The 102,328-nt window shown below is 40.2% G+C and overlaps 5 protein-coding genes and 1 long non-coding RNA gene across 11 annotated transcripts; 5 read left to right on the top strand and 1 right to left on the bottom strand.

Annotated features, from left to right (window-relative positions):
• Positions 1-1,664: 1,664 nt before the first annotated feature.
• On the top strand, positions 1,665-23,695 carry LOC145455992 (uncharacterized). Of its 3 annotated transcripts, none has more exons than XM_080334019.1 (12): positions 1,665-2,188; positions 3,308-3,714; positions 10,785-10,958; positions 11,658-12,187; positions 14,405-14,684; positions 15,248-15,342; positions 16,704-16,806; positions 17,758-17,917; positions 18,448-18,558; positions 19,385-19,495; positions 20,367-20,570; positions 21,662-23,695. In XM_080334019.1, the coding sequence occupies exons 1-12, from the start codon at positions 2,057-2,059 to the stop codon at positions 22,013-22,015; spliced, it is 2,661 nt and encodes an 886-aa protein (XP_080190145.1). In that variant the 5' UTR covers positions 1,665-2,056; the 3' UTR covers positions 22,016-23,695. The 3 variants fall into 3 exon arrangements, with proteins under 3 accessions (XP_080190145.1, XP_080190147.1, XP_080190146.1); XM_080334020.1 differs by lacking the exons at positions 1,665-2,188; positions 3,308-3,714 and adding exons at positions 8,445-8,572; positions 10,065-10,092; XM_080334021.1 differs by lacking the exons at positions 1,665-2,188; positions 3,308-3,714 and adding an exon at positions 3,808-5,611.
• Positions 23,696-25,449: 1,754 nt separating this feature from the next.
• LOC145455974 (uncharacterized) lies at positions 25,450-27,278 on the bottom strand. The gene is made up of 3 exons (XM_080334002.1): positions 27,190-27,278; positions 26,248-26,425; positions 25,450-25,605 (listed from the first exon to the last, which is right to left on the bottom strand). The coding sequence occupies exons 1-3, from the start codon at positions 27,237-27,239 to the stop codon at positions 25,450-25,452; spliced, it is 384 nt and encodes a 127-aa protein (XP_080190128.1). The 5' UTR covers positions 27,240-27,278.
• Positions 27,279-32,111: 4,833 nt separating this feature from the next.
• Positions 32,112-65,624, top strand: LOC145456189 (kallikrein-6-like). 4 transcript variants are annotated; one of them, XM_080334274.1, is made up of 9 exons: positions 32,112-32,256; positions 32,353-32,527; positions 36,116-36,216; positions 37,030-37,188; positions 38,200-38,317; positions 38,383-38,585; positions 64,515-64,667; positions 64,752-64,859; positions 65,485-65,624. In XM_080334274.1, the coding sequence occupies exons 1-9, from the start codon at positions 32,169-32,171 to the stop codon at positions 65,493-65,495; spliced, it is 1,116 nt and encodes a 371-aa protein (XP_080190400.1). In that variant the 5' UTR covers positions 32,112-32,168; the 3' UTR covers positions 65,496-65,624. The 4 variants fall into 4 exon arrangements, with proteins under 4 accessions (XP_080190400.1, XP_080190399.1, XP_080190397.1 ...); XM_080334273.1 differs by lacking the exon at positions 64,515-64,667 and adding an exon at positions 39,367-39,519; XM_080334271.1 differs by lacking the exons at positions 64,515-64,667; positions 64,752-64,859 and adding exons at positions 39,367-39,519; positions 39,611-39,718.
• LOC145455941 (uncharacterized) lies at positions 51,708-97,893 on the top strand. Its single transcript, XM_080333972.1, has 9 exons — positions 51,708-51,768; positions 52,020-52,187; positions 52,396-52,514; positions 52,721-52,838; positions 52,906-53,016; positions 53,433-53,552; positions 55,935-56,087; positions 56,156-56,258; positions 97,764-97,893. Exons 1-8 carry the CDS (start codon positions 51,708-51,710, stop codon positions 56,254-56,256), a joined length of 951 nt encoding a protein of 316 aa, XP_080190098.1. The 3' UTR covers positions 56,257-56,258; positions 97,764-97,893.
• On the top strand, positions 78,173-79,279 carry LOC145455842 (uncharacterized). Its single transcript, XR_013920432.1, has 3 exons — positions 78,173-78,322; positions 78,407-78,514; positions 79,140-79,279. It is a non-coding gene; the product is annotated as an uncharacterized LOC145455842 (long non-coding RNA).
• LOC145455973 (uncharacterized) lies at positions 91,177-97,469 on the top strand. Its single transcript, XM_080334001.1, has 8 exons — positions 91,177-91,371; positions 91,638-91,805; positions 95,289-95,407; positions 95,612-95,729; positions 95,805-95,921; positions 96,355-96,477; positions 97,148-97,300; positions 97,369-97,469. The coding sequence occupies exons 1-8, from the start codon at positions 91,311-91,313 to the stop codon at positions 97,467-97,469; spliced, it is 960 nt and encodes a 319-aa protein (XP_080190127.1). The 5' UTR covers positions 91,177-91,310.
• Positions 97,894-102,328: the final 4,435 nt, after the last annotated feature.

Raw genomic sequence — 102,328 nt, 5'->3', positions numbered from 1 at the left:
TCCACAGTGTGGTCCACAGTGTCCACAGCTCAGTGGTCCACAGTCCACGCTTGGCTTGGCGGATATCACACTATACGGCACTCATAGCATTTTCAGGATAGCCATGTTCACTATCGCCAAAACCAGTAGTTCCCAGCCTGTGGTACGCGAAGGTCTTCCAGGTGGTACGCGAGTAGATTCTGTTTTATTTTCGAGCGAAGGGAGTTATTAGTTAAGGTGGGGTTGATTTTTAGTTTCTGTGAAGCCGTCGTCGGGGCAATCCCACCAATGCCGGCTTAGGGGACCCACCAATGCCGGCTTAGGGGAAGAGATTTAGTCGTCAAGCATTGGGATTCTTGCCTAACCAAATTCCGTTTTAATATATTTGACCATACGAATTCCGAATGGATCCACTACAGAAATCTTATACTGTACCTTAAAATGGGCACGGGCAGTTTATTTCCTGTTTCGCTGCCTTCGTAACTTACGTAGGTGGTACGCGAGCACTGCATAAAACCTCCAAATGGTACGTGGACGGAAAAAGGTTGGGAACCACTGACCAAAAGTCACCAACTAATGCTAGATGACTAGTCGTCAATGTTCGTTCAGCTAAGACTAGTTAACGCTCCGCATTCTCATGGTCATTTAGAACAGATTTAGGCTATTGATACGAGCATATTCATGAAGTCTCCTAAAGTGGATGTGTTGACAAGGCGCTAAAGCTGGAGTGACGATTGTTGGTAAATGGTAATAATTGTTAGGGCGAATTAATTATACGGCTGTTTTGCTTGCAACTGGTTTGCGCCTAAACATTGACTGACCTGTTGCGAGTTGGTTTATTATGTCGTCTGTGTGATTGTGTACCGCTAATGCAAGTGACTGCGAAGACATAATGTAGGCAATATCGTAGTGACAATGCGAAATAATATGCAGCTGTTAGTCAGATCACTAGAACAGGGAAGGCGTGGAGAGATTTTCGCTTGTCCTACTGAGCTTATTGAGCAATAAATATTCCTATGTACTGTAGTTAAACGGCGCTATCGTTTCATTGGCATCGGCTATTTGGTCAGTTACTGGAGGTTGGCTGCCAGTTACGGCGAAAGGCTGTGTGACGTTTTCTTTCCTACAGGTTTTGTAGCATGGACTCGCCTTTATTCGTGTGAATCAGCTCTCGACTTAGCCTATACATCTCGGTATGGATTTATGTACTGATTCATCGATTGTAGTTTGATAGAGTTAATTTTATCCCTGGAGGCGCCTTCGGAAATTCATACTGGTGTTTCCCTGTTGAATATTTCATGCATTCGCTTTCTGTTGATGCCAGCATGTTGTAGTTTTTATCAAGCTGCTGGTAGGCTACAAGTGTATGCAGGTCGCACAAGAGAAATTGTTCATACGCTTGGATACTGTGTCGCAGGTCATATGTCAGTAATGTCACCGAGAGGACGGTATTTGGAGCTTTTCTGCGACGTCAGGTTGATTCAGGCTGAGGTATCAACTACCCAATAGAGCGCACAGGCCAGAAGCGATTGCATCTCGAGGTGTTGGTAAACACGATGGTATCAAACTAAGCTTGGGTTTCATCTCTTATATTATGAACACATTGTCTTATGAGGTCAGGTTTAACCTCTTGTTTTAATACTGTAGCTCGGTTTACTAGTTTTGATGCGAGTCGCGTTACTGCACTGTGTAAAGTGAGGTACCTATCAACTTGCACCTTTTCTGAACACTGAGCAGTCACTGACGACATCATGTATTCATTTTCAAGTTCGTAGCTTGCCTGGCAATGCGTATAGGCATGGGAAGACGAAGACGTAGACAACAAATGAATTGAATCATAGATGAGCGAGTAATTTGTATGCGGTTAAATGGTAGTGATGATAATGAGACAATGACCTCGGGGTGTTGTTCTGAACGTAAGTTACGTGACGTGTTTTACGATGACTTACATTTCACAGCGCTATGCTCCACAAAGACATTGTAATGATTAGGTACCTAGTATAGACTTTTGCCTGGTTGACCTTGGTTAACTCGACTGCAGAAGAGTAAGAGCCAACACGGCTTGGCTCGCTCACAAATGAAGATGATGGAGCTGAGTCCTGATCAAGACCAGGTGCTGAGAGAGATATTCGACTCCTGCGACTCGACGGGATTAGGATTTATCGCTCAGGAGGACTTCAAGATTCTTTGCAAGAAAGTTTGCTTGGAGGTAATGTGGTGACCTTTCTCACGAGACCGTACATCTCGAAATAACTAGATAAAATAATGAGTGGTCACAATAGACCTACACATAGGCACCATATTTCTGAACTGAGTATTGGAACCTGAGTTGGGATAGAAATTTTTCAGCTTTTCCGAATTACATTACAATTAAAATTATGGCTAGACATTGTTGTCCAAATTAGGTTAGAATTAGAATTTGGAAATAAATCAAGTTTGTTCAATTCATATCGAATCGGAGTTCATTTTTATTACCAAGAGAATAGCAAATACCTGTACTGTAACCTTGGCACGTTTCGCACTATACAGTTCTGCTACAGCATTTCTAAAAAATCAGAAACTCGATTAGGATTTAAATTATAGCATTGAAACATTTCGCAAATTAGATTGGAATTAGAACCAGAGCAAAGAAACATACGAGCAGCATACGTCCCAAAACGACGCCGGTCCAATGTCCATAGACGCGGCCTATTAGATAAACCGTGAATATCAGATAGCAACCATAGACCGCATAATTCATGGCACTTTAATATAACGCAACGAAAGACATTCGCAATTACAAGTTATTCCTGCTCCCTACCGTTTGTCGTAAACTGCCAAATTAAAGCCTATAACACAATGAAGCAAGTCCATTGATATGATTGATCTAATCCAGCGCAATCTATCAAATATCAGGGATCAGGGCAGACTTGACAAATACATAATTCCAGTTTTCTAATTAGACTGATTGGAACGTAATGCCGGTAATTAAATTCTGATCTAATTCGTGGAATGTTTCTATGATCTAATTTTTATTCCAATCTAATCCCGATCTTCCCGAGAACTTGGTGTATAACTGTACATACATTTACCTTTCTCGTGTCTATGGGAATGACCTCTAATTTGATATGTCGTATTCTTTTGTAGTTCGGAAATTAAATTAATCTCCCAAGTTTTTGCGATTTCAGTAACTCCAATTCTAATCCAATTCAAAAGCAATGTATGAGTTATAATTCTAATCTAATTTGAAAAACCTGATTCTAGATTGTCAAACTATGGATAAGGAGTCTTTGATACGAACTGTTCGGTGTTCAATGGCGGCCCGTAACGCGCGACCCTTCTTTTACAGACACATTACATATCCCTCAACGCATTGCTATTCCCGGCGACAAACCTCGAAAAGCTGCTGCCTTACGACACATTTCGACGCACGCTAATCGCGTACATAGACGCGAACCCATTCCTATTCAGCCAAAGCGCATATGCGGACGCGGATATACCAGGCGAACAAGAAGAATCGTATACGGACTTGGCCGAAACGCGTAACCACGAATGCGATATTGTACATAGCGCGGACTCGCAAAATACCTCGAGTAATAATCGGGAAAAACGCCAAGATCCCGACGACTTTGAGAATGACAGCAGAGACGTAGCGTTGCACGACGTCAGCAACACGTCGGAAAGGAAATCTCCAGCGAAAAAGAAATATGGAAGGACATCAGTACCTGAGGACGAATTACTAGTTGATGTGTACCGGTGAGTTGAAATTTGTGTGGTTTACACTGTCCTATTATAACGCTCTGAAGAAAGTAGGCATGTCGGTATGGACAGTGGTAGGGGTCAAAGGAATTCGTTTAGACCAGGGGGTTAAACATACGGCCTGCGTTACGGCGCTGCCGTCCAAACGGACGATTTCATTCGGCCCGCAAAGCAATGCCGAATATATGAAAAAGTATAGTTTTATGCAGCAGATTTCTATCAAGACTTAAGATTCATATAGTGAATACATCCACGCAGGGTTGTAACCAAGTCACAAGGTTCCGAGTCACAAGACAATCTCACTTTTATAGTTTTCAGTCGAGTCAGTCATTTTCAATTCACCGCCGAGTCAAGTCCGAATCCAAGTCAGTGAATAGGTGGTCGAGTCCGAGTCCAAGTCATTGGGTTCACTGTTCAGTTTTGAGTTCAATCCGGTTCAGCCCACTTTTTCAACTCTGCTCGAGTGATATAGAATGGCCCTCATTCATAATATCGTAATTTTCCTCAGTCCTAACAGTTTCTGGCCCTATTATCCAAGTATCAGGACTGATAGACGAAATACCAATAATGTATTGACTTTACTATTCTTCGAAGCTACAATGAAATGTCTGTCTTGGCCGTCCTAGTCTCGAGTCACATGACTTGGTTCGATTCATGCAACATACTACAAGATATGTGCTTGTTTTCTCGTTTAGGGTATATTCCAGACTTTAACAAACTATCAAGCTATTCAGTTGGCGGTCAATTGGCAACGAACTACTGTTTTTGAATAGTTCTAGTTCTAGTTGCGTATTGTGAAAAGTCGGTAGCTCTAGTTCTATAGTTTATTTGCCGCAAAACTAAAAAACACGTGTCGTCGTTTGGCGTGAATCGTGATTTCGGTGTTCTATTGTGTGATGTTCTTGCGGCCATTGTTAGCTCAGAGTCGTCATCACGAACAGTGACGTAGCCAGAGGTGGGTTTGGGGTGGAAACCCCCTCCCATTTCAAACTGGAAACCCCGTTCTTTGGAATTGCCGATTAATCTCCTATATTTCTTGTCTCATTTGTAATACACCTGATGTAATTTGTCTTGTCAGTGCCGAGTTGCTGCGGAGTTGAGTCTATAGTTAATTGGTTGCGTCGCTTCTTTAGGTCTGGTCCTAGTTGCGAGTTTTCAAAAGTGAGTGGCTCTAGTTCTAGTTTTAGTTGTTTATTTCTAAATTCCAGTATACAGTAACTACACTTTGTACAAATCTGGTTTATTCGCGAGTTTCGTACTTTTATGTCATTTTGAGCCCAAATTTGCAATAAAGCCAGTTAGCATTATCGACACCCTACATGCCTTCCAGTCACCGACATAACAAAACACCGTCAACTGCCTCAAAATTTCCATAAGTTCAATTCCTAACACATAGGAGTAGAGAAAAACTATGGATTAGTACGAGCGGGTGATATCAAAAGGGTTTGCAACATGCCATATAGGCTGCTACATGAATTCTGAAGTAGTGATTGATCGCGAATGATATGGGCTTGCATCGGATCTAAGTGTAGCTGTCATTGAAGTTGCATATGAACTTGAGCTGAGCGTGCAGTACTCGATTTACATTTATAGCAAAGCTTCATCGTGGGAGAGCGAAAATTCGAAAACTTTGTAGTCAAATGTATGGGCTGTGTGACTTCAGGTTTGTAGTAAACGTTTTTATGGGAGTGTCACAGGTGTGGATTCTTATGTGAATACATTGTCCTTAGCGTGGTTGAATCATGTGAGCCTTTTATGAATCGGGCGTAAATGCACATAACGATCATTTCGTGAAGTGTGAACGTTAAATATTGACCGACAAGTCAGAATGGTTGCAGCGGTGATTAGCGACATAATCGTCGAGGCGAATGAGGTTTTCATCTACTCGTCAAAGGTATACCATAACCAATATGGCACCTTGTATTTGCGACTTGATGGGAGATAGACATGTGGCTTAACGGCCGTCAACTTACTCTGGAAGCAAGAATTTTCCACATACAAGTTTAAAAGACTCTATAAATAGTTTTAGCTGGTATTAGATCGGGTAAATTTTGTTAGTCATTGGAATTTGTGAGATGTTTAAGGCCGATTGTATAAGACGTATTCCAGTGTTTGAGGAGAAAGAGTGGAGTCACTAATACGTTCAAAACTGTATGTATTCGTAATCTTGCCTTGCAGACGGCCCTGGTATTCCACCCGTTTACTTCCACTGCGTAGATTCCTTCAAATTAGTATATTATATAATATTAAACCTAGTCAGGGCGTCAGGCTACAACGGACAGGCGGTAAGCCATAATCCAGATAGCCTTGTTTATGCAATTGACAGACTTTTACAAAGCACCAATTTAGTTAGTTGACGGTCAACCAACTAATGTTTTCTAGTGGGCCTAGTTCAAGTCCTGGTCGGGGATTTCATATAGTGAGCAGTTCTAGTTTTAGTCGCGGTTTTAAAAATCCGGTAGTTTGCTGCACAAGTCTGGTCACTGTCAAAACAACAACAGTCAATCTAATATCTGGCTAACCGGTATTTGGCACTTGACTGACTAATTTCGTCAAACGTATCAAAGGTACGGCTGGACCTCGTAATATATTGTTTGTATTGTCAGTTTTGCATATATGGCTTCCCACTTCATGTCGTACAGGTGAAGAATAACAAAAGCGTGTTACGTTACGATCATCGCAGTATTGATGCGTCCGAACTTGGTCTTAAGCCGCATGAGATAGGCTTACACTGGAGGGTCTATTTTGATAGTATAGTCCCGCTAGATGTCGTTATAGTCTCCGTTTGTTCCCTTGGCCCTAACTAGGGCTGTAGTACAAACTTTACTAGAAATAGCACATTTCCGAAGTCATGATCATCCCACAACATTGTCACAAAGTGCAATGAAATCTCTATGGTCGAAAAATACCAAAGTATCTTTAATGTGATAGATAACAGGCTTTATATTGTTCTTGGTCTCGTAAAAGGTACTTATTTGAACCTTGCCAAAATAAATTATGTTATAACGTCGTGATGAGAGATACTCGAATACTCGACTCGATTCGAAGCATGATACTGGATTCAGAATCGAATCACTCGGGGTACTTGAATTCCCCAGCCCTAGCCCTAACACAGTTGACAACTTCAAGATTTCCAGTTTTTTCAAATTAGATTCGACTTAGAATTATGGCTACTTTGTTTCGAATTAGACTAGATTCTAGTCACTAGAATGAGAAGTATAGCTACACAGTTTTGCAGTTTCGATTAGAATTAGAATTATAGCCACACAAATTTCTCCGAATTACATTATAATTATAATTATAGTTACAGTTATTTCAATTTGTATGTGTTGGCGGTCGTCGACATGAAAATTGAATTTACGAGTGTAGGCCTACTTCCAAATTTTTAGCAGATTTTAATCAACTTTGAAATTTTCTTCGCGCTGGGCACGATTCAACGTGACTTCGTTTTTTCGATATTAATGTAGTAGCGCCCTTTGCAACCTGAGCACCATAGTACAGATGTGAACAGCAACGCAAAATGATGCGCCCCAGATAAAAATACCAACTTGGAATCGTGTCCTTCTCAAAGAAATTAGTTTCTATGGTGCGTTTGGCCGATTTTATTATCTTTCCAATATACCGCCATTCCTTATGGGAGGTCATGAAATAGCAGTATTCAACAAAGTGACTTATTACATTTGGTCCACCCGAAGACACATAATCATTTATAACTAATGCCCTAAATTTTCGAAAACACACCGTCTATCAACTTTACCGGAGAATCTGATCACATTGGCTGAAAAAGAATAAATATTTGATTGTAATTTGTGAAACTACGAATACTAATGACAAAATTTATTCGTGAATCTGAAAAATTTTCGCGCCTGGCGCGACCATCCCGAAACCAAAATATCCATTCATAACAGGACCACCGCAATTTCGGTACGTACGCCGATATGAATAAACAGGTTAGTCTGGAGCTCACCGAAAATGGACATGGACAGTTTAAAATGGGTATTTGTCATCCAGTTTGTTCATTACGAACTATGTCCTGGAATGCGGCCGTAGGCTGTAGGCCGTAGGCCGTAGACTACTCGAAATGCGGCTGGTGATAGCAAAAAGGTTGGCCACCCCTGCATTAAACAAATGAACTTATGTTGTTTGTTTTTATTTCATTATGTTGTTGTTCTTCTTGTGACTGGTGGTGAAAAAACAATTCCATGCATCTCATCATCAACCCTTGCTGATAATGCCTAGTTTAATAGAATTTGTTATTACACCTCGCATAGGTCAAATACGTGATTATGACGTCATAAATGGTGGATGTAGGTTGTACGGGAACACTGCATAAAACCTCGAAATGGTACGTGGGTGGAAAAAGGTTGGGAACCACTGGGTTAGACAATTATAATTATCTATCTAGTTGTCCAAGTCTGTCTCTCTGCCAATGAGACAGTGAACGCGCAAAGATTGCTACATTTAGCAATGAAAGTATTGCAGACACCACATTACGCTTACGCACGGTCTGAGTTATTACAAATGTCGCTAATGACAATATGGGTAAATATTGCTCCGTGACTTGACAATAATCTTCCCCTTCCCCCAACCAGACGTGAGAAAACAGTATGCTCGCACAATGGGGTTAGGTTGCTATTGTTATGACGGCTCGATTGCTAATTCGCCAAGGCTCTAGAAACTCTAAACATTAGGATTGACGTACAGACTATTGTAATCGTTCTGAACTTGTGCTCCAGCAATATAAATGGGGCATACGCGTTTCTCCTAGTTAGTTACAGTGCGATGGCAGTCTGCTGTAGATGAGAATTATTCTAAGCAGTAAATTTTATCGAGATGAAGTTATACCGTATAGATCAGTGGTTCCCAAACGGTGGGGAATTCCCCACTGGTGGGGAATTCAATGGTTTCTGGTGGGGAATAGACGCTTTTGTTAAAAATTATATACAGGACAGTTAACATATTCACGGAGACAAATGCGCAATTACCGTTACCAGCTAACTGCTCTGGAATGTATGTATCAAAAATTATATTGCGTGTTGTTCATAAAACCTCATTTTAAACTGTGGATGGCCAATGATGGCGTCAAAAACGCATCCGGCACGACTAGTTTGGCGTGTAATAACGCTTTCGCGAAATTTTGAGCGTTACTGGTATTGGTTCACAATACGTTTTATGTTGCATTCATAGGCGATTGTCTTGCGTACTGGTGTGGTTGTATGTCTTATGTAGTCAAACCACAAAATAGCTGCTCTGTGATGACAAAAGTGTTGGGTAGGGGGGAACAGGACCGTAACTGCCGCACCCCAAACCCCCAATTGAGGGGGGCGGGGGCGAGCTCGAAGGGGCCCAAAATTATTTTGTGAATGAACATAAATTATAGAGTTTTTTTGAAATTTCTGCCACTTTTCCAAATATTTTTCGCGCCGGGTGCGCGATGCCGAATAACTTGATTATTGGGTACCCCTCCCCAACGAAAATACGTTGAATTTATAGAAATGTAGACTTCGGCGTCGGCCATTACTGCGCCACGACGCACCAAGACATATGAAGTTATAGGCCATGTAACATGCGACTCCGAGAAGTGTGCCAGAACGATCAGCAGCGAGAAGACCTTGGCCGAGAAGGAATGCCCTTGTGATGACCGAAAACTTCGATATATATACAATATACCTATATGTTTAATTGTCCATAGGGGGCTAAATGGCTGGTGCCGAATGTTCCTGTCCTGGCGATCTGAACCCCAGAGGACAAATGCCATCGCGCAGGAAAAAATTATTTGGCAGTAAAGCAATACCAATTTGAAATCGTGTGTGCCTTTTAGTTTTGGCGATTTCCATATCTTTTGACAGAGCAGACATAGGAGGTCACGAAATAGCATAGTGTAACGAAGTCAATATACCGACGGGTCCGCCGAAATATGTTTAATTCTCATTTAGGGGTCCTACCTTTTCCAATACACCTCACTTAGCTCTACCGGTAGATCTGATTACTTGAGCAGAGAGGGATAAAAACTCTATAGCAAAATATATGCAATTCCCGATCATATTGACCGATTCCAACAAGAATTACATAAATTTTTCGCGCTTCGCGCGTTTAGTAGCTATAAGGCGACGCACTAACAGTAGACCCGATGTAGCTGGTAAGTAGCGGGGAAAAGCTTGCAGGCTCAGGGGAGCTTGAGGGGCTTTTGGGGGGTTGGGTTTATCACCATGTGGGGGGCCCAAGACCAACGTTTTTTTTGGGCCGCCTGACGAAGTGCTGTTACGGTCTTGGTGGGGAATGAAGGCTCGGAATAAATTTGAAGTGGGGAATGGAGACAAAAAGGTTGGGAACCACTGGTATAGATCGTTACGGGTACTGTCGTAAAAATGAGCAGTAAGTATTGGTTGTATGAATCATTGCGCGTTAACGTGGCAAATGTCCTGCCGGTTCGCCAAATGTATTACAATTTCATATGGTAATTGCAAAATGCAACGAGTTCTTTTCATGCAATTATCGCTCAACGGCATTTTCTGGGCCAATTCTTGCAGTAATTGCTGGCCTTTATTTACAATACAAATGGGAAGAGCCGTATCCATTATTGCTCGTCCGGAAATGATTTGACCTGCGTGATCGTGATTGATTATTATCAAGTTCATTGTTGGACACAATGCTTCATCATTGATTACTGACCATGACCATGACCATGCACCATTGTTGCGGGTGAAGTTTATGTGAGCGCGATTCGAGAGTTCAATTGCAATTATCTTCTAGTATGACGAATACTCCTGACGAGTGTCAGCCGACAATGTCCTGGTTTATTTCAATATAAATATTCCATTCAATTGCATATTGAAGTTCTGTACCGCCAAGAGGCTTTTAAGTAATAGATAGACGTGTAAATCTATCGGTACCTACTGGAAATGTAGATGTTCTACGAGTTATTGATTATGCTATTATGACTTTCATTTGTGGATGAAATTTGAGGCCACTTTTCACTTCCAAGGCAATAAACATATATACACAGTGTTGTATCTGTCTTACTGTCGAAGACAAATCATTAACGCCCCTGTTCACTTTAATTTTAGCGACGACCCAGGCGTGCTTCACGAAATCGAGAACTCGCCCAACACAGACTCAGTCGGAAATAAATCCCCGAACAATTCCTATCGGAAGACGGACGAACCAGACTTCGGGAAAGAAAACGCTCCAGTCGCGATGCGAGAGGAAGAGTTTGTCGGGGATGGTAAAGATGAATATTGGTAAGGCTGATGCCGTTTCAGCTTTCAACGTTTTCAGTCTGTAGATCACAATTGACTGTACATTCCCAAATGAACATCCAAAAATCATAATTTAATCAAGATCTAATGACGGCAAATGTATGCAACTAAATTGCACTGCAGAAGTTAAACGATGTATGTTTAAAAAGTCTTATTATATTCCACATATTCGGCTATATACTTTAAACTGTTTGGTACAAGACTTGTGGAAATTTACAACGATGCATTTAGTTGTATTTCTACTTGAATACCAACAATAATTACTGTTAAAAAATAACTTTTTTTCGAATTTCAATGGTTGCTTTCAAGATAAAATTGTTAGTGCCTAAAAAAAGATGCACAACAAATTTTGGATTTTTGAAAATAGCTAGTATTTAATAGTGAGAGATTATTTATTATAGATCTTACCCACCATAAATACGGTGATTTGAAATCCTAAATTTTGTACATAATTTGGGGTTGAGCCAAATTGGGTGTGCATCAAGTGGCCATATTTGAAAATATAGTTGGTTTTGAACAGCCCAAGTGACCACCTCAAGTGTTACTGTGGAACACTATGCTGTGTTTAAGAAGCAAAATCATGTATTCGTAGCATACCACTATCGAAAACAGAAATCGCTAACTTCGACGCTGCTAATTCCACTTGTTGAGTATGGCCATTCATGTGCTGCCATTTCACAGGCGAAACCCAGATTCCGAGTGGATGAACGAGATGAACACAAACGTCGGCAGTCACGAATCGCCAGCCCAACACTCTCCCATGGAAGCCGTAAAACAGAACTTAGAGCGAGCCTGGTCCCTTGTGGTGGGCGACACCGTAAAGGCAGGCCTGACCGAATCAAAACTCGGCCCGCTGTGCTTAGAACTCAACCTCAACGTCGTGACCAGCGATGAAGACATAGCGGTTATTTTCGGCGCTCTTGACAGCGACGGCGATGGCCTTGTTACTTTCCAAGAGTTTTCGGAACTGATGGCTAGTTTTCCGGTGGGCTCTCACGACGATTATGACGTGGTGTCTATGAGCGACGTGCCCGATTGTGACGTTTCGGAGATAAAGGACTGTCTCGACGAGAACGGGAATGAGAGCGTGGAGAATTTTGCCCCGCGGTCGAAATTGTTTTGTGAGGATGGCGGTGATCGGAAAGATTTGGATATTACGGCGGATGAAGATGCACTCGCAACGCCGCTGTCAGCAAGCCTCAAATCCGAAGGTATAGTACCTGTATTTTTGCTTCATGTTCTATAGTAGTACCGTATCGTGGCGAGTTAATGTATGATATTTACCCATCCAACCGCATCCATATTACTAGTTAGTAGGTATACCATGTCCTCAGCGGAATTGGAAGAAACTGAACATGAAATTTACGCAGGAAATACCTAATATAAGGTCAGCTCCAACCGATAATACGTGGAAGCGGTTCTCACGGGAGTGGAGTCGGGAAAATGACCTTTGTTTCTTTGTTTCTTTACTCAATCCCACCAAAATTGGACGCGGAATCCGGCTTTAAGATGTTCATTCGTAAAACTATAGATAACCAACCAACGGATAGATGCGCAACACCCGTCGTCATGCTTGCTTGCCCACGAGAAATTACTGCTTAGCAATCTGAACGCTAACATAATTGCTAATCCCATAGCTGACGACCCGAGCGCTCAAATTAAGTAAACTTGATCTTATTTGAAAGCTACTGTCGCGCTGATTCTGAAGATATACATTAAAATCTCGTCAAGGCAATGAAACCACGCCGAAATAGGCTTCAAAGTCTGAAAATTGGCATTATTCTGAACAATAGCACAGACGCAGCACAATGACCATATCAATGACCTTTGCGTGGGCGCGATTGTTTAGAACAACGCCGATTTTCAGACTTTGAGGTGTATTTCGAGGAGGTTCTATTGCCCTGATGAGATTTTATTGCATATTTTCGGAATCAGTGCGACAGTAGCTTACAAATAAGATCAACTTTGTTTAACTTGAGCTCTCGGGTCGCCAATTATGGGATTAGCAATTGTGTTGCTTTCATATTGCTGAGATGCCAACACCTATGAGCAAGCAAGCGTGACGGCGGGTGTTGCGTATCTATCCGTAGGCTAGTTATCTATGGTAAAACTGACATTTTTTTAATGAACCCAATAGCATTAGCCGTAAAACCTCCGGTTACCCGTTCTCTCGTCCGCTATTATAATTTTTGTTATCTTCAGAAATGGGTGCTGTTTTTAGGATCTCAAAAATATGGTAACCCTACAAAAAGCATCTGTATAGTTGTTGAATGCACGGTTTTGTCAGACCAGTTGACCCTGCTCAGAGTTACATCGATCGCACCCCGTCCAACACCGTGTTTTTGTTATTATTTTCATACGCTAATGTCATTTCATTTCGGTCGAAGCATCTCGATGGTGCAGGCCAAAAAGAATATAATTTCTCTCTCTCGCTTTAAATGTCGCAAAAGTAGAAAGTCGTTTTTAGATATGTTTTGATCGCTTTTTTGTCTGGAATTTTTGTTACAACTGGACGAAATGAATAGAGCCTGTATCAAGGTAACTGGATTTACCTTTGAAAATCGCGGAAAACCTTGTTTTCTAGCTCCTCGCAGTTTAGACGGGCCTTAGAAATCGTGACTTCTTGTATATGAGCCTAAATTTGTGGTGATACTCATACTTGAGTACCGACGCTGACTATAGACTACCTCTGGTTATTATAATCATCGAAATTGCTGGACTCCGAATCATTTGATTGAATCGTACTCGGCTCGGCTTTGACTTCGTGATAACGACAACCGCTCATTGTTTTGCTGTCACGGTCGACCAGGACCCGCCGAAGCATGTTAATGTCCAATGACAAGTCATTTGTGACGGCGATAATCGCGTGTCTAATGCGACATGATATCCGTTTGCAATGCGTAGTAATCGACCGCCAATCTCGTTATTAAATCAGGCAAAAATGATCCTCCTTTCAATGTTACCGTGGACGCAGTCGACGCTGGTTGATTTTTTAGTTCGGTTTCGATGGTGGAGTGCGCGCCTTTAGTTCTGGTCGTGGTGGATATTCTGTACGGCATTCTATTTAGCATTCTGGGAAAAGATATCTTGAACCGAACGGGTAGGGTGTGGGTTTTCAGGTAGCTTGCATTAACGTGACCGGAGTACTGTCAGAAAGGTTATTTTCTTTATACATACATGAGCGTATATTTATATTATTGACAAAGCCTAGCGGGCTGCTTAAGAGACGGCATGTATTGGAATTTATTTTATATTTTAAATGAATCCGAAATTTTATATTCAAATAACTTGGCTTCTACTGGTTGGAATGCAGCCAAATATGACGCGCAGTATTTTTTAGGCAACCTACCCATTTTAAGTACATAGCCTAACAAACATTGTCTCTTGAAGGCTTTGTGTGGCCTCAAAATTCATTCATTCTGTTTCAGCCGGAACGCCATCGCAATCTCCAGTCGGCCGCCTGTCACTGGAAAGCGACACGTCCCCACTGTGTCCGCCAGTGGCTTCCGTGGAGCCACGACAGCTAGCCGCTATCAACAAAGGCCGGCGTAGGAGGCGTTCTTCGGCCGTGGCCGCCTCCAATCCGGGCGGCACGCGGCATCAAAGAAGGAAGTCAAACCGAGGCATACCGCTGCCACACCATCACCCCGCTAGGGTGAAGAAGACAGAGGAATCGCCGTTATCATACTTGGTGGAATCGCACGGGAGGTTAGTAAGTTTGTTGTGGCCTCATTGTATAGTTGAATTCGTATTTTAAGTATTGCAAATACTCTTGGAGGTACAGACATAGCTTCAATATACACTAGAATAGAATATTCATATCGAAATGAACACGAATATTTTCGGCTGACACTCGCCAGTGACTTATAGAGAATTTAAAAGAACTTAGCATATCGACCAGACCTGTACAGTGTACATTGTACAAACTACGAATTAAATAATAGATTCATTTTGACTTTTATCAAAATACGCCAACCAAGTCGGGGCCTACAGAAGTAGTTCGTGTCCATCTAAAAATAGTACTCTGAGCTTGAAATTTCATGCCGGTGAAGTCATATTTTGTGATACGATAGTTGACAGACAATGTTCTTTCCAATTCTCTACTAGTTGCTGACGATAACCCCTGAAGAGTGTCAGACGAAAATGTTCGGGTTCATTTCAATACGAATATACTTTTCTATTGTATAGGCCTATTGAAGTTCTGTACCCTCAAAAAGTTCTCAGCATACTAACCATTCGCGGTAGACATATGATCCCTTTCTCTGTTGTAGATACGTAAGCTTGGATACGTTATGTCACTGTTGGGAGATGGACGGCATTGAGGACTCCGCTGAGGTCTTGGACGCGTTACAGCTCTCCAGATCCGGTGAGTACTTGGGTACAGTGCAATATAATTGTAAAGTTTTAGAGAAATCCCGTTCCTGCAATAAGTAGGTGATAATATCGTTTATAGTCGTGGTAAAGATCATCGACGTAAGGTAATGGATTATGTTGTGGTGGCGATTTGGGTTAGGGTCAGTTCTGGGGGTGTAAATTCACATGCTGAAGTCTCGCAAGCTCAAATGTCGGGTAACCGTTCCTATATACCGACCTGAGCGGTGTTGAAGCATAAAATACTACTCGTATTGAGTGTAGACAATTTGCAAGAGTGTCATTAATTCCGAGATTTTCACCAAATCAAATTACGATATCAAATACCCCGAGAAAAATGCTCTGTAATGACATGGTATCTATCTCTTCAAAAAGAAACTCAAAAATATGGAATCTGGATATCAGACCTGGATTGCTAGATACTTCTAGCTGCATAATTAGAGTAATTGTAGAGCGAAATGCCGGTGATCTAATTCTAATTTAATTTGTTAAATATTTAATTGCTATTATTCTAATTGCCATCTACTATCTGGAATGTTTCTATGCTCTAATTTTATTCCTAATATAATTTCTGGTGTCCTGAAAATGCTACAGGCGAACTGTATATTGCGAAACGAGCCTAGCTTGACGTGCGTACATTTGCCATTCTCGTGTTTATGAGAATATGATCTGATTTGGACGGAACTGAACTTCATTAAATTTCCATGTTTTCGCGGATTCAGTAATTTCAATTCTAACCTAAGTTGGAAAATAGTTATCTATTGTAAATTCTAATTCTAATACTAGTCTAATTTGAAAAGAAAACTGTGTAGCTCTAATTCTAATTTTAACCAAATTTAGAAAACCGTGTTCTAGTTATCCGTGTCTACTGGATATGTACCCGCTGTATGTGATTCCCATAACCTATTTCTATGTTTTACATTTTGAAATCTTATAACAAGTTACAATCGATATAGAAAGACGTGCATTTTTCGTAGCTGAGGATTATCATGTATTGAAAATGTGAAAATACGTCCGGGATGGCCATCAAAGAGAAGCGCTTGGGGGGTCGTGCGTTCAATGCCGCGGCCTGTGTGATATGGTATTGAATTTGCGGAGGGTGTTTTCGCCTTATAGTTTGCGCAAATGCGCATATACAATGTATATCGTCTTGTACACGTGTGGCTTTGAACTCGCGAGCGTAATGTGAATGAAATGTCGGTAAAGTTTGCAAAGATAGTTAATACGGGTTTTTAGTATTGGGCGGCTTACAAACATACAATATAGTCTGTGTGCTTTGAGATATTGCCAATGTAATGTGTGGATTATCTTCGATCGGTCGCCGTGGATGTTGTGATCACAAATTCTCCATTTCAGAGCAGAGCGTGTCCGTCGAAGCTTTGTCCGAAGTGTTTGAGATGGAGTTCGACCAAAATCTCATTGAAAAAGCCGCCTTTTTACTTTACAAACGCGGAATCGAGTGAGTTATGTGGTGAAATAATAAACTGGGGTATGCTTTTACAGGCTAAGCTGTCTCGAACAATTCAATTAGATATGCATTTCGCATTGGCTCCTCCCTGGTTGTGATTTAGAACGTAAAATTGTTCCACGTGTCCGTATAGTTCGCAAACGTTCGATTTTTTAAACCGTATTAGTCTGATGTCATGCAAATCAAGAAAACTTTCGGTTCTTCGAATTATGTTCGTATGATCACGTGCAAATCCAATAAAGCCAAATCATGCTGATGGTGAACTGTCTTATATTGCGGCAGAGAATGGCATTGGCAAAATATAGAGAGGGTAATTGCTTTACAAATCATACTGATGTGGTGAACTGTCCAGTGTTCGACAATTGCCCCCACCCCCACAGATGGATAATGACCCATGATAGCGAAAAACTAATGACATTTTAGGAATCAGCGCCCCAAAATTTGCCAAAACGATAAAAACGGGTATACGGAAAAAAAGACCGCGTAATACAGTCCAAAGTGTGCAGAGTTTCGGCAGGAGTGGAGATGATAAAGTAGGGTTGTCACATTTTGCGATCCGGAGAATGGACGCTTTTCGCAAATCACAAAACTTATAATATCGGACGAAAAAACGATAATACTGTCGGAGAAACGACCTTTTTTAAGTCAACACAACATTATAGAATTAGAAATAACATTGTATTGATGCGATTGTTGATATACAATGTTTCTTTCAATTCTCCACTAGTTGCTGACGATTATCCCTGACGAGTGTCAGCCGAAAGCAATCGGGTTTACTTCAATATGGATACACTATTCAATTGTGTATATCTACATTGAAGTTGCTGATTAGACTGCTGCACCCTTATTACAACCAAATACTCCAATTATTCGTTCCAGTGTTCCAAACTTTCGCTCGCCAATATCTCAGTCGCATTTTTAATCTCCGCGACGCGATTTCAGCTATTACCGAACACTCAACAGCGAGGGTGAGGAAGAGCGACACAAGCTGGCCAGCAAAATGAGCCTTCTGACTTCGCAACTGCAGGAACAGGAAGAGAGATACGAGAAGACGGAATCTAGCTGCGCCACGAAGCTGCAGGACGAGGAGCTCCGTTACAAGGTACGCTCTTAGCGAAAGGGCGTGCATTCACACCAGTATACCACCTGTGATATACGGGTGTGGATACACACCCGTGGTGCACCGAACCTTACCGTACTTCAGATTTACACCACGGTCTAAATCGAACACTATATAGCAGTGGTCCCCAACCTTTCAGAAGCGGCCTTGGGCGGCTTCAGACAAAACTAACCTCCCTTATTTTAGCATTCATTTACAGAAATTCACTGTAAACTATTCATAAAACCAACGGCAATTGTCAATTATATTTTTGTGGTATATCCAGAGATCAATCAGAGCCGCAACGAGGCTAGCTTGGAGCCGCGGGGTTGGGAATCGCCGCTATATACCCTTAGCAACTGAATGCTTTTGAAAATCTTCGTTTCGGGTATTATCGGGTCAAGTGATTTCAATCCGTACACTCGTTTTGTGTGTGTGTGTTACGGGAGTGCGGTAATTCGCTTACTGTCCCCGTGTGCAATCCAGCGCCATATTCTTTCAATGTAATCTATTCGCGCGTCTCTTATTTTCAGAAAGAAATCCGCGACCTCTCACAGGAGCTGACTAGCACGCGGAATAAGTTGAAAGAATACGAACGTAAATACCAGGAAAGCAAGCGCGATGAAATCGAAGACTTGAGCAAGGTATTGTTTCGTGACGAGACTTTCGCCGTGTCGCGACTTATCGGGTGCCAATGCCCATGAGTTGAGTTACCGGTACCAACCTTGAACTAATGACTACATAAAATCATAGCCAAGTGTAAATGTAAGTCTCGCAAGGGGCGCTGTGTCAGCAGAGTTGCTCGTAGGGTTGTTCAAATATAAACGTTCAAAAACCATTGTTTAGTTGCCTAAAAAAACGCTGCACGTCAAATCTGGGCCGATTCTGGTTGATGTGAACGTACGGGAGTTGAAATTTTTCTTCAAATTTGACAGTCAAGCCCGCGAAACAACCCCATGAAACTGTTGAGCTGCCTGAAAGAACGATTCTTAATGATTTTTGCTCGCTTCCAACCGCTAGAAGGGAAGTTATTGCAGTTGAACATTTGAGATTCGCAAAAATAGCATTCGCGGTGGGTAATCCTGGAATTATGAGTGAAAAACTCGGATAACTTCTCTTCTACGGGTTGGAATTGCGTCAAATTTGTTGTGCATCGGTTCCGTGGACAGCTCAACGATTTCATGGGGTTTTAAATAATTTTGTAACAAATTCATCTTGCGATTTTAAAAGCAGTCATCTCCGATTATCTGCTAAAAGCATGCGACCAAATCTAATTTTTGAAACTTGTGTAGGTTTTAGAAGCGTCATTTTCGGTTTTCACTTGAAGTTATGTCGACATGTCTTTAACAGTGCTACTTTTGCCTGTAATATCGTAGAATTTGACGGTGTCATTCCTTAGTACCTCGACCGGCCTGTGTGTGTCTGTCGGAAGCGTTCGTCCCCTTTAACGTGCCGATGTCTTCTTTTAAGAAATACGAAGAAATGCGAAAATCGTACCGCGAACTGAAGGAAGACAACGAAAAGTTGTGCAAGCTGTTCGACGAGACGCAAGCGAAACTGGCGGAGGCCGAGGAGGCTAAAGTACGTGTGTCGATTAGGGATGTTCAAAAATGACTTTTTTTCTCAAATCGTACTGGCTACTTGATAAAATTGTTAGGTCACTTAATTTAAGCCTACGCACCAAATTTAGTTCCATTCCAACCAGTAGCCACATTGCTGCAGGAGAAGAAAGTTTCTATTTATTATATAAAAAAATTTCAAAATTTTCTGTTCACTCCATGAAAGTGTTAGGTTGTCTATAGAAACGATGTTCACCAAATATGGTTCAATTCCAACCAGCGGAAGCGGAGTTGTTACCATCGAAAAATTTGAATTTGAATAAAATAGTATTTACGGTGGGCACACTTATAATAAATAATGAAAGAGTTGGTCACCGTAAATACTATTTTATTGACAATCCAAAAATTTTCGACGGCAATAACTCCGCTTCCACTGGTTGGAATTGAACCATATTTGGTGAACATCGTTTCTGTACACAACCTAACACTTTCATGGAGTGAACAGGAAGTTTTAAAAATTTTTAAAATTCATTATTTTTAATAAATAGAAACTTTCTTCTCCTGTAGCAATGCGACTACTGGCTGGAATTGAACCAAATTTGGTGTGTAGGCTTAAATCAGGTACGGTATGCTAACAATTTTAATAGGTTGCCAGCAACATTTGAGAAAAATGGTCATTCTTGAACACCCCCACTGTACAGTTAAGTAGCATTTTCAGAAAAAAAATAAACTAGATAAGAATTATAATTAGACCGTAGAAGCATTTCACAAATTATATTAGAATTAGACGACCGGCATTTCGTTATAATTAGTGTAATTACACAACTACAATTACCTAGTTCTCCAAGTATGCGATGCACCGTCGTATTTCAAGTTTCACGATGTCGATTCAGAAAACGATGCTGGGGGAGGTGAAGTCCATCCGGGCCGGGCTCGCTTCCTACAATCAGCTCCTGTCCTCGCAAAGGAACAGGAATCTGCAGATGATCGAACTGTGGAGGCAGAACGAGGAGGACTTCCGCGTCATGCAGGACCGCGGCGACGAACTGGCGAACGACCTCGACCAGAACGCGAGACGGTGGACCGCCCATCCGCAGGTAGGGAGTTTGGCGTGTATATTCTGAGTGGTTGTTCTATGTGTATTAGGGCTCTTCAAAAATGACTTATTTTCTCAAATCGTACTGGCTACTTGATAAAATTGTTAGGTTACCTAATTTAAGCCTACACACAAAATTTGGATCAATTCCAACCAGTAGCCACATCGCTACAGGAGAAGAAAGTTTCTATTTATTATATAAAAATAAAAAATAAAAAATTTGAAAATTTCCTGTTCACCCCATGAAAGTGTTAGGCTCTCTATAGAAACGATGCTCACCAAATTTGGTTCTATTCCAACCAGTGGAAGCGGAGTTATTGCCGTCGAAAAATTTGGATTTGAATAAAATAGTATTTACGGTGACCGATTCTTTGTTTATTTGTTTTAATTGTGCTCACCGTAAATATTATTTTATTCAAATCCAAATTTTTCGACGACGAAAAAATAAACTGTGTAGCTATAATTCTAATTCTAACCTAATTTGAGAAAAGACCTGTTTGGCTATAATTCTAATTCTAATCTAATTCAAAATAAATCTTGTGTACCTATAATTCTAATTCTAATCTAATTTGAAAAAGACCTGTGTAGCTATAATTCTAATTCTAATTCTAATCTAATTTGAGAAAAGACCTGTGTGGCTATAATTCTAATTCTAATCTAATTCGAAATAAATCTTGTGTAGCTATAATTCTAATTCTAATCTAATTTGAAAAAAGACCTGTGTAGCTATAATTCTAATTCTAATCTAATTCGAAAAAAAAGTCTGTGTAGCTATAATTCTAATTCTAGTCTAATTTGAAAAAAAAGTGTATTGCCATAAGTCTAATTCTAATCTAATTTGGAAAAAAGCCTGTGTAGCTGTAATTCTAATTTTAGTCTAATCCGGAAACAACTGTACAGCTATAATTCTAATCCTAATCTAATTCAAAAAAGTTGAAAACTTTCATGCTCTCCGAGTCTGCTCGTGGGCGCATTAAGAGACACAAGTTCGAACATTTGTAATCTTATACATAGCTAATATTATTTCGTGCGTAGACTTTTCCGCCAGATACACACGAGATAAGCGGTTTCACAATGCCAACTCTTTTACAGCCAAAAGCTCAGCTTCAGCCCACCGCGACCACAGACGCGTTATCTCAAATATCCTCCATCAGCGGCACGACACCCTACTGCACCGCGTACGAAGACAGGCTGCAATCGACCCGCAGATCTCCGGACTCGCTCGCGACCAGCACTGGCGAATTCGGAACCCCATCGCCGATCAACAAGGACTCTAGCGGCAGCCAGGCGTCGCGCGCGACTCACACTCCGGCCAGAATATCCCTTTCTAACGAGTTCGCTTTTCTGTCCCCGTCCACCACGCGATCCGTGGCCCGAGTGCCTCGCGGCGACTCTTTACACGAAAGTTTTGATCCGAGGGAGAAGTCTGAAGGCGGGTTTTCGTGACCTCGTTTTCGAGCGTGTGTTGATATTTGCGTCTTTACTGCGTGTGTGAGATTACCGGACTCGTTGCTAGCGTGCTATACGTTGATTTGCCATTTTTCTACCTTCCTTGCATACAACTATTTGTGCGATAGTGAAAAACCGAATTTACAGATTCAATAAGAACATCGTTGTTGGCAATTGACTAATACGAGAGACTTATAGGTACAGAACCACAGTGTACAACTGAATGCTATTTTCATATTGAAATAAAGTCAACCAAACAGCCTAAAATATTCGGGTTCAAATCGATATGAATACCCTATTCAATGTATATTGAAGTTCTGTACCTTAACAGTCTCTTGCTGGTAATTTGATATTGCTAGAATCCAACTGCTGATGTCTATGGGTGGTCTTGACCATTTGCTGCGATTTTATTTCCGTAATCTGACTACATGGCTTACCCGAATTTGCTATTGGCTAATGTTGGAAGCGAGGTCGGTGCCTCTACTAGATATTAAGCGCCTGTTACTGGAGCGTGTGTCTTTATAACCTGGAATCTTATAACTTCAAAATTAACCCTTACCCTAACCACAACCGTAACACATTCATAAATTTAACCCTAACCCATAACTCCACATGCTCGAGCGTCGCATGCTAATACGTCCACTAGGGCTGTTCAAAACTAACTTTTTTTCAAGCTTTTCAGGCTACTCGATAGCATTGTTAGGTTGCTTAAAACAATTCTGCACACCAATTTCGACTCAATTCCAACCGAAGAAAAAAATTTGGGATTTATTAAAAAAAATATCAATTTTTTTGAAACATTACTGTCTACGACCATGGAATTGTTAGATTGCCCGAAAAAAGACCTGTGCAAAAGTCTGGCTCAATTCCTACCAGTAGAAGCGAAGTCATTGGAGTACGAAATTTTGGATTTGAAAAAACGGTAGTAAATACTTGAATGATACATTATAGATCCGCCCACTGTTATTCTATTTGTAATCCTAGAATTTGAACAGCAATAACGTCGCTTCTACGGGATGAGATTTACCCAAGTTTGATGTGGATCGTGTTTCAAGACAACCTATCAATGTAATGGGGTAGCCAGTGAAATTTAAAAAATAAATTTTTATTAGATAAATCTCAAACTTTTTTGATATATAGCAATCCACCTAGGCTGGATTTCAGCCAAAATTGGTGTGCAGTGTGTTTTTTGGCAAACGAACAATTTTATCAAGTGGCCATTACCGTTATTTCACTGTTTAAAGCAACTCGCGATTTTCATCTCTCACACTGTGGTCGCTATACTTTTGGCGCTACCAAACAGCGGCCGACAACATTCTTCATTTTATTTTTTGATCAGATTTCAGACGACATATAGTACATAGTTTTATATGAACCGATTTTGTCGCGCGCTGTGTAAGGGTTTTCGATAGGTCGCCATCTTGTTAACATACAGCTGATTGCGAGTTGTCGTTTGATTCAAACGTCGAAAGTGGCTGACATTTAATTGGTATATTCCTTAAATTTTTATTGATACCTTTTTGGGATTGATGTGTTCGGCAATTTTCCAGACTCGAATCGGTGAGTATCGAGGAATTGAAGTTACTTATGAGGTTAATATGCAATGTGTTGATCGACACTGGACTGGGTGTGTTGTTATTTTCTTGCAACAATGATACTGGAGTTGAAATGCCATGATGAATGCGTCTCGCTTGTGTTGGTTGCGAGCAGCTTCGATTTGGTGTATCAGGACAGTAAAGATTCAGTGCTATACACAGATTCAGTGCTATACACGAGTTGAATTCGCACCAGCACGTTTTGCGCAGGGTATGCTGAAAGCAGTTGTCACTAACTTGCGGGACACTTACGCTTACACGCAAACCTCAGCGAACACACATCCAACTTCATATATAATACGTATATCAACACAGTGTTTAGAAGAAGAAACCAGGAGTAATTTTCACAAAACGAAATCAATATTGCAATTCCGTTAGACTTCAGCTGTCCCCTTTCAGATAACAGTTCAGAAATGCGAGGCTTCACCTTCGAAAGTGTGATCGCACTGTTCGTTCGAAACGCGACAACGTGATACCAATTGCGTAATTACGAATGAGTTGTTATATCGGAGATATAATTGGCATCTCAGAGGTACGGGGTTGTGATTTTGATTCCAGACCTTCTCTACGTACGCCACTGCAGACTAGACACGACGTATCGCCACAACAGTCCCTATTATTCGTCTATGATGGTCGGGCCATAGTTAGTAGTTACCTATATTACCTCAAAGCATATGTATTAGGGCTGGGCAAAATCGAGTACTTGAGTGATTCGATTCTGCATCACGTAATATGCTTCGGGTCGAGTCGAGTAACGAGTATGACTGACTGTGACGTCATAACATAATGTAATACGTCAAAGTTCATATATGTACGGTTTATGTCGCCAGAAAGAATAAGCTGCCAGTTATCCGTCTCCTAAAAGATACCTGGGTATTTTTCGAATATACCGATTTCATTCCACTTGAGGACAATGTTGAGGAATAATCATGACTTTGGAAATGTGCTATGTTCAGTAACCTTCGTAGCTTTGTACCATATGTTTCGTACGCTACGATTCTGCCAATCAAGGTTTCAAGCTTTCAACATTGAAAAATAGTCTCGAAACTATAATTCTCGTTGATAAATTACCTTTCAGTGCTGAGAAGCGTATAATTCCAGTACTCGAAAAAATCGTATTTTACTACTCGACTCGAATCATCAAAATTATTTCTCGAGTCATTGTGCCCAGCCCTATGTATAACGCGTGTGTTCTCCTCCAAAAACCCCTCGAGACTGTTTCAGGAAACCCTAAGTGTTACGTTACATGGATGACCGGCACTGGGCTAAGGGTTTCGGGTGCGTAGTTGAGTTATGTTTTCGCTTACAAGGCATCACCAAATCAAGTCTTAAATTAATTTCCTGCCGCCCCAGCTGTCGTTTTTGCGTTGGTAATCACCGTGTGAAGTTGATAACCCACTGGATATGATTTGCGTGCTAGCAAGCTGGGCTTTAATTGCCGGCTTGAGTTGATGAGGCTGTCCTTCTTGGGTACAGCACAATAATACAGCCACGTATAAACTACTTTATATCGGTCATGCAAACGTCAATGTATTTACTATGATTCATTTTGCGCCTTCAACCCTCCTTTAAATGAGGGTTTCCATGCTGCCTCAGCCAGTATCTTGATATATGATCCCAAGTACCAAGAAAGCTACCTCATCCCAATTTCGAGAATGATTGCATTACCCTCGTCACTTTCATTTATTATAAAAGTAGTTTATTTAAACAAGCATGAAATGGTATAACAGCAATAGGAACATTTAGCCTAGAAACACATAGAAGTCCTACACAGCCCGGAGTAGTCGCTGCATTGCACTGAAACGGTAGGTACGAATCCGAGATGAGTGTGATGTCCTACGTGTGCTCGTTATCATCATCAAAGTCCATCGGTATCACCCCGAGATCTTCACGAGAAATATCCTTTTTGTTTCGCTGGCTAGAATTTATGATCATATCACCTGTCGACTTTTCAAGTGTGAATAACTCTTTTGGGATGAACACACGTCTTTTCTGAAATTTTTGGAATGAAATAGTTAGGTTCACGCCAACAATACAATTGACGACATGTCCTTTGGGAAGATCTTTAGGCAACTCAAGATTCGGTTTATAGCCGAATTTCTAAGTATATATAGTATATCTAAGCATTATATAGTAAACTACAGTCGACTCCGCTTATTAATTCGGACACTTTGGTTCCGTTCAGTTTGCGTCGAACCAGGCAGAATATCAATTGCTTGTTACGTGGTCAGTTGGTCACCCGTGACAGCAGGCATTGAAAATGTTGCGAATTTAATGAACTGCAGCCACGCTATACTGTAGTAATTGGCACTGATCGCGTAAAAAACACATGAGTTAGCTGTGTCGTATAGTACTCTATTTCGGTCTCAAACCATTGAAGAATTACTATGCGAATGAAACCAACTTTTGTTAAAAATAAGTTTAACTCGCTCACGATTTCAATTTCAGTGCAAGAAAACTTGTCCTAGCGAAAACCCATCGATAAGAATTGTGACCACGTGTCCGAATAAACCCGTGAATACTTCGAATTAACCGATGCGGATATCCGATGTCCCAATTAAGCGGAATCGATTGTATATAACACGACATCGGACTTTGATTTACAAGACAAAAACTTGCATACGCAGTACGCACCTTCTTTAATTTCTTCGTCATGGATTTGCGGTACGGGTCGGAAGCCGCCGAATGCGCCTTGGCGGTCTTGACTCTTTGCGTTTTTGTAGAGACATCCGAGTTTTCAAAGGGACACCAGTTCGCCACTAATTCCGTAAGGGCTTGATCCGTCTTCGTACTATCGGATCGCGGGGCTTTGCTGAAATTATGAAAATTGCGTTGTTTTAGACACGAAATAACGCCTCGTGTTCAGCGTAACTCGGACAATTCGGTTTTGCGAAAATCAGTTGTTCGCTTCAAGGTCGTGCGTAAAGGCTTACTGCGCATTCAAAATATGGTACTGTTGCGTAATAAATTAGTGCGTCTGCGCTATACTGCAACAATTGGCACAGATAGCACAAAACGCGCAATTGTCAGCAGCACGTAGTTCAGGTTACTGAAGTTAATGTAATACTGTGTAACACACACATCTATGGTTCATATAGTACCTTTTTATATCCCAAACAACGAAACTAACTTCCTAACTGTCAGATAAGAGTATTTCATTTATTTTCGTTTCCTTTCGTGGGCGATTTGAGTTTTTCTGCTAAACTTTTCTGTGCCAATGTATTCCACAAATAGTCGCAATGGTCTCCGATTCAGAGCGACTATGGAGTTAGTACCGCATTGTATTAGCTCATTGTCGATTGGAACTGCATGGATCGTCATTGTTCCACTATAATAGCTCATATTGTGTCAAAACGAACGGACCACTTTTGATGCTGCCATAACCTAGCGATGAGAATTGCGATCATGTGTCCAAATTCAGCAGAGAATTGTTCGAATTAACCAGAGTTTCTGATCTGGAGCATTTTGGCCGAATAAGGCGGTGGTCCGGGTTATCCGGTGTCATAATTAAGCGCAGTCAACTGCAGGTTATTTTAATGGAGTCATTATAAACAAAAATAAAATACAATATCGTACTTTTGCCCTACAGCCATCGGGGTGCTCCATTTCTCCTGCTGCTGGCCCATTCTAAAATTTGTATGTCTAGTAACTACAATAATACAGAACTGAAAGATAGAAGCGAACATTAGCGATCGACATTGCAATAATATAACAACTACTGCAACTAACTGTCCCACGAATATATGAGCATAATGCCATAATATGTTTCACATTATTTCCTCGCATACTTTCCCAAGTACTAACATATATCTGCTCCTCACGGCCGCTGGTTAAAGACTGATGGTGCGATTCAGGTGCGATGGTTTATTAGTGAATCCGTTGCATTCAAATCTCGGAAAGCGCAAAATTGATAAGCATAAATTTATAACTGCCGTCCTGCTGCTTCGACAAATAATCCCAGCAGGATGTTTGCACGGTAATTAATACCTTGATAAGTTTCGCGGCACCGGGTATCAACTGAATGAGATATGGGAGCGGGCCCCAGTTGACCCCGACCATGCAGCAGCGATAATGAAATAACACTAATTTCCCGCCGCGAGACGTTAATCACAAGCTTTTCAGATACTGCGCATGAAAATGCGCTATATTGTAAATCATCTTATTTAGTTACTCAATATGTTTTCCAATATCCACGGGTTTGATGATATGGGTTCACATACCAGATCGCATGACCTACCTACAGTGACATATTAGATCTTCATCATTGCTAATTTCCACAAATGGAATACCTATACTCGGGAAATTCAGGTAATGCTTCAGGCTTGCTGGCTGGTACTTACAGTTTCACAAATTTGGATGTGTAAAGACATTGACGTTAAATACGAGATCAATTTTGCACGGGACATTTCAGCTTGGTATACAGATGTGGATTTAGGTATTCTTCATCTTTATATGAACAAATAACACGCGTTAGTTGTTGTATGAGTGAGATGCAACCCATAGCGAAGATAGTTTTAAAAGCCACACGCATGATGAGCGCACACGGTCATTCCGATGTGATCGTGATAACCAGCAATTAATCACAGCAGGATGTCGCGTTTGCAGGACAATTATAATTGAGGATCCCTCGGCGGGTACCAGAGATAAGGCTAGCGTAAAGCTGTCGCACACTGCTGGCGGCTGCGATAAGAATGAGCGCCGCTTGTGCGTTACAAGTTGGGTTGCATTGCATTTATAACGAAAAGCAATTTAAAATAAACATATTTAAAACATGGCCTTTGCTTAAAAGATCTTTTTTAAAATTGTTTTTTGGTTATTAGGTTTTAGAGATGGCGTCACGAATATTTGAATTACAATTTAACATTTATAATTGAAAACATAGGGTGAATATGGGTTCTTTGGCGAAAAAGGCTTCCGACCGACCACTGTCATAGACGGATCAAAATATTCTTAACCAGATCTAAATCGTTATGCAGTATGTTTACGGTGGGCGGCCACTAGGGATGGTGTGAACGTGAGGTTCACGTTCGCGTTCTGTGTGTGAAACTCAGAAATTTTGAGGTTCACGTTCACAAACGAACCTTGGTAGGATCTGCACTGTGAACTTTTTCATATATTACGGTTTTCACTTCATTATAACATATTTGATTGACATTTATTGCATTTCAGCTGCGAGACAATATGCATGGCGATGACACCAAAAAAATCAACACTAAACGAGCATGTACCTTGACAATCTCGAAAATTTTACTTGCTTTGTTCTGAAAGTTTGCTCGAATATTTAGTGGTTCTTGCATCAAGAGCGAAATACACTTCATGTAGGTAGTCAGCAAATGATGCTTATTCAACCAATCAATGAAGTTGATATTGTTGTCTAAGGTAAAAAATCTACCAGGCGTACGGGGTCAATCTGTCGTTAATTTGCTCTTAATACTCATTAAGGATACGTCCTACTACTACATCATCTACTGCAAAGCAATTTTTCTTCATTGCTCTCCAGACAACGAAATCATCGCCGATATCCACCTCCTAGGATCTGATATACATGCATTAGAGATCGAAATGGTTCTGGCCTGGATCCCTAGCCATAAGGGCATCCGCGGCAACGAAAAAGCTGATGAAATCGCAAGGAGGGCAGCCTTGAGGCCACTCACACGTGATGAAACCCTCCAGCAAAAAATAACTCCGACGGAAATGAAATCTCACATTGCCGATATATGTCGGGAAAAGTGGATCGATCACACGAATGCCAAGGACGTCGAATTATTTGAGTTATCAGGGACATGAAACCTATCATTAATTTGTCTTGCAGAGAAACCGGAATTCTAATTAGATTGCAGACTGGACATTCTAAGCTGAACGGCCATCTCACCCAATAATCACGATACAGCGCGAGAAAGAAATTGACTAAAGTTGCATAAATTTTCAAAAGAATACTCTGTAATTGTTCATTCACGAAATAATTTTTGGCCCCCTTTGAGCTCGGGGGTTTAGGGTGCGGCAGTTACAGTTCTGGTAAAGGCCATACTATTCTGTTGCATAATAAATGAATTGCAGCTTAACTATACTGCAGTAATTGGCACTGATCGTATAAACCGCACAAGAGGTATAGGCCTACGATCAGGATAGCTGTATTGTACCACATACAATTACAATTATTTACAATTGCAAAAGTGACTTGACTTGACCCGGCGCTTCAAAAATGTCCATTGACTCTTGACTCGGAGCAAAATTTACGAGTCAATTTCAAGTCATCAAGTAAACGGTGACGATTAAATCACCCTATCATATGTATGTTCGGATTGTTCGCGATACGACGATGTCTCTTGTGAGGGCAACCAGTCATTGACTGATTGTAAATTGACCGCAGACGAAACGATCACAGCTTACGTTGTCGCAGTAGCATTAGATTAATTTAATAGCAACGTATCTTTGTTTCTTAGACGGCTCAGTGCTTACATTGCGCAGTGCTCACCTTTACCAACACTCTTGTATAATTTAAATCCAACGAACATTGCTTATGCGTTTATATTCACATGGATGTGTAGATGAGTAGTGTAGGCAAATGTACCATAATAATTTGTTTCAACTTCTCGAGGCTTCGTACTAGATCCTATATTTTAGTTGATAATAACAGACTGTAGCACATAGGCATATGGGGAACCTGCTCACGTAGTTTATTAGCAGTTCTAAGTGCGAGGACATTTCTTCAAAACGGAGAACGTATGGTTACCCTAGTTTTTTACCCATTATTTTTCTGGCTTCGCCACTGCTCGACTTGAGTCACTCTGTGTATTGACTCGATGTGTACTTCAGTCATTGCGAATGGCTCCACCAAGTCATATGACTCGAGACGTTCGATGCGACTTGATTCAACTAATATATTTTGATAGCTTTTGTCGAGTATAGGGTCACTTGCCCGTTTGAGAAAACACATGTTAAACGTGCAAATAAGATAAAATGAGTATATTCTGAATGCGAGGCTTTCGATATCAGTCAGTACAAAGTTGTAAAAAAGTGAGTCGACCATGACTTGAACTTGAGTCTGAATAAGTCCGCTCAATTTGGCACAATTTGTTACGATAATATGACCGGAGTAGTACACAAGGTCTGATCTTAAGTCATAGCAATCTCTCACTAGTAATCTATAGCTGTGCAATGGGTGTGTAGTTACATGTGTGTTGTGGTAGATTTTAGTTTTTATGACAAGTTCGGGGTGCCGCGACGGCTTGCAGATTAGTGTAAGTGTACTGCGGGTTAGTAAAGGTTAAGAATCACAGGAGACAGACGGCACCCTCGCATTGCCATGTATCTGCGTGGTTGTTGTTGTTGTTTATGGTTTTCATGGTGTTTGTCGACCACTATGGTGATTTTCACCCGGCCAACCTTCTTCATTTTTATTCTGTAGCTGCCGACTTTTAGCACGGCCCACTTCTACAGGCTTTTTATAAGACACCGCTTGCACGGATGAGATGGTGAGGAGGAGCCTAGATAAACATCCAACACTTAGTTAGGAATTTTGGAGTCGGCCTCGGTCGGACTCGAACCCGCAACTCATAGGTGTTGCAGCTGTGGATTATACCACTACGCTATCTCGCCACTATGGATCTGTGTGAGATCAGTGGTTCTCAATCGCCGATCAGTGACAAGTTTCCCACCGGCCCGAATATAGATTAGAATTTTATTCATCAATTCTAGAATGAAAGAATTTGGGCGCTTCTCCACCAATTAGAGAAATGAAACATCAAATTTTAAATGGATTTAGAAGTTCGGAACGCATTTTCTGCATGGTGTCATAACAGACAGTTAATATGGTAAAGAAAGTCACAATGCATGTAAGGGCTGTACGAAACTGCAGTAGTCTATGACTCGTTTCAGACAAGTTATATGTGAAAGCTACGGCGGCGTTCAAAGTAACTTTCTTTAGTTCGGAGAGTGCCATATACAGTAAAATACAGGTGAAAGCAAACAGAAAAATCGCATTTTTTAACAGATACCGCAAACAATCACAATTCAGTAATTGGTATATAACAGGACTTCGCTATCTTGTCAAAAAGACAACAATAAACTAAGTTTACAATGTTACGTTTGAGATGCATACATTTGTTGTAATTAAATTTAGGGGTAATATTGGTTTTTGAAGGTGCACCTGTCCGCAACATTTCTTTGAAGTTTTGCCGGTCCACGAAGTCAAAAAGGCTGAGAACCACTGGTTTCGATGCGATATATAAATGTTAAGCCTTTTTGGAGTCCAGCAGTGATCGCAACCTGTATCTGTATATATGACGCGCCTAAAATATCTGGCATAATTTAGTGCCATGATGTGATTATCTAACCAAGACACGGGCTCGGGATTTTATCTACATATGACATTATAACTGTCGCAGTGTATATTCAATGATGCAACGATATCTGACGTTTTACAGAGACAGATAGGATTTATATGTCAATCATGGACGCCTGAGGGTAAATTAAAATTGGAATATTCTCTATATATTGATGGGTTTGGATTTGAGAACGTTCCAATCGCGTCCGATACCGAAATATACCTAAAAATGCGTGTCGTATCGATTGCAACTCTGTATCTCGGATTGGGCCTCTTACCAGTTGTTCTCTCCCGAGATTTTGTGCCATTTCTCGGTGGTAAGTCAACTATACACGGCAGGTTATTAAAGATACTTCGCCGAAGAATCGTGTACACTCCTGCGACGAATAAAACCCAAAACCTTACGTTTACAGAGCTGGCGCCGCTACGCGATGACGTTGTTGTGTTAGTGGTTAATGGATTTGACGTGGAGAGTGCCGACAAGTATCCCTGGCAAGTATTTATCGAACTCGACAACGGAACGAATCAATGTGGAGGGTCCTTGATCTCAAATCAATGGATTTTGTCGGCCGCGCATTGCTTCGATAGGTACGTGCATACTGCATATGCATCTGGAGGGTAAATCTGCTTCGGAAACGTATAGACCAGGGATATATAGAACTCCGGGATGGCTGACTCCGTCGATTGCGTCATCGCGGTCATACACAAGTAGGGTCATTTTCGCGCACTCACTGCAGATAGGATTGTTGACAGCGCTTTGTCTGTGCATGACTTGGAGATTCGGAATTGCCTTTCTAGTTTGTGATTGGTGGTAGATGATATCAATATATAAACGTTTATAAAGCTAGAGGACTCATGTGATGTTCAGGTAGTTGATCATTTTAGCAGTATTGGTTATGTAGCTTCAGCTGCAGGTTATTATCGGCACTACCGGTATCGTTATGCCTGTACGATATATCGTTGGTATTCGGAATATCTCCGCGTATCGAGTATGTTTTGCTACATTGATAAGCGTAAGTGCATATCAGGATGTAGCAGAATGTTTAGAATTACATTTCAGGATGATTTTAGTATTGATTACATTATGCTTTTAATGACTGATCTGATGCTATAGAATTGCATAATAAGCCCAAGTCCTAGGCTGTACAGTGTACAGTACAGTAACTGCCGCCAGTTTAGAGTGACTTCGTCCGTCAGGATTTTATGTAATAGGTTAATTGATAATTTTAGTTCATCCATGCTACGTTCCTAATTGTAGAACATGATGGAGAACAAAGGAAAGGAAAGGAGTATCGAACGAGCCTAATGATTCTATACCTACCCGTGGTTTCCTAGAAGACAGTTATATAGTTTTATAGGGTGAAATGACCAAGAACTGCAGCCTCTAAGTACCAGTATGCAAGTTGCATTTCAGTCAAACAGTCAGGATGAATTTTAGACTTTTACGCAAAATACAAACCCTTGGAGTATGGTAGTGGTTAAGTGGTACAATACAATACACGGTAGTTAGAAGTTTTCATAATTGTATAACAGTCCAGGCACCATTTAAATTCAATCTGTCTTTACAGATACCGATAGGCTACTAGTGATACATGAATATGTTTGTTAATGACTGGCAATCAAATGCCACTATACTGGAAAGACACCTCCGTTGCAGTGAACTGTAAAATATAGCCAAGTCATTTGCTGGCCACTGAAACTTTTGAAGATACAAGACAGAGACAGGACTATTCATCACATCAATCGACTTGATGTTGACCACTCCCTCATGATGGATAAGTTAACTCTATCGTCAGGATGTGGCAATGGGGAAATGCTGTATAGGCCTATGTGGCAAAGGAAGATTGAACTCTTGATACTGTATCACAGTTAAAAAGGTTTCGTCAAATCCTTGCGACACAGCCAGGACCTCTGCTCAGCATGCATGGGTAAGTTTGTCTGATTCTGGTGAGCTATATCAAATCAAGGATTGAAATCCATTTAAATATATTGTTGTGTGTGTGTGTGTGTGTTTGTGTTGAGCGAATCAACTGCTTATGGCTTGAGGTACTACGCTATAGAAAAGATCATCCTGCCATTTTATCAACTGTGCATTTTGTCGACATTGTACTCTATAGTTGGAATATTATGGCAGTTAAATCAGCGGTTGTCACTTCTCAACCTTTTTGATCTTGCACACCTTGCAACCTAAATTGCATATAGGACAAATGTATGGAACTAAAAACTAAATATTGGAAACAACATTGAATACCTTTTGATATTATATGTGGTGCTGATAAAGTTTCTGCAAGGGTTCTGCCACCAATTTCAGCTTGACTGTTTGATTGCTTTTGAAAGAAATACCAGCAGCTCATCAGTTTCCTACCCCCTGTATTGCACTGCTATACTATACTATAGTAAAGATCATTCTGCCATTTTGTCAACTTTGCAGTGTGCATTTTGTCGACATTATAATTAATAGCTGGAATATTATGGCGGTTAAATCAGTGGTTGTCACTTCTCAACTTTTTTTTATCTTGCACACCTTGCAACCTAAATTGCATATAGGACAAATGTATGCAACTAAAAACTAAATATTGGAAACAACATTTAATGCCTTTTGATATTATAGGTGGTGCTAATGAATTTCTGCAAGGGTTCTGCCACCAACGTCAGTTTGACTGTTTGATTGCTTTTGAAAGAAATACCAGCAGCTTATCAGTTTTCTAGCACAGCTCTATTCCACTGCTAAAGATCGCTAAATTGTACTGTCCAAATTTAAAGAACTTTTTTTAATAGTCTTATAGCTTTCACATATAACTGTTGCTGAAAGAGGTGTAGGATATTTCGTTCTGTACACTTGCATCATTGTGACGTACGTCAAGACCAAAGTAAACTATGAGCTCTGTATTACGACACCATGCAGAAAAATCCGATTCAATCTGAACATTGATGTTTCATTCTCTAATGGACAAGCGTCCAGCTTCATGCATTTGGAATTGAGATATAAAAATCTAACATATTTGACGGTTTAGCACCACTGGGTTGAATCCCCAGATCAGGCTATTCTTAAAGATTGGGTTTATGATTGATTTGTATCTCTAAATTGTTAATTTTTGTTGCAGATTCATGAAACGAAATGCGACGTTCCATTCTGTACAGCACATCATCAGTGGATATGCTGCTATACAATACTTGCATTACCATCTTCAAATATTCGCTTCAATCTGGAAATTTGGGTCTTGTGTCTCAGCAGCGATGCTTTTAATATCTACTCAGTCCATTGAATCAGGATCAGTTATCATGTCCGAAAATCTTCTGGAGAGAGCGAGAGATATGATATTCTTTTTCGCCTGCACCATCGTGATGCTTTGACAGCGGAGATGCTATACGACCGTAAGATAACCTAGTCTGCACCCCCGTTTTTTTCTCCTCCATGCTATCCGTGGATGCTGAGCGCCTAGCAGGATAGCCGCGGATACCAGTTTTCGAGTCTCTGGTCTGATCCGACCGGGAATCGAACCCACGACCTACCGATCGAGAAGGCGGACGCATCACCATTACACATAATTTCCAATACTTGCGAATTAGTATCGAACCCTTCAGAAGCTTGATTCGGGATGTACTGCTACTGCACAGCCAATGACGATAAAGCTCAGGAATGTCTATTGACGAAAAAGTGGAGAAAATTGGGTGTGTTGTAGTATTCAAAAGAGCCTTTACAATTCAAAAAGTCTCAGCATCATATAGTTACTCTTTCCTGCTTGACTTATATTACTTCTCCCAAATACTTTTCAAAATTATAACCCAGACTGAAAAAGTTTGGAAAACAATGTCTTGAACGTTTAGAAAATACTGATTTTCTTCGTTATCCACCTTTATATGTATTACCTGTCGGTAAATTTAGGTTAATTTGAAGTATACAACTGTATTCATGATTTATTGAATGAAATTGCTGATGTTCAACGTTGTCTGAGTTTGCTTAGCATAAAGGTTGAGGTATGGGAAGACCCATGTTTTCTAGAATGTCTTGCTTGCTCACCAGGAAGGCGGCGAAAGGTCAAGAAACCCGATTGTGTAAACACCTACATCGGTAGATTGCAGGTTGGTATATAGCCCTACTTATGTATAGGCCAAAAAGAAGTCAGCCATCCCGGAGTTCTATATATCCCTGGTATAGACTAATATTGATTCCAGTGGAAAAGTCATAACGAATATAGTGATGGGAAGCGTGTGGAAAAACGGAAACAGCAGTGGAGCAGTCCTTGGAGCTGCGGAAAGGGTGCTTTGTCACAAAAGTGAGTGGGCGACTTGTAAACGCTAACCTTTGTAGCTAACCGTACCGCATTTATTGTAGAATATAGGTGTGATTGATTTAAACCCCAAACCTATAACCATACACATACGCACATTACATACTGTTGCTTTATATGGCCAGGAGGCGCTCAATCAAAAGCGTACCAACATTTATAGGCTGACGTTTGCGAAACAGTATAGTAAACATATAATTATTTTGCCTTGGCGTGACAGCCGTGCGCCACACAAAATGGTTTCTTACACAGGCTGCATTCCAACGAATGTGGCCCGGTAATTCTCCATACCGTGCGCTGGTAAAGTTTGATAATTGCTAGCATAAAGCAACAAAATGGCGCACCAACACGTGCGTGTCATTCAGTTAGTCTCGTCGGAATAATATTAGAATATAGCGATATGGCTCTATGGGACATTTGAACACGTCCGTTTCGATGTGGCGAGGTAGCGTATAGTGGTGCTATCCACAGCTGCAACACAAATAGGTTGCGGGTTCGAGTCCAACCGAGGTTGACTGCAGAATTTCTACCTAAGTGTTGGAGGTTTATCTAGGATCTTCCTCGCCATCTCATCCGTGTAAGGTAAGCGGTGTCGTACAAAAAAGCGTAGAAGTGGGCCGTGCTACAAGTCGGCAGTTACGGAATCAAAAAGAACGAATATCGGCCTGGTGTTAATGACACCATGAACACCATGAATACCGCAAACAACAACAACGTCCGTTTCGATGCACAGTCCTGTGTATTCTGCCACATTCATTCGTCATTCGTCTGTTTGACATGCTGCTACTTTCTGTTCTTAAGATTACGATACTGACACACTGGACTACGATATCTGTCTCATAAAATTGACTCGATCGGTGGTTCTCGGAGAAAATGTGAGACCGGTAGCACTACCGTTAAGGAAGACGCGATTTACGAACGGAACGGCATGCAGCGTTACGGGATGGGGATTTGATGAATGTAAATTAGCTGCAAGTATTTCTTAATTGACCCTCGCAAAGCAGATAGAATTTAATTTATTCCAGACTTTGCTGGTCTAGTCCTCTCTGTCTTCCTATATCGTATCACGTCATGAACTTTCTCCATTCACAATGTACCTCAACTCCAAAACTTGTGCTAGTATAATAGAAATTTAGCACAGTTTATACGATTACGACCGAACTCTACACTCTGAAAAAGTCTGATTTTTCGAATACCGAAGCTAATACCCCTACGAAGAGAAAGCTCATCAGCAGATACTATGGTTGCGAAACTTTTATCCCATCATGACACCCATGAAACCTCCATTGGTTTTATCATCTACAAAGAAACGATCGTTTTGAGTAGTTTCATTGTGCAGATGCGCCCATACAAATAGGTGGGCTGTTATCGTTGACAAATGTCTGAATATTTATTCTGCTAAGTGTAACTAGCATCATTTTCCTTCTGTTTGTACGATATCAATTTTAACTTTGAAATTCGTCCTTACTATGCAAGACGTATGAATAAACAATACTCGAATACTCGATCCGAAGTACACTCGATTCAGAATCAAATAAGTCAGACACCCGATTTTGCCTTTTTGAAATCTCTCTGACGCGTACATCGTGAACATTATGCTGGATGGTTGCATTTAAAGAGTTGTATTAAAACGAAAATCAATTTGAAACAAACATCTTTAAAACATGTTTTTATTGTTTTTTTCTCTTCTCAAAGCCATTACGTCTCGAATTGTTCAATTGTGACGTCATGGTGGATTGACATTAACAAATGAAAATATAGCGTGAATACAGTTCAATGCTAGAACGCCCTCGATCGAGAAATTAGAACGTCACAATCGTGTTCCGCTCCACTGGCATGACCCGCAAGAAAAATCGACGATATACGACATGTTGATTTCGACAGTTCAATAACGCATTTGCGCGCGCCGCTTATTACAGAATTACGACTGGACACAGGAAATAACATGTCACCCTCTCTATCTTTATACAGATGGCAGTCTTCCGGATATCCTTCAAGAAGCTACAGTCAAATTAGTAGACCGAGATGTCTGCGAGGCTTGGTATGGCTCAGCAAGCATCACTGTTGTTAACAACACAATTTGTGCCGGGTATATATACATGATTATCAAGATAATAATAATATATTACTTGACTTCAAGGCCGTACTTTTCAGTCACGAGGAAGGAGGACAAGATACTTGTGGTGGCGATAGCGGTGGGCCGTTGGTTTGTAAGAACGCTTTCCGTACATCTATACTGATGGGCGTTACCAGTTACGGCGCTGAAGACTGTGGGTCAGAGAAGAAACCAGGAATTTACACAAGCGTGCCGAAATACTTGGACTGGATATACGAAACTATGGAAGGCCCACCTCCCAGTAAAGGAACATTTTGTAATTAAGAACTTGACTTTACCGCTTTAGTATAGTCTACTGGGACGGCCGTATACGACAGCTTATATATCAGACACGATAATATTAACATTTCTGTAGTTCAATAGGTATTATGCAGTCTGGTCAAAAATGCAGTTCCAGTCATGATGCATATAACTTGGTATTCAGATGTGGTCAGTAACTATAAGTGCCTCTACTTCTAGATCACTGTCAGTCAGGGGTGAGATTTCCGAAAACAGGTTTATGCAGATTGCAGAAATGCAGACCCTGTATGACGGTAAACAGTTATGAAGTCAGGAACTAGTTGATTATTATCGTTACTGACTATAAATGCAAAGCGAAAGACAAAGTAATTCTCCTTTTATTTTAAATACAATAGTGTAGCCTTGCAGCACCTACAAAAAGAGTTCGTTTAGCTTGGTAGTTTGCAGTACTATAATCAAGTTTAAAACGTCCATTCAACATGTAACGCTACTAGTTATGAAATAACTAACTCAGCACAGCAAAACTTCCGTTTCAAGAATGTATATCTAGTTATTATTAATAAAGTGAGGTTTGAGTGGCACCTTTCGTCGTTTCCCGCTTTGTGCGCCTCGGACTATAATATTTTTCTTTAACATTTGCATTCTATGCTATGAAAAATGAGAATACTTGATTGAAAACAATTTTATAAATGTCATTCAATATTTTGCAGCCTACCGAAATATGTTTAATCATATAGTATTGACAATTTATGTTGTGATATCGCGACTGTATTACGTTACAGAGATACCACGTTGGGGTTCGTGGTCCGAATGTTCAGCCTCATGCGGAGTCGGGATCAAAAGAAGAAGATGCTTTTACAACGGGAAGCAAGTGGCGTTGAAAACATGTGGTGATGGTCCGTCGAAACGCGATTGCTCTTTGAGAAGATGTCCAGGTGCATAGGCCTTCATAATAATTTTCAATTCACAGCACACTGTAGCACTGCGTCAAGCTACTTTTTGTAATACGCGTATATTTTATGCCAGTGTCAGCCTGTAAAGACAGGAGAAGAGACTGTGCCCTTGTCAAATACTACCACAAGCTATGCGGCACCGCTTGGAAGCTATGCATGCGAACATGCGGGAAATGCTCAAGTACGGAATGATCGTAAATACGTAATCATGAGATTATTAAAGCTTCGTGTTATCGTGGATACGATTATGCCTTCGAAGTTTATAGAACTGACCGCTATACATAGAATCTATCGCCGCATAAAATATCATAGCACATTGAATACATCATAGTCGCTAATGCCCGTAACAGACTTGAAGAACCGTGGAAAATTTTCAGCTTTTACGAATTAGATCGGAATTCGCAAAAACTTGGACATCGAATGCAGTTCAGTTCATATCAAATCATATTTCATTCTCATAAACATGAGATTAGTAAATGTATATACAGCTAGCTTGGCTCGTTTCGCACCATACAGTTCTCCTGTGTAGCGTTATGAAAACTAGAAATTAGATTCGAATTGAAATTAGAGCATATAAATATTTCCAAAATTAGATTAGCGGCATTATCTAGTTGTCCAAGTTTGACCCATAAAGCCCCGAGCTATATATTTTCAGGAATATTCTATGAAAAGATACTGTATAACGTTTTAAAACTCTCTTCAGAAATGACTTAAAAGAAAGAACGAGAATCAGCGATCATCGTGACGCAAACGTTTCTCGAAATGGCCACGAAATCAGGCAGAATGATTTCAAACTGTTTTTCGGTTTATGCATTGCTGAAGAAAATAAAATTATTTACGAGACCCTGTATTTCTTAATAGATCGATGTGTTTGGTGTATTATAAGATGTGAATGGAAAATGTGGCCACACCGCAGATGATGCGCGAATATCTTGCTTGCAATAGTATGAAATAACTTGACAACAGAGCTCCCGGGCATCATTGAATGAGAAAGGTAGAGAGAGAGAGAGAGAGAGAGAGAGAGAGAGAGAGAGAGAGAGAGACAGAGAGAAGGTGCATCAGGAACCAGTTCGTATATTTCGGCGTCAGCATAAACTTGAACTCATTACTGATGCTGCTATTGAACCACCAAGAAAGGTAAAGCGGAGCATTCACGTATTCGAATCCGAATTGAGTATATGTAGGGTTGTATGTAAAACAAAAATCAATTCAAAACAAACATAAGCCACTTTTTTGATCATGTGGATAGCATCGTTGATTGTATTGTTTGCAATGATATGCTGCTAGCGGCTTTGCACAATCCACGTAACTAGGGTTGTATTTATAACAAAAACCATGCCCCTTGTTTAAAACATTTTTTTTTTCTTTTTAAACCATGATGTAGCTAATCTTTAATTGTGGCGTCACCGTGGATTGGCATGGAAAATTGAAAATATCGGCTAAATATGGCTCCTTTGACGTAAAAGGCTTCCGACCGATGTCTAAACGGATCATACATTTTTTAACCAGGACTACACCGTTATGCAGCATTTTTATGGTCGGCCGTCATTATCATCATCAAAACATTCATTCCGTACCAATATGATCTATATCTACTTGCTATAACTGTTGAACCGACGATGACTTCGAGCGGTCCAGCCATTCTATATCGTATGTGTCGACTATACCGGGTGCAAATCGCCCGTAGACTCATACTGTATGTTTTTTCGAAAGTATTTACACAATTATAGCATAATTATACAACTTTCAAAATACCGTTTCTGCTAAATGCAACCCAAAGTGTAGGTGTTCATGATTCGAGTTGGTTCTTAACCGGTGCTTCTTGGAACACTATATCGGTTCTCCGCGGTTCCCAGGAGGCGAAGACACACGCTCCGGTCATATGGATGTGATTGGCGATGACACGCCCGCCTGGACCATCATTGGTTGCATGTAAATAGGCCATGTCAATAACACCAATGGGTTGCGGGTTCGAGTCCGACCGAGGTCGACTCCATAATTACTACCTATAAGTGTTGGAGGTTTATCTAGGCTCCTCCTCGCCATATCATCCGTGTAAGCGGCGTCTTATAAAAAACCTGGGAGTGGGCCGTGCTACAATTCGGCAGCTACGGGATAAAAATGAAGAAAATTGGCCTGGTGTAAATGACCTTAGTAGTCGACATACACCATGGATACCACAAAACAAACTAACCGGATTTTGATTGTTGTGATGGTAGGTTGTGTGCAGTGGCGTACGCAGTGGAGATTAGGGTTCGGAATAGAAACCCCGTTCTTCTGAAATACCGACACTATCTCCCATATTTACTAGCTAAATGAAAACAGGAAAAGTCACAATGTTTTGCAACGAATATTCGTAAAGTTTTCGTTTTGTATGAAAATGATATTTTAGTAGTTTTGCGTTTTTAACACACGGTTGATACACAATTAATTTTACCTACCAGTAATATGTCGTAATGAATTATTATAGATGTGGTGGATTTTTGTTTCATTGAGCTACTGAAAATATGGGGTTACGGCCAGGCTCTCAGACAGGCGTAATTGGTCCGCAGGTTGATAAAGGTAAGCCTGGGATGGCGTTCTGTGTGTGAACCTCGGAAACGAACCTTGGTAGGTTCTGCACTGTGAACATTTTTCATATATTACAATTTTTCACGTCATAATATCTTTGGTTGAAATTCTTTGTATTTCAATTTTGGGCCACTCTTTGCATGGCGCTGGCTGCAAAGAAAATCAACACTATAAACTAGCATGCACTTTGCCAATCTCAGATATGTTTATGTTTATTGTATCATAAAAAAAAAACGAATTTGTGCGATTGGGGTGTTGGTGACTGTGTAACTTGTTAGGAGTAATATCGGTAGCAAGTATAGAAAACCGCTTTACACTTTGCTCAATATCAACGTAGCAATAGTCAGATGCCAAATACAATGTCCGGTCTGGCCCTATAGACCGTCAAGGCGTCAGCTTATATTCTCTTGCAAGTCATCGTCGAAATTCTTGGAAAAGCCACAGAAGATATTGATTTTATAGGATTTATTTATCATTTGATTGCTCCAGTTGATACATTTGGTGACGCTTAAAAAGACAGCATGTGCTTCAGCATTGTGGCATAATGTGACCTGAGTCGTCGCACCACAGGTATCGTGTACTGTACAATGTACATTAATATATCACTTAGCTGAAATGTATTGATGGAATCAGCAATATGCCATCACGTGACATCATAGGTTCACGTTCGCGTTCACACAGAACCTTTCAGAGGTTCACACCATCCATTAGGAACTACCGCATCAAGGTATATTGCAACAACGAGAAGGATCGCTTTGATATTTTTTCTACTGCGGGTGCTTTGAAATCTCATGCAGCGTACACTCTCAACGAAAAGCGTGTGTATACACAGTACACACCGTTGTACCACCCGTGATATATGGGTCTGAACATACACCCATGGTCCACGAAACCGGAGTCAGCGATCGTTCTGCGGTAGTGTCTCAGTGGACTACGTCACGTGTAAACAAATTGAATGTCATTTTTCATTAACTCCCAGGTCTGCTTGCTTCTGATGATTCATAACTTAAACATTCTACTTTGTATCGAATTACTCAGATGCACGATTTTCCCAGCCTGCGGTAAGCACGCGCTATCGGCAAAGGTAACGACAATTTTCCAAATAAAATAGGAAAATGTCAATGCCATCTGCCAAAATTTGCAAGGTTTCGATAAGTCGAATATAATCAACCGAAACTGTAACTGGGGTGCGTGAAAATAACAGAGAATAACTGACAGGGTTGTAACCAAGTCGCAGAGGTGGTCAGTATCGAAGTACTTCTACTTTTTTGAAGTACTCAAGTAGTTTTCATCTACTTTTGGTACTTACTCAAGTAGATCTGATTTTCGCTACTTCTACTTCTACTTCGTAATATTTTGTGATCTACTTACTTACTTTTCGCTATTTTCAGTTTGTCAAGTAGAAGTAGTTTAATCCACCAATCAGGAAGACAGCCTGAGGAATTTAGGGACTTTTTTCACGGAATATCAACATTAAATTTTCAGAAAAGTGTAGTAAAGCACAGAATTTTCGTCGCGCTTCGCGCTCAGTAGATATGGAATAACCATTATGATTTCACGAAAGTATCGGTGAATATAATTTAGGTAGCGGGTTGACGTGGTTCCGTTCACACCGGATTGTCGCCCTTTGTCCATATGAAATATTTCTTCACATAATTATATATGGCTCATCATACCGTTTGAAACCAATGTTTCACAATCTGGCATTTACCTACTTATTGTAATCTAGCAGTCCATCGCGTTTCCTAATCTGGAAAGGTGGATTCTGACTTTTTTTTAGTTTTAGAGTTGTTTTAGCATACCACTTTTGAAACTTTCTGGACTAAAGACATGAAATATATTTTCCGCTTTTAGAAGCAGTATTTATATTTCACTTTCAATCCCCCGTATCATATCATTTGAGTTCTAATTAATATCGGTATTTCTGTCTGGATAACATACATGTTGAAGTATAAAAGCAATTGTAGTAATGGCTTTAATTTCCGGAAATATAGCTACACAAGATGGCATTTTTACGATCCACCATATCACGTAAAGTCTTTACACCGTATCCTATACAACTTCTCCGTATTGCTCTTCGGCTAAACTATGCGCCTTATAATATTGGGAAGTGCGCCATACCGTGATGTTTTCTAAAACGTGCTGTTCGATTAAACAGAGGATTAGGCTAGTATCGCGTTTCCATATCAATACTATCATTTTCATCCCATGATGCGGACGAATGCTTATGCTGTCGAAAATTGAATACCTCCTGGTATGCATCATTATGAATCAAGCTCGGCACCTTTCGCATAGCTCAATTTGCACCTTTTGACAATCCCTGCGAACGAATTACGATCGTTTTCACAACTACTTACTTACTTGAGTAGATTTAAAGTCAGTCAATGCTACTTCTACTTCAAGTAGTTTTAGGTTGCTTATGGAAGAAGTAGTTCTACTCGTAATTGAGTAGATTTTTTCGTCTCTACTTCTACTTCTACTTGAGTAGCTTTGTTGACTACTTTGATCACCTCTGCCAAGTCGCATGGTTCCGAGTCACGAGTCAATCTTACTTTTGTGGTTTTGAGTCGAGTCAGGTCGAGTCATTTTCAATTCATCACCGAGTCGAGTCCGAGTCCAAGTCACCGTTTAAAGGGTCAAGTCCGAGTTATAGTATTGAAGTTATGTTCATCCCATGTTTTCAATCCTGCTTGGGTGATATCGAATTCATTGCTTGCCAAACATGCTTATTTTGTCTCTATCAGAGTCTTGGCACCTGTTTATTTAGGTAGTTTTTAAAATTTAACCAGATTCAATGTTCATTTAATGCAACATAACAATTTTATCAAGTAGCCACCAAGTAAAATAAAAAAGAAGTAATTTTGAACAGCCCTATTGTACAAACATCACACAACATCAGCCATTCATTATTACTCACGTGCACAATGCACATACCTAACAAAACGTCAAATGGACGGAGGCTATTGTGTGTTTTCACAGACAGCAGATCAAATCAATGAGTCACACTTCAAAAATACTAAAGTGGAAAGGAGATCCTCAGATATGTTAAAGCGGTATGGCCTTAGTTAGAATAAATCCACATCTACTGAATACACGTTCCACTGGTATGCACCAGATGCAGGAATTGACAAGCATTTTTGAACCACACTGAAGAGCATACTCATTCTTTCTAGTCGCTCAAAAATGCAAAGAATCACCACCTTCAATATATATATATCGGCTTTCAATTAAATAAAAGGGCAAAAGAAAACAGGAAACTAAGGAACATCAAGATAATCAGTTTTGGGCCCTTATTAAGCGCCTCCAGCGTGGGCGGTCGTGGGCGTCTTCGAGCGATAGCCCGCGTTGCGCTAGCTCGGTCTCTATTGTTGAGCGCCATGAGGCTCTATTCCAGCCACCTCTGCGCCATGGCTCCGTCGGAATGTGGTTGATGATGGCGGCGGCTGGTTGATCGTCTTGATGCCGCACTAGATGACCGATTAAGCGTAAGCGTCGTTCAGCAGCCAGCAAACGGCATGGGACCGTTTTTGTGAGTTTGCGCAGAGCATTGGTGGATATGTGCTCCGGGTGGTGGATGCCGAGTGCGTAGCGGAGAAGTGCATCGTAGTTGGCGTTGAGTGTCTTAGCCAGCTTTTCTGTCAGCGTGAGTGCTTCATCAAATCTACACATAAGCTTATCAGTATCTTCCTATATATATATATCGACTTTTCAATTAGATTAAATAAAAAGGGCAAAAGAAAACAGGAAACAAAAGAACATCGAGATAATCAGTTTTGGGCTCGTGTTAAGCGTCTCCTCCTAGTAGGCCTACTTCACCATCTGAGTCATTTCACTAGCTCTAATTGAACTTTGCTTCGATTGTTTGCTTGTATAATTGAAAAGTCTTGAGTACTTTGATTGCGGAGGATCTATTAACTCTTCATCACTGGATGATTTTGTACAATGCAATATGCATTGCTACTATGTAACATTGTCTGTTGTTTTTACGGCGGCATATCTGATATCAGACGAGTGCAACAAAAGCAGTGGTGACAAATAGCGATGTCGGCAGAATTCGTCAGATGCGTTGATCTAACCATTACGATTCGCAAATTTCTTCATCTTCAAGTCATATAAAATAAGCTGAGTCAATGACTTGGGTCGAGTCATGCGTAATGACTCGAGTACAAGTCGAGTCAATCCAAATATTGACTCGAGTTGAGTCGAGTCATTTTCCCATTTCAAGAAAATGACTCGAGTCAAGTCGAGTCACAAAAAAATCGTGACTCGAGTCTGACTCGAGTCATTACAACCCTGATAACTGATGGTATGCACTGTAAATCCATGAATGTAAAATAACAGTATTTATCGCATTTCACCATAAAGTGAGATTGTTAATCAGGTAAACAACACTTTCAGTCCAAATTGAGCTTTTACGCCCTTTCTATTATACGTCAAAACGAGTCAAATACACTAATCCTAGGGTTTCATTCAAAACAAATGGTTGTTTAAAACGCTTTGTTTAAAACATGTTTTAAGCAGTGTTTAAACAAACGCCGTTTTAAAAAAAAATTGTATAATTATGCCATAATTGTGTAAAGGCTTTCCAAAAAACATGTTGTATGAGCCTCAGAACGACTACCACCCGATAGCCGCCGTATACGATATGGGATGGTTGGTACCCTCAAAATAGTCGGCTAAACCATTATAGTACGTAGATATTTCGTCAAAGGAGCTACCCTACATTTTCCATTGTCTATGTCGTTCCACTATGACGCCACAATTGAATATTCGTGACGTCATTGCTTTAAAAACAAAACAAACAAAAACACACAATAAAAACATGTTTTAAACAAGGGCTTTGTTCTAAACATGTTTGTTTTAAATGCAACCCAAGATATACCTCAGGGGTATAGTAGGTTCTGTTTGCGTTGCTATACGGTGTTGCTAGCGTTGTGTTTAAAGTGTAGCGACCCTGATACGGCGCTGTAGACCTAATAGGGACGTCGTTGTTTTACGGTTCGGAACCCCTCTCGTCAGCTACCCGCTGACCCGCTACCACCAGCATGCTATCAAGAACATCCCACGAGTATTTACAAGTTACCAATTCAATTACAAGCCAAATCTTCAAATACAACCAAATACTCCAATCAGTACCTCACACAGATATACAGGTACTACGCTACACTGCAACTGCCCAGTGCACAAGCATTGCAAAGCTCCCTACTGAGAGAGAGATTGCTGAGCGCCTAGCAGGATAGCTGCGGATACCAATTTACGAGTCTTAGGTATGACCCGGCCGGGGATCGAACCCACGACCTACCGCACGAGAAGCCGGACGCATATCCATTACACTATCTCGCTCGGTGTACAACCTCACACCAGTGTTGGGATGACTCGAGTCATGACTTGACTCGAGTCAGACTCGAGTCAACTTTTTCATATGACTTGACTTGACTCGGCGCTTCAGAAATGCGGATTGACTCGTGACTCGGAGCAAAATTTACGAGTCAATTTCAAGTCATCAATAAGTAAACGGTGTCGACTAAATTACTGTATCATGTGTATATTCGGATTATTCGCGATACGCCGGTGACACTTGTGAGAGCAACCAGTCATTCCCTTGTTGTTTCACTGGTCCTCCATTGTTACATCACAAATAAATTGACCGCAAACGAAATCATCTCAGCTTACGTTGTGGTAGTAGTAAGTAGATTAATAACAACGTATCTCTATTTCTTAGACGGCTCAGTGCTTACATTGCGCATGGCTCACCTTTACCAACCCTGTTGTATGATTTAAATCGAATGAATATAGTTTATGCATTTATTCTCACGAATGTGTAGATTGGTAGTGTATTATTGTACCATATCAATTTGTTTAAGCTTCTCGAGGCTTTGTATTCGCCCCTCTGTTTTGGCAGATAACAGACTGTAACATGTAACTTTACAGTTACTCACGTATTTTATTAGCAGTTCTGCGTGTGCGTGTGCGATACAACGCCTTTTTCATGTATCTTTAACTTAATATTCGCTATTTGATTCAAGATATATGACTAATTAATTTGTCTTTCACACAGCTGGCATATGTTACGACTTTGAATCATCACTCATACTTCGAAAATTCAATTTGACTAAAGTTGTGACTTGACTCGAGTCACCTCCAAAATCGAGTGACTTGACTTGACTCGAGTCACTTTCGAAAATCGACTGACTTGACTTGACTCGAGTCAAAATCTACAATGACTCGAGATGAATCGTGACTCGAACGTAGTGACTTGATCCCAACACTGCCTCACACTTCAAACCACGTGCAGTCAGAAACGCGAAGAACATTCTACCAGCTTCCACGAAGAAAGCTCAGACTAGTCAATCAACGGTGACCAAACAATGCAATCACTGAGCCATTACATTAATCAATTACCAGGATGCTACAAAAGCAAAAATGATTAAAAACAATAAGTATGATCAATTCCTCAGGCATGAGCCTTGTATTAAAGTTCAGTTAAGCTAGGTTTATTAGTAATTTCATAGTTTCAAAACACAACAAGATAGCGATAACATGAAAAGAGATGAATGATTCGAGGACTGAAATGATACGCTCCTGGTCGCTAAGAGTTGATATATCAACGAGAATGAATGCTTCGATAGTATTTTGCACTGCGGAAGGCAGTAAACCTCGATTGGTCGTATCGTATGGAAATGAGATATCTGTGGAGTCGCGATCGACTCACAGCATTTTCACAAGGACAAACGAAATAGGCATGGTCGACATTATTCTAAATACTCTTTAGTGCAGGGATTCTCAATCTTTTTATCATCGCGGAACCCCGTTTCGGCCGTCATGGACCCCCCGCGAGCCCCCCGTTTTAGTCAACATTTGGGTATATCATCGTGCAAATATTAAACCATGGGTTAGAGATAAACAGCAACAAAATGACCCTTCTTGAAAATAACATTTTACTGTATATTTTGAAATTGGGTCTTTCACTATTTCAAAGCGAATTCTGTAGTTGCATTTCTGGAAATACGCGGTGCGTGTCTTGAAAACTCGCGCCGTCGATTTGATACAAACGAGTGCCCAAAATCCATTTCCACGATATCTTTGGGTATGATCGCATCATGTATGGCACCAATATAACGTCCAGCCTATATTCATTTCGATCTAGCAGCTCATCTTGAAGTTATTCTGTAATGGCGGATACGCGTATTACATGAAAAAAATGGATTTGCAAACATTTGTTTTCTAAAACCCCCACAAAACATATCTAAACAGTATCGTTAATTTAAAAATGAAATAGTTATCTTGCAAGCAGTTGCGAGTAAATCAATACGAGAAGTTTGACGCGATGCGCATAACATCGCATTTACGTCTTCGTATCCAGATAATTATTTTCAAATTTATCTCGAAAACAGTCGATCGAAAGGGCATAAAAAGCAGGCCTGTAGCACACAGGTGACGCATATGTATGTCTGTGGACTGTAGGCAAATTTGATCATACGAGAATTTCCGTAAATTCAAATACATACGGTCGACGCGACATTGACGGAATGTTTTTGCATTTTTTAGTTGTTCTGAATCAATTAACTTGCTCGAGGGTCGGATTTGACCCGGAAAGTCCCGAGATCACCAAGTTATTGAGGTTTTATCAAATCGCATAGAGTTTCCGTTTTGCCCAATAAAGGTCATTCGATTACTCATTGGAAATAACGACTGTTGGTATGCACAACTGTAATGAAGTTGTCGGAGATTCTTAAAATCCATTTCTCTTTAATTTTAGACATGTATCCGAGCGGTTCGAATAGAAATCTAGAAATCTCTCAGGCCGGTTAATGGCACACTCAATCACAAGGTAATTTTGCAATAACAGAACAACAAGACCTGCTACAGAACTCGATTTGACTGCGAGTGCAGGTTTTTGCCACTTACGGCCTATAGAGTGCCTTCTGTATGGTAGTGTCTCTACTACAACGCTAACTATCAACTCTGAAATATATACTGATTTTGTGAACTACATTACAGGCCTACGTTGTGGATCACTATTGTGAGTGTAGTCAAGGCAGACCTTCGCTATTCTAGTTCGGTTGGATCGTAATTGTTGGTAACAAGTTCTGTTATACCAGACGACAAAATGCGAGGCATTTATCCGTGAATATCCGTGATAGATTCCTAATTTCATTGCAAACACTTTCACGTAGTTGAAGTAAATGTCCCTAATCACTTGTTTAATCAATCACAAGAATTTAAATCATGTAGAACACTCGCGGGTAACCGTACTCATAAAAAATGTCACATAGATGAAATACTATAAGAGATTTGTCCTCTGACTTCTACACATACCCGAGCCATGTTCATATAGCGTTACGTTTAGGGTTGCACTTGAAACAAATATCGTTTTAAAACACTTCGTTTAAAACATGTTGTAAACGGATGTTTAAAACAATGCCATTTTCCGAACGTTGTATAATGTATGTCATAATTGTGTAAATACTTTCAAATAAACATGTAGTATGAGCCTGTTACGGACGATTTGCACCCGACATAATCGAAGTATTCGATATGAAATGGTAAATGGTCGGAACAGTCGAAATCGTCGTCGGTTCAACAGTTATAGCACGTATTTATAGATCATTGGTACGAAATAGATGTTCTGCTGATGCCGACCGTAAAAATACTGCATAACGATGTAAATATGATCGAAGATAATTTTTTATCCATCTAAGACATGAGTCGGAAGCCTTTTTAGACAAAGGAGCCATATTCACCATATATTAACAATCGTCAATGTCATTCCACTATGACGTCACAATTAAAGATTTGTGGCGATATGGCTAAAAAACGAGAAAAAAAACAAAAAAAAACAAACAATAAAAAACATGTTTTAAAGGAGGGCCATCATTTTTGTTTTATATGCAACCGTAGTTACGGGGATTGTGAATAGCCGCTAGCCGGAAATCATTGCAAACAATAGAATCAACGATGTTATCCAGATGAATTAAAAAAATGGAATGGCATGTCTTTGGTAATGTGAATGTTCGCATCGGCATGCTAGTACAGTTGTTCATCCTTTGTGAAAGTGTCTTTACGGAATTTTTTTCTTATAATTTTCCGACGAAGATGAGAAATGTTCCGTACCGATCTGTCGACCATTTTACCAGTAAATAAGTCGTGTTTCGATTGCAAAACACCGAATTGTCCAAGCGCAAACAGTATTGAAACACCACGTCATTTTCGTGACGCGCGCCCCAGGGCAGTAAAATATATGGCACCGCTAAGTTACAGGGACGGTTGGCCATTTTGAATAAGAGATTGCGGTACTTTTCCTATTCTTGAGGGGCAAAAAGTATAAATATGCAATGATCATTGTATGCATCAGTAGGTTCCAATTCGATCACCTGTGCAAATGCTATGAATAAGCATACGATATACTCATTTGTTATTATGCGTTGAGCTGCCTTACGCTATAGGACAATTGCATACTCATGAAAAAACTCTTTTGTACTGTATATGCATGTCGCATGATTGGTCGTGTGTATATGTGTATCTTGGTCGACTAATAGTTGTATTTTGTCACATACCAGCACACAGACAAAATAGATATAGTAACTATACGGAAAGAGATGATTTTAACTCGATTGACAAAAATCGTTCTTCTTGCTTTAGTCGGATGCTCTACCATTGGTGAGTGCGTGAACCGTTTTTATGATGATTTGCACGATTCAAATTCAAACAGTTCGCGAATAAACTTTGCAGTGTACTTTCAAATCCGCCGGGTAAAAAGAGTATACATTGTAGTAGTCCATAAATAGTTTTGTATGAAAAAATGATTTATACAGGATATTATTTCGAGCGACACCCGAGCATATTGCTGCTTCGATATATTGATTCATTTTGCGTCTTTAAAATTCAATAACCTTACGTTTCCCATGCAGTGAATGGGAAAGAGTACATCGGGTTCGTCGTGGATAACACAGGATCGATGTTTAACGAGATTGTGGCAGTCAAAGATTGGATTACACAGTGCGTAAGCAGTCTCGGAATATGCGGCGACACTCCTAATGTCGTACGGGAGTGGCTTTCAGTCTCCTTCAACGATCCAAGTAAGCATACGGGTTTGGTTCATAGAGAGGCAAACATGGGATGATCGCACTACGAAATTGTAAACGATTGTGGCTTTCTTTAGCAATAGCTAGTGAGTACAAATGGTGTATATAGACGAATGGAAATTCATGACAACCCGAATACAATTCACTGTTCTTGTCCAATGCTGAATTGGTTTTTTAAACTACTCCACCTTTCCTTACGCAGCTATCGGAGCTCTTACAGGACCTACTGATAATACTAATTTGATAACTCAAGCAGTCAACGGGTATTTACCGGCCAGTGGTGGCGGCGATTGCCCGGAGCTGGCAATGAAAGGCTTGCAAGTAAGTTGGGTTTGATGTATTAGTGGCTCCACCTTCGTGTGTGCAATGTTATTCCCACAGTTGGAATATTATAGATTTGCATGAGAATCGTTTAATGTGTACGCTGTACAGTACAATATACTGTACGTGTACAGTCAAGTGCAGAAAATTGCATGGGTGATGGGAAATTTTTTCGACAGTCATAACAACTCGATTAAAATTTATAGAAACTCGCAGTAGGTATCCCCCTTGTCAATGACGGGTGCAAGATATTCTTCTTCTCGGACGCAACTCCAAAGAATCCCATACTGCTCTCGGCTGTATTCCAAATTCTCGCGGATAGAGGTGATGAAATTGTCGATAGCTATATAGTTATGAATGCAATATCCTAAGAGTTGATATTGTGGTGCAGGTTGTGACTTCGAACCGATTTTAACTGGATGCTGTGGGACGTGCCCGTCTTACTGCACCTCTCCGAATCCAAGACTTTGCATAGATGAGCTAAAGAAGTCCTTCGGTTCAGGTACAGGCATATCGAACTATAGTATTCCCTGTAATACTTCATGGCATTATATTGTGTTACGTGGTAGAGAAAATATATTCAAGTCCATGCCAAACGCTGAGTTTAGAAGCCCATCTCATCAGATTGATAAATAGCCTACACTTCATACTTCCTTTCCACTTAGGTTCTAGACGTTGTTAGTTGAATAAACGTTTCATAGGTGTATACATATTATTAATTTATTATCTGGTGCAGCTCATATGAAGTTTACACTTTAAACGTCATTTCTATTTTGATTCCGTTTCCGTTTCCTAAATGAGAAGCATAGAAATTCTATCTGCAGTAGATAAAAAGATTTGAATCATGTTACATGATATGAAAAAAATGCCTACATCAATCTACTTTTATTTAAACCTCGCCATTCTATCATTTCACAGAGGATGCCATACCACCGCTTTACCGTCTAGCGGCAAGAACTGCTTCCCCTGTGCACGTCGTGGCAAAGCCAAGCAGCTCGGCCGCCATGGTCACGACACTTAGGAGAGAAGTCTCGTTCGGTAAGAATGAACTTAACAGGTCGATTTATTTCAATATTATTCGTCGTATACTGTAACTAGTTGTGTCAGGTGTCATGGGGTAGCCTATATCCACGAGGATTGGTTAATATACCTCTTTTTCTCCCATTGAAAATTTGGTACCGAAAAGAGCTGAAGGACAGATTTACAGGATACGGCTGACGCTATGAGGTGAATCTGATGAATACATCAATGTACCGTCCAAGTAATTGCACTGTACGTACGGCCGTTCGTACTCCCTTTAAAATGCACGGGTTCGTATAGGTAGGCTATCCAGTTCAAACATTCCTATATTTGATTTCATTTCGATGCAAAGTGATTGATAAGGCGGAAAAGGGGTTGTTGTAATCGCCAATCAAAAAAATAATAAGCAACAACAACAACAACAACAATAAGAATAATAATAGATAAGGAGTATTGGAAGTGCTATGCGTGCTTTCTTACTTCATTTCATAATCTACGTACTTCGTGTATTGTACATCAAATGGATTGAAAAATATCGCCAAATGTAGTTAATCATTTGCATGTTTCGCGGCATGTAACGTCATTCGGAATCTGCGCTACTAAAACGCCAAACATCTGCTTTCCCAAAGACGCTATTCCATGAAATCATAAGTATTCTATCTACACTGAAAAACAATAAAGCTCAAGATCATGATCAACTACCTGTCATTATTGTGAAACACATTGGAATACACCTGGCAGATACCATCGCTAAATTATTCAATTTCTCATTTTCTCATTTTCTTCAAGAATATTTCCTGATTACTGGAAGATTGCGCGTGTGGTACCTGTATTTAAATGCTGGGACAAAACCAACGCAAGCAGCAATAGACCCATTTCGATATTGTCACCGTTTGCCACTCTGCTTGAGAAAATATTATTTCAGAGACTTCACAGTTATCTTAATAAAATGAATCTCTCAAACTCAAATCAATATGGTTTTAGAAATAACCACACAACCTCTCAAGCTATATTACGGGTCACCTCAAGAATATATGAGCTCATTGATTCTAAAAATGTTGCCACTGGCGTGTTTTTAGATCTGAAAAAGGCATTCGACTGTGTCAATCATTCCAAACTAGTTGCTAAACTTGAATTCTATGGTATACGTGGACTTGCAAAAATGTATTTCGAATCTTACTTGAATAGTTGGAAACAATTTGTTCATATTGGAACAACGCGTGTATAATTACTACCCATACAGACTGGTGTACCTCAGGGATCAGTTCTAGGGCCCCTGCTGTTCATAATTCACATCAATCATATTGGTCATTTATTGGACGATGACATCACGCTGTTTGCTGCACCAGTCTAGTTATACCGGGTCAAAAATTATCTGATGCATTTCACAGCATTAACACAAAGCTATCGTCAGAGTCAAAATGGATGGCATCCAACCAACTTCAGCTCAATGCCTCCAAAACCAAAACTGTCGTCTTTCATACACAAGTGAATCGCAGTGGAATTATAATAAATAACGCACATCTTGATACACATAAAACAGTTAAATATCTCGGCATTATTATTGATGATAAACTTGGGTGGTCTGATCATATCAACAATATAAAAACTAAAATCTCGCGTGGTGTCAGGGCTCTCTATCGCCCAAATTAATTCCTCATCAAATTCTCAGACCAGTGTACTATGCCTCAATTCACTGCTATCTCATTTATGGGACCTTAGTTTGGGGACCTGCTGCGAAAAAACATCTGCAGAAATTGCAAATCTTTCAAAACTGAGCCATACGTAGATATCATCTGGGTGAACTTCCACCACATTTTGATAATCTGTTCAACATACCTACAGAAACCCATCAACATCAGACCAGATTTTCTTCTAACTTGTCTCTATCTGTGCAACACGACTCTATCATTCAGTCAGTTTTATTGATGTCAATATTTGGAATAAGCTACCACCTAATCTCCGTAATTTAGACTCTTGTGCATTAAAAAACAATGTCTTCGTTCTCTTATCTCTACCTACCGCTAAATTGTATTTCGAATTGTTCCATGATACTGTGTCTTGTTTTTCTTTTCGTTCCTTCGTTATTTTTTTGTTTATTAATTATCAACAGTGAAAATTGCTGCTGTCCTGGGTGGCTCGGCTCTTTGTCATATCGAGCCTCCCGTCTATACCTTGCATGTCGCATTTCACTGTGTTAAATTTTTGTGGTGTAATGTTGATATGTAATATATACGAATAAAGATTCTGTATCTCTCTCTCACTCTACGTTTACATAAGCTATCTTAGCGTATTGAATCCACCACGATTTGGTCGCCATCCAAGCTATACATGCCATTTAAGACTGTTTTACTGTGTTAATTCGTCACCCCTTGAAATATTTTCTACCTCTGCTTTCAGGAATAGCCAGATGGGGACCTTGGTCAAGCTGCTCAGTTACATGCGGTAACGGTGTAAACACGAGAAGCTGCTACCACCGAGGAAAAGTAGTTGAAACAAGCAGATGTGGCGACGGCCCGTCGAAAAAAGATTGCTCCATGCCCGCATGTCCTCGTAAGAAGCCTTTTGATATAGTAAAATACAGGGGATTTGTTTTAACTTAATTGTCTTCACCTCGCCAGCGTGTGAAGATGAAAGAACTGATTGCCTTGTTGTCAAATTATTTCACCGACTGTGCGGCAAGGTAGACGGTAAATGCAGGAAGACTTGCGACCAATGTTAAAAGTAAGAGCATTTTCTCCATGTATTCTTAGGTTACTTGTGAATCGGGTACATTTAATATTTCAATCATAGATGTAGTTCCTAGTTATCAAGTCACGATCAACACTATACCCGAAATATCGTTTCCCACCTCTATCACTGTTACGCAAAACCCCAAAAGAATATTTCGACATAGTTATCAACTTCCCACCTCTGGGATATTGTTCTATATTTGATAGAATACATTATTTTAGCTCCCCTGGCGTTTTACTGGATGGGTTTGTCACGAAATTAACGAACGCTTTTTCATTCAGACATGGTATACAAGCGGAGAACTCACACAATGACCACAGCACGAATGACTGACGATGAATAACTTTATCTCAAACTGAATTATACATACTCATTACTAAATTGCAATGCAATAAAATGTCAAGAATAAAACTCCTGAGTTGACTAAATTTTGCGTAATATGATATCATACCAGTTTAGATTGGATTAGTCGCGTGCTGTATAGCGTGAACTAACATAGTTGGGGGAGAGATGGTAAGAATCAGTCCTTAAGGACATGAGATTTCACGCGCCGTTGATATATCATACATGAACACTGAACAGCCAATCGCTTCAGATGTGTCTCAATATTTCCGACAACTCTCGCACATTGGTTCTCAAACTGCTGTACGCGCCCCAGCCGAGGGCTTTTCAAGGAATAAGCGAAGAGTTCGTGGTTTTTAACTCTATTTAGTCGACAATTTGCTGTTGCTTGCAAGCTAAAACCACTTGTCCCGTGGGACGATGCATCATTTCTTGGGTAGAACTGAAACATATCTTCGATGAGTTAGATTGAAGTAATCATTGCGAGTAATAACTGACTTCGAGTATTCGCTCTTCGAGTAGCGCAATTTCATGTTGCTACATTTCTTGATTACTGCGTACCTTCCCCCCAAGAAAAAAAACGCGTGATTTATAGAAATGGGCATTTCGCTGTCGGCCATTACCGCGCCGCGCGCCGCACTAAGACTTATGGAGTTTTGGGCCATGTAGCATGCGACTCCGAGAAGTGTGCCAGAACGATTGGCTGCGGGAAAACCTTGGCCGAAAAGGACTGGCCTTATGCTGACCGAAAACTTCGATAAATATACATATATGTTTAATTGTCCAAATGTTCCTGTCCTGGCAATCTGAACCCCACAATACAAATGCCACCCCGCAGTGAAAAATTATTTGCCAGTGCAGAAATACCAATTTGAAATTGAAAATTTGAAAAACGTTTGGGCGATTTCAATATCTTTTAACATGGCAGACAGGCCACTGTTTTTCCTTGATCATGCTTTATCAACAGTTTTGTATGCCAATTTTTCATTGAGTTCTCAATAAATCTGATGATGATCGAATTCATTTTGAGTGGGAGACTGAATCGAAGGCTATCTATGCCATGCTGAGGTTAGCGTGTCTCCTCTTGCAGTTTTTAGGAATGGTTTTGTCAGGGAGCAGGTGTTCTTTATAGCCAAGGGTGCCTTCACTGCACCCTTTTTGCTCTGGTGGAAGCAGATTTTCTTCGTTTTACCAGTATCATTGTTAGAGTTTTGTACATTGTTGTCAGGTATAACGGTATATATATTGGTAACCAATTTGGTAATAACAAATAGAGTAAAGTTTGCAGAATATCTTGAAACATGAATCAGAAAATGAAACCTGTATTGGTAACGCCGTTTTGAGTATAACATAGATTGACGTCCATGTGGTATCTCGAAACGTTATACACAGTGGTGGCCCTAGGATTTTGAGGGGGCTAGGCAAAACTTCTGGGGGGGAGGGGGCATATCTATATAAACGCAGCTTCTGAGGGAATTCGCCCCCAGACCCCCCTCCCCTCTCACCTGAACTATTACATTTTGCATGTGTAACAGACTCCGTCATATTAAATGGAATGTGTAGGGGTGATGCGGTACCGATGGAGCAAAAATTGGAAAATGAACTCTGACCCCAAAATGTTCAGCCGATAACATTAGATCTTTTGCTGGCTCAACAACTTGATACAAGCTCTACCCAATCGCGCATATATACATGAATATCCGTCTTGTCAGAATATTTATGAACGTTCAAAATTTGTTGCTCGAACGTATGATCGGTCCCTACCCGGTGGGTCCAAAAGCACACGACCCGGGGACCTACGAGACATACTCTCAAAAACTCAGATGTGACATCTTTTCTTGCTGTATAATATAATCTAAGCTACAGCATGCCAAAGAAGAATGTTTGGTCGCAACCGTCAAAAAATAGAATTAATATTAACTCAAATGTTGCCATAATATCGCATTTCGATTTAGGCTCGAACTTTTAAATTTGAGGGTACATACATATCGCCCGTAAATCGATATTGTGACTTCCAAATATCTCGTTATAGCGATAAAACATCGCATGCAATTATTACATAAAGGGTTTCTGTATGAAGGTATGTTCAAGTTGTTGCGTGATTATTTTGCTTGATTTTGCTATTGTATCATCGGTCCCCACATGAATGTTATACATGAATCGAAAAAAATTCCACTCAAGGAAGGTATTGAATGAAATAATATGTGCCATTATATAGCCTGATACAAGACCTACACTTCACATTACAAATGATTGCGGGTTTTTTCGTGTTGAAGGTTACAAAGAAAAATGTATGCATCGATCGAAAATTAGTTTACACGCCCCAAAACAGAAAACATATGTCAGAGACCCCATAACTCGCCCACGTCGAAATTTTTTGTATGTGGGGAAAGATTTTGTCAGCATGCAATTGTAGAGAAGTTCACGGTGTGTAAGCATGGAATAAGCATGGAATTATCATGGATAATTTTTCAAGTATTTTCGGTCCCAGTCATCCATCGGTACCACATCTCCCCTACATGTAATTATTTGCTCAAAATATGTTTATAACAGGCAACTGTCCTCCTTCAAGTTCAAGATGTGATTTTCATGTGTGAAAGTTATCACGAATACAGTGGCAACGGGAACTCAAAAGGCAAAAGTTTACACTTTTTTAAGGAATGATGATAGGATTGCAATGACTCGAGTCGTGATATTTTGGTGACTCGACTTGGCTCAGGTCAAAATATAAAAGTAGGACCAACTTTTGACTCGAAACCTTGCGACTTGTTACAACCCTGAGTGAGGACCAAGAGCTAATCGATCACTAAGGTGACCAAACAATGCAGTTAATAGAATACTTACATAGAATTGAAAACTGCCAATGAATGAAGGAGCTACTATGACCGGCCAATTGAATTGATGCATTTAGTACTTCAAAAAAGTAGAAATCAAAAAGATTATAGCAAGTATGAAACCAAAATTAAAAAAGAACAACTAAATGAAAACTATCATACGGGTACAAAATGATTGGCCTGGTGTAAACTTACCAAAGTAGCCGAGATATCACGATTCATGAATACCCAAAACAACAACAAACAATAACGACGTCCTTCTTTGACAAGATAACTCAACCAAGAGGGGTTTATGAAGAATTATTACTGGATCACTCAACAAAGATTAACTCATGGACTATCACCGCTGACAACGAACCAGATCGGCACAGGAAATCGTACATAAACGTCCCATTCACTCTTGCCGAACTAAATCAAGCTTTGTGTAGCCGAAAATCCACTTCCCCCGGGAAGGACTCCATAGGGTATGCGATGTTGAAAAATCTATCATCCTCCGACCGCACCGATCTTTTCGAACTATACAATGCATCCTGGGAGACGGGGAAATTGCCAGTATCGTGGAAACATGCTATAGTCTGCCCAATTGCGAAAAAGGGCAAAGTCCCCACCTCAGCGGACTACTATCACCCTATATCCATCACGAGTAGGGTTCCGGTTTAAATCATTTTGCCTCTGATTAAAATCGATTTTAATCGAATAATTAATTCAAATCATGATTTTTTTGATTTTTTTACTCATAATAGCAACAACAACACGAACAGAAGAAAATGGGATGAATGACGACACTGTCAATCAAGGTGATGAAGGATAACGCTTAAACTTTCATAATGTGGGCTGTGAACATAGCTGAAAACGTTTAACCTATGTGGTAATGATGGGTCGTTAGAATCATTACTGATCTGTTCTAGTAGCGAGGAAACATGTTGATTTATCTCGGGACCATCCATTATAGTTGCATCTTCATCTTGATTGATGGATTGGTCTCTGCCAGCAAACTGTTGATCTTTCTGAACGCTTTATCTGCTTTGTTAGTACCATAGTCCATGAAGTGATCTTTCACTCGCAGCATCACTTCAAGATTTGCCTGTGGCAGGCAATCACGACTCTTGTTTGCAGTTGCGGCCGCACATGACTGATGCCCCGCACAAGATGCAGCATGTGCAACGGACGAAAGACAAGCCTTGAAAGTTCTGGAGAACACCGGCATGATCCATCTAGAATAATGTTGGCTGATGAATTAGATATGGTACCGAGATACTCGATTCTGCATCGAAAATTCCTAAAAATCAAGGGAAGATAAGAGACATTCAGTGTGTGTGGAGTATACACAATTTGTAACTGCTCCTAACTTAAGGACAGTTATTGAAACCACTTTTTGAATTGAACTCAAATTCCACGACCGATCCAAACAAATGATGATCCATAGATGAAGGTAGAAATGAAATGTATTGCAATAATCGACGTAACGAAGGAATGTCCAGATGCAACAAGTGAAACCGGGTCGTGAAATTAGGTTTTAAAATAGTGGTCGTCTGCGGTTAGGGTTCTGTCACTTTTATCCGTCATTCGTCTGTTTGACATGTTGCTGCATTCTGTTCCTAAGATTACGATACCTACACACTGGACTACGATATCTGTCTCATAAAATTGACTCGACCGGTGGTTCTCCGAGCGAACGTGAGAACTGTAGCATTACCGTCAAGGAAGACGCGGTTTGCCAATGGAACAGCATGCAGCGTTACAGGATGGGGATATGATGAACGTAAATTAGCAGGAAGTATTTCTTCATTGACCCGCACAAAGCAGATTGCACTTAAATTCAGTCCATACAATGATGGTTTGGACCCTTCTGTATTCCTGACATACTATACTGACATACTACTTTTTAATCTATAGTCAATAAGTCATATACCGTATCACTTCACGACCATTATCCTGTCACAAACTTAGCACACTCTACGAATAGGACGTATACCCCTACCCCTCATCGAATTAGAGTCGAGCTTGATTGTATCGATTCAGCTCGAGCACAAAACGTCTGATTTTTCGAATACCAAAGCTATATACATCCCTAATTGCAAAGAGCTATTTTATCGACAGAAATTATCGTTGCGACACTTTCATTCCATCATGGCAGCCCTGAAACCTCGATGGTTTTATTATTTTCGTACAAACGATCTTTTTTAGCATTTTCATTGTACAGATGCGCTCTATACAAATAGTTTGGTTGATATCATTGACATACATCTCAATATTTATTTTGTTAAGTGTAACTGGCATCATTTTCCTGCTGATCGTGTAAAAGGTATAAATTTTAATTTTGAAATCCATTCGCAGTATGTAAGACTTAATAATGAATGCTACTTAAATCCTCGGTTCGAAATACATTCGATTTGGAATCAAAGATGTCAGATACCCGATTTTGCCTTTCTTGAATCTCCCTGACGCTTTCAGCATGAAAAAGATGCTGGATGGTCACATATAGTCATTGACGTTAGTCGAGCGCTTCATCAAGTCGCTTGGAAATTTCGCTAACATATAGGCCAGGGACGGCCAACCCGTGGCTCGCAAGAAGGTTTTGATTGATCGGCGAGGTAATTCTCGAAATTGGTAATATTATGAAAAAATAAATTAACCAATTAATTTATCATGAACTTGCAAGGCCAACCAAAAATTTGACCGGACTCACCGCGAAATGTGGAATGCTGATGATTAAAATATCAGTTCCGACGCATTTGTGTAGCTTGGGGCCAGCCACATTTTTGTAGATCTTCGTATATGACCACAAAGTCGATTATTTCGTGGCAGATTTATTTGACTTGAAATTTTTCTTACCACTTCGCGAGATTTATTGTCACTCGATTGCCAGCTTTTAGTACTGTTACCCGTCCTGAAAACTTAAAATTAGAATACGCCCCATTTACAGAAATGAGTGTAACTATATTTGCAATTATGAGAGAACGTGTCTCCACTCGCAGACAGATAGTCGGGCCTAGGGTTCCAGTTAAAATCAATTTTCCCCAGATTAAAATCGATTTTAATCGACTAAATAATTCAAATCATGATTTTTTTTTGATTTTTTTTACTCATAATAACAACAACACGAACAAAAGAAAATGGGTTGTATGACGAACATGTCAATCAAGGTGATGAAGGATAACGCCTAAACATTAATAATGTTGGTCTGTGAATCATCATCCACATTGTAACACGAGAAATGGTACGTTTTGTACATGAGCCATCACGCTCACTGGCGCCCATTGTGACGATTTTGCCCTCGTGGCTTCAGAGGCATTTTCGTTCCAGTCGTTTGTTTATTCATGTGATTCATTGAGTGATTTGTATTTATTTGAGCTAGGAATTAGGGAGAATAGGTTGTAATGTGACATTGTTTTGTTGATTCACTTGATTGTATTGGTATTAAAATTAACCCGAGGTTGAAAACCGCTGGGCTAAGAGTTGTCATATTGATTTTGACGCGTAGTAAGATAAATCTTGTTTTCACCGTTACCTCATCCGGTTCACTCCTATCGGACGACTAAAAAAGGCCATTAATATTCAAGTGATCCGCGGAATGATTCGTAAATCTCACGTTGCCCTTTAGCCGAAAAGGTTGGCCACCCGTTATATAGGCCTGATGACTGGATAGAGTACAATTGAATAGCATGGTAACGCTAACCAATAAGAATCACTCTATGACGTCGTCATGCCCTCAATCGAGAAAGTAAAGCGTCACAATCGTGTTCCGCTCCACTGCCACGACCACCAACAAAACTCGTCGGATATATGACTACGATGTTGATTTCTACTGTTCAATTATAGATCAATATATATTGAACTATAGTATACATCCTCTATAGTTCAATAACACATTGGCACGTACCGCTTATAACATAATTACGACGAATAAGATGTCACCCTCTATCTTTATACAGATGGCAGTCTTCCGGATATCCTTCAAGAAGCTACAGTCAAATTAGTAGACCGAGATGTCTGCGAGGCGTGGTATGGCTCAGCAAGCATCACCGTTGTAAACAACACAATTTGTGCCGGGTATAAATTTGATAACAAGATTATAACAATACGTTATTTGATTTCAAGGTCGTATTTTTCAGTCACGAGGAAGGAGGATCAGACACCTGTGGCGGTGATAGCGGTGGGCCGTTGGTTTGCAGGAGGAACGCTTTCCATGCATCGATATTGATGGAAGTTACCAGTTACGGCGCTCAAGACTGTGGGTCAGAGAAGAAACCAGGGATTTACACAAGCGTATCAAAATACTTGGACTGGATAGAAGAAACTATGGAAGGTCCACCTCCCAGCAAGGGAACATCTTGTAATTAGGGACTTGGCTTTACCGCCTTACTATAGCCTAATGCAACGACCGTATACGTCAACGATAATAATAACATTTCTGTATATCAATAGGTATTATGTCTTCTTCTATTAGTTGATCAGGTGGCTACGTTTTTGGATCACTTCCATGCGTACTTCGGATGTTTCTGATGTAGGAATTAGTATTCGGGGGGATTGAGATCACTGTCATGGGTGGAATTTTCTGAAACAGGTTTACGCAGACCTTGCATGACTCGAAACGGTTTTGAAGCCGCGAACTTGCTGCTTATTATTACTGACCATAAATGCAATGCGAACGACAAAGTAATGTATCTTTTTATTTTAAATACAGTACACTGGTGTGGTGTAGCCTTGTCGCACCTATAAAAGAGTTCGTTTAGATTGGTAGTTTACAGTATTCATCAAGATTAAAGCATCGCTTTCAATATGTAACGCTTCTGATTACGAAATAACTAACCCAGTACCTCAAAACTTTCTTTCCAAGATGTGAATCGAGTTAGTGAGGTTTGAGTGGCACATGTCGCCGTTTTCCGCCTTATGCGCCTCGGGCTATAATATTTTTCTCTAAGATTTGCTTTCTATGATATGAAATATGAGAATACTTGATTGAAAACAATTTTATAGAGGTCATTCATTATTTTGCCGCCAATCTAAATATGATTAATCATAGTATTAACACTTTATGTTGTGATATCGCGACTGTATTGCGTTTCAGAAATACCACGTTGGGGTTCGTGGTCCGAATGTTCAGTCTCATGCGGGGTCGGGATCAGAAGAAGAAGATGCTTTTACTACGGGAAGGAAGTGGCGTTGAAAACATGTGGTTATGGCCCGTCGAAACGCGAATGCTCTTTGAAAATATGTCCAGGTACCTAGGCCTCCATAATAATCCCCAATTCACAGCTCACTGTAGCACTGTGACTTTCTCTAATACGCGTATATTTTCTGCCAGTGTCAGACTGCAAAGATAGAAGAAGAGACTGTGTCCTTGTCAAATATTACCACAAACTATGCGATACAGCTTGGAAGCTATGCACGCGAACTTGTGGGAAATGCTCAAGTACGGAATGATCGTAGATTCGCAATGATGAGATTATAAAAGCTCCGTGTAACCATGGATACGATTATGCTTTTCAAGTTTCTAGAACTGACCACTTTATATAGAAACTATCGATGCATAAAATATTATCCAAGCATTGAATACATCATGGTCGATAAAACCCAAAACAGAATTGGACCCCTGGGAAACTTTCAGCTATTCCGAATTAGATTAGAATTAGAATTGAAGCTAAACAGTTTTCTTTACAAATTAGACTAGAAATAGAATTACTAAATTCGCGAAAACTTGGACATCGAATGAAGTTCACTTCATATCAAATCATATAGTTCATTCTCGTAAGCATGAGACTGGCAAATGTCTGTACAGCAAGCTTGGCTCGTTTCGCACCATACAGTTCTCCTGTAGAATTTTCAGGAAAACAAGAAATTAGAATAGGATTCAAATTTGAGCATAGAAACATTTCAAAAATTAGTTTAGAATTAGATTACCGGCATTTCGCTCTAATTAGTCTAATTAGACAAATAGAAATATCTAGATGTCCAAGTCTGGCCCATAACGCCCGCAGATATATCTTCAGGAATATTGCATATGAAAAGATGCTATACCGTTTTAAAATTCTTTTCAGAAATGACCTAAAAGAACGAAGACTAATCAGCGGCCATCGGGACGCAACCGTTTCTTGAAATGGCCACGAATCATGGCACCACAATTGCAAACTGCTTCTCGGCTTATGTCTTGCTGATCAAAATTAAATTATTTACGAGACCGTGTATTTCTTGATATTTATGTGTGTTAAGCGTATTGTAAGATGTAAATGAAAAATGTGGGCACACCACAGATGTGCGAATACCTTGCTTGCAGTAGTGTTTCATAACTTGACGCAGAGTGTTCGGACACACAGCCAAGCCATACATATAATTTGTGATGATAAGTCCGTCTTGACCATCATTGATTGCAGGTAATTATGCCATATCAGTAATCGAATTGTGACTGTTGTGAAGGTACGTCGCGTGCAGTGGTGTGCGCAGGGGATATTGCTGTTAGAAATAGAAATCCCGTCCTTCTGCAACGCCAATTCTATTTCCAATATCTATAAGTTCATTTGTAATTAACCAATTGATATCGCGCTGTTACGTTTCGACCAAACAATACGATGAGACTTTCCAAGGTGAAGGCTTGCATTTTTTAACTGGTATCTTAAAGAAAACAACAGAAGTCACACTAGTATCTATAGTATTAGATCTGTATTGAGGCAGGATTTTGTTTTTATGACCAAGTGAAAATTTGGATTTCAGCGAAGGCGGATTAGCGTAACTGTTCCGCAGGTTGGTGACGATCAAGAACCACTGTGCTAAGACATATCCCATCAGCGAGAATGATCGATTTGATAGTTGTTTCCCACTGCGGGAGATTTGAGACCTAATGCCGCGTACGTCTCGTCTATACGTAGGGTTGTGAATAAAACAGAAAATCAAATTAAAACAAACGTGTTTGAATCAAGGCTCTTGTTTTAACATGTTTTTTCATTCTAAGCCACGACGTCACGCATATTCAATTGTGACATAATAGTGGGTTGATATTAGCAATTGAAAATATAGGGTAAATAACTCCTTTGACGAATAGGCTCCCTAACCCCTGTCATATACGGACCATAAATTTCTTTAACCAGGACTACATCGTCTTGCAGCATTTTTACGGTCGGCGGTAATCATTATCAGAACATTCATTTCGTACCAATGATCTATATCTACGTGCTAAAACTTTTGAACCGACTATCTCCAGGGTTCCAACCATCCCATATCGTATACGTCGGCTACATCGGGTGGTAATCGTCGAATATTTAAATAATTATGGCGTAATTATACAACTTGAAAAAACTCAATTTTTTTAAAAAGGCCATGGTTTAAAACACTGTTTAAAACATGTTTTAAACAAAGTGTTTTAAACAACCATTTGTTTTAAATGCAACCCTATCTATACGACTATACGTACCAACATGGACGCAACATTTCTGCGAATTAGCGATCGACCTGCGGTAGTGTGTCAGAACACTATGTCATAGTTGTGTAAACAAATTGAATGTCATTTTTGATTAACTCCCAGGTCTGCTTATTTCTATGATGACTCATAACTAGGGCGATTTCTTTTTTGACATGTCAAAATAAGTCAAAAATTTTGTCAAAATTGTAGCGTTAGGTAAAAAAATTGTCAAAATTGTTTACAAAGTCAATTATTTTTTGGCACTTGCATTTCATTTTTATCGTGAATGTATCACTATACGCTATCTCACCACATTACGTTCCCGAGTCATTTGCATAGCGTTGGGTGGATTGCGCACAAAGCCGCAAGCATAGGAAATCATTGCAAACAATATAATCAACGATGTTATCCACATGAATTCAAAAAATTTAACTGCATATATTATAAATGTAAATGTTCGCATTGGCATGCTAGTTCAGTTGTTCACCCATTAGGAATGTCTTTACGGGAATCTTTTCTTATACTTTTCCATCGAAGATTGCAAATTTTCTACACCCATCTGTTGATCATTTCCCAGCGAACAAGTGGTGTTTCGTTTGCAAAACAGCAACATTTCTAGTAGTATACAGTCTTGAAACATCACGTCGTGTTCTTGACATCCGAGACACGTGCCCCAGGGCAGTAAAAGATATGGCATTTTGAATGCGAGGTTGCGGTATTATTCCTATTCTCCACCGCCGTTAGGGGAAGTTTGCAGGAAATTATTGCAAACAATATAATCTACGATGTTATCCACATGAATTTATAAATAAAACGCATCTCATAGATCACGTATCTCATGGATGTGTAAGTGGGTAGTGTTTTGCATCATATCGATTCCTATCTATTTTTTGAGGTTTCGTATTCTACTCTCTATTTTGACTGATAATTATAGACTGAGGCTATATATACAGTTACTTCCATAGTTTTGCAGTTCTGCGTATGTGTGGGCGATACAACGCACTTTGGCATGTATATTTAGCTTTATATTAGTTCCTCAATTCAAAATAAATGACCACTCAATCTGTATTTCAAACAGCTAGCTAAATGCAATGAAGTGATCATGCCTCGTACTCCGAAAAGGCAGTGTGACTTGAATTGTGACTTGACTCGTGACTTGACTCGAGTCACCTCAAAAAACCAAGTGACTCGACTAAACTCGGGTCACCCTCGAAAATCGATTGACTTCACTTGACTCGAGTCAAAATGCGCAATGACTCGAGATGACTTGTGACTCGAAGGTATTAGTGATATGATGCCATTGTCACCTTGAGCTCTCCACCTCTCATGCAAAATACAGTGATACGAGAAGAAATCTGTGGAGGAAGAAATCTCTTTTGAGCAAACCAATAAACCCCTTTTCTTTTCTTACAATGGCTGGAGCCTCATCAATAATTACAGAAGTCAGCCTTTTTAAGTTGATGTTTTTTGGGGTCCTCCATAAAAGCTCGTCATTGCAGAACAACTGTCCTCTGGCCCTCCCCACGTTTGGCCTGTCAGCATTCAGATACACCCAGATTATTAGCTATGCAACGTCCGTGGAGTCGGTGGATTCGTCCGATGCTAGGCTCACAAGTCACACCGGCGTATCGCGAACGATCCGAACATCAAAAAGATTCAGCGATTTAATCGAAACCGTTTACTATTTGACTTGAAATTGACTAGTAAATTTTGCTCCGAGTCACGAGTCAATCCACATTTCTGAAGCGCCGAGACAAGTCAAGTCAAGTCATTTTGCGAAGTGACTCGAGTCAAGTCAAGTCATGCGAAATAGCTGACTCGAGTCTGACTCGAGTCAAGTCATGACTCGAGTCATCCCAACACTGGTAAACACGTCATGGTTCGTTTGCAAATCAGCCACATTTCTCGTTGTATACAGTGTTTTAAAACACGTGCCCAAAGGCAGTAAAAGATATGGCATTTTGAATGCGAGGTTGCGGTATATTTCTTATTCTTCCCCGCCGTTAGTAGAACTTTGCAGAAAATCGTTGCAAAAATATATTCAACGATGTTATACAGTCTTGAAACAACACGCCAAGTCCGTGACATTTGAGATGCGGGTCTCAGCACAGTAAAAGATGCGGCATTTTGAATGCGAGGTTGCAGTATTTTATTTATTCTTCCCCAACGTTAGTCGAAGTTTGCAGGAAATCATTGCAAAGAATTTAACCAACACTGTTATTTACTGTCTTTACGGAAAATGATTCTTATCATTTTCCGTCGAAGATTGCAAATTTTCTAAAGCCATCAGTCGATCATTTTTCCGATAAACAAGTCATGGTTCGTTTACAAATCAGCCACATTATTACACTGTTGTAAAACACGTGCTCTGAGGCAGTAAAAGATATGGCATTTTGAATGCGATGTTGCAGTATATTCCCTATTCTTCGCCGTCGTTCGTGGAAGTTTGCAGGAAATCATTGCAAAAATATATTCAACGATGTTATACAGTCTTGAAACAACAATTCATGTCTTTTACATTTGAGACACGTGCCCCAGGGCAGTAAAACATGTGGCATTTGGAATGTGAGGTTGCAGTATTTTCCTATTCTTCTCGCCGTTAGTGGAACTTTGCAGAAAATCGTTGCAGAAATATATTCAACGATGTTATACTCTACAGTCTTGAAACAACACGCTACGTCCGTGACATTTGAGATACGTGCCTCAGGACGGTAAAAGATGTGGCATTTTTAATGCGAGGATGCAGTATTTTTCTTATTCTTCCCCAACGTAGGTCGAAGTTTGCAGGAAATAATTGCAAAGAATATAACCAACACTGTCATTCACTGTCTTTATGGGAAATTATTCTTATCATTTTCCGTCGAAGATTGCAAATTTTTGGAATCCATCTGTCGATCAGTTTTCCGGTAAACACCAGTGTTGGGATCAAGTCACTACCTTCAAGTCACGAGTCATCTCCAGTCATTGCACATTGTGACTCCAGTCAAGTCAAGTCAATTGATTTTCGAAGGTGACTCGAGTCAAGTCAAGTCACTCGTTTTTTGGAAATGACTCGAGTCAAGTCGAGTCAAGTCAAGTCAAGTCACGAGTCAAGTCACAATTCAAGTCAAATTGAATTTTCGAAGCATGAGGGATGATTCAAAGTCATTAATCAGCTTCTCCTCAAAAATTCCGTGTTCGGATATGTCGCAGAATGGATTTAGTATACAGTTAGGAATTTCTAACTGGAAGATGTCCGTAAATCGAATTACCATGTCCTCATGCAGTTTTTCAAGATGAGTCCTGTATACTTCGACGTCAATATCGGGTATGCCGGCGGTACTGGTATCAAGCTCTTGCAGGCTTGGAAACTGGAAGAATTCACGTCGTGCTAAATTTCGCTGATACAATACAAGCTTATTTCTGAACCCGGACAGCTCCGACTTTGCCTTGATAAGATTGATCTCATTACCTTGAAGAGATAAATGCAACTCATTAAAATTGGAGAATACGTCCGTCAGGTAAGCGATGTCGTTTCTCGAAACCAGAACTTCATGCGCAAGCCCTGAGTCGCAGCTCTGCAAAAATTCCACGACAGTTTGGAACAGCGAGTAAAATCGCGCAAGGCAGTTTCCCTTGGAAAGCCATCGCACCTCGGTGTGCAGCAACAAACGTTCAAATACTTCGTCATTGTAATTGCACAGTTGTTTGAATAAACGCGTGTTCAGGGCAGTGGCGTAGCAGCATGTGCTGCCGCCCGTGGCTCTCGCTCAAAATGCCGCCCCTAAGTAGACCGCAGCAAATTTCGACATATATCGATGTTCAAGCAGTCTTGTCAATAAAAACTTTTCGGGCATTCGCAGACGCAAAATTAGCGATAATATCCTCAAATTCAAGTTTTTGAACGTAGTCTCTTTCAATAGACAGAATGGATAAAGCTGATAGCCGACCATCATTCATGGTAGAACGTAAATAAGACCTAATCAGTTTTGATGCACTACGATCAAACTTGATTTCACTGCTCCGCACCAGCCTCCTGAATCTGTCAATTTCCGCAGTCAACTTCAAAAAGTCCACCTCGTCGTCATAAGTGCTTTTTAAAAGCGCTGGTGAATAAATTGCGACTTTCGCTTCGCAGCAGCGCGTGGGTATTCAAAAATCCAAACATATCATTTATAAGTGGTGTATGCCGGTAAACATAGTTTCAGCTTCAGTAGGTTTAAATCTGTCCAAAGCTTGAAACATGTATCGTGCGTTCTGAATCGCTTCTAGAATACTATTAGAGTCACCTCGTGTAGTGAGATTTTCGTTGGGATTACCTAGTTCCTCAAGAGCATCCAAAACTTCATCAAAACTTGCGCGAAGTGCCTTTACAGCGGCGTGATGTGCGCTCCATCGCGTATTAATCACTCGCTTCAACATTTGACATTATCATGGTCAATTGGTCATTGCATTGCAGCGCTCCGATTGTTAGGACTGGACTGCGTTCTCGGATTGGTTCCATTGCCATGTTAACATATTAATTCGTGTTTTCGGAATCAGTGCGACACTAGATTTCGATTGAGATCAGTTTGATTAAATTTTAGCTCACGGGACGCCAGCTATAGGACTACCAATTACGCTGCTTTTAGCCGGCTGTGTGCACTGTGCATCCTCATTTTGCCGCCCCCTTGGAGCCTGCCGCCCCTGGCGCAGAGCCAGAACCGCCAAGTGGCTGCTACGCCAGTGGTTCATGGCGTGAGCTTTAATTTTATTCACTGCTTTAATAAGGTTGCCAGTGAACTCGGCACTTGGTGAATTCGGCCGGACAAACTCGGCACTTGGTGAACTCGGCACTTGGTGAATTCGGCCATTGGTGAATTCAGCCGTCAGGAAATTTTGTATGAATCTAAAGTGTATTAACAGGTATTAATATGAATTATTAAACTAATAATAGTATTATCAAGTGATTTGTCAATCTTGTAAGGAGGTCAGGGCATGCGTAGATCACGCAGTCACGGCGTGATTGGATCACGTGATTACGGATTGCGCAAGCGCGGGAGATAACGCGACGTTCACATATCGACCACGCGTGGTCGGCTCAATGTTGATTTGACTTGGCGACAATGGCGAGGGACGGACGTATGACTTTTGAGAAGATGGATCTCTGTGTTTTATGTAATAACGAAGTTTTAAAGGATCACCAATAAATGTTTCCCACGAACACGAACAAAAATTTATAAACGTCAAAATAAATTTTTTTTTTTGCCCCTTTGGAGAGACGGATACTAGGGTTGGGATGGAGGTAATAGGGTTGGGGAAAGGGGGATATTAGGGTTAAGAAGGCGGGGTTAGTTTTTTGGGAAAGAGGGATATTAGGGTTGGGGAAAATTAGGGTTAGGGTATCCCAAGATTAGGGAAGGGGGGATATTAGGTTGGGGGAAAGGGGGATTGGAGGTGGGTTAGGGTATCCCAAGATTAGGGTTGGGAGTGGCGGGGTATTAGGGTTGGGAGTTAGGGGGAGATTAAGGTTAGAGAAAGGGGTATTGGAGGTGGGTTAGGGTCAAAGCTGGGGTAGGGTATCCTAAGATTTGGGTTGGGGAAAAGAGTATATCAGGGTTGTGGGAGGGGGATATTACAATTGGGAAAAAGGGGGATTAGAGGTGGGTTAGGGTCAAAGTTGGGGTATCTCAAGATTAGTGCCGAGTTCACCGGCAAACATTCCAGTAACCAATCATGGTGACCGGTACCACTACGCGATCTACCACGGCACGTGATTCTTCTATATCTGAGATATATATTTGATGCATTTATTACAAAATTTCCCGAGGGCCGAGTTCGCCAATGGCCGAATTCGTCAATGGCCGAATTCACCCATGGCCGAATTCACCAAGTGCCGAGTTTGTCTGGCCGAATTCACGAAGTGCCGAGTTCACTGGTAATCCCACATACATTCCACATGCCTTGCGTGAGTGGAAAATATATTTCATGTCTTTTGTCCAGAAAGTTTCAACGGCGGTCTGCAAAAACAGGTCTAACGTGTAAAAAGAGTCAAATTCCACTTTTCAGATTAGGACACGTCATAGGCTGCTAGGTAGCCTATAATAGGTAATTACTAGATTGCAAAACGGTAGTTTTAAACGTTAGGGGGACGTGAACGGAACCACGCAACCCAGTATCTAGATTATATTCAGCGAGAATTTTGTTAAAACCTATTGGTCACTCCATAACTACTGTGCGCGAAGCGCAACGAAAATTCTTGGTATTACATGACTTTTAGAAAATTAAATGTTTGGTACTACGTGAAAACAGCCCAGAAATTCGTTAGGCTATCTTTCTTGTTGGGGATTAAACTACTTCTACTTGACAAACTGAAAATAGTGAAAAGTAAGTAAGTAGTTCACAAATTATTACGACGTAGAAGTAGCGAAAAAAAGATATAATTGAGTAAATAGCGGAAGTGGAGGAAAACTACTTGAGTACTTCAAAAAAGTAGAATTACTTCGATACTGAACACCTCTGTAAACAAGTCGTGGTTCGTTTGCAAATCAGCAACATTCCTAGTTGTATACCGTCGTTTAAAAAGCGTGCCCTAAAGGCAGTAAAATATATGACATTTTAAATGCAAGATCTCAGTATTTTTCCTATTCTTCCCCGCCGTTAGTACAAGTTTGCAGAAATAATTGCAGCAAGATATAATCAACGATGTTATTCACATGAATTGAAAAAAAATAAATGGCATATCTTTATTAATGTATATGTTATCACTGGCATGTTGAAAAATCTATCATCCTCCGACCGCACCGATCTTTTCGAACTATACAATGCATCCTGGGAGACGGGGAAATTGCCAGTATCGTGGAAACATGCTATAGTCTGCCCAATTGCGAAAAAGGGCAAAGTCCCCACCTCAGCGGACTACTATCACCCTATATCCATCACGAGTAGGGTTCCGGTTTAAATCATTTTGCCTCTGATTAAAATCGATTTTAATCGAATAATTAATTCAAATCATGATTTTTTTGATTTTTTTACTCATAATAGCAACAACAACACGAACAGAAGAAAATGGGATGAATGACGACACTGTCAATCAAGGTGATGAAGGATAACGCTTAAACTTTCATAATGTGGGCTGTGAACATAGCTGAAAACGTTTAACCTATGTGGTAATGATGGGTCGTTAGAATCATTACTGATCTGTTCTAGTAGCGAGGAAACATGTTGATTTATCTCGGGACCATCCATTATAGTTGCATCTTCATCTTGATTGATGGATTGGTCTCTGCCAGCAAACTGTTGATCTTTCTGAACGCTTTATCTGCTTTGTTAGTACCATAGTCCATGAAGTGATCTTTCACTCGCAGCATCACTTCAAGATTTGCCTGTGGCAGGCAATCACGACTCTTGTTTGCAGTTGCGGCCGCACATGACTGATGCCCCGCACAAGATGCAGCATGTGCAACGGACGAAAGACAAGCCTTGAAAGTTCTGGAGAACACCGGCATGATCCATCTAGAATAATGTTGGCTGATGAATTAGATATGGTACCGAGATACTCGATTCTGCATCGAAAATTCCTAAAAATCAAGGGAAGATAAGAGACATTCAGTGTGTGTGGAGTATACACAATTTGTAACTGCTCCTAACTTAAGGACAGTTATTGAAACCACTTTTTGAATTGAACTCAAATTCCACGACCGATCCAAACAAATGATGATCCATAGATGAAGGTAGAAATGAAATGTATTGCAATAATCGACGTAACGAAGGAATGTCCAGATGCAACAAGTGAAACCGGGTCGTGAAATTAGGTTTTAAAATAGTGGTCGTCTGCGGTTAGGGTTCTGTCACTTTTATCCGTCATTCGTCTGTTTGACATGTTGCTGCATTCTGTTCCTAAGATTACGATACCTACACACTGGACTACGATATCTGTCTCATAAAATTGACTCGACCGGTGGTTCTCCGAGCGAACGTGAGAACTGTAGCATTACCGTCAAGGAAGACGCGGTTTGCCAATGGAACAGCATGCAGCGTTACAGGATGGGGATATGATGAACGTAAATTAGCAGGAAGTATTTCTTCATTGACCCGCACAAAGCAGATTGCACTTAAATTCAGTCCATACAATGATGGTTTGGACCCTTCTGTATTCCTGACATACTATACTGACATACTACTTTTTAATCTATAGTCAATAAGTCATATACCGTATCACTTCACGACCATTATCCTGTCACAAACTTAGCACACTCTACGAATAGGACGTATACCCCTACCCCTCATCGAATTAGAGTCGAGCTTGATTGTATCGATTCAGCTCGAGCACAAAACGTCTGATTTTTCGAATACCAAAGCTATATACATCCCTAATTGCAAAGAGCTATTTTATCGACAGAAATTATCGTTGCGACACTTTCATTCCATCATGGCAGCCCTGAAACCTCGATGGTTTTATTATTTTCGTACAAACGATCTTTTTTAGCATTTTCATTGTACAGATGCGCTCTATACAAATAGTTTGGTTGATATCATTGACATACATCTCAATATTTATTTTGTTAAGTGTAACTGGCATCATTTTCCTGCTGATCGTGTAAAAGGTATAAATTTTAATTTTGAAATCCATTCGCAGTATGTAAGACTTAATAATGAATGCTACTTAAATCCTCGGTTCGAAATACATTCGATTTGGAATCAAAGATGTCAGATACCCGATTTTGCCTTTCTTGAATCTCCCTGACGCTTTCAGCATGAAAAAGATGCTGGATGGTCACATATAGTCATTGACGTTAGTCGAGCGCTTCATCAAGTCGCTTGGAAATTTCGCTAACATATAGGCCAGGGACGGCCAACCCGTGGCTCGCAAGAAGGTTTTGATTGATCGGCGAGGTAATTCTCGAAATTGGTAATATTATGAAAAAATAAATTAACCAATTAATTTATCATGAACTTGCAAGGCCAACCAAAAATTTGACCGGACTCACCGCGAAATGTGGAATGCTGATGATTAAAATATCAGTTCCGACGCATTTGTGTAGCTTGGGGCCAGCCACATTTTTGTAGATCTTCGTATATGACCACAAAGTCGATTATTTCGTGGCAGATTTATTTGACTTGAAATTTTTCTTACCACTTCGCGAGATTTATTGTCACTCGATTGCCAGCTTTTAGTACTGTTACCCGTCCTGAAAACTTAAAATTAGAATACGCCCCATTTACAGAAATGAGTGTAACTATATTTGCAATTATGAGAGAACGTGTCTCCACTCGCAGACAGATAGTCGGGCCTAGGGTTCCAGTTAAAATCAATTTTCCCCAGATTAAAATCGATTTTAATCGACTAAATAATTCAAATCATGATTTTTTTTTGATTTTTTTTACTCATAATAACAACAACACGAACAAAAGAAAATGGGTTGTATGACGAACATGTCAATCAAGGTGATGAAGGATAACGCCTAAACATTAATAATGTTGGTCTGTGAATCATCATCCACATTGTAACACGAGAAATGGTACGTTTTGTACATGAGCCATCACGCTCACTGGCGCCCATTGTGACGATTTTGCCCTCGTGGCTTCAGAGGCATTTTCGTTCCAGTCGTTTGTTTATTCATGTGATTCATTGAGTGATTTGTATTTATTTGAGCTAGGAATTAGGGAGAATAGGTTGTAATGTGACATTGTTTTGTTGATTCACTTGATTGTATTGGTATTAAAATTAACCCGAGGTTGAAAACCGCTGGGCTAAGAGTTGTCATATTGATTTTGACGCGTAGTAAGATAAATCTTGTTTTCACCGTTACCTCATCCGGTTCACTCCTATCGGACGACTAAAAAAGGCCATTAATATTCAAGTGATCCGCGGAATGATTCGTAAATCTCACGTTGCCCTTTAGCCGAAAAGGTTGGCCACCCGTTATATAGGCCTGATGACTGGATAGAGTACAATTGAATAGCATGGTAACGCTAACCAATAAGAATCACTCTATGACGTCGTCATGCCCTCAATCGAGAAAGTAAAGCGTCACAATCGTGTTCCGCTCCACTGCCACGACCACCAACAAAACTCGTCGGATATATGACTACGATGTTGATTTCTACTGTTCAATTATAGATCAATATATATTGAACTATAGTATACATCCTCTATAGTTCAATAACACATTGGCACGTACCGCTTATAACATAATTACGACGAATAAGATGTCACCCTCTATCTTTATACAGATGGCAGTCTTCCGGATATCCTTCAAGAAGCTACAGTCAAATTAGTAGACCGAGATGTCTGCGAGGCGTGGTATGGCTCAGCAAGCATCACCGTTGTAAACAACACAATTTGTGCCGGGTATAAATTTGATAACAAGATTATAACAATACGTTATTTGATTTCAAGGTCGTATTTTTCAGTCACGAGGAAGGAGGATCAGACACCTGTGGCGGTGATAGCGGTGGGCCGTTGGTTTGCAGGAGGAACGCTTTCCATGCATCGATATTGATGGAAGTTACCAGTTACGGCGCTCAAGACTGTGGGTCAGAGAAGAAACCAGGGATTTACACAAGCGTATCAAAATACTTGGACTGGATAGAAGAAACTATGGAAGGTCCACCTCCCAGCAAGGGAACATCTTGTAATTAGGGACTTGGCTTTACCGCCTTACTATAGCCTAATGCAACGACCGTATACGTCAACGATAATAATAACATTTCTGTATATCAATAGGTATTATGTCTTCTTCTATTAGTTGATCAGGTGGCTACGTTTTTGGATCACTTCCATGCGTACTTCGGATGTTTCTGATGTAGGAATTAGTATTCGGGGGGATTGAGATCACTGTCATGGGTGGAATTTTCTGAAACAGGTTTACGCAGACCTTGCATGACTCGAAACGGTTTTGAAGCCGCGAACTTGCTGCTTATTATTACTGACCATAAATGCAATGCGAACGACAAAGTAATGTATCTTTTTATTTTAAATACAGTACACTGGTGTGGTGTAGCCTTGTCGCACCTATAAAAGAGTTCGTTTAGATTGGTAGTTTACAGTATTCATCAAGATTAAAGCATCGCTTTCAATATGTAACGCTTCTGATTACGAAATAACTAACCCAGTACCTCAAAACTTTCTTTCCAAGATGTGAATCGAGTTAGTGAGGTTTGAGTGGCACATGTCGCCGTTTTCCGCCTTATGCGCCTCGGGCTATAATATTTTTCTCTAAGATTTGCTTTCTATGATATGAAATATGAGAATACTTGATTGAAAACAATTTTATAGAGGTCATTCATTATTTTGCCGCCAATCTAAATATGATTAATCATAGTATTAACACTTTATGTTGTGATATCGCGACTGTATTGCGTTTCAGAAATACCACGTTGGGGTTCGTGGTCCGAATGTTCAGTCTCATGCGGGGTCGGGATCAGAAGAAGAAGATGCTTTTACTACGGGAAGGAAGTGGCGTTGAAAACATGTGGTTATGGCCCGTCGAAACGCGAATGCTCTTTGAAAATATGTCCAGGTACCTAGGCCTCCATAATAATCCCCAATTCACAGCTCACTGTAGCACTGTGACTTTCTCTAATACGCGTATATTTTCTGCCAGTGTCAGACTGCAAAGATAGAAGAAGAGACTGTGTCCTTGTCAAATATTACCACAAACTATGCGATACAGCTTGGAAGCTATGCACGCGAACTTGTGGGAAATGCTCAAGTACGGAATGATCGTAGATTCGCAATGATGAGATTATAAAAGCTCCGTGTAACCATGGATACGATTATGCTTTTCAAGTTTCTAGAACTGACCACTTTATATAGAAACTATCGATGCATAAAATATTATCCAAGCATTGAATACATCATGGTCGATAAAACCCAAAACAGAATTGGACCCCTGGGAAACTTTCAGCTATTCCGAATTAGATTAGAATTAGAATTGAAGCTAAACAGTTTTCTTTACAAATTAGACTAGAAATAGAATTACTAAATTCGCGAAAACTTGGACATCGAATGAAGTTCACTTCATATCAAATCATATAGTTCATTCTCGTAAGCATGAGACTGGCAAATGTCTGTACAGCAAGCTTGGCTCGTTTCGCACCATACAGTTCTCCTGTAGAATTTTCAGGAAAACAAGAAATTAGAATAGGATTCAAATTTGAGCATAGAAACATTTCAAAAATTAGTTTAGAATTAGATTACCGGCATTTCGCTCTAATTAGTCTAATTAGACAAATAGAAATATCTAGATGTCCAAGTCTGGCCCATAACGCCCGCAGATATATCTTCAGGAATATTGCATATGAAAAGATGCTATACCGTTTTAAAATTCTTTTCAGAAATGACCTAAAAGAACGAAGACTAATCAGCGGCCATCGGGACGCAACCGTTTCTTGAAATGGCCACGAATCATGGCACCACAATTGCAAACTGCTTCTCGGCTTATGTCTTGCTGATCAAAATTAAATTATTTACGAGACCGTGTATTTCTTGATATTTATGTGTGTTAAGCGTATTGTAAGATGTAAATGAAAAATGTGGGCACACCACAGATGTGCGAATACCTTGCTTGCAGTAGTGTTTCATAACTTGACGCAGAGTGTTCGGACACACAGCCAAGCCATACATATAATTTGTGATGATAAGTCCGTCTTGACCATCATTGATTGCAGGTAATTATGCCATATCAGTAATCGAATTGTGACTGTTGTGAAGGTACGTCGCGTGCAGTGGTGTGCGCAGGGGATATTGCTGTTAGAAATAGAAATCCCGTCCTTCTGCAACGCCAATTCTATTTCCAATATCTATAAGTTCATTTGTAATTAACCAATTGATATCGCGCTGTTACGTTTCGACCAAACAATACGATGAGACTTTCCAAGGTGAAGGCTTGCATTTTTTAACTGGTATCTTAAAGAAAACAACAGAAGTCACACTAGTATCTATAGTATTAGATCTGTATTGAGGCAGGATTTTGTTTTTATGACCAAGTGAAAATTTGGATTTCAGCGAAGGCGGATTAGCGTAACTGTTCCGCAGGTTGGTGACGATCAAGAACCACTGTGCTAAGACATATCCCATCAGCGAGAATGATCGATTTGATAGTTGTTTCCCACTGCGGGAGATTTGAGACCTAATGCCGCGTACGTCTCGTCTATACGTAGGGTTGTGAATAAAACAGAAAATCAAATTAAAACAAACGTGTTTGAATCAAGGCTCTTGTTTTAACATGTTTTTTCATTCTAAGCCACGACGTCACGCATATTCAATTGTGACATAATAGTGGGTTGATATTAGCAATTGAAAATATAGGGTAAATAACTCCTTTGACGAATAGGCTCCCTAACCCCTGTCATATACGGACCATAAATTTCTTTAACCAGGACTACATCGTCTTGCAGCATTTTTACGGTCGGCGGTAATCATTATCAGAACATTCATTTCGTACCAATGATCTATATCTACGTGCTAAAACTTTTGAACCGACTATCTCCAGGGTTCCAACCATCCCATATCGTATACGTCGGCTACATCGGGTGGTAATCGTCGAATATTTAAATAATTATGGCGTAATTATACAACTTGAAAAAACTCAATTTTTTTAAAAAGGCCATGGTTTAAAACACTGTTTAAAACATGTTTTAAACAAAGTGTTTTAAACAACCATTTGTTTTAAATGCAACCCTATCTATACGACTATACGTACCAACATGGACGCAACATTTCTGCGAATTAGCGATCGACCTGCGGTAGTGTGTCAGAACACTATGTCATAGTTGTGTAAACAAATTGAATGTCATTTTTGATTAACTCCCAGGTCTGCTTATTTCTATGATGACTCATAACTAGGGCGATTTCTTTTTTGACATGTCAAAATAAGTCAAAAATTTTGTCAAAATTGTAGCGTTAGGTAAAAAAATTGTCAAAATTGTTTACAAAGTCAATTATTTTTTGGCACTTGCATTTCATTTTTATCGTGAATGTATCACTATACGCTATCTCACCACATTACGTTCCCGAGTCATTTGCATAGCGTTGGGTGGATTGCGCACAAAGCCGCAAGCATAGGAAATCATTGCAAACAATATAATCAACGATGTTATCCACATGAATTCAAAAAATTTAACTGCATATATTATAAATGTAAATGTTCGCATTGGCATGCTAGTTCAGTTGTTCACCCATTAGGAATGTCTTTACGGGAATCTTTTCTTATACTTTTCCATCGAAGATTGCAAATTTTCTACACCCATCTGTTGATCATTTCCCAGCGAACAAGTGGTGTTTCGTTTGCAAAACAGCAACATTTCTAGTAGTATACAGTCTTGAAACATCACGTCGTGTTCTTGACATCCGAGACACGTGCCCCAGGGCAGTAAAAGATATGGCATTTTGAATGCGAGGTTGCGGTATTATTCCTATTCTCCACCGCCGTTAGGGGAAGTTTGCAGGAAATTATTGCAAACAATATAATCTACGATGTTATCCACATGAATTTATAAATAAAACGCATCTCATAGATCACGTATCTCATGGATGTGTAAGTGGGTAGTGTTTTGCATCATATCGATTCCTATCTATTTTTTGAGGTTTCGTATTCTACTCTCTATTTTGACTGATAATTATAGACTGAGGCTATATATACAGTTACTTCCATAGTTTTGCAGTTCTGCGTATGTGTGGGCGATACAACGCACTTTGGCATGTATATTTAGCTTTATATTAGTTCCTCAATTCAAAATAAATGACCACTCAATCTGTATTTCAAACAGCTAGCTAAATGCAATGAAGTGATCATGCCTCGTACTCCGAAAAGGCAGTGTGACTTGAATTGTGACTTGACTCGTGACTTGACTCGAGTCACCTCAAAAAACCAAGTGACTCGACTAAACTCGGGTCACCCTCGAAAATCGATTGACTTCACTTGACTCGAGTCAAAATGCGCAATGACTCGAGATGACTTGTGACTCGAAGGTATTAGTGATATGATGCCATTGTCACCTTGAGCTCTCCACCTCTCATGCAAAATACAGTGATACGAGAAGAAATCTGTGGAGGAAGAAATCTCTTTTGAGCAAACCAATAAACCCCTTTTCTTTTCTTACAATGGCTGGAGCCTCATCAATAATTACAGAAGTCAGCCTTTTTAAGTTGATGTTTTTTGGGGTCCTCCATAAAAGCTCGTCATTGCAGAACAACTGTCCTCTGGCCCTCCCCACGTTTGGCCTGTCAGCATTCAGATACACCCAGATTATTAGCTATGCAACGTCCGTGGAGTCGGTGGATTCGTCCGATGCTAGGCTCACAAGTCACACCGGCGTATCGCGAACGATCCGAACATCAAAAAGATTCAGCGATTTAATCGAAACCGTTTACTATTTGACTTGAAATTGACTAGTAAATTTTGCTCCGAGTCACGAGTCAATCCACATTTCTGAAGCGCCGAGACAAGTCAAGTCAAGTCATTTTGCGAAGTGACTCGAGTCAAGTCAAGTCATGCGAAATAGCTGACTCGAGTCTGACTCGAGTCAAGTCATGACTCGAGTCATCCCAACACTGGTAAACACGTCATGGTTCGTTTGCAAATCAGCCACATTTCTCGTTGTATACAGTGTTTTAAAACACGTGCCCAAAGGCAGTAAAAGATATGGCATTTTGAATGCGAGGTTGCGGTATATTTCTTATTCTTCCCCGCCGTTAGTAGAACTTTGCAGAAAATCGTTGCAAAAATATATTCAACGATGTTATACAGTCTTGAAACAACACGCCAAGTCCGTGACATTTGAGATGCGGGTCTCAGCACAGTAAAAGATGCGGCATTTTGAATGCGAGGTTGCAGTATTTTATTTATTCTTCCCCAACGTTAGTCGAAGTTTGCAGGAAATCATTGCAAAGAATTTAACCAACACTGTTATTTACTGTCTTTACGGAAAATGATTCTTATCATTTTCCGTCGAAGATTGCAAATTTTCTAAAGCCATCAGTCGATCATTTTTCCGATAAACAAGTCATGGTTCGTTTACAAATCAGCCACATTATTACACTGTTGTAAAACACGTGCTCTGAGGCAGTAAAAGATATGGCATTTTGAATGCGATGTTGCAGTATATTCCCTATTCTTCGCCGTCGTTCGTGGAAGTTTGCAGGAAATCATTGCAAAAATATATTCAACGATGTTATACAGTCTTGAAACAACAATTCATGTCTTTTACATTTGAGACACGTGCCCCAGGGCAGTAAAACATGTGGCATTTGGAATGTGAGGTTGCAGTATTTTCCTATTCTTCTCGCCGTTAGTGGAACTTTGCAGAAAATCGTTGCAGAAATATATTCAACGATGTTATACTCTACAGTCTTGAAACAACACGCTACGTCCGTGACATTTGAGATACGTGCCTCAGGACGGTAAAAGATGTGGCATTTTTAATGCGAGGATGCAGTATTTTTCTTATTCTTCCCCAACGTAGGTCGAAGTTTGCAGGAAATAATTGCAAAGAATATAACCAACACTGTCATTCACTGTCTTTATGGGAAATTATTCTTATCATTTTCCGTCGAAGATTGCAAATTTTTGGAATCCATCTGTCGATCAGTTTTCCGGTAAACACCAGTGTTGGGATCAAGTCACTACCTTCAAGTCACGAGTCATCTCCAGTCATTGCACATTGTGACTCCAGTCAAGTCAAGTCAATTGATTTTCGAAGGTGACTCGAGTCAAGTCAAGTCACTCGTTTTTTGGAAATGACTCGAGTCAAGTCGAGTCAAGTCAAGTCAAGTCACGAGTCAAGTCACAATTCAAGTCAAATTGAATTTTCGAAGCATGAGGGATGATTCAAAGTCATTAATCAGCTTCTCCTCAAAAATTCCGTGTTCGGATATGTCGCAGAATGGATTTAGTATACAGTTAGGAATTTCTAACTGGAAGATGTCCGTAAATCGAATTACCATGTCCTCATGCAGTTTTTCAAGATGAGTCCTGTATACTTCGACGTCAATATCGGGTATGCCGGCGGTACTGGTATCAAGCTCTTGCAGGCTTGGAAACTGGAAGAATTCACGTCGTGCTAAATTTCGCTGATACAATACAAGCTTATTTCTGAACCCGGACAGCTCCGACTTTGCCTTGATAAGATTGATCTCATTACCTTGAAGAGATAAATGCAACTCATTAAAATTGGAGAATACGTCCGTCAGGTAAGCGATGTCGTTTCTCGAAACCAGAACTTCATGCGCAAGCCCTGAGTCGCAGCTCTGCAAAAATTCCACGACAGTTTGGAACAGCGAGTAAAATCGCGCAAGGCAGTTTCCCTTGGAAAGCCATCGCACCTCGGTGTGCAGCAACAAACGTTCAAATACTTCGTCATTGTAATTGCACAGTTGTTTGAATAAACGCGTGTTCAGGGCAGTGGCGTAGCAGCATGTGCTGCCGCCCGTGGCTCTCGCTCAAAATGCCGCCCCTAAGTAGACCGCAGCAAATTTCGACATATATCGATGTTCAAGCAGTCTTGTCAATAAAAACTTTTCGGGCATTCGCAGACGCAAAATTAGCGATAATATCCTCAAATTCAAGTTTTTGAACGTAGTCTCTTTCAATAGACAGAATGGATAAAGCTGATAGCCGACCATCATTCATGGTAGAACGTAAATAAGACCTAATCAGTTTTGATGCACTACGATCAAACTTGATTTCACTGCTCCGCACCAGCCTCCTGAATCTGTCAATTTCCGCAGTCAACTTCAAAAAGTCCACCTCGTCGTCATAAGTGCTTTTTAAAAGCGCTGGTGAATAAATTGCGACTTTCGCTTCGCAGCAGCGCGTGGGTATTCAAAAATCCAAACATATCATTTATAAGTGGTGTATGCCGGTAAACATAGTTTCAGCTTCAGTAGGTTTAAATCTGTCCAAAGCTTGAAACATGTATCGTGCGTTCTGAATCGCTTCTAGAATACTATTAGAGTCACCTCGTGTAGTGAGATTTTCGTTGGGATTACCTAGTTCCTCAAGAGCATCCAAAACTTCATCAAAACTTGCGCGAAGTGCCTTTACAGCGGCGTGATGTGCGCTCCATCGCGTATTAATCACTCGCTTCAACATTTGACATTATCATGGTCAATTGGTCATTGCATTGCAGCGCTCCGATTGTTAGGACTGGACTGCGTTCTCGGATTGGTTCCATTGCCATGTTAACATATTAATTCGTGTTTTCGGAATCAGTGCGACACTAGATTTCGATTGAGATCAGTTTGATTAAATTTTAGCTCACGGGACGCCAGCTATAGGACTACCAATTACGCTGCTTTTAGCCGGCTGTGTGCACTGTGCATCCTCATTTTGCCGCCCCCTTGGAGCCTGCCGCCCCTGGCGCAGAGCCAGAACCGCCAAGTGGCTGCTACGCCAGTGGTTCATGGCGTGAGCTTTAATTTTATTCACTGCTTTAATAAGGTTGCCAGTGAACTCGGCACTTGGTGAATTCGGCCGGACAAACTCGGCACTTGGTGAACTCGGCACTTGGTGAATTCGGCCATTGGTGAATTCAGCCGTCAGGAAATTTTGTATGAATCTAAAGTGTATTAACAGGTATTAATATGAATTATTAAACTAATAATAGTATTATCAAGTGATTTGTCAATCTTGTAAGGAGGTCAGGGCATGCGTAGATCACGCAGTCACGGCGTGATTGGATCACGTGATTACGGATTGCGCAAGCGCGGGAGATAACGCGACGTTCACATATCGACCACGCGTGGTCGGCTCAATGTTGATTTGACTTGGCGACAATGGCGAGGGACGGACGTATGACTTTTGAGAAGATGGATCTCTGTGTTTTATGTAATAACGAAGTTTTAAAGGATCACCAATAAATGTTTCCCACGAACACGAACAAAAATTTATAAACGTCAAAATAAATTTTTTTTTTTGCCCCTTTGGAGAGACGGATACTAGGGTTGGGATGGAGGTAATAGGGTTGGGGAAAGGGGGATATTAGGGTTAAGAAGGCGGGGTTAGTTTTTTGGGAAAGAGGGATATTAGGGTTGGGGAAAATTAGGGTTAGGGTATCCCAAGATTAGGGAAGGGGGGATATTAGGTTGGGGGAAAGGGGGATTGGAGGTGGGTTAGGGTATCCCAAGATTAGGGTTGGGAGTGGCGGGGTATTAGGGTTGGGAGTTAGGGGGAGATTAAGGTTAGAGAAAGGGGTATTGGAGGTGGGTTAGGGTCAAAGCTGGGGTAGGGTATCCTAAGATTTGGGTTGGGGAAAAGAGTATATCAGGGTTGTGGGAGGGGGATATTACAATTGGGAAAAAGGGGGATTAGAGGTGGGTTAGGGTCAAAGTTGGGGTATCTCAAGATTAGTGCCGAGTTCACCGGCAAACATTCCAGTAACCAATCATGGTGACCGGTACCACTACGCGATCTACCACGGCACGTGATTCTTCTATATCTGAGATATATATTTGATGCATTTATTACAAAATTTCCCGAGGGCCGAGTTCGCCAATGGCCGAATTCGTCAATGGCCGAATTCACCCATGGCCGAATTCACCAAGTGCCGAGTTTGTCTGGCCGAATTCACGAAGTGCCGAGTTCACTGGTAATCCCACATACATTCCACATGCCTTGCGTGAGTGGAAAATATATTTCATGTCTTTTGTCCAGAAAGTTTCAACGGCGGTCTGCAAAAACAGGTCTAACGTGTAAAAAGAGTCAAATTCCACTTTTCAGATTAGGACACGTCATAGGCTGCTAGGTAGCCTATAATAGGTAATTACTAGATTGCAAAACGGTAGTTTTAAACGTTAGGGGGACGTGAACGGAACCACGCAACCCAGTATCTAGATTATATTCAGCGAGAATTTTGTTAAAACCTATTGGTCACTCCATAACTACTGTGCGCGAAGCGCAACGAAAATTCTTGGTATTACATGACTTTTAGAAAATTAAATGTTTGGTACTACGTGAAAACAGCCCAGAAATTCGTTAGGCTATCTTTCTTGTTGGGGATTAAACTACTTCTACTTGACAAACTGAAAATAGTGAAAAGTAAGTAAGTAGTTCACAAATTATTACGACGTAGAAGTAGCGAAAAAAAGATATAATTGAGTAAATAGCGGAAGTGGAGGAAAACTACTTGAGTACTTCAAAAAAGTAGAATTACTTCGATACTGAACACCTCTGTAAACAAGTCGTGGTTCGTTTGCAAATCAGCAACATTCCTAGTTGTATACCGTCGTTTAAAAAGCGTGCCCTAAAGGCAGTAAAATATATGACATTTTAAATGCAAGATCTCAGTATTTTTCCTATTCTTCCCCGCCGTTAGTACAAGTTTGCAGAAATAATTGCAGCAAGATATAATCAACGATGTTATTCACATGAATTGAAAAAAAATAAATGGCATATCTTTATTAATGTATATGTTATCACTGGCATGTTAGCTCAGCAGTTCGGCTATTGAGATGCTATCTTTACGGGAAATATTTCTTATCAATTTCCGTTGAAGATTACAGATTTTCTGAAGCCATCTCTCTATATTTTCCAGTAAACAAATTGTGGTTCGTTTGCAAATCAGCAGCACTCCTAGTTGTATACCGTCTTTTAAAAAACGTGCCCAAAGGCAGTAAAACATATGGCATATTGAATGCAAGGTCGCGGTATATTTCCTATATTCTTCCCACCGTTAGTGAAAGTTTGCAGGAAATGATTGTAAAAAATATAGTGTTCAGTACATGATATTATTATTGGTAAGTCAATTATCAGTAATTATATAGGCCTACGTCGTCCCGATGATGCTACACAGTGGGTTGGGTCTTGTAATATGTTGTTGTCCATCAATAAAATGTCCATGTTTAATGAGATTCGCATTCTCTGTGCACTGTTTCTTAGTATCTTTCTGCGTTGTTCTAGTGCCGGACATTCCATCAAAAAAATGCCGCACATCTTCGATGACTCCACATCCACAAAGATCACAAAAATGGGTCGCAAACACCCCTATTCTGTGGAGATGTTCAATAAATCCGCATTTTCCCAATCAACGATGTTATTCATATGAAGTAAAAAATAAAACGGACTATCTTTAATAATGTAAATGTTTGCATTGGCATGCTAGTTCAGTTGTTCGCCCATCGAGAAAATGTCTTAACGGGAAATATGTCTTATCATTTTACTTAGTATATTGCAATTTTTCTGAATGCATATGTCGATCATTTTCCGGTAAACAAGCAGAGGTGGTCAAAGTAGTCAAGAAAGCTACTCAAGTAGAAGTAGAAATAGCGACGAAAAAAATCTACTCAAGTACGAGTAGAAGTAGCCTATTTCTTACATAAGCAACCTAAAACTACTTGAAGTAGAAGTAGAATTGACTGACTTCAAATATACTCAAGTAAGTAAGTAGTTGTGAAAACTATCGTAATTCGTACGCATGGACTGCCAAAAGCTGCAAATGGAGCTATGCGGAAGGTGGTGAGATCTTGATTCATATCGATGCATCGTCCCAGGAGCTGTCAATTTCTGACAGAATAAGCAGTCGTTCACATCGTGGGATGTAAATGATAGTATTGATATGGAAATGCGGTATTAATCCTTTGTGTACTCGAACATCCCGTTTTAGAGAATATCACGGCATGGCGCGCTCCTCCGTATTATAAGGCCCGTAGTTTAGTCGAAGACCAATAAGAAGTTGTGCAGGATATGGCTTCGACATTGTGCGCGATTAGTATACGGTAATTAAAAATATGGCAGATCGTAAAATGCCGTATAGCGTATAGCTTAATTTTTGGACAATATAAGGCATTACTACACTGACTTTTTTATTTCAACATGTATGTTCTCCAGACAAAAGAACTGCAACTATAATTAGAACTCAACGTATAAAAATCGTTGAAAGAAAAATACAAATACTGCTTTTAAAAAGCGGAAAATATATTTCATGTCTTTTGTCCAGAAAGTTTCAACGGCGGTCTGCTAAAACAGGTCTGACGTTTAAAAAGAGTCAAATTCCACTTTTCAGACTAGGACACGTCATTGGCTGCTAGTTAGCTTATTATTATTATTATAGGTAAAAACATTGACATGAGTGGCGCTTATCACAACTGAAGGCTTTTTGCGCCACGGACAGAAACAAGTTAAACAGAAAGTTCATAATATATAACTGAGATAGTTAGGCCTACACATATGCACATAAAAAGGTTTTACAATATTCCTCGAGTTAGATTATAATAGGTAATTACTAGATTGCGAATCGGTAGTTTCAAACGTTAGGGGGACGTGAACGGAACCACGCTACCCGATGTCTAGATTATATTCAGCGAGAATTTTGTTAAAACTTATTGGTCACTCCATGTCTACTGTGCGCGAAGCGCAACGAAAATTCTTGGTATTAAATGACTTTTAGAAAATCAAATGTTTAGTACTACGTGAAAACAGCCCCGAAATTCCTTAGGCTATGTTTCTTGTTGGGTATTAAACTACTTCTACTTGACAAAATCAAAGTAGTGAAAAGTAAGTAAGTAGCTCTCAAATTATTACGAAGTAGAAGTAGAAGAAGCGAAAAAAAGATCTACTTGAGTAAATAGCAGAAGTAGAGGAAAACTACTTGAGTACTTCAAAAAAGTAGAAGTACTTCGTTACTGACCACCTCTGTAAACAAGTCGTGGTTCGTTTGCAAATCAGCAACATTCCTAGTTGTATACCGTCGTTTAAAACGCGTGCCCTAAAGGAAGTAAAATATATGACATTTTGAATGCAAGATTTCAGTATTTTTCCTGTTCTTCCCGCCCTTAGTAGAAGCTTGCAGACATAATTGCAGCAAGATGTAATCAACGATGTTATTCACATGAATTGAAAAAATTAAATGGCATATCTTTATTACTGTAAATGTTATCACTGGCATGTTAGCTCAGCATTTCGCCCATTGAGATGCTATCATTACGGAAAGTTTTTCTTATCAATTTCCGTTGAACATTACAAATTTTCTGAAGCCATTTCTCGATATTTTCCGGTAAACAAATCGTGGTTCGTTTGCAAATCAGCAGCACTCCTAGTTGTATATCGTCGTTTGAAAAGCGTGCCCTAAAGGCAGCAAAATATATGACATTTTGAATGCAAGATTTCAGTATTTTTCCTATTCTTCCCCGCCGTTAGTAGAAGTTTGCAGAAATAATTGCAGCAAGATATAATCAACGATGTTATTCATATGAAGTAAAAAATAAAACGGAATATCTTTAATAATATAAATGTTTGCATTGGCATGCTATAGTTCAGTTGTTCGCCCATCGAAAAAATGTCTTTACGGGAAATATGTCTTATCATATTACTTGGTATATTGCAATTTTTCTGAAGCCATATGTCGATCATTTTCCGGTAAACAAGTCTTGGTTCGTTTGCAAATCAGCAACATTCCTAGATGTATACCGTCGTTTAAAACGCGTGCCCAATGGCAGTAAAAGATTTGAATGCGAGGTTGCCGTATTTTTCCGATTCTTCCCGACGTTAGTGGAACTTTGCCGGAAATCGTTGAAAAAAATATATTCAACGATGCTGTTCAGTCTTGAAACAACTCCCCCGTTCCGTGACATTTGAGACACATGCCCCAAGGGAGTAAAACATGTGGCGTTTTGAATGCGAATTTGCAGTATTTTTCTTATTCTTCCCCGCCGTTCGTAAAAGTCTGCAGGAAATCATTGCTGAAAAATATAATCAACGATGTTATTCGCATGAATTAAAAATATAAAGCGACATATCTTCAATAATGTAAATGTTTGCACTGTCACGTTCGTTCAGCTGTTCGCCCATTGAGAAACTGTTTTTACATGAAATTTTTCTTATCATTTTCCTTCGAAGATGGCAAATTTTCTGAAGCCATCTGTCGATCATTTCCGGTAAACAAGTCGTGGCTCATTTGCAAATCAGCAACAATCCTAGCTGTATAGTGTACTTTAAAATACGTGCCCCATTGCAGTAGAATATCTGGCACTTTGAATGCGATTTTGCATTATTTTTTCTATTCTTCCCCGCCGTCAGAGAAAGTTTGCAGAAATAATTGCAGAAAAATATAATCAAGATGTTATTCACATGATCAGCAACATTCATAGTTGTATACAGTGTTTTAATACCATATCATGCATTTGACATTTGAGACGCGTCCCCCAGGGCAGTAAAAGATATGGGATTTTAATGCGAGATTGCAATATTTTTTCCATTGTTCCCCAACGTTAGTTTAATCAATGAGGGGCACAAAGTATAAATATGCGTTGTCAATCGTAAGCATCAGTAGGTACCGATTTGATCTCCTGTAGCTTCAACCTTTTATGAATAAGAATATGATATTCTTATTTGCTAGTATGCGTTTTGCTGCATTTCGCTCTAGGACAATTGGAATTCTGGAAAGGACTTCTGAACTGTAAATGCCTAATTGGTCGTGTATGGATATTGAATATGCTATAGCCTAACGTCGAATAACTATATTCTGTCACGCATATGTACATAGAATAAATAGATCTAGTAACTACGGAACAAGATGACTTTCACTCAACTGACAAAAATCGTCGTCCTTGCTTTAATTGGATGCTCTTGCATTGGTGAGTGTAAATTGACTTTGAGGTGATTTTTAAACTTCAAACAGCTCCGAACTCTCTCAGCTTTGAACAGGTCGCAAATAAACCTGCAGTATTTCTGCCAATTACGCCGGTAAACAGTGCACAAATTGTAGTCGATGTATAATTTTTTATTAAAAGATGATGTATACGGGATGTTAGTGTGAGCGACACCCGAGCATGTTGCTGCTTCGACTATATTGATTCATTTTGCGTCTTTAAATTTTATTTACCTGACATTTTTTATGCAGCGAATGGGAAGGAGTACATCGGGTTCGTCGTGGATAACACTGGTTCAATGGCGCAAGAGATTGTTGCAGTCGAAAAGTGGATTACAGACTGCTTGAGCAGTTCCGGGTTATGTGGCGACACTCCGACTGTTGTACGGGAATGGCTTTCAATCTCCTTCCACGATCCAAGTAAGCATACGCGTTCGGTTCATAGAAAAGCAAACATTGGGTAATCTCTCTACAAAATTGTAAACGAGTGTGGCTTCCTTTAGCAATAGCTATTGATTACGAATGGTGTAGGGCAGGGGTTGGGAACCAATGGCTGCTGAGCCGTATATGGCTCCTCTGATGATATGATATGGCTCTTTCATAAATTTTGCACTTAATTCGCCTCTTATTCATACATTTTGCTGCATTCTTTTTTGTAAATTTTTATAACTGCCCGAATCATTATTCCTATGATGACAGCGACAAGTATATGTGAGTTCAAGGCAGTAGCGTGTCCATTAGAGGGTTTTAGGGGCTCGGATCCACCCCTGTTAAAATTCCTCAAATTTGTGTCCAATATTGCCCCCTGAACTGCTCATTTATCTGTCCAATAGAATCGTTGTTTTCCATAATAGGGGAAAAACACTACCTTCAAATTATTTAGGAATCTAAACAGGGAAAATTTAATACGTCGAGTTCGATACGAAGTGTTTATACTCGTAAAACAAAGCTTCTGTCGCGGCGGTAAGCCACACGCGAATTCGCGTTACCCATTATCGCACGCTCTCAAATCTTGGATTTCGCGATGTGTTGATTGATGGGAGAGACGATGCAGTTTTGAAATCCGTATTGTCTTCATGATCATCGGCGAGGAATGAACTTCCTTGGAAGTGAGATTGCATGCCAAAACCTATGGCAACCGGCTTGATTAGTGCAGGTGATGGTGTAATAAACTCAAAGGACGAATCCTATGTAGTAAACTTCGATATCTGACCCCATAGCGTCACAAATATTTCATTGTGACGTCACAGTTGTTTGCCATCGTCGCATGACTCTTTGAGAATTACAATTGGAAATATTGGACCAATACGGCAATTTGACGGAAAAGGTTCCCGACCCGTGGTGTATGGGAAACCGGGGACAATCTTAATAGGGGCAAATGTAACAATCGACCTCACATCGCCTTGATATTTTTAGTGAACATGCGGTAGTTATGTCTCCTAACACACCTGAAATTACGTTGAGATACGACACGAAACCCCGGAATAATTTGAAAAAAAGAACGGAACTATAGAACTTGCATCGCCGGGAAGGTACCATACTGAAACACTAATCATGGTCGAGCGTGACAGTGGCAATTGTAACACTCTGTTACTTTTGCCCCGTTGCAATATCTTTTCAATGCTGAATAGACAGCTAGAAGTTCAATACCAGAACAGATACTTCCTTGCCAGCAGGGCTTTGGAGCAGCCGTAAATTTAAACTGCTCCAGCTCCGGCTCCGGAGCTTTCTTCTATCATGCATTAGCTCCGGCTCCAGCTCCGGAGCCGCATTATTACCACTGCTCCAACTCCAGCTCCGGCTCTGAAATTACCGAATGGGCCTGTCTATATCAGAGGTGGCCAACCCACGGGCCAAATGTGGCCCGCGACAGGGTTTTGCGTGGCCCGCGATGTAATTTCCTATTATATTATCGAAAATGAATTGCTCAGATTGTGAACTTGCAATGCCAACCAAAAATTACAAGTCTGGCTGCGACACTTGGGATGTTGATGACTAAAATATCAGTTCCGACGCATTGGCAGGTCCAGGGTCCAGTCAAATTTTCAGTAAATCGTCGTACATTACAATAAACTAAAATAGTAGTGAAATTTTTATTCACGCTTCGCGTGTTTAATTGTCACACGATTTCTTGCTTGGTAGCCTACCCCCTACTGAAAATGGAAAAAACGCCTAATTTACCCAATTGAGTCTAACTGTATTCGCAATTACGGGAGAAAGTCTTTTCGCGTTTGCGCTCGCATAAAGATCGTCGACGGTGAAATGTAGGCACAAAATGATTGTCGCATATTATCGGAGACCTTCGATATCGATGTGACCAGACGCCGAATAGTCGTGTCCTTGCAAACTGAGCCTAGCAGGCTGTACTATACAGTAGACCCGCAATATACTCGAGTAATAATATTATTGACCTAGTTTATATAAAGAATTTGTAAATTTTACCCGGTTAGTGGACCGCGCACTCGTTCGTCAATTGCATGTGCCCCTTTAGCCGAAAAGGTTGGCCCTTCCTGGTCTATATAGAATACTAATCTACCCATAGGTAAGTTATCTATAGTAATCTAGAGTCTGTCAGCCGTTCGTAGCATCCGATGTAGCAACGTAGACATAGGTGCCGCCGTGCCGGCGTGTGACGTCATAATGAATACTTGTCAATTGTTGATAACATCATAATTGCACTAGAACGCACTCTATGCCATTGCTGCGCACAGCATTAAAATTCAGGCCTGCTGTTCAATTATGATAAATCAGCAGATGTGGTTGTTGCATATATAATAGCATCTTATGAAATACGTCGGAGCCGGAGCTACTCCTCAAATAACGGGCTCCAGCTCCGGCTCCGGCTCCGGCTGAATTTTATGTAGAGCACCGGCTCCGGCTCCAGCTCCGGTGAAAATGCACGGATCCGGGGCTCCGGATCCGGCTCCAAAGCCCTGCTTGCCAGATCACTTCTAACATGATCATCTGTCGGAACGCCATACGGAAGTGGTGATGTGAATCTTAGGGTTCTATTATTTTCCTGATTTTATCACCCTTTCTCACGTTGATCGACTTTTGGTGTGTCGACCTTCAATGGTCACTTAAGAACTTGCCCTTGACTTTATCCTCATTCCCCGACTTTGAGCATGGCCCGTTTACAATTTGTCATTTGGTGTGAACAATTTATTTTAATTTTGCACAGAACAGAAGAATGCCATTAGTTTCGACGCCACACAATGTGGTGTCCTCGTTATGCTACACTATCATCGGCCCATTCAACCAAGATATTTTAGCCAGGTCGGTTTCGCATCTTCGCAGGTGACCGAATGCTCAACCCATTATGTATGCTGAGCCATCACAGCACCTTGGTAGAAGAGGCCGAATATGTGTAGGGAGATGGTGGAATAAATGTGTGTCTTGAACAATTTGAGCTCATAAGCCACGAAGGGTGATACTGTATTCATATAGAAAAAAAATGCACTGGGACGTAGCCTGGAAGCGTTCAAACTTCTCTTTCTTTAGTTTATTGCAATAATACAATTTGTGCTCCCGTTTTCGTTGTTCATTTCGTTTGTTTTTAGTTATAAATAACACTGGTATAGTTGTCACGCGTGGGCGTTATAATTGCCCTTGGGTATGGAGCGATTGAAACATTTGAGCGGCGATTTTCGAGACCCAAAATTTCCATGATTGATTGTAGATTGAGTTCAATATTAGTTTTTATATCAACTATCAAGTTGTTGGTTTCTTTATATAAAACTTTGGAAATTAAATTTCCATGATAAAAACAAGTATAGTTAGAAAATACAAAAACTGTTGCAATTGTCCCTACAGACGAATGGAAATTTATGACATCTCGAGGACAATATACTGTCCTTGTCCAATGCCGAATTGTTTTAAACAACTCCACCTTTCATTACGCAGCAATTGGAGCTCTCACAGGACCTACAGTTGATACTTATTTGATAACTGATGCAGTCAAAGGGTATATGCCGGTCAGTGGTGGCGGCGATTGCCCGGAGCAGGCAGCGAAAGGCTTGAAAGTAAAATGAGTTTGATGTATTGGTGGCTCCACCTTCGTGTGTGAAATGTTATTCCTATAGTTGGAATAATATAGCTTTGCATGTGAATCGTTTTATATGTACGCTGTACAGTACAATATGCTGTATACTGTATAGTCAAGTGCAGAAAAGTGCATGGGCGGGAACTTCATTCGCCAGTCATAACGACTCGATACAAATCTATAGAAACTCGTAGAAGCTATCCCCATTGTCCATGACGGGTGCAAGATATATTTCTTCTCGGACGCAATTCCGAAGAATGTGCTATTGTTCGCGGCTGCAGCCCAACTTGTCGAGGATAGAGGTGATGAAATTTTCGATAGCTATATAGTTATGTAGGCCTATATGCCATATCCAAAGAGTTGATATTTTGGCGCAGGTTGTGACTACGTACCGATTTTGACGGGATGCTGTGGGCCGTGCCCGCCCGTGTACGACTGCCCCTCTCCGGATCCCCAATACTGCATAAATCGGCTCAAGGAGTTCTTCGGAGGAGGTATAGGCATATCGACCTAGTATTCCCTATAATACTACGTGACAGTATATTATTTTTGGTGGTAGAGAAAATATGCTCATGTCTATGTCCAACCCTTTGTTTAGATTAGAAGCCCATTTCATCAGATTGATAAATACACATCACACTTCCTTTTCGCTTTCGTTTAGACGTTGTTGGTTGAATAAAAGTTATATATATATGTGCGTGCACCGTGCACATATGTATTAATAATTTATCATTTGGTGAAGGCTATCTGAAATTTACACTTGACATGTAATTTTTGTTTTGTTTCTGTTTGCTAAATGTATGAAGAGCATGCAAATTCTATTCGCGGCATATTAAAAGATTTATTTATTATTAGCCTACATGATATTAAATATATGCCTTCATCAATCAACTTTTATCTAACCTTCGCCATTCTATAACTACACAGATGATGGTCTGATTCCACCTATTTATGGTCTAGCGGCAAGAACCGCTTCCCCTGTACATATCATTGAAAAGCCAAGAAGACCGGCCGACATGGTCCGGACACTTAGGAAAGAAGTCTCGTTCGGTAAGAATGAAGTTAACAGGTCAATTTATTTCAATATTATTCGGCGTACACTGTAACTAGGAGTGTCAGGTGTCGCGGATTATATTCACGAGGATTGGGTAATAGGCCTACACCTCGTTTTCTCCCATTGGCAACTTGGTACCAAAAAAAGTGGAAGGCCAGATTTACAGGCTATGGCTGACGCTATGTGGCAAATCTGATGAAAACACCAATTTTCCGTCCACGTATTTGCACTGTACGCAGGGTCGCAATTACTCCCATTAAAATGCACGAGTCCATATAGGCTAGTCTGTTCAAGCATTCCTTCTTTTGATATTATTTTGTTGCAAATAAAGATATAAGGTGTATTGAGAATACTATGCGGGCCTTATTGTAGTTGGTAAAGTCATTCATAATGTACTTATTTCGTGTATTGTACATATGTATACCAAATGGGTTGAATAATGTCGCCAAATCTAGTTAATCATTGGCACGTTTCATGACAGTAACGCCATTCGGAATCTGCGTGATTAGAAACGCAAAATATCAGCGTTCCTAAACGAGTTATCGTAGGGTATTGAATATGCGTCTCTCTTTTCGAAATTGAACGATTTGGCCGTCATTCCAGCTATGCATGCCGTTTAATTCGTCACCCCTTGAAATATTGGCTACCTGGTGCTTTCTATTTCAGGCATAACCAAATGGGGACCTTGGTCAAGCTGCTCAGTTACATGCGGTAACGGTGTAAACACGAGAAGCTGCTACCGCCGAGGAAAAGTAGTCGATACAGGCAAATGTGGCGACGGCCCGTCCAAGAAAGATTGCGCCATGCCCGCATGCCCTGGTAAGAAGCCTTTTTACATGGTAGAATGCACTGAATTTGTTTCAACTTGATTGTGTTTATCTCGCCAGTGTGTGAAGATGAAAGAACTGACTGCCTTGTTGTCAAATTCTTTCACCAGCTATGCGGCAAGGTAGAGGGTAAATGCAAGAAGACTTGTGACCAATGTTAAAAGTAAGAGCATTTTCTCCAGGTATTTATAGATTACTTTGTATATAGGGGACATCTAATAATTCAAGAGTGGATGTAGTGACTATTTATCAGGTCACGATCAACACTATAACCCAAAATATCGTTTCCCGCCTCTATCAGTGTCACGCAAAACCGCAAAAGAGTATTTCGATATAGTTATCAACAACCCACCTCTGTGATATTGTTCTACATTGGATATAACGCATGATTTTAGCTTCCCTTGCGTTTTACTGGATGGATTTGTCACGAAATTAACGAACGCTTTTTCATTCAGACATGGTATACAAGCGGAGAACTCACACAGTGACTACAGCACGAATGACTGACGATGAATAACATTATCCCAAACTGAATTATACATACTCATTACTAAATTGCAATGCAATAAAATGTCAAGAATAAAACTAGTGAGTTTACTACATTTTGCGAAATATGATATCATACCAGTTTAGATTGGATTATTCGCGTGCTGTAAAGCGTGAACTAACATAGTTGGGGGGAGATGGTAAGAATCAGTCCTTAATGACATGAGATTTCACGCGCCGTTGATATATCATACGTGAACAATGAACATGAACATGTGCATATTTCCGACGACTCTCGCACAGTGGTTCTCAAACTGCGGTATGCGCCCCAGCCGAGGGCTTTTCATGTGATAAACGGAAAGTTCGCGGTTTTTAGCTCTATTATTTAGTCTACAATTTGCTGTTGTTTGCAAGCTGAAACCACCTGTCCCGTGGGACGATGCATCATTTCTTGGGTAGAAGTGAAACATCTCTTCTATGAGTTGGACTGAAGTAATCATTGCGAGTAATAACTGACTTCGAGTATTGTTTAACTGAAGTCCAGATACAGTGAAACATTCGTTGCGTAGATTGTAGATGAAGATCAACCATTCTATCCTATACCATATCGTTAAGCGTGGCGATATAGCGCAGTGCCAGGACCGCAGCTGCCGCACCCCAAACCTCCCAATTGGAGGGGGCGAGCTCGAAGGGGACTCAAAATTTCGTGAATTTACATAAATAATAGAGTATTTTTTCGAACATTTATGAAATTTCTCCAATTTTTTTCGCGCTGCGCGCAATTTCATGTTTCCAAGTTTCTTGATCATTGGGTACCCTTCCCCCAAGAAAAAAACGCGGTATTTATAGAAATCGGCGTCGAACATTACTGCGCCACGCGACGTATCAAGACATATGAAGTTTCAGGTCATGTTATATGCGACTCCGAGAAAACCTTGGTCGAAAAGGACTACCCTAATGCTGACCGAAAACTTCGATATATATACGATTGTAAATATATGTTTAATTGTCCATAGGCGCCTAAATAGCTGGCGCCGAATGTTCACGTCCTGGCAATCTGAAACCCACAAGACAAAGGCCATCCCGCAAAAAAAATATTTGCCAGTGAAGAAATACCAATTTGAAATTGTATGCGTCTTTCAGTTTAGTACGTTTGGGCGATTTCAATACCTTTTGTCATAGCAAACAATAGGTCACAAAATAACATAATGTAACGAAGTCATTACACCAATGGATCCAGTGTTGGGATGACTCGAGTCATGACTTGACTCGAGTCAGACTCGAGTCCCGTTTTTCGTATGACTTGACTTGACTCGAGTCACTTTGCTAAAATGACTTGACTTGACTCGGCGCGTCAGAAATGTGGATTGACTCGTGACTCGGAGCAAAATTCACGAGTCAATTTCAAGTCATCAAGTAATCAGTTTCGATAAAAATCACTGTATCTTTCATATGTTCGGATTGTTCGCGAAACGCTGGTGTAACCCGTGAGAGCGACCAATCATTCAATGACCGTGTGTTTCACAGAGCCTCCATTGTTCTCACATAAATATAATGACCACAAACGTAGTGATTGAAGCGCACAGCTTACATTGTCGTAAAGTAGTAGTGAAGTATTTTAACAGCATAATATCCATTTCTGTTTTCTGTTCTTATACCTTAACCAAACCTCTTGTTTTATTAAAATTGAATTCGAATTTAGTTTATATACTCCTCAACCATTGGCGCAGGCTCGAATTGTATCATATCAATATGTACATGAGTAATGTATTGCATCTTAACAATTAGTTTCTCAATTTTGGCAGGGAACTATAAACTGAGGATATGCAATTACTTGCGTATAGTTTAACAGTTTTGCGTATATGTGAGCGATACAGCGCATTCTTGCGTGTATATTCAACTCTACATTCGTTTAGCGGTTCAGAATCAATGACCACTCAATATGTATTTCAAACAGCTAGCAAAATGCAATGAGGTAATCATGCCTCCTACTTCGAAAAGGCAACATGACTTGAATTGTGACTTGACTCGTGACTTGACTTGACTTGACTCGACTTGACTCGAGTCACCTCCAAAAATCGAGTGACTTGACTTGACTCGAGTCACCTTTGAAAATCGATTGACTTGACTCGAGTCAAAATGTGCATTGACTCGAAATGACTCGTGACTCGAAGGTGGTGACTTGATCGTAACACTGAATGGATCCGCCCGAATATGTTTAATTATTATCTACGGACCGTACATTTACCAAGACACCTCACTCAGCTCTTAAGGTAAATTTGATTACGTGAGCAGATAAGTCTGATCACACCCGCATCAAACAGGTACACTTGTCTCTACCAAGGTGGAAAACAACATTGTATATCAACAATCGCATCTCATGCTGGTGACGTCATATTTTGAGATACGATTGTTGGTATATAATGTTATACCAATTCTCTACTAGTTGCTGACAATTACCCCTGTCGTGTGTCAGCCGAAAGTATTCGAGTTCATTTCAATATGAATATACTATATATTATGTATAGTTCTAAAGACGTTCAAAATTTGATGTGTATTCCTCTAATCCAGTGGTCGTGAATGCTCTGAAGTGGGGCGCGAAGAAGCGGTCAACTGAAAAAAAATTCGCCCCAATTCACGCGAGTTTCTCTATATATACACACCGAATTTCATATTCTTTAATTCTCTCATCAACAGTTATAACCTTCCATGCCATCAAACAATCTGTTGGAGTTGCTAGCATCCCGTTTGGATTTTGTGATATGACAATAAGGGGGGACGCGAAATTTTTCACTATCATAAAGTGAGGCGTGTCTAAAAAAAGGTTGGTAACCACTGCTTTAATCCATGAAGATGCACCCAACTTCTTGCATTTTCGAACTGAGATATAAATGTCTTATTTATCTGGCGGACCGGCAGGAAAATTGTCACGGACCGGCACCGGACCGGCGGTTGAGAACCACTAATTGAATGTACATAACATTTGCTCAATTTATTGCAAAAACAAAAACGATTCGCGCCGAGATCGATCTTGTGTGGTTGCTTTTGTAGTTTCCAAATCCATTGTGCTCGGTACCATAGACAATATGTGACACGCTCATCAACGACGCTACGATGGCTTGATCATGAAAAATGTTTCTAATATGTTTCTAAAATGTTTCTAAAATGTTTGCTCATATCAAAAGATCCGCAGCTTGAATTCATATTTCCCAAGCAAGGTCTTTGCGTGGTTTGAGTTTTGTGATTACATTTATTTTACCTGTTAGAAATGAAAGGATTTGTATCAATACTAACCCAGAACGCATTTACCAGATTTTAGTGTATGCCGTGTTTACGATTCTCAAGTCTACTTGACTGCATCTATGAATTGTTTATGTGGTGATGAAAGCGTTTGCGAAATCGGTAGACCTCGCGATATTTACCTTTTAGCGCGTTACATAGAGAATGTGAATGGAAGTGAGTAATAATCAATTAGCGGTATGCCAATTCGTGCGCAACGATTGTTCGCCCCGGAATCAAAAGAGATATTTTCACACTGTGTAATGTGCGTATGTTTCAATTTCTCGTATCAAATTTCGGCAATAAAGCATTGCACTGATTGTTGGATTCAACAGTAAAGAGATTGGTGTTTGATCTTTGGCCTTGGTTATTGTAAACGATTTGGTGGGTAAATATATTAGTTGATCTGCAATACATCGACTGGTTTGTACCAAAATCGAATAATTTTCCAATCAAGAACATTTCTCACATGCTAATCTAGTTTTACAAATCGATGTATAAATAACTATGTTTCGGTAAAGTTTGCTGATATCATAAAACCCGTTGACGGTGTACGTGAAAATATATTGATCATGGTAGGACAGTCGAATCTCGGGATGCGAGTCAATGTGCCAATAAGTATGTTCTTAAAGAATTTGCTCGCATCACGATATCTTACATTAACATACCAAGATTCGCTTTCGAAAAATTAATTCTCAGTCTATCATTTATCAGACATTCAAATGTCGCATAGACTACTCAATATCTAATCAGTCAATATGAATTCATTTCTACTGAGCAATAATTTTTGTGTCTTACAGAATAGTAGCACCATTAACAGTTGAATAAAATACAGGTCGTTGGAATATGAATACAGCCAGGATTGACTTGGTTGCCGGTGGTAGTGATTGCTAACTTGGTTACAACACTGGGTGATATTCCAGTGTTTGACTCTCCTGTGTGTAATAAGATGTTCGAAATGTCGGACGCAATAGGAGTAGCATTTCTAGAATCTCAATTACGACAAAAATAACCAGAGCGCTGAGAGAGCTGCAAGGTTTCAACCCTTGTTTCTAATCCATACGTGAATCATCTGACATACACGCGAGAAACAATATTCCTATTATTGTAGAGTTACCATATTTTGGAATCGGCAAAGGAGGACACTTTGTTTACCGATTTGGAATCAGCTAAATTTAAAATATCTACAGGGAATCTTGTTGTGTTGACTAAAAGAAAAAGGTCACTACTTTGACTCGACTCTCGGAGTACCCAC

Source organism: Botryllus schlosseri, chromosome 14 (genome assembly GCF_051294905.1).
Source record: "Botryllus schlosseri isolate E-star chromosome 14, Bs_hap1, whole genome shotgun sequence".
NCBI lineage: Eukaryota > Metazoa > Chordata > Ascidiacea > Stolidobranchia > Styelidae > Botryllus > Botryllus schlosseri.
This window is presented reverse-complemented; position numbering and strand designations above follow the sequence as displayed.

What these genes read in the sequence shown, in the direction of transcription:
- LOC145455992 (XM_080334019.1), top strand. Translation starts at nt 2,057, where the DNA reads ATGAAGATGATGGAGCTGAGTCCTGATCAAGACCAGGTGCTGAGAGAG. An exon ending in CTTTACAAACGCGGAATCGA is followed by an intron (nt 16,807 to 17,757) that starts GTGAGTTATGTG and finishes ACGCGATTTCAG; the next exon opens with CTATTACCGAACACTCAACA. An exon ending in ACGAGGAGCTCCGTTACAAG is followed by an intron (nt 17,918 to 18,447) that starts GTACGCTCTTAG and finishes TCTTATTTTCAG; the next exon opens with AAAGAAATCCGCGACCTCTC.
- LOC145455974 (XM_080334002.1), bottom strand. Translation starts at nt 27,239, where the DNA reads ATGGGCCAGCAGCAGGAGAAATGGAGCACCCCGATGGCTGTAGGGCAA. An exon ending in CCGATGGCTGTAGGGCAAAA is followed by an intron (nt 26,426 to 27,189) that starts GTACGATATTGT and finishes TCATAATTTCAG; the next exon opens with CAAAGCCCCGCGATCCGATA. An exon ending in TGACGAAGAAATTAAAGAAG is followed by an intron (nt 25,606 to 26,247) that starts GTGCGTACTGCG and finishes CAAAAATTTCAG; the next exon opens with AAAAGACGTGTGTTCATCCC.
- LOC145456189 (XM_080334274.1), top strand. Translation starts at nt 32,169, where the DNA reads ATGCGTGTCGTATCGATTGCAACTCTGTATCTCGGATTGGGCCTCTTA. An exon ending in GCCGCGCATTGCTTCGATAG is followed by an intron (nt 32,528 to 36,115) that starts GTACGTGCATAC and finishes TATTGATTCCAG; the next exon opens with TGGAAAAGTCATAACGAATA. An exon ending in CTCTTTGAAAATATGTCCAG is followed by an intron (nt 64,668 to 64,751) that starts GTACCTAGGCCT and finishes ATTTTCTGCCAG; the next exon opens with TGTCAGACTGCAAAGATAGA.
- LOC145455941 (XM_080333972.1), top strand. Translation starts at nt 51,708, where the DNA reads ATGATTTTAACTCGATTGACAAAAATCGTTCTTCTTGCTTTAGTCGGA. An exon ending in AAAGAAGTCCTTCGGTTCAG is followed by an intron (nt 53,017 to 53,432) that starts GTACAGGCATAT and finishes ATCATTTCACAG; the next exon opens with AGGATGCCATACCACCGCTT. An exon ending in CTCCATGCCCGCATGTCCTC is followed by an intron (nt 56,088 to 56,155) that starts GTAAGAAGCCTT and finishes TCACCTCGCCAG; the next exon opens with CGTGTGAAGATGAAAGAACT.
- LOC145455973 (XM_080334001.1), top strand. Translation starts at nt 91,311, where the DNA reads ATGACTTTCACTCAACTGACAAAAATCGTCGTCCTTGCTTTAATTGGA. An exon ending in CAAGGAGTTCTTCGGAGGAG is followed by an intron (nt 95,922 to 96,354) that starts GTATAGGCATAT and finishes ATAACTACACAG; the next exon opens with ATGATGGTCTGATTCCACCT. An exon ending in TAGGAAAGAAGTCTCGTTCG is followed by an intron (nt 96,478 to 97,147) that starts GTAAGAATGAAG and finishes TTTCTATTTCAG; the next exon opens with GCATAACCAAATGGGGACCT.